The sequence below is a fragment of the Cetorhinus maximus genome, chromosome 14, assembly GCF_964194155.1.
Source record: "Cetorhinus maximus chromosome 14, sCetMax3.hap1.1, whole genome shotgun sequence".
Lineage (NCBI taxonomy): Eukaryota > Metazoa > Chordata > Chondrichthyes > Lamniformes > Cetorhinidae > Cetorhinus > Cetorhinus maximus.
In genome coordinates this window covers 68,551,215-68,673,110 of record NC_135892.1, presented here as the reverse complement: position 1 = coordinate 68,673,110, position 121,896 = coordinate 68,551,215, and the positions used below count along the sequence as shown (strand labels likewise).

At 42.7% G+C, this 121,896-nt stretch overlaps 1 protein-coding gene across 2 annotated transcripts; it reads right to left on the bottom strand.

The window, feature by feature from the left end:
* Positions 1–1,113: 1,113 nt before the first annotated feature.
* On the bottom strand, positions 1,114–49,188 carry flvcr1 (FLVCR choline and heme transporter 1). 2 transcript variants are annotated; one of them, XM_078557042.1, is made up of 11 exons: positions 48,170–49,188; positions 39,011–40,819; positions 29,609–29,753; positions 27,069–27,206; positions 25,875–25,942; positions 24,898–25,001; positions 21,426–21,536; positions 16,896–17,001; positions 11,969–12,080; positions 4,911–4,966; positions 1,114–2,622 (listed from the first exon to the last, which is right to left on the bottom strand). In XM_078557042.1, exons 2-11 carry the CDS (start codon positions 39,632–39,634, stop codon positions 2,545–2,547), a joined length of 1,542 nt encoding a protein of 513 aa, XP_078413168.1. In that variant the 5' UTR covers positions 39,635–40,819; positions 48,170–49,188; the 3' UTR covers positions 1,114–2,544. The 2 variants fall into 2 exon arrangements, with proteins under 2 accessions (XP_078413168.1, XP_078413169.1); XM_078557043.1 differs by lacking the exons at positions 39,011–40,819; positions 48,170–49,188 and adding an exon at positions 36,314–37,165.
* Between the last annotated feature and the right edge of the window lie 72,708 nt (positions 49,189–121,896).

The window sequence follows — 121,896 nt, the reverse complement described above, 5'->3', positions numbered from 1 at the left end:
CTTTTTGACACTTGATATCACAAAAAATATCAGTACTGCAATGTGGTCTTACCACTAACCACCCGTGTCAGGGACACACTCCCCATACTTCAGTTACTTCCTGACCTGCTGATTTAAAAATATTTAGTGCCAGTGAGTCATGGATTACAGAAATTCAGCTTAATCCAGTGACAAAAATGTATCTTTTGGAGCACTGGCTGAGGAAGACTTGTAATAGTCCCAAAATCCTACACCTGAATTCTGCATGAGTCTATTTTGGTGAAATTTTGTGGTGAGAAATGAGCCACATGCTTAGGAGCTCTTAAAATCAAACACTCCCAGGGCAGATTTGAAATAGCCAGAATTAGGCTGACTCAGATCCACCTATCGTGTAAGAACATCCATCAAATTTTTTTATGCCACTTCCTACGATGTTCAACCCGATTTCAAATTTATGCTTAGTAATTTTGTTTTGTTGGCCTGATGCAAGAACTGGATTAAGACAATTCAAGTTTATTCCACATTGGACTCTTACAACCGCAAGAGTCATGGGATTTTCACTCAAATTAGGCTGGGTTGGATTGGAATCCAGGTCCTAGAAATGAAAGGACAGTGCACTAATATACACCAGCTAGTCCCTGCAAGTGAGATTACAGAACTAATATTTATTTGTCAAGTTATAGTCATGAGTGGTGTAACCATAACTGGCTATTAAAATATGTTTTGTGTCAAAGGTTTTTTTTCAATTGAAATTTTAACCAGGACTAGACCTTTCTTTTCTAAAACACATTTATCATTTAACATATTAGTATGAAGCAGCTTCAAAATGCTAGCTTTTTAAAAAATAGTTGGCTTACACTGCAGTACTCAAACATGCAGTTCATGCTAAACAGCAATGTCACCAACACGGAAAAAAAAACTGGACCATCTTTTAAGGACAACTCCACCCCCACTGAGCTGCTCCAGAAAAAGCAAGCATTATGAAAACACTCTGGCACCCATAGGTGCAATCATAAGTTGTTCTGCAGAATAGTGGGCTGCAGACATGCCATTACAATTCTCTACACAATCAATTCCTGATTTCAGCCAAGCTATCTGGGGAAAGAGAGGGAGAAAAAAAACCACAACAAATCATTGTATGCAAAATAAAAATTTCATTGTGTATTAAAATCACTTGAAAGAAGAAAATTTTACAATTATATACAGGTATGTGAAACTTGAACCAAAATAACTACAATGTGCACTTCCACAGTGACTGGTTCATAAATTGATAACGTCACCTGGTAGCAATAAGAGAACTACAAATCTTTGCAAATGAATGAAAACACAGAACTGCTAAGGTTATCATTGATGCGAGGAGGAATGGGAAAAAATACCTTTGGTTCTACGTTGTCAATATATACAGTACCATCCAGCTTCTAGGGACTAATGATCTTGCACGAGTTTGATCATTTGGACCTTAATACAGTTCTTAGAATTCAATGCATCTACACAATTGAAATCTGTTACATCTTCTCATATCAATATTAAAGGCACATCTATTTTGATGAACAGATACTTGTTCCCCCCACCCCTTGGGGGCTTACAGTACATAAACTGCACTGGACAACAAACTGTACATTTTTTCACTCTCTAACTTCACATGAAGTTCAAGATAGAATATCATTTGTGAATCTTAAACCTACTCTATTCATTCCTGTGAATTTAATAGATTTAAGTGCAAGTTATGTTGTGAATATTTTCTGTTCACTAACATCTTTACATACATAGACATCTGTAGCATTTCATTACAGGTCAAAAGTTGTAACTCACTGCAGATATATAAAACCTATCAAATCTGTGCAAGCTACTTGCTAAGCACATTACAGTTTTAACTATTTAACAAGAATCAAGTGCATTTCCACTGAAATTGCTTTTACAGATGTTACAAATTGTGCAAGAGTTATTTATACACAATTTAACTAAAAATTAAACTTCTTTGAATGTTAAGAAGGCTAGAAAGTTTACTTTGTGGAGGACTCAATGCTCCTTCACTTTACAGAACACTGACCAGTTCTTGAAACTCATCCAACATGCCCAAGAGCAATAACCAACAAAAATCACAGTCGTTTTTTTAAAAAGAGGATGGGATTTTATCTCCCCAGAACGATGTTGAAATCTGTGTGCTTACATCTGGAAAATTACTGAACACATTAAAAATGACATTCAGACAACAGAAGATTGTATGTAAGAATGAAAATGGTGTTCAAAGTAAGCTTTTTAAATTTTTACACTTAAAAATGGAAATCTGATCCAGTTTAAATCTCCTGTACAAATGATATTTGCTCAAACTAATCAAACTGTCCATTTTGTTTTGTAGAAGTACCCAAATTACTGGGCTACAACGTAATGCTCTTGAAACCTGTTACAATGAGTCGATTATCAAGAACTTCTAATAAATATTGGTCACCGTTAATAAATTATCACAGTTTTCTAACCATTGCACCCTTAGCAGCTGTTCATATTTTTTTCAGTGCTATGTACTAGTTGTGCGTTGTACCACTGCTATCCATTCTCCCATAGTAATCAGATTGCGGTTTCTGCTGGTGCGTGTAGTTCATTTTGTGAAGTGGAAACTTTTTCTAGTGAATCCCGAACAGCAAGCTGGAGAGAGAAAAAAAATATCAATTCAACATAATTGGTGCACAGCTAACACTGAAGAATTTTTATAAAGAAGTTTTCATAGCTTTTAAACCCAAAGTATTGGTCATTTTTTAATATGACTTTAGCTTCTTTCACTTAAACTTTTAATTTGTGTACTTGAATTCAGGTGGCCTTGTTCATCGCCTTTCTTCAATTTTTTCCATCATGTGCTTCATTTCTAGTTTTGCCTACGGATTTACAGTTCTCTGGATTAAATTTTTTAAATCATGAGGGGTGTAGACAGACTAGATAGGGATAAACTGTTCCCACTTGTGAAAGTATCAAGAATGAGGGGGCACATATTAAAAGTAACTGGCAAAAGTGAAAGTGATATGAGAACAAACTTGTTTACACAGCAAGTGGTTAGGGTCTGGAATGCACTGCCTGAGAATGTGGCGGATGTAGCATTCAAAAGGGAATTAGACTGTTGTTGGGAAAGTAAGAATGTGCAGGGTTATGGGCAGAAGGCTGGAGAATGGCACTAAGTGAGCTGTTCATTTGGAGAGCTGATGCAGACAGGATAGGCCGACTGGCCTCCTTCTGCACTATAACAATTCCGTGATTCTGTGAACTTTCTTCTCTAGCTACTGTCCTTGCATGTACTTTAGTAAGTAGGCTGTAATATTTCAATTAATTATTCTAATAACTTTTAAAAAGGTTTCAGTAAAATGCTTTTCATTCCTAGTCAACCAGCTGTATACATGATCACCACCTTATTCTGGCTGCATGTAGTCACACCACTATTCCTGGCCAGAATGGAGCTGCATGAATAATTTCTCATCAATTGCTACAGTATGTGGTTAAGATTGATTTTACGCACATAATTTGTACCTAACAATGCTCCACTCACTGCATTTCGCTGGATAAATCACCCACTTCTCATCATAAGTATTTTTTTTGTTGTTCAGATTTTGTTTGCTGTAAAATAGACAGTTTGCTAGTGTTCTACTGTAATTCTCATGCTGCTTCCAACTTAATGGCTGACAGCGCAGCTCACTGGCTGACAGCAGTGTCAATAGGCACTCTGTCTTATTCTGCATGCAAACTTATCTGTTTTAATTCAAGGCGGCAGCAGCTTTTTTTTTTACTCGTTCATGGGATATGAGCGTCACTGGCAAGGTCAGTGCTTAAACCCATTTCTAATTGCACTTGAAATGGTGATTTTGAGCCAATTTCTGGAACTGTTGCAGTCCATGTGGCAAAGGTACACTTACAATGCTGTTAAGGGAGGAAGTTCCAGGATTTTGACCCAATGACAGTGAATGAGTGGCCATAGATTTCCAAGTCAAGATGGTGTGAGACTTGGAAGTTTACTGGGAACATCACCTCCAACTAAAAAACATGTCTAAATTTAAATACTGTATGCATATTAGGTCAAGTAAAGAGAGGGAACTTGGCAATAGAAAATAATATTGAATTAACATCTCCAGTTTTTGGGATAATAGAGTGACTATCACACAAATCCTTATTAAAGATTCTGTATTATCACTAGATATACAGGTAAAAGTAGATGACTCAGGATTCATATGCAATATCAAACCAACATCTGGTTTATTATTCGAAGGCAGGACATTCCAATTAAAGTGTGAGAATAAATTTTGCAAGCACTCATCCTGGAAAGTAGTGGAGAATTGGGTGCAGAAGTGAGTATGCACTGTTTTCAGTAAACCAATCCAATCACCTGCCAAGAGAAGATGCCCAATAAAAGCAAACTGACTATTCCAACTGAAGCTGGAACAAAGCACCCATGTATGGCAGGTCCAGTACTAAGATTGCTTGCTGCACGCTCATCATGTAGTCATTGTAGCACAATGACGTCTGAATTATCTAAATCAGAGGTAAAGGTACCTATGTTGACAGCAGTGTCAATGAACCATGCATTGAACTTTTGAGGGCTAGAGTTTTCTTCCCACCCCCACGCCAGCAGCGTTGAGCTTCTCAGTGTGCGTTTCACGCTGGCTGGCCGTTAATTGGCCAGCCAGCATGAAATCGTGGTCGGGGGCTGATTGCGGTCGGCAGTCCGTTCCCCGCCTGATCCAGGACCTGCCGATTACGTCCGCCTGCCGGCCTAAAAATTCTGCCCTTGGAACCTCAAAAACTAGGAAACTATAAAGTACGTCTTAATAGCACAATAATCATATGGGAAAAAAACCTGGAACCTAATTCTTGAAACCTCATTCATAAACCTGCTTCACATCAAACAAATACTCCCTTTTCACAAATGAAAAAAGGAAAAGTGATCAACCTACCTGTGCACCTGCAGTTAAGTTTGCTTGTTGTCTTCTTAAGTCTGATTTTATGAAAACTGTAAAGAAAAGAGAAATTATGAAACAATCTATTTCTTCTTATATGCACATTTTATAAGCAATGGAACCTATGAAAGTGAACAATTTCAACCTTCTAGAAGAAGATTGGTTAGTTTACTTACATAGTCAATTAAACCATAATAAAATTTTATAACATCTGGTACAGCAAACTTTATTCAGCATCTTTTTAAACCATGTAAAATATGAAGCTTTCAAAAATGCATAACTTAAAATGAAGATTTTCAGATAGTTTGTATCATACAAACTAAGATATTACAAATACATTTCTAGTCATTAAAAGTAACAATAGAGAAATATTACTGAAACACATCTCATTTATATTCTTTAAACAGGAGTTGTTCTATTATAATGACAATTCCATTGTAATCGATTACATTTGCCTTAATAACTTTCTGTGGATGTTATACAATTGTGTCAATTTATCACAGAAACCAGCAAGGAACAAATAATTTGCAATCAGCTTCTGTCAACCTTTCCTTTACAAAAAAATCACCGACAAGGAACTTACTTTAATTTAATTGAATAGCAGCACCACACGCAACAAAAAGTATTGACTTTACATTTTTGCAGAGTTCTTACCTCATACAGCTTCCAGACAGAACACTGGCTGAAAATAGTAAGACTAACCAATTTAGAAATAAAAATGTCCAGCATATATCAGAAGTCACCAATAGAAGGGAGTGATTTCAAGGCCATATAAAAAGAGGATATGAAGGCAGGACCAATGGTTTAACAAAATAAAATAATTGTGCAAAAGCCACCACAAAAACACATATTTCAGAGCCTGTGGATTATTGCATTATTTTCTACAAACCAGAGGCCCTCAAATGGTAAGTATTTGAAGTATACAAGAAGTTTAAAACTTTTACATACGTGCTTATTTTTATGGCTGTTAAGTGTTACCATCACGCAGGTCAGTACCATTTTCCACAATAACAGCCCAAGACTTGGGTTTGGAGCAAGAGTTGTGAAGAACGTTAGGGCCTAGGAGGGAGAATTGCCTATGAAGACTTCTCGTAGCACTACCATTTGGCGTGACTGCAATACAAGTATGCTTCCTGTTATTAAACTTGACCTCAACAGACATCTGCATCATTATTTATCATCAGTCACATGCGGCACCAGTCATTTTGACAGCTGCCCATGAGAGATACAAAACATTGCAGAGTGCTGATTGAGAAGTCAGGAGTGTTATACAAAATTCATTGTTAGTTAAAAAGCCATGAGATTTATATTGTAATTTATGTAAAGTTCCAAAATAAATTATTGCCTCATAATCACTCCCAGCTATTCCTTCTCCCTCCATTCAGTATGGATAAAAGCTACATCCAATCTCAAGTACAGAAGCTAATTCACCATATTATACCTGCATATTTGATGAGTAGTATGTGTATTTATGGCTGTTCTGCAGTGGCTCCATTCTTTTCAAGTTTATGCTTTAAACTAATAAGTTTAATCAAAGGATTATTTGTGCATGCTGTAAATGTTACCTACTGGAATTTGTAGTTCTATTAGAAGCATCTGTGACTTTTATATAATATATGCAGTTTTCCCAACTTGCTGTCAGCAGCTACTGAAGAACTCAAAAGGTTTGAGTGTGCACATTTAACATGGAAAGGGTTTTTTTTAAAAACAAGACATTTCACTAAGCCATACCCCTACAGATTCATTACCTGTAACAACAACAGTTGCATACCATGTCTAGTGGTGGAGGAAAAAAATTGTCACTTTTCCACATCAGAGGGTGGACAGACTAGAGTATGAACCTTCTGCTGGAGAAACAAAAAAATAAACTGACACTATCTTGCTTTGATGTGTACAGAATAGTGTTTATAGCAGGTCAGATGATCAGGGTTTCTTTGTGCTTGGATGTAAAGTTAGAGTTAGAAACTAATTTTTGGCATCCCCAGCCAGCATCAAGCACTCCTGCCAAGGTCGAGTATTGGTCAGATGCAGAGTAAAACTCCCTTTAAACTGCCCCAACAAAGTGTCTTAATTGCAACCTCAGAACACCAGAGTGATATTTCCTCATCAGCTATTTTTATGGCCTCAAGAGTCAGGTTGCTGACTGGTGCCATATTACCAGATTCACATCATTTAAAGTCTTTAACACCAACCAAAAGGAGGCTTTCATTCCATACATTCAGCCTTATTTCAAAACATGTCCCAGAAGTGAGAGGACAGTGTTCCAATCCTCAGCACCATCAAATCCCCATCAGAATTGTTTCTGGTTATACGGTGGTTTCTGTTACTAACAGCAGCATAACGCCGCCTTACCCTGTACACGATTTTCCATGGACAGTCACAATCTTGGTTCGTTCATGTAGACAGGTTATATTCCTTTCCTAAAACCTAAACAGACTAGCTTCACAATTGACTTGTTAATACAAACATGTCAGTAAACCAAACAAGAGCTGAGTGTGCCCCATAATGTTTCAGAACACACAAGAGTTCACAGGGTGTCAAACTGCAAGAATGAAGGCTTAATAGTTTATGAACATCATAATGACTCTGAAAAGGAGTTAAGTCCTTGAAAAGTGCTCCACCTGTCTTTATAATTACATTATTCTGTCTCCCCTTCATTGAGCTTTCCATTCACATTAATCCATTAAGTGAACTTCTGCCCTTACCACTGCTTTTTTTCTTACCGCTACTTGCATAGCCACCATGTTTTGCCATATGCCTTTATTTCAAGTGACAGAGAGTGATCAGCGTTTAATATTCACGCACTGTATAGAGAAGAGATACTGGAAATCTGTTAGAAAGCTGCAATACATTCAAGAAGTTCTGTTGGAGTCAGTGTATTTAGTTGAGAATTTGTGCACAACTTCAGTCTTGGGACTACTGGTAGCAGCCTCCCATAGGACAGCAACTCATCATTATGGAATCTCAACTAATTGCATAGGGCCTCTCACTCCCACATTTTGTCTAAATTTCAAGAATGGTGAGATGTAGTTTTAACCACCCAGAGCTGCATCTGGATGACCAGACGAGCATGTTGGGTTGCAGGCCGTTTATATCGCTACAAGGAAGTTGGTCTCTTTCCAGTTTTGTCAAAAATTCTTCAATGACCCATTCCACTGGGATTTCAAGGAATAATGGAGTGAAGTTTTCCAAACATATTTTCTCTGAATTTCATTCTTCAGCCATGTACTTCAAGAACAGGATCTAACATTATTCCTCAAAAATAAAACTGTCCTTTCACTGTCTTATGAGTTCTAGCTATTGTTTGATTCCCCATCTCAAAATTCTCTCTTTATGCACTACCAATAACTTTCATTCAACTATCTAATTAACTGATTCACCTAGCTGATATGGCTTTTGCATAAATGCTGTGAAAACCTACTGTAGTTTACTATATGTATTTACAGTACTCAACATACAATCAAAACTTAGTACCTGTAGTTTGTTGAACTGGCTATATACTTCCTGTGCTGGAGAGAGGAGCAGCTGGTAAAAGGAGCTCTGCGATTTATTAGGAAAAAAACTGGGTAAATTGGTTAAGAATATACAATATTTTGGGTGGAGAGTGTGCACAATGTTTACAGTTACAGTCAGTTGAAAATTTTTTATCAACAAACTCTGAAGGTATACAGATCTAAGTTTTGAGTTTGCAAAGTTCAAGATTTGCTGCAGCTTTTTCTCCAGTGTGAGTAAAAGCCCAATGGGTGCAGCAAGGATTTTCAAAATGTTGTTGCTGACAGACAATACTGGAACTTAAGAAATCCAAAAATAAAGGAAGCTGAATATGAAACCTCCAGGGATACCAGAGAATCAAAATGGATGAAACATAGTAGATTCTTAAGGCATACCTATTATTTAAAAAGGGTCAATGTGACAAAGGTAAATACAAGTAAGAGGCATACTAGGTGTAGGGATCATGTTATGAAAAAGACTTTTGTAAAAAAAAAATGTTAAATGACAGCAGTTGAATGAGATCTACGAGTAAAATGATGGAAGAACTGCAAGTTACTCGAGGCCACATAATTAAAGCCTCAAAAGGGTTTACTGCAGACATCTAGCAGGTAGAAATGACCAAATTTTCTCAATGAAAGTGTCAAAGGAAGTGCATGTTTCTTCACTGCATAATCAATGGTAGCATTTCGGAATAAAATGGTATAGGTGATTTAAATGGTGCATCATCTAATTCTTGCCATTTTAACAGGAAACTCAGTAAATAAAAGTGAGTTATGTATGAATATTAATGCAGCATATAATTTTCCAGCAGCAACAGTAAAGGCCACAGAAAGATGGGTTGTTGTTCCATTAAAGGGAGTGCAGTTGAACCAGAGGTCTTGAAGCAGACGAGGGGAAATAGTTAGAAAGTATTAGAAACAAGAGGGGATGATGAGGGTGTAAAGCGAGTCTATCCAGGGTACACAACAGGCAGGGTACCTTAGCTCAGCGATTATCTGTTCAAGTAACGTGGTATTGAAAGGAACTGACTTTAGAATAAAAAAGGACTGATGACCACACATAACCAGATAGAGAAAACAAATGCTTTTGCGTTAACAAAAGAAGTAATTGGAGGAGGTGGTTAGACATGAAGCTAATAAAAATATATAAAATCACAGCTGTAAACACAGGATTAACAAGAGATGAAACTACAATGATGGGATGTTTCTGAATGATTAACACTGGTCTTCTGCCTAGTTTTGTGATGATAAAACAACTATCAAAGAATGAATGCAACAATCTATTAGCAAAATCAATAAGGGTGGAAATTAATAAGAGCACAGTAATTGGGGAAATGTTTTAGTCAGGTGAAAGTGATCAAGGATGTTCAGATGCTTGGGTAAATAAAACTGTGAAGATGTGAGAACTGGCTATCCTGGAGCAATGTGGACAAACCAGGGTTAACTGAAAGGAAAGGGATGAACATTTTCATAGGTGCAGTAAGTTACTTTTCTTAACATGGGAAGCAGTACTACAGTAGATCGGTAATAGATGTAGCAGTCAGCAACCCATCAGGGATGACTAATAATCTAGAAAGGAGTGAAAAACTTGTTTTATAGCAGCCACTGAATAAGTAGACTTGATGTGCTAATTGTTGTGGCAGCAACAACTGCATAAATAGTGAACTTAAATACCTCCATAATGGAGTAAAGGGGAGAATTAAAAAGGAAATGACAGTTTATTCCTAGGAGAAAAACTGGAACCTGATATTGCAGTAAATGAATAAGGAGCACTAAAGAAAATGTTATTTTAAAAGGCAAGAAGAAACAAATGGAATAGGAACCATGCTTCCATGAAAATGGAAACAAAGACCACGAGAATGGAAATGAAGACTGGAGATAGCAGTAAGAAAAATTCAAAGTAACCTCTCAACTGTAAGAAATAAGCTGGTAGGTTCTTTTAAGTGGGAGGTTGGGTAGACAGGTCAATAAATGACGTTAGGTATTAAGTTAATACTTCACATCACTCTCCATTCAACAAAATACTGGACAAATTCCAGGTACAGTCAAACTGCTTAAAAAATCTCAAGCAAGCATGAACATCAGGAAGAGACTGAAAGTATTAAATGATGCACCCCAGAACGATCAAAGATTAAGCAATAAGACACTAACTAATATGTCTACCACTACAAGAGCTCCATGCAGTGGCTAGATGGGGACTGAAGCATGATATTTTAATGGGGCATTAAAGAGTAATCAATATGGTTTTACAAGCAATAGGTTATGCCCCATAAGTATGAAATTAGTTCTGGTAATTTAATTGCAACCTTAAAAGGAATATCCAGTGAAGTTTATTTGGATCTTCAGAAGACACCTGATAATGTTCCACATGAGAAGAGACTGACTAATTTCATGGAAATTAACACAAATTGGCTAAGAAAAAAGAGAGGGTGATGATCATCAATGAGAAAGAAGATTAATTTGAAAGACATTATGCAGTAGTCTGTTTTGACTTCCCTGCTTTGCTATTTAAGTGATCTGGAAGTAGGATACTTCAAATGATTTTAAATTTTGCTGAGGATTCCAGGCAAATAGTCAAATGGAAGATTGAAAGCATTTCAAGAAATCTAGGTGAGTTTAAAGTGAATGTGGAAAGAAAAGCAGTTGGACAAGCTAGAATCAGAAATACTTGGCTTGTGTGCAAAAGAAATTTGCATTATGAATTATGGAAAAGATTTTTGGTGAAGACCAACTTTTCACCGAAAAGATTCAATTAACGCAAAGCTGTTACCTCAGTTAGTCAAACTACCAGAAAGTAGCTCAAATAACTAATCTGAAATAGGTTATTTTAGCCCAGTGTAACTTACTGATGAGATCTGGGAACATTGTACATAAAGGACACTGATGCACTGCAGGATGTTTACAGAGCAACAAAGATAATTGGGAGACTTGGGGCCCTAAATTGCAAAGAGAAAAATATTCCTGAACATGGACTATCACAAAAGTAAAAGGAAATTAGCAACCGTCAAGGCTGACTAAGAGGCTGAAAGAAAGTATCTTTCGCTCCCTTCTCCATATGTAGATTCCCAGCAAAATCAGTTAACGCATTAGCAATTAACTCTTTTTAAAAAAAGCCGGATAAATATATTTAAAGAACCATTGTGAAGGTTCGAAGCACAACAGAGATGTAAGTGGAACTAGTCAGCATTGAGTAGTGCACGTTGTACGACTGGATTAATCCAGAAATTTTGCGTCATTATCCTTCATGTGGGGGGAGCCGGGAAGAGGGGATGTGGAAAGAGAAAAAGAGCAAGAACAGAAGTGGGTCTGGGTAAATTTTCAGAGCTTTTTTCTTCTTGGAGTTTATCAGTTGTTGGCTGCCTCCTTCTTAAGATTGATAGGGCTGAGTGTAGTCCTGAATAGGAAAGAACGTACAAGATCTGTGGAGGGAATGGCCTTGATGGGCTGAACAGCCTTTTTCTTGTTCCACAATACATTTTATACGATTGACAGATTAAGGTGCTGCTTCCCTCAGACAGAAATGTATTACAAAACAATTTTCAAATAGTAAAAGCCACTAATTACCTGTAAGAATGATTCCCACAAAGATCCAAGAACAAAGAAAGAGATTTCCTGCTAACGTGCCATGATTTGCTTTCAGCTTTCCTTGGGCCAGTGTGAACACAATTCCAAAGAGCTGCAATTACATAAAAACTCAATATTGAAGCAACTGTCCAAAATTCCTCTAGAAAGAATGGGCAAGTTTGTGTACAGTCCCACAATTACCCAACAATACCTCACTAAAGTGATCATTATATGTGTACTAATGTTGGCAAGTCACTTGATTGCATCTTGCCAAAAAAACAACTCTTTCCTTGGGGAATCAACAGATGTACAATTTCAGCAGCTATTGCCATGCAGCAACCAGGAACAAGAACCAGATGGACAGAGGCCAAATGTAGTGCCCCTGACACTAAACATATCATTCTAAATCCATAATTGCAACTTAATAATTACCCCTACTGCACTTCAAACCACAAAATATGTCATTTTGAAGTGTTTCATTTTTAGAACAAGGCACACACAAAGTGATTTATCAATTCCATGAGTTGTATAACAGTGATATTAACCAGTAAATTACCAGGTATGCAAGATGTTATAGCCTATAAAGTCAATGGCACCAAGCCAGTATTTAGGCACAAAATAGGTACCCGAGTATCCACTTTGACACATGATGGCATGCATGCTACTTAGTGCGGCATCCAACTAAAGACAGCAGGAATGCAGACTATTTATTGCCTGAAATGCGCACTTTGTATTTACATGTGGTCTAACATCAGTAATCCTTCGAAGGCTGCCACCAGGGATGAAAGAAAGGAAGAACTTGCATTTATATATACTTTTCATTAGCTAGGGCATCCCAAAGCACTAAAGTACTTTTTACAGTTATGACTGTAATGTAGGAAATCCAGCAGTCAATTTGCACACAGCAAGATCCTATAAACTGCACTGAAATAATGCAATTTTGATCAGTTTTAATGACACTGGTTGAGGAATAAATGTTGGCCAGGACACTGAGAATTCCCCTACTCTCTTTGAGCAATGCCATGAATCTCTTACAGTCACTTGATGCAAGCAGGCAGCACTTTGGTTTAATGTCTCATCTGAAAGATAGTACCTCCGACAATACAGTGTTCCCTCAGTATTGCATCTGGAACGTGAACCTTGATTCTGAGCTCCAGCATCTGGAGCTAGATTTGAACTTACAACCCCTTCCACTGTCTACCCCTACCAATCATTTGACCCCACTTCCCCTACCCTAGGTGATGCAGCAGCCCAAAATTCAAATCCGCTCCAACAGTAAGCTGCTTGACACCTAGGAGGCATCTGTCATTCATCAGCATAGTGTAAATGAGGGCAGGGGCCCAATACAGAGTGTGCTATAAGACTTATCCCTTCCAAATCAGGGGTGTCCCAAATTTTGGTTCACAAGTCTCAAGAGTCTATTCTGTTTTTGCCAATTTTGTGCCCTCATGCATGTAAACATTTTATGAAGTTATACCAGATGTTTCTACCAGCAACCACACAAGTATATTTAAATATAGTGGGAAAAAATTCATTGCATAGTGTGGCTGCCCAGACTTATGCCATTTTCCAAGCTGTTCTTACTCAACATTGTCAAATGCTGTGCACTGAATACTAACCATTACAAGTGTGGAGCCTCATTTTTTCAAATTTTAATTAGATATTAGATACCTTAAAAATGTAAAATATGAAGTTTTATTTTCTTTTCTCATAATCCAATCTTTCTTTCTGTACTGGATTAGGCACTGGATTCACCCATTCTAATTTGTACTTCCTTCTCAGTCCGTGTTGATAATTCACAATCCTTCAATCTGACTGGTTGAGGAAGTACACATTTGTTTACAGTTTACCCGCCTCCAATATTCTCCCTCCACCTGGACCCCTCCCTCTGGATTCTTACCTTCTCTTGATCTTTTCATTGAGAACTGTCGGCGTGACATCAGTCGTCTCAATTTCTCTGCTCCTCTCACCCACTCTAACCTGTCTCTCTCTGAACTTGCTGCACTACGTTCTCTCAGGTCCAGCCCTGACATTGTCATCAAACCCGCTGACAAGGGTGGTGCTGTTGTTGTCTGGCGCACTGACCTCTACCTCACAGAGGCTGAGCGTCAACTCGCAGACACTTCCTCCTACCTCCCCCTGGACCATGACCCCACCACTGAACATCAAGCCATTGTTTCCAGGACTGTTACTGACCTCATCTCCTCTGGAGATCTTCTTTCCACAGCTTCCAACCTCAGTCTCCCAACCTCGGACGGCCCGTTTCTACCTCCTACCCAAAATCCACAAACAGGACTGTCCCGGCAGACCGATCGTGTCAGCCTGTTCCTGCCCCACGGAACTAATTTCTTGCTATCTTGACTCCATTCTCTCTCCCCTTGACCAGTCCCTTCCCACCTACATCCGTGATTCCTCTGACACCCTACATCACATCAACAATTTCCAGTTCCCTGGCCCCAACCGCCTCTTCTTCACCATGGACGTCCAATCCCTCTACACCTCCTTCCCCCACCAGGATGGTCTGATGGCTCTCTGCTTCTTCCTCGAACAGAGGCCCGAACAATCTCCATCCAACACTACTCTCCTCCGTCTGCTGAACTTGTTCTCTCACTGACCAATTTCTCCTTAAACTCCTCTCACTTCCTTCAAATAAAAGGTATGGCTATGGGTACCCGCATGGGCCCCAGTTATGCCTGTCTCTTTATGGGGTATGTGGAACATTCCTTGTTCCAGTCCTACTCCGGCCCCCTCCCACAACTCTTTCTCCGGTACATCGATGATTGCTTCGGTGCTGCCTCATGCTCTCGTCTGGACCTGGAAAATTTTTTATTAAGTTTGCTTCCAATTTCCACCCCTCCATCATTTTCACATGGCCCAACTCTGACACTTCCCTTCCCTTCCTTGACCTCTCTGTCTCTATTTCTGGTGATAGACTGTCCACCAATATTCATTACAAGCCTACCGACACCCACAGCTACCTCGACTACAGCTCCTCACACCCCGCTTCCTGTAAGGACTCCATCCCATTCTCTCAGTTCCTTCGCCTCCGCTGCATCTGTTCTGATAATGCCACTTTCAAAAACAGTTCCTCTGACATGTCTTCCTTCTTTCTTAACCGAGGTTTTCCACTCACGGTGGTTGACAGGGCCCTCAACCGTGTCCGGCCCATCTCCCGCCCATCCGCCCTCACACCTTCCTCTCCCTCCCAGAACCATGATAGAGACCCCCTTGTCCTCACTCATCACCCCACTAGCCTCCGCATTCAAAGGATCATCCTCCGTCATTTCCGTCAACTCCAGCATGATGCCACCACCAGAAACCTTCCCTTCACCCCCCCGGCTGCATTCTGCAGGGATCATTCCCATTCTACCTTTTAGCCTATTTCGATCCCTTCCCCCCCCACCATGGCTTTCTTTACCTTGCTCGTCCTGCTTTCTACCCTTAATATCACCTATTAGCACATTCCTTAGATAATATCATCACCTTCAACACCTCTTTGTCCTTCTGTCTATCTCCACCTATCACTGGCCCTCTATCCAGCTCTACTTGTCCTACCACCCCCCCCCCCCCCACCCCCCACCTTAAACCAGCTCATATTTCACCTCTTTTCTATTTTTCCTTAGTTCTGTTGAAGAGTCATACTGACTCGAAATGTTAACTGTGTTCCTCTCCACAGATGCTGTCAGTCCTGCTGAGTTTATCCAGGTATTTTTATTTTTGTTTTGTGCTTGCAAGTCGTGTTAGTTTTACCTGTTGTGACATTTCCATCTCACACTTGCAGCAACTTTCAGCACAAAAGTGCAGTTAAACTGGCAAGGGCATGTCTAACTAATGGTGACCATCTTTTCTTGCCCCTTTAAAGCAGATTATGTACCTATATCAGATAGCATAGGCTTGTCCAGCTTGCAGCCTGTGGGCCAGATTGCGGCTCCCGGGTCCTCTGCGCTCAGCCCCTCAAACTTGCCTGGTACACAACTGAATTACATTTGAAAAATGCTGTAAAGTTGCTTGACCAATCACAGGCTGGTTTTTTCCTGCATTTTTTGCTGACAGGTTCACTAATGAGGGAAAGCGTGAGCGTACGCAAGAGAGGGGAGAGGGGGCACGCATGGGGGTGGGGGAGAAGGGAGAGAGAGAGAGAGAGAGAACGAGCATGCGCGAGAGGGTGAGGAGTGGGAGAGTGGAGTGTGTGCATGCATGCGCTTGAAGGGACAATATCTTTGTGCGAGAAGAGACAGAATATGTGTGTGTCTCTGTATATGTGTGTGAGAGAGAGAAAGAGAGAGGAGACTGTGTATGGCTCACTTCCAGTCTCAGGGCTCTCATTCACCCTCACCCCCACATACCAACATGCTCTCTCATAGCGGAAGACGGTGAGTGAGTGAGCACCCTGAGACTGGGAATGAATCACACTCACCCTCTAATGGTCATCTTTAATTATTACTAATTTTTAAAAGATTATCAATTTATTGTTTCCACGTTGTTTTCTTGCTCAGCGGGTCATTTCTTTTCATATGTCAGCTTTTAAAAAAAAATTCATGTTTAATGTTGTGCCAAACCTTATCTTTCCGGTGTTTGCTCATCAGCCCCTTGAGTGAGAAAAAAGTTGAAATGTGGCCCACCCCCAACGGGAAAATGTTGGACAAGCCTGATTTAGCAGAAGATATCAATCTATCTCAGGGCTAAGACAAAACAGAATATATTTAACATTGCATACTTGATGTTGTAGCAGATCTGACTTATTCTCTCTGCCACACAATCACACACTACAGCAGTTAGTATTGAAACAAACTGACTAGAATGCAAGAATGATTATGTTGTTCATTAGCTTAATAACCAATTATAAAAGGTATTCATTTTATCAAGATAAACAGCTAACTTTAATGACCCACCTGCTCCAAACACAATGGACCTGCTAATCTCTTACCTGTGCAGATGCATTGAGAAGTCCAGATGATGTCCCCTCTGGTTCTGGATAGGTTATTTCTACACCAAATTCGAAGCCCAATGGAAGATAACCAGTCATGAAAAAACTGAAAATATAAAAATGTATTTAGTCACTTTGCACAGGAATTGCAGCAAATAACCAAGTGTCAAACCAGTTTTGAATCCTTTGACGACTGTGAACTTTCAAATTGTCCAGTTTTAATATCAGCTGTGAAATGTTGAGTAAATGCAAAACATTTTATTCATATACAAAAGTATTCTCAACCATTTAAAAAATATTCATAAATACTTACAATAATCTAATGGTCATGAATATTTATAATTTGGATTTCAATATTTAGGAGATCTAAGTTTTTTTCAGTAAAATTGAAATTTTAAGATGGCTAAAAAGATAGATCTGGCATTGAAATATGGAGTTACTTTCCCAGATTTTACAAGTTCACCCCCAAGTGTTGCATACATAAAATGTATAGATTATCAGATCAATTTGGTTAGTAGAACTATCGGTGTATATGTTGATTTAAAAACATGAGTCCACAACAATTTGTAGACTAAAATCGTTACATACAAACCCTTAGAAACCCGCTCTTTAATGGGAGCATAATTATTTATGCATCTTAGAATATAGTTGCATCATTTAGTTAGATCTTGCTTCGAACTAGAGGAAAAAAAAGCATCCCAGACCAGCATGAACTGCTGCACATTCAAACAAACTGCCTTTCTTTGGGTTTGTGTGCGCGTAGAATTTACTGCACTTAAACCTTGTTGTTTGCATTAACTTGTGGGCAGTCCTCTAGATTGTGTTCGTATTGAACTCGTCCAGTCCATTGCCCAAGGACTATAAACAAAGTCATCTTACTTTTCTCTAATTATTCAAATCTCAAAATTTAAAATCTATCTTCCAATACTGCACTTAAAAAATACCCACAGAACTGCAGTGCAACAGACGTTGAAATTTGACTCTGGTATTTAATGGGGACAAACACTTAGTAGACACCGAAACCCACTAATCATTCCTCCCCCCGCCACTATATGCCTTCAGATCTTCCTATTTGTTCCCAAATTAATAGTCAATGGTATTGGCATGCAGGCATCAGTAACTGAAATGGTATGGTCAAAATAGCTTCAGTTAGGACAATACTGTATAAGCAAATAGCCTGCATTGGTTTTAAATCACAAACTTAGCTAGTTAAGGATAGCGACAGAGAAGGAGAAAGAATAAGAATGGTATTGGAGAAAGGGGGGTGGTAAAGAATAGTTGCATTGCATCATCACTAACTTATCAGTTATATAATATACATTTCCTGGTTTATATCCCCATCTTATGCCATCAGGTGCAGGGCTACTTTCCCCTCATGTTTGAAACCAGAGTTTGGGTCAGATCAATTTATCTGGCTATTCTACACCTGAGATAAGAATTAATCCCTGCTAAGGATTAATATTTGGATGAACTTGTCCATAACGTAGCCAGAGAAGTACAACCCATGCAATTACAAAATGTAGAAACACCAATGCTGCTCTGCAGAAAATCTTGCAAAAATCAGAAAACATTTGCAGTGACCGCTCTTCCACTAAGAGAATTTAGCTTCTTGGAAAGGTGGATGTTAAATCACTGAAAGGATAACATATAGATTTGACTCAATGCTGAAATGGAGCTTCTAAATGCTAAAGTCCACATTACTTGATCTATTATCTTGCTGATACAACTAAATGGGTGTACAATTCCAATTTCATGTAGGTACAACTATGGTATATGCAGCACAACTCAAGTTATCTCAATGTCAGTACTTTTATCAGTATCCTCCACAAAAGTCCTTAAATTGTACTAGGGAAAGTACTTTTTAAAAAACTATACGCACTAGCTGTTGCACACATGAAACATGCTGTGTACCTTCAGATTCTGACAGTACTGCACTACAGGGAGCAGAGAATAGTTTAGGATAGTTGAACTGATGAAAATAAAGTGGCTTTAAAAAGAATAGAGAAAAACATCAAGTGATGCCTGACCCCCTTCGATTTTTGGGCACGTACTGAAGTGTGAGCTTCCAGTGAATCATCTTTCTCACTTGTGCGGTTTATAGTCACCAAGACGGCCAAACTGTGTGCTTATTCAGCTCTTGTTCACCACTACAAATGGGGCACCACATGAAGGAAAAGGTTGGAAAACTGATAGTCAGTTCATAATTTAACAGTGCAGTTAACTAATTGTACATCATATGGTATTTTAGACATGTCACATTAGAAAAAATAGGTTACACTAAAGCTGAGTGCAAAACAACTCTATTCAATTTACATTTCATTGAATAGTCAGTAAAGCTAATAAATTTAGTGACTTAGCAATTGAAAGCGATAAATAAAATACAGTACTGCATCCCATAGCAGAGGGAACGTAGTGAAATATCTCATTCAGTTCATAAGTGAACTGAGACTAACAAAGACATGTACTATGTCTACAACTATAACTTGTATTTTACATTCCGGAAGTGGAAAAGAATAAATTTTCGACAGGTTAATAAAACATTAACCACTGTAAAAAGAACATTTTCACTTTTCACTTATTGTATGGTCCTGGAGCTTTAGCTAATAGATAAACTCTTACAGACAGCTGTAAGGGTAACTGCTCCAGTGTACCCAGCTCTCAGTAAATGTGCGCTATGGACACAATTCATTGTACTTGGTATGCTCACCTCTGAATGAGAAAGGTCAAACCTTCTCAACAGTTCAAAGCTAGGGTAGGAATCTAATTACTCCACTCAGCTCTGAGAATTATTTTCTCAGCCTGCATGGCATAGATTTTCCTTAACTAAAGGTGGGGTGACCACCTCTTCCCAAGCTTTTGTTAATAGTGCTCTTGAACCAGCTGTTCGGAGGTGTGCAGGTGACTTCCCTCCCTTGCTCTGGGGAAGTCTCTCCCCTAGACTAACTGGTTGAGATCAAGAACTCACCATACAAGGAATCGCGCGGTGAACCCATGTCCATTACTCTGTGGCGCAACATGTTAGTACACCACTGGGCCACCTACAAACATTTTAAAAAACATTATGTCCCTAACAGGTATTAAAGAACAGTAAAAAGCGGATACATTGTCACAAATAAACTTGATAAAGATTCCATTACATCTCAATGGAGGGTTCAAAGGGCAAGCTCATTCTCACATAAAAGATACTTAATTTATTGCATTTTATTGACTGGCTGATTAATATATGTGAAATATGTGTATAAATGAAACTCAATTACTGCTAAGCAATTAATATCCCTGGAATGTTTCTATTTTTCAACCTTAATGCAGCATTAAAAAAATATGGATGCCCCATGTTTTGTACAAAAACAAGATGTTATTTGAATACAAATGTTGGGACTCTGTGACTGCTACAGCAGCGGCAGCAATCATCAAAATGACAGCCCACAGCAAAACTATAGCCAGTTACACTGTTAAATTTAAATTCTTGAGCGGGTCACAATGGGAATTACGATTAATTTCTAGGTGCCGTACTATAACAAACTTTGTTTATTAACAGATGTAGAGATTAAAGATGGTTACAAGACGTTCTAATCATGGTTCCAAGTTCTATTTTATTCTTCTAGGATGCCAATTAAGTGTCTTATATATTGACCAAAAATCTTTTACAGTCACTCTGGAGTATGCAGGCTAAGAGTTGCTGTCAGTGTTGAGACTGCACTTGCTGGGACTCTAGCAGTCCTATAAATTCTATTCCCAAGATATATTTGCACTTTCCAAAAATTACCAACTTCAACTCACTAAAAAAAATTAAGTTGCAAAAGTTACCTAATTACCGGTATTTGCTCACTCAATCCAAATACATTTGGTGATAAATTAAATCAAGTCAGAGATATCAGGCTCCCCTTATTACTCTGCAAGTTTATTTAGTGAATAGCTCAAACAGACCAAAAGGTTCCTGTGTTTTAATCCAATTCTAACCAATAGAGAGGTACAGACAACAGAATGGAACTTACTCCTGTGGTGTAGCGGGGTGAATAGAAAGAAGGCCAAGTTCCCAATTTGCATTGCTATCCAGTGACCCTTGCAGAAAATTTAAGTGTGTAGGTATCATGTCAGAACAGGTAGGACTGAAATGTGATACCCACTGAAGGAGAATACTTTGATGACAATCAGTACCAAGGCTTACATATAATCAAGCTGAAACTATACCCTAGCAAGGAGTCAATACCCAGTAGAGCAGGCAGGAGAGTTGGCAAGGGAAAAAGGGTCACCAAAACTTTCTGGCAAATTTCCATATTATCAAATACTGCATCTTAAAAGATTTAAGTAAATCCAGCTGTAAAATTAACACGACCATTTAACAAGTTAATCTAAATTAGATACAGATTCAAAACATCACTTCAATGAATAACATTTCTGACAGCTAACATTTTCAATGCAACAGCATATACAATAACATTCTCAGTTATCTGAATTTTTTAAAGAGATAGACAAAACATTAAGAACATTCTTTAGTCTATTTTGTTGAAACATAGAATGGTTTCTTACCCCAAGGCTCCTGCTGTGACAAAGATGATTTGGAGGTAACCAAGATTTAATGTGAAGGTGAAAATGAGCATTCCAATAAATGCGATAATGTAGACCGCAAGGGTGGTTTGCCTGCAAATGAGAAAAAGAATTTAAGGTAGAATTCCCATACAACATTCATATCAGTACATTAGTTCTGGACTACTGGGAAAAAACATGCATATATTTAACAATGAAGAAGTATGTTTGCTAAGAACAAATTTCTAGATAAGTATTCAAAATTCTTCTAGTGGATATTGAAAGAGACACTGGCCCAGAATTTGCTGGAGCGTGCCCTGCGAAGTTAAGACTTTTTCCCTTACCTCCAGCTCAAAAAGATTTTGTGTTGCAAATTGCTGAAGTATAATGGGGTAGCTGGAACCTTCGTGAACGAAAGGACCAACAGTCTATCCTCTTAACCAATGAGATTTAAGGACAAAAACAGGAAATGACAGAGAAGGAAGTAGGGTGAATTAGAGTAAATTAAGTACAGAATGAAATAAAGAGACGGGAGGAAAGATTAGATTAAGAGAGGAAGTGAGATAAAGGAAAGTAAGAGTTCTTTTTTTAATTCAAAGAATAATTTACTACCTGCATGAATCAGTTTCCAGTTTCAATCGTTCCTTTTCTATGCCAGAGGTTGAGTGGCATTGCAGGAACATAAATTTAGTAATTAAAAGCATCCTAACACTTCTAAGTACCAGCCCCAACTTTTTATGGCAAGCTTAATTGGTATTTGATGTGTAAATGCAGCAATTTCCTGAAACTCTTGGAGAGGTTGTTGACAAACTGCCAGTCTCACCACAAATTACTGGACAATTTACACACTAATAATGGCATGCACCTTAAACTCATTTATTTTCCCAGCAAATTCTGGGCCACTGGTTCATGCCAAATTAGGTACAAATAAGCAGACAGATTTCTAATAGGGTTGATACAATAAGTGTTTTAAAAAAAATCATACCTTCCACTGAAATGCTAAACACAATTGGCTGAAGAGTTGTTTCATATCAGAACGTTTTCACTATTGCCCACTAATTGACGTCAGTGAGTAATAGTCTTCAATGACTGATGTTAGCAGACAATAGAACAGACACTGCTGCCCACTGTCACAAAGCACAGGCAAAAAGGGTTACAAAGTTCCCCATTTTGAAAAATAAATTTAAAGTCTAGAGATGTAATAAAAACACCAATTTTGGGTATTGAAATAAGTTCAAATTATTATTTTTTGGTTAGAGAAGTGATCAAATGTGCAATAATTCCTTCAAACTCTGGCTTAAGGTTAATATTATACCCCTGCAGCTCTCCACGAGTCAAATTTTACACAACTGCATACTGATTCATGAAACACCCAGTATCCTGGCCAACATTCTTCCTTCAACAACATTATGAAAAAGTGCAACTGATTACTCATCATCTTTTATAGCATGGAACATTTGCCCACCTAAAGGTTTAATATTTATTATAGATGTCACAATGCAACAAGAGCCATGCAAATAAAGTATAAAAAGTAATCAATAAGGCTAATGGAATATTGGCCTTTATCTCAAGAGGGTTGGAAGGCATAAGTGTGGATGTGATGCTTCAGTTATACAGCACCTTGGTCAGAGCCCATCCACAGTACCAGATTTAATTTTAGGCACAAAACATCAGGAAGTATATATTGGACTTTGAGGGTACAGTGCAGATTCACCAAGATGATACTATGGTTTAAATCACGGCTTCCCAAACTGTGGGGGACAACCCCCAGTGAGGTCATAAACTCAGAGGGCAATGGCTGCCACTAAGCTCAGACCAAGCGTTAACAGTTGCAAAGCCCCTTTAAATCCTTGGACTTTTTTTCCTAATGGTGGCCATGGCCTAACGGACAAATCTTGTTTCAAATTCCTAGTTTCCACAGTATTTCGCTTCTATATTAACAGATAGCTTTATTAAGTTATCAAATGATATGGGCCAACAGCAGCTAAGTGGAGACAAGATAAATCAGCCATGATCATAAATAGATCAGGCTTAACAGAATGAATGGCAAGTACCATATCAGTAACTCATCAAAAATTGTGGACATGGGAAGTGGTTTATAAACACCTGAAAGCAATTTCCTGCACCCAAAACCTAAGTGCAAGTCCATATGAACAGCAATTCAAGTAGCTTGCCAAATCAACAGGCATTAGTCTCAGTTTTAACTGAATCCTTCTGTTTTTGAAAAACCTAGCAAAAACATATTTAGCCCCAAAAGAAAAGGCTTTAAAAAGCAGCTAACAATTAGAATTGTAATAAATTGCCAATTATTCATTCAGTCGATTAAAGCAAATTTGACTTATGGATCTGGGCACAAATATTCAGATTGCTATAATAAACTATTAAGAATATGGACAGGTGGAGCAAGTGCTAACTGGTTTTGTATGTCTATATCAAGGTTTCAAGATGAAAAATTCTAGGAAAAATCCTGTCAATTTTCTTGCACACGCATGAACTCCTAAATTTGGATTCCGGTTGAGTTCTTGTTTTCCGTTGTAATTTTGCATTATTGTCTCACACTTATAATTAGCTGACTCTCTTAGAACATTAGATGTTGTGTAGAATAATAGGATAACTGATTAAGGAATTAGTTACTGAAATTCAGATACTTCAATTTATCAGCAAATTGTTCAGCAGTTTATTCAAGAGATGACCTAATGAACTTTCTGTTATAGGCACCTAGAACACCCAAAATGCCATTTTGAGAATAATTTAACTGGAGATTGAATGGCAATAGGGAGTTGGATGTGAGTTCAAACACAGCTTTTGCAAAGGAAAAAGTCTTGAGATTGGGCCTAAAAGTAGATGAAAAGAACCACAGATTTCTAACCAGGTGAGATGGGTGAGCTTTTTCATCCTTTATTACTGAAGTGATGAGGGGGTAGAGAGAGGAGAGAGGAAGAGGAGAAAGACACACATTGAAAGAAATATATTTACATTCTAAAATACATGCATATATAGCCACATTGCAAACTGAAAGAAGAATGTTACTTTTATAAAACATTTGTACGTTATAATCTCAATTACCAGAAACCTAATAATTCAAGGTCTCAGACAGAGTTAAAATACTTGGGTAGCAAGCCACAGCTGAGTCAGTATAGCAAGTGACTCTTGAAGAGTTGCCACTATCCTAAGCTATTCACAGGATAGGACTCTGTAGGCCTAATGGCACAATGTCATTTCCAAACTGGCACCAGCAAAAAACGTTAAGCCTGAGAAGCATAGTACTTAAAACCAAGAATTTTCGCAAAGAGGCTGTCATTATCACATTTAGTCTGATGCCTAAAATGTAGAATCATCATAACTGATCTTTTAGAGCTGCCCAAGAACAAGTAACTAAAACGGATTTCAGTAACACTCTGAATTTCATCCTAAGAAAGATTTGCTTTCTTCACCACTTACATTGACTGCAGTGAGTGCTGACAACTATACTCACTTGTATGTCTTTGTTCGGTCCACCCAGAGACCAGCGATGATGGAACCTACCATCCCTGCTACCACTAAAGTCAGTCCAATTCTCCCAGCATTCAACTCTTCTCCCTTGCAACAAAAACAGATCGAATTCAAATATGAAATTTTGCATTCTTGTATAACACGGTACTAGTAAATTCCCCATGGAGCTCTGCTAGCATAGATGTTTATTGTCATTGGCAATTAAACTGCAACTATAACTTTCTTGCAAACTCCCTAGGTCAGAGGTCAACTAAGGCTGTGAGTAACTATTCGACTCAAATCAGGTCATTAAAGAAAAAGTATTTGTGGATCTGTAACAATGTGTAGCAAACTGGTGCTATATACACAAGATAAATATAAATTAGCATATGCTAAAATAAACAAGGGATGAGAAATAACATGAATGTGGAACTGCGAATCACCATTAGAATTCAAGAAGCGGCTCAAGAGCTAAATTCAGTGTTGACTCTTTCGTAAACCAAATCAGTGGACAGAAATACTGTGTGAAGAGAAGGCAACTACGTTATGTAAGAGTTAAATAAATGCATGTAGCAGAGTTTACCAATCTCAGATTCCATTATCAGTGACAGCAAAAATCCCAAAACAAATCTGCACTACCTGCTTAAGCTAAGTTTATATCTAATTTAATTAGTGATTTTGTCTTGACACAACCTTATATAGCTGTTCTTCAAAATAAAAATAAAAAATAGATTTTACTACTAATACAATTAAACTCAAAATACTCTACATGGCTACAAATACAACTGTTTTCAAAGTAATCTGTGCTTTCAGGAATCAACTTTTGTTAAGTAAAGCAGAACACTGAATTTTGGTCAAGTAATCGTGCATTTTACTGATGAAGATAAATCACCTTTCACAGGTAAATCAGTTCTTTTAGGGTTAATTGAAGATAGTATTTCAAGAAAAATTAAGTTTTATATTAAAAGATTATCAACTTACCTCATAGTAAGTGATGATCATCTGATTTAACAGTGTTCCTACAGAATAATAGGACCCTGTCAGAATACCTGAACAAATTAAAAACATATGTAATACATTAGCTGACAATAGTAATACAGTTCTTAAAACTATCAATTTCAATTCAGGTAAGTTATATTCGACTGTACTCCCACCTTTCCTGCTTATTTCCTCAGGATGGAATTGAAAAATATCTAGAAGTCTTAATCAGCCCTATGCTCAACATGTCCAACTAATGCATACTGGGAATCAACAAACATTGAACTATATAGCCAAAACTTCAGAGTACAAATCAGAACTCATGAACAAACTATCATCCTTTGGAAAATTTAAACAAGTATGCCATTAACTAAATCATATCAACAGAAGCTATATGAAATTTCTTTGTACGCTGAGTTAGGCATCTCAGCGCAGTACCTGGCCCAAACAACCCTAAGCTTCCATTTTCTGCTCGCCATCGAGGTGATCCTGGAAAGTACCCATATACTGATACATACATTGAGCTATGAGAGGGTCAGCTACAATGCCATTCAGCTATATTGCAAAGGCTTTCACAAGAATGACAAAGTACCAGAGAACTGAAAGTACCATTGGACTTTACTCCACCAAGAGCAAACACCTACAGGAAACCAGAGCTTGGAAGTATGTTTAAAATAGTTTCAAGTCAGGGTTACTAGTAAAATTCAAAATTTTTTTTTAAAAAAAGTAAAATCCTTTCATGTTTCAACAAAATTGAAGTCTGTTCTATGTATAATATGTAATGCATTTGGCCAAACTAGTCAGCTGTTAACAGGCTAAGTTGACAAAGCAAAACTTGGACACAAGACTATGCACTCAGGTGAGTACTGCTGGTATGAAGGCATGAAGAAAAATCATAGTAGTTAATTAGGAGTGCTTTTCTTTAAGGCCATAGTAGCACCACAGTACTTCAGTGCTTTCCCTGCAATAGCAGATTTGTGATTTGTATATATTGACAGTAGTTTTCTATGACTAAAAGACTTGGATCAGGAAAACTAGAAAAACTTCAGAACAGTCACTCTGACAGCTATGAAGAACATTCAACAAAGTAAAGGTTAACTACAAAACAAAAAATGGAGTGAAAAATTTGAAACATATATCACTGAAATGTTGAGTAACCCAAATTACAATTAAAATAGGAATTATGAAATTACTCACCGTAACTTAGCAGCAGTAGCACAAATGGAACATTTCTGAACAAGTTTATAATTGATTGTTTGTAGGAATACTCATCAGGTGTGTCCAAAAGCACTGCTTGGGACTGGCTTGGAGGAAGGGGAGGCTTTTCCTTGAATACTATTTAGAAGGAAAAAAAAACAAGAAGCTAAGCATAGTATGTCAAATTGCAACTTAACAACATCACAAGATATAGGGGGTGAGAGAGCGATGGGGAGAATTTGTGTAGCAAAACTAACCAGTTGTGATGCAAGAAAGGTCGTATTAATTCTAGAATGTTGAGTTTCTATTCTCCTGCAACATTAGCATTCATTTGTATTTCTTTCTAAAAATTATATTTGGAGATCAAGGCAAGGCATTTTCAATTTCTACTTAGATCTTCAGATTCTAGCTCAGACATCGCCAGATTCTACCAAGGGAAAGAAACAGTAGACACATGACCTAGATAACTTAATCCAAGAGCTACTTATAGTAATGAGATCACCAAAAAGTCTCTTAAGGTTTATTTATAATTTAGCCTTATTTAAAAAACAAAAGATATGATGTCTATCGCAGTCCAGTGTATGGACAGTCACTTGGTTTTCTTGGTTACTTTCGACATGTTATGCACAAATAGTGTTTTTAAATATTTCATCCATTGTTTTACAAAATCAATTGTTTGCCTGTTACAAATTCAATTGCAGTTGTCCTTCTCCTATGCTGGGCACTGAATAAATTAACCCTCCATTGGATCCAAACCCCAACTTGACAGTCCAAATCTTGATAGGAATAGGTTGTCAACAATGAATACAGATGGTTCAAACTTGGACTCAGCTCAATTTCTATTAAATATTAGAAAAATAAGATACTGATTAAAAGGATTAAGACTGATTTTTTTCATAAGTAAACTCTGATTCTGGCCGAAGAAATTGGATAGACATTGAAAAGTAAAACTTGCAGGCCTATATGGGCAAAGTGCATGGGAGTGTGATTAATTGCAGTTTCTTCAGAGCTAACAATAGGGGTGATGGGCCAAATGGCATCTTCTTGACCTACATGACTCTAAATTCTAAATCTAATCCAAAAAATTCTTACAATTCTTATGGTTCACACTCCTGGCAGAAGACTAGGAAACATCATGAATTAGTCAGGAAAAGTGGATGCAGTTCATTTCAAAATAACACCAGCTACTGGATAGCTTGTCCAACTGGGATCCACATGGTTTCCAATCTCTTTCTTTAAAAGGAGATTTTTCTTTTCTTTTCTAGATACTCTGCTAGGTGTTAAGATGTTGTACATAAATACTGCTATTGTTTACACTGGGCATTTGTTCCACTTCAAGGGGGAGGTGCAAATCCCCAGAGCTGTAGAGCGCTCAGCCACCGCTGCTTTAATGCTGCTTTCTCGAGCCCGAATCCTTGGGCTCCATGGCTGTCCATCGCCCTGCAACCTGATGTCATTGGCTTGCTGGTTGGACAATCCAAATTTGGAGGAAGCTGTGAGAGAGTCAGTATCAGCCAGTTGGGCATTTGTGTCTACATCCCATTTGCATGCAATATATATGTCAACTACTATTTGGCAGCATTTGGGACTGAGGTAAGTTCTTTGATTTGTCACATAGAAAAAATATTTATTTTACACCATTCAGTTCTAGACGAACTATCCCTAAAATCAGCTATAACTGCCTATTACAGTGAAACAATGCACTAAGTTTCTTTTGAATGCAGGATTACCAAAGCTCTCCCTCCTTTGGGTACCGTGCCCTAAGGGCACTGGCAACCATGGCATTCTACTGGATTGGACCATGGTTATGCTTGGCAAAGTACTGCAGTGGTTTGCTGTTGCCTTCTGCAGTATGGCTGACTGGGAAATTCACACGCTCTCACTGCCTTCCATCAACCTGTTTGGCTTCCATGGCCATGAAGTCATGAAGTGGGACTTGAACCTGGAGCTTCTGGCCAGAGGCAGGGATGCTACCCACTGTGCCACAAGACCTCCTTACCCACAACTACATACAATATTGAGTTTAGCTTCAATGCAAATCCACACAGATGTTAAGAGTTAATTGCTTTGATTTAGCCAAAATGGCCTTGAAATATTTTGTATCACTCTATAAGCAAAGGACTATGTTCTGAAGTTCAGGCATCACACCCATGTCCTGAACATCCATGGTACATTTCTGCAGCAGCTATGATACTTTACCCAACAGTGTCCAAAGTGATTCTTTGACCGTAGTTGGTACCTTGGCAATTGCTAACTCAAGCTTACTGAGTCCTTGGGCACAAATTTAAACCAGAGTGGTTTGACAAGCAATTACATGGATTCAGAACGTTATTCCAAGCAAAGTCTATTAACCCGTGTATTTAGCTGCTGACTTTCCTATTGAGGAGTGAATGTTTGTTTTCCATGTTGTAAAGAAATTAGTGCTACTACTGTAGCACACTATATTTGTATACCAAGCCTATGGATACATACCTTCAGATACCAGCCATCAATATAAACTGCTATTTGACTTTCAAGTTCTGAGAAGAAAATAAACTTACCTGCTACAACCAAGATGAAGAGCACTGTGGCTATTGTTGCTGTCCCATAGAACAATATACTTATATTTCTTGCCATAAGAGTAAGATCATCTTTAGTATTAGGCACCAAAATTGGAGGTAAAAGAAAACCAAAAGCCACACCAAGCTGTGAAACAAAAACACAAATCAAACATAAAAATATAGCATTTGTTACATTTAAATAAAAATTACAATTTATAAGTCTGAAACTTCTAATGGAGTTCGGCAGCTCAAGATTAAATACATTGCCCTGGAGGTCCCTCTGCGCTTGCACTGTTAACACTTGGAACCTGAATGAAAATTAATTACGCAGTTTCAAAGACTGGGGAGTTTTGGCCTATAGTGAGCTATCCGCCCAAGTTTCTTTTACATCCATCAATTAAACCTGTGGCTGAATGAACCTCCACCCACAAAACTGGCCTTGCACCTGGTTCCCAACCCACCAAATGAGTGTCCTCCAAATACATTACATTGTGGGTGGAGGGGAGGTGTTGAAGCATCTCAACATTATAGCCAGATTATAGTAGAACACAAACTCATTTTTCAGTTTTTAAAAATTTTTGGAGCGTGTTTTCCTTAATTATCCTCCAAGGCCCGATTTATACTTATGAAGGCACATTACAAGTTGAAAATTTTAGGTTCTTCAACATGTTGTACATGAATGATTAAATAAGTTATAACTCAAGACACAAACAAGAAAATAGCTAATGTAGGTTTGGCATTTCCTTGACCCTCAGCTGGTTACACTGGTTTATGGCCATTTTAAGCTTGGGCATTCTAATGAGTTTGGGAGGATACTTGGGAGTAACTTGACATTAGCAAAACAAGAGCTGGACACATTTTCAGATCCAACTTCCATGTTGTGTCCAAGGAAAAAACTTTAGGTCATCTAATTTAGCTAGTTAGATTCACTGTTTTTCCTGAAAATCAATTGTACATCTCAGCTTTGGTCTAAATACTAATAATATTTGCAAATAATTTATCTTTGTTTAAACTTAAACTTAAGCCACCTTAATTGCTTGTACATTCTCAAAATAATCTACTTGAAATTTAAATGTGTCACCCAAAGCATAAAGGTGAATAAATCAAAATGTCATTGTCACGTTATTTAGTATTAAGAAAAATTCACAATGGAGAACGTGGTCAGGTACACAACACGCTACTTGTGTTTGATGAGTTTCTGCTTATGATCTGATCATCACACTGATGATATTAGACTTAACAGAAAAGAAAATATCTACTTCAAAATACAAAGATTTCACTTGCTATTGTAATATTTATAAAAGTTACAAAGTATCACTTCAAAGAAGCAACAATTGCTGATTAGGATTCCAATTAGAAAGGTGTTGCACAAAACGAGTAGCACAGCCTAAGGTCTATTTGAAGCATCTCTTCACTAAATCTGTGGGCCTTTGAGCCTTTGTTCCATCTGTCCTTGGGGCTCCCTTCACAGTCTGTCTAATTGATGAAGACAGAGCTGATACTCACTACTGTTTCCTCTTCAGCAGTCAAGGGTATTTCATTAGCAGGGATTATCCCAACTTTTGTAACAAACCAGAAGTGATAGTCTAAAGTTTTCTCTTCCTGCAAATAGTTTAGCCGCTATTTACAACTTGAGTAGAAACTCAATAACTGGGAACTATCAGTCCCATCACTGCATGGAGCAACATTTCTGCAGTTTCCACTCGAGCAAGACACTGATCAGAATTGTGGCCTGACAGAAATGTTGGAAACATAAACAGGCAGATGCTATTTGAATCTATATTTTGAATAATAATTTAGCCTTGTTTGAAGCTTTTAATCACCATTTTTGACATACATGTCCCATACAGAAAGATATTGTTTTGTTGGGTAGTTTTCATTATTCTCCAGATCTGAGTGGTTGCATTTTTGAACAATTCCTGTAAATCTATTATTAAAAATAAACACTATTACAAGGTTCAAAAGAAATAAAGCTTCTAAAGATGGCACCCTTACAAAATGCAAAAGCTGAAAGGGAAAACTAAGAAAAAAAATGAGGGATCAAGTAATAATCCAATAATAATCTTAACTAAAAAAGCTATATTTTTGTGCTATCTCCCGAAGGATTCACCAATGGAACAAAAGTATAATTTTTTTTTCTAATCTAGCTCTTGCACCTGAACAATATCATTAAGTAAAGGCTAAACCACTAGATAAATATTGCCTGCTCTTCCCATCAGTTAAGAATGGAACACATCACACTTGGCCTGAAGAAAATCAAAAACAAGATCGAGTATTACTATGTGCTCGCTGAAAATAGCAGCCTTAGAGTAGGCATTTGTTTTTGTACCACCTCGAAGTTTTGGGATGGGAAACTGGGAGTGGGAAAAAAATGTCAGCTCACAAACACCGCTAACCTCTGTTGGAATTGTGCACACGGTTCCCTAGGAGGACAGGATTGTTCTCACCAATTCCCTTCAAGCCCCACTGGAATCATGACTGCTTTGGTGGGTATCAGAGGGCAACAAGTACTTATGATATAATACATAGTTGACTCTTAACCAACTTCTTAAGTAGCTTAGCAGCCACTCAGCTGCATAACTTATTTATGGGAAGACCAGAATTTATTGCCCACCTCTAATTGTGCACGAGAAGGGTTTTCTTGAACTGCTGCAGTCCCTGTGGTGAAGGTACTCCTATAGGGAGGAAGTTGCAGGAATTTGACCCCGAAAAATATTTCCAAGTCAGGGTGATGTGCAACCCAGAGGGGAAATTGGAGGTGGTGGTGTTCACACGTGCATACTACCCACGTCACTCTTGGGTGGTTTGGGCCAGAGGATTGCGAGGTCAATGAATCCTTGCTGAGTTGCTGCAGTGCATCTGAAGGATTGCACATACTGCAGCCGTATGCACCAGTGGTGGAGGGATTGAACGTTTTAAGGTGTTGGATAGAGTGCCAATCAAGCAAGCTGCTTTTCCCTGGATGGTGTCAAGTTTCTTAGTGTTGTTGGAGCTGCACTCATCCAGGCAAGTTGAGAGTATTCCAGTGCAGACTTCTCTATTGCAGGTGGCGGAAAGGTTTTGGGGAGTCAAGGGGCAAGTCACTTAGTGGAGAACAACCTGCTGTTGTAGCCACAATATATATGCAGCTGGTGCAGTTAAATTTCTGATCAATGGTGAACCCCAGAATTCAGTGATGGTAATGTCATTGAATGGCAAGAGGTGGTGGTTAAACTTTCTTGGAGATGGTTATTGACCTTCCAAGGCACAAATGTTCCTTGCCACTCATCAGCCCGAGCCCGAATGACGTCCAGTGTCGTTGTATGCGCGCACAGATCCCTTCACTATCCGAGGAGCAGCAAATTAAACTCGACACTGAAATCCTTAGCTTTTTACCTTGTGATGGGCTAAAAAGGTAATTGATCAACTACAACATGGACAACAACCACATTTGCTTTCCTTTATGTTAGGTATGATTTTAGCCAATGGAGGGATCACCCTCCTCCTCCCCCCACCAAAGCCAGCTACAGCTGTATGGGAGCTTCATGGCTAAAGCGACTGCTTGTTCTGGAGTCTTCAGCATCTCAGCTGGGATGCTGTTGTGGCCCGTAGTCTTTTTTGTTTCAGTGCACTCCGCTGCTTCTTAAGTGGAGTGAATTGAATTGTCTGAAGGCTGGCATCTATGATGGTGGAGAACCTCAGGATGAGACTGAGATGGATTATCCATTCAGCACTTCTGGCCAAAGATGGTTGCAAATGCTTCAGCCTCATTCTCACATCTGGGCTCTGCTATCACTGAAGATGGGAATACTTATGAAACCTAACTCCCAACTAACCCCCATCCTCCCTTACCTCCATTCATGCTTTAATTGGTATCGACCACCATTCACAATTGGATGTGCCAGAACTGCAGAACTTTGATCTGATCCATTGGTCATTTGATCGCTTAGCGATGTCCATTGCATGTTCAGCATGCATGCAGTACTGTGGCAGCATCACCAAGTTGGCACCACAATTTTAAGTATGCCTGGTGCTGCTTCTGGCATGTTCTCCTCCACGCCTCATTGAACAAGGGTTGACCCCTGGCTTGATGGCAACGTAGAGTGAGGGATATGCAAGGCCATGAGGTTACAGCTTGTGGTGGAATACAATTTTGCTGCAGGTTGCCCACAGGGTTTCAGGGATGTCCAGTTGAGCTGCTAGATCTGTTCTGGATCTTTCCCACTTAGCACAGTGGTAGTGCCATGCAACACAATGAAGGATGTCCTCAGCCTGCAGACAGGACTTTGTATCCCCAAGGACCCTGCAATGGTCACTCCACCAATGCTGGGCAGATGCACCTGCAACAGATAGGTTGGTGAGGTTCTCTAACCGCCTGCCATAACCCCAGTTTGGCAGTTTTGTCCTTCAGCACTGGGTCAGCAGTGATGCTACCAAGCTACTTTTTATGATGGACATTGAAGCCTCTTACTCAGTACCTTCTGTGCCCTTGCTATTCCTCAGTGCTTCTTCCAAGTGGTAATCAACATGGAGGGGTACAGATTCATCAGTTGAGAGGATGGTAGGCAATAACCAATAAGGGGTTTGCTTGTCCATGTTTGAGATGATCCTATGAGACTCCATAGACTCTCAATTTAATGTAGTGGGCTCCCAGGACCACTCCTTCCTCACTGTATACCACTGTTTGGCCATCTCTGGCGGGACAGGATATAACCAGGGATGGTGATTGAGGAGTTTTGGACGCTGGTCGAAGCATTTCATTCTTTGAGCATGACTGTGTCAAGCTGTCGCATGTCAAGCCTATGGAACAGTTCTCCAATTTTGGCACAAGTCACCAAATGGTAGTGAGCGGTTTGCAGAGTTGACTGCTTTGTTATGTCCGAATCAGATGTCGAACGTTGATGCCAGGTGGTCCATGCAGTTTTATTCTAACTTTGTTGCAGCACCTTGCAGCAACAGTTACTCGCTAGGCCACTTCAGAGGACCATTAATATTTAACAATCTTTCGGTCAAGTTACATAAAGGCTTGACCAGGCAAGGACAGATTTCCTTCCTCAAGAGTATTAATGAATTGTATGGTAACTCGGTAGTTTCAAGGTCACTATGACTGAAACTAGCTTCTTATCCCAGATTTATTTGATTAACTTGAATTTAAATCCTCCAGCTGCCAAAAGGGGATTTGAACTCTTGTCTCCAGATCATTCATCCAGGCCTTTGAATTACTGGTCCAGTAACAAGCACTATGCTAATGCTCCTAAAACTCAAATTTCTACTCAAGACAGCCCATTACTAGGGATGCACAACAAATGGAAGCCTTGTCACGTGATAGGTGCAAATCGATGAATTTATAATCAGTTAAGATATTTCAGGAAAGGACAGCAATGTATGGGAGTTGATTGTAAACCACATTTCCCCTTCCCGACTAAAACTTGTCAAAACCAATTATTCTCATTCACCAAATGAGTTCCCAGTATAACACTTTTACGAGAGTGGGACTGGAGATATATTAATAGATTGTAGAATTGGATGGGGAAAGAGGAAGAGGTGTGAGCATCATGTATCAATATGCCACCCTAGTTAAACAAGATTTCATAGAAGGTTCTTAAATCACAAGTTAGCAACCCAATTAAAAACTTGCCTACCTCTTTCCTGGTTAGGATCATTCAAGGAACCTTTTCATCCAGTCCAAACTGGATTAAAATACAAAATCCAAAGATGGAAGGGCAGTGTTAATTAGTTTCTGCACCACAAAGAAGGCAGAGCTTAATGTAATCGGGCACAAGTGACCATGAAATATAGTGTCACAGGTTGAAGTAATAAGACTGGTTTGAAGTGAAAGCGACAAACACAAATCCATTTTAGTACTGTATCCCCACACTGTACTGAACATCTGTATGTGGGAACCTGATGATGAGGATTGGAGTTGGCTATTAAGTTCCTGAGTCTAATAGGCCACACTTATTATCCAAATTCACAAATGAAGAACAGCCAATTGGGGAGACATTGAAGGACTACCACAGCACATGGCGCTGCATCCCAGAATTTTCCCCCTTCCAGAATTTAAAAAGGAGAGAAAAATCCAGAAAATAGACAAAAAAAAAGACTCCTCCACCCTCAAGATTGTCTCAAGCAAGGGTCTGTTCTCAGATGAAGTAATAGCATTATTTTTGGTGTAGAGCCATAGATTGACGCCAGTGACGATGGAAGTGAAAATTGGCTGAAAGCGTGATGCCACATTTTAATCTACTCATTGGACTATAAAACCAGTCTAAAAGCTTTTACTTTTAGTTATCATATATGAAGTTTACTGATCAGTATCCATGTGGGCTGAGCTTCAGAAATGGTATAAACAAAAGTGTTCAAAGCTCCATGTGCTGGTTAGTGCTTCATATTCTATTTTTAAATAAATGCTATTCAACAGGTGTCAATGACTGATTGAATAATCTATTACACCAGCTGTACCCTGAAATGGGCATCTTTGGATAGAAAAGGACATCGCCTAGGCTGACTAGATTTGTCTTTAACATTCAGCCAGCTTGACTGGGTGTAAGTATGTCATTATTGTGTTACTCATTATTTGGTTCTTTCATATCTCAAACAGTTGCCATTTCAGCTCCCAGTTCCAACTAACAATTTTGTGTTAGCTCCTGTAATGGGTTGGGTGATTGTGACAAAATCAGGTATACATCTGGCACAATCATTCACTATTCCCAGTAGGCTTCTTACCTCACTTGGGCTGCGTGGAGCACCGTTATCCAGGTATGCCAATATAGTATGTTGGATAGCATTTGAATGTTGAAGAAATTCCATTATTACGTTGATCATAGCTTCTGCAAAAAAGATTTATATACCTGGATTTGGGAGCTAATTCTACTGTATTGTGATGAGGTCAAGTTTCAAAAGCCATGGCTCCATATTGTAGAATCATAAGATGCATTATTCAAGCAGAGCTGCCCACCATGCAACGAAAGATATTAATGCTCGTTTGTTATAGGCACTCTTGTTGAGTAAGCTCGCACTTACTCTGGTGTCTATCACTCCTTTCATAGGGATGTGCAACACGACCAATTCAATCACCAATGACTTGGATAGGTTACTTGACATATTCATCACCTATTCTGCATTTGGGCATGGACAGCCCAGGTTATCGCCCTCTGGCTGTGTTATTTTGTACACCATCTTCTGAAGCCTTGGGTTCCGTTGTTTTGTACAACCGTTCCCTGATTTAGAATGACAGGGTCACACGAAGCAGTTTTGTTTACCGCACAATCTGCAGAGTTTACCTCTGGCAGGGCAGGATACTTGTCCTCTGTGTAGAGGTTATTACCATCAGAATCATTTGAAGATGCTATTTTGTTCCTTGGAACTCTATTTGTACTCTGTTATGACATATGTTGTTTATGGGTGTTATTACAATGCTGTGTTTGTTCTATGCCTGAAGCTTGCAAGTCAGAAGTTTTCAATATTCAATCTATGCCCGTGGATGGTATCACATCTGTGATTTTTCATGCAGCTGCTAATTTATGGAAGTTGAGAGGTACATATCTAGTGCCTCACTCAAGTTTCTGTCTAGCTGGTCTAAACATTCTAAGTTTTTCTTCAGCACAAGGTTTGCTCACAGCTGTGTCATACAGTTTGCCTCACCTGTTTTTGCTACTGTAATATTAAAAACAGAATGGCATACTTGTTAGTCCTGTCTGTTATGTCTGAAGCAATTAAAACTCAAAATGTCTGATTCCATTTTCTCCCTTCAATCTGAGAGAACTAACCAACATCTGTATCAGCTGGAAAAATGATGGAAATCCTTGTCGCCATTCCTTGGGACTTTTTTTTTTTAATAAGGTATTAAGTTCAGCAGTACTGCACAGAAATGTTCTGGAATTTTCCTTTCATAAAAAACTTTATTGTCAGGTTTTAAGAGAAAATAGAAAACATGTTAAAGCATACACAAATAGTAACAAAAATGGTTGCTCAAACAAATATAGTGGAAACTAAATACTTAGGGACATGTCAAACCCCCATAAGCCAAAAAAGGTAATAAAAAAGGGGTGAAAAAAAGTTAAGAAATAAGGCCTGAACTGATTGGTGGATGCAGAATTAATCATTAAGAGCATGAAATAGAGCGTATCTCAGGGTGACAAAACTGCCACTGCCTGAACAGAATAGGGATGGAATAGGGATGACTTATCAACCCCTCAAAATAACATCCACCAACCATGCCATAATCTCAAAGTGCAAATAAGAGGAAGAAATCTGGAAATATCAAAAAGAACGATCAAAAAAGGAGAGCAAACCAAGGACTATCACATTTCAGGCTATTCGACTCAGATAGTCAATCATTCAAACAGATGAATGCTCACTGATCAATCTGGCTCCAATAAATGAAGACCAGGGTTTCAGGAACTTGTCATTACAAAAAGAACATGTGACTTGTTCCACATGACCTGCCAATTACAGGCTGCCCTGATGCCAGAGGACTAGGATGCAGCTCTCAGCTGATCTACCTCCAGTGAAAGACAAAAGAAAAAGAGATATAATCTTGCGCAACATTGCTGATGTCCTCCGATTTCATTGCCAAAGGTCATAAACAATGGACACAAGATACCAATTACAAACTCTTACAAACTGCATGCTAGTCAGGACACCATTTTCTTCTGCCATGTTCTCTTAGCTGCCATCTTCTTTGAAGACTTCCTGCTTTAATCACATAAGTGATGAATTCCACTTAAATTAAGAAATGCACGTGTTATGAATGCGCTACATGTCCCCAGCTCGGAGAAGGGAGAGTAAATGTGCTCTTTTAAAAGCTGGCATCGTGGCTGGGAGGGGAATGTAACTGCAGATAACGGCGTGGAATCCAAGATAAAGCCAAGTTCAAACATTTGCGGCTAAGAAAACCGTAGAGATTGCCAGTCCCGTCATTTTTAAAGGAGTGGGAGGTCCAATAATCATGTTTTGGCGGTTTAAGAGAGACATAAATTCAAGGTGGTCGTTCTTGAACCTCGCTCAGGTTAAGGGACGGGGAGGGTAGAGAGAGAGAGGGAGAGCGCGCGTTGTGAAGAGGAAACGGCAACGTAACAAGTTTCACTGCGGGTTGGGGCAACGCCGCTTCTGGAACATTCGCCGAGGGAAACGCACCCCACCCCCCCTATCCCCGGGGAGGGGAGGGGAACGGCAATGTGCCAAGTGGCGGCGCTCCAGCCGTGGCGAGTTTCCGCATCACCGGGAAAAGGGGGCGGGTCACCCCGTTCGTGCGCCCAAATATAGGCGGGAAGGCTGCCGATACCCCACAAGCTGATGCCCCTTTTACCCAAAGTGAAGAGGGGCAAGAGCGGAGGAAATTAGCGCGAAGCTGCCACCCCACCCCCCGGCCGAACCCCCCCCAACCCCCGGGTTAAACCCCTCACACTGGATGCTGCTTACCTGATTGCCCAGGACGGCGGTAGCACACGCTGTAGATACCTCTTTAGGCCCAAACCATACTGATGCCACTCTAGAGGGCAGCCCAAGGATAAAAATCTGAGCGATGGAGCAGACCGTCTGAGCGAACATGGTCACTCCAAACAGATCCTGCCTCACGCTGGCGATTTTAATCCAGGCTCCGATGCAGTTGAGGCCGGAACCCAGCAGTGCCACGGTCCGCAAGCCTTTCTTGTCCAGCAGCCAGGCGGCGGGGAAGATAAGGGGGACGTATACGAGCATGTAGACCACCGAGAGCCAGTCGACTTGCTCGTAGGAGACTTGATAAAAATGGCAGAAGATGTTGGCGATGATGCTGTACTGGATCCACTGGAAGGCGTTCACCATGGAGTAGAGGCTGAACACGGTCAGGATGAGGAACCGTTTACAGTAAACCCGGGTCTGGATCGGCTTCACATCGCCGGTCAGCATGGCTTCCCTCTCCTCCGGGGACCTAACACCTTTCGCCGTTTTTCCATCTTGCACAACTTCGATATGGCCATTAATGCCATTTATAACCACATCTTTACCGCAAGCAGTAGGTATTGTCTTTGTGACAGGGCATCCTGTTCCATCGGCATCTACCATTGTTAGCTGTCGTTTATTTTTTTCGCTGATATATAAATATATAGCTTCTTAAGAAACTAAAATCTATTTCTGTAGGTTATATTGTATTTTTTCTAAAAAAAATTAAGCCAGTATTGTGCAATAAATTGTTCACAAAACTGCTTCTTGAAGATGCTTCGTAACTGAATGAGAATGGCTCCGGGATGCAGCCGTTTATGTAGCCGCCGCGGACTCCTGCGGGGCGGGGTGATGATTGACATCCCTCTGGGCTAATTGAACGTATGGACGAGGGCGGGCGTATATGAGTGACGCGGCTCCTGACCAATTCAGTGCCGAGCAGTGAAGTGCATAGTAACCAATGGGACGCCCGAGCCGAAGATAGAGCTGACCAATCGGGCGCACAGGTAGGGCGGCGTCCAGAGGTGATTGATACCACACCTGACCAATCGGCTGCCAGCGATCGCACCGCTGTGAAAAATGCGCAATCTTCGCCAGAGAGAAATTATATTTTTTTTGAGAATGTCAAAATATTAACGAAGAGAACGAACAAATCCGCTTGCTAATTAAAATTCAGCTTAATTCGATCTGAAAACATAAGCGCATTGGAATTCGTGTCTTGGCATTAAGTAAGCCAATTGCAAAATCTGCTGATGTGACATCATTGTTCCGCTATGGTTAGTTTTGAAAAAAATTCTTGAGATTCTGTATTTTGTGTAGGATTTTAAACATTTAGTAAACATTTAGTGATAATAAGGCATCCACCACGCAACCACGTTTAAATGTTTTGTCACGAAGTCTTATTTGGTGAAACTGACGACATCTAAAGCCAATTTCAGCAAATTTATTCACAAAATGGCTGTTGGTATCATGTGACTATCTTTTCCTATTCCCCTGAGCCCAAGTGGCAAAATAATTAATATGTGCACCATTTGTTTGAGAAATATAATCCAAGAAAAAATGTAATTCAATTTACCAAATTTTTTTTTGCAATCAAACATGAATCAATATGTCCAGATCTGCATTCACGGATTAGATAAGTATATTAATTATTTGTGGAATTCTTATAGTCTTAATCAGGCAGTTGATGAATATTTGGTTAGAAATTTCCTTTGGCATCTCTCCAATGGTGTGGAACTGTGGGTTTTCTGGACAGATGAGCTAAAATAAGCCACTCTCATGTGCATTTATTTCACATCTCTTCTCACCCTAAGCAAATAATAAAATAACACATGTCAGTACCAAATGCAACACAATTTTGTAACAAGTAAGGGTGAATGAATAAAGGGCCATATAAACAAGTTTGGTGAAGACATTAAGTTAGGTGGCACAGTAGGTAACATCAATGGAAGCAGAAAGCTGCAAAGGGATATGGCCAGATAAACAAGTGTGCAAAACGGTGGCAGATGGAGTTCATGGGGAAGTGTGAGGTCATTCACTTTGGACCTAAGGAAGCTAAATGATGAGAAGCCAGGAACTGTGGAAGTGATTTAGGGATCCATATACAGAAATCACTAAAAGCTATAATGGGTAGATACAATAATAATGTATCCAAAGGGGCTGGAATACAAAGGGATGCAAGTTATGCTTGTATAGCGCACTGGTTGTACCACATCAATTCTAGGCACCGTACTTCAGGAAGAAGGATATATTGGGGGTGGGGTGGTGGCAGAAACAATGGGGATGGAAAGACAGGGTGGGAGATTCAGCACATATTCACCCAATCATACTTGGACTAAAAGAGTTAAATTTTGAGGACAGTGTAAACTTGGCATGAACTTCCTTGAGCACAGAAGATTAAGAGATGATCTGAATGAGGTTTAAGGTGATTAAAGGATTTGATAGCGTAAATAGAAAATATTTCCTCTGTTGAGAAAGTCCAAAACAATTAGAGCTAGGTGAAGTCGGGAAGCATTTCTTCACACAAATGGTTGTGGAAATCTGGAACACTCTTCCTCAAAGCTGCCGATGCTAGGTCAATTGAAAATATCAAAGCCAAGATAGCTTTTTGTTATTAAGGGTATCCAGGATTTAAAGCAATGGTGGAAAAATGGAGTCCAGGTATAAATCTATCATGATCTAATTGAATGACGGCAGAACAGGGTTGAGGAGCTAAATAGCTACCTCCTGTTCCTTTGTCTATTAATAGCCTAAAATATTGCAATGTATGAAGTCCAGTATTTAATTTAATAAGAAAAAAGAAATAAGAACAGCAATAGGCCACATGGCCCATCAAATTTGCTATTTAATAAGATCACGGCTCAATATTTATATCAACTCCACATTGCTTCACTGGCCCCATATCCCTTAGTGTACAAAAATCTATTGATTGGAATCTTAAATATACTGATCAACTGAGCATTCACACTCTGCTGGGGTTAGGGTATTCCAAAAATTCACAGGATTCAAGGGATTAAAAAGGGAATAAAGAAATTCCTCCTTGGCCTTGATTTTTGTCAAGTTGTGGAGACTCCGTGGCATATCCAAAATGGCATACAGACCCTGAATCCAGAGGTCCTGCCCCCACATCTGGCAGAAACCATTTTTACTGTTGCGGGTGGGGTGGGGTGGGGTGGGGGGGGGGGGGGCGGGGGGGGGGGAACAGGGGGAAGCATGACTAACATGAGAGAAACCCAAACTCAACAGGGCTATTTGAATTCAGTGCTGAGTTTAATCAGATCCTATTTTCACTGCAGCAAGGGCTTTATCCTGCAGTGTCTGAATTGCAAATTTTTTCAGTGCATCTAAATGCTGTTGAAGGGCAGATAAGGTATGTAGAACTGCCAAGCTGTCAAGCTATTTAAATCCCCAGCCCTTTAACAATTAAAAAATGCTTGCCTGTGCCTATGAAAATAAAAAAAATCTGCTGTAGTAGTTTCAATACTGTTTCTGTACATCATCCTACGTACTATCATTGTAGCATTATCAGTGCTTTAGTGCTTTCCACAATCTATCATCATCACAGGGTGGGGAGAGGTTGGGTGGGGGGGGGGGTGCGGTGGGGATCTCTAAGTTCACAGTTTGATTGACAGATGAAATACATTATTAAAGGTTAGCTGTTTTTGATGGGGGATTATGAATACAAATGTTTGTTTTTATAAGGGATTAAATACTTGAGGGAGATTTCATTGAATTGAATCGACTTTCATGGACTGCAGCGGTTCAAGAAGGCAGCTCACTACTGCCTTCTCAAGGGCATTTAGGGATGGGAAATACATGCTGGCCTAGCCAGCAATGCCCACATCCCACGAATGAATTTTTAAAAAAGTTTTTTATGTATAGTGAACTCTGTAATAGATATTTAGAACTATTTTGTTTCCTCTCAGCATGGCTTCTGAGGTCTGCACGTGGTGGATACTGGCTAGGTTGGAATGAGGCAATAAAGGAGGCATTGAAGTGGATGGGGGCATGGGTTGGCATTAGTTGACACTATGTTGGCATAGGGGCCATAGGAATGGGTGGGAGACATGGGTTGGCATGAGTTGGCATGTATGGGCATGGGGAGTGGGTGGGAGAGCTGAAGAGATTCTGAGGGGTGAGGGCTAAAGGGCCTTATGTTTAACAAAACAACTGCGACCAAGTCTCATAGAATTGTATTCAGGAGCCCCTGTGGCTGCCACTGATCAGCATCTGGGGTGGTGGGCCTAACTCCGTCTCACAACACCTCTGAGATTTCCTGCCTCTGTGCATCCGTGTCAGGAACGAAAATTCCTTGATTCCCCTCTCCTGTGATTGTTTCTAACATATGGGAACCAGAAGACATAACACACTTGAATTCAACTTGGTGCACATTAGGAGGGTTCTTTTTTATTAGTGCAAGGGATTGAACATCGCTGGCAAGGCCAGCATTTATTGTCCATCCCTAATTGAACTGCTGCAGTCCATGTGGGTTGAAGTGAAAAAATGGGAAAGTGATAACTGGAAGCATGAACCAATAGTATACCATGCTGAAAGCAGTTTCAACAGCTTGAAGGTTCTACAAAATCTTTTTGCTGTAGGCAGGAGTGTCAGGTCTGGTTTTAATTCAGATAATATTATGGAGAAAATATCAACTGTTGGGTGGATGACTTTTACACCCCACTCATTTTATAGGATTGTTTTATGACGTTAATATCTACTAGAGGTAGCTGCTTGCAATCTTATCCCTTATTTTCTGGCTTCTGGCAAACAACTATCATTAATAGAAATGCAAGCAAGAGATAGACAAATTTAAAAAAAGGAAACTACTAAATTTAACCCTTGGTTTATGCTGAGTTAGATAAACTCAAATGGCATGGTGCACTACAATATGCTCTAATAGATCCGCAATCAAGGTAATGGTGGTGTGAGGGGAATTGGCACCTGCTTTGGAATCCTATTTAATGACTCCTAAAACATATGTATGTGGATGTCTGCTGAGGATCAGTATCAGGATCAGCTGCAATGTCTGCCATAGTGAAACAGCTTGTCAATACTCAGGCCACAAATTGGGCTCCATAGTGAACATACGAATTGGGAGCAGGAGTAGGCCACTCAGCCCCTCGAGCCTGCTCCGCCATTCAATAAGATCATGGCTGATCTGAATGTAACCTCAACCCCACATTCTTGCACACACCCAATAATCTGTCACCCCCTTGTTAATCAAGAATCTATCTAGCTCTACCTTAAAAATATTCAAAGACTCTGCTTCCACCACCTTTTGAGGAACAGAGTTCTAAAGACTCTCAACCCTCTGAAAGAAAAAAATTCTTGTCATCTCTGTCTTAAATGAGCAACCCCTTATTTTTAAACAGTAACCCTTAGTTCTAGATTCTCCCACAAGAGGAAACATCCTCTCCACGTCCACCCTATCAAGACCCTTCAGGATCTTAAAGATTTCAATTAAGTTGCCTCTTACTCTTCTAAATTCCAGTGGATGCTAGCCGAACCTATCCAGCATTTCCTCGTAAGACAACCTGCCCATTCCTGGTATTAGTCTAGTAAACCTTCTCTGAACTGCTGCTAACACATTTACATCTTTCTTTAAATAAGGACTGTGCCCAATGCCCTGAACAACTGAAGCATAATCTCCCTACTTTCCTAATCAATTCCCATCACAATAAATGATAACATTCTATTAGCTTTCCTAATTACCTGCTGTAACTGCATACTAACCTTTTGTGATTCATGCACTAGGACACCCAGATCCCTCTGAATCTAAGAGCTCTGCAATCTTTCACCATTTAGATAATAAGCTTTTTTATTCTTCCTGCCAAAATGAACAATTTCACTTTTGTCCACATTATACTCCATTTGTCAGATCTTTGCCCACTCACATAACCTATGTCACTTTGTGGCCTCCTTACGTCCTCTTCACAATTGACTTTCCTACGTGTCTTTGTATCGTCTGGAAATTTAGCAACCATTCCTTCGGTCCCTTCATCCAAGTCATTTATGTAAATTGTATGAAGTTGAGCCCCGACACTGATCCCTGTGGCTCACCACTCATCACATCCTGCCAACCAGAAAAAGACCCATTTATGCCAACTCTCTGCTTCCTGTTATCTAACCAATCTTCTATCCATGTCAATATGTTACCCCCTACACCATGAGCTTTTATTTCCTGCAATAACCTTTGATGTGGCAATTTATCAAATGTCTCCTGGAAATCTAACTACAGTAGATCCACTGGTTCCCCTTTATCTACAGCACATGTAACTCCTTCAAAGAACTCTAATAAATTGGTTAAACATGATTTTCCTTTTACAAAACCATGTTGACTCTGTCTGATTACCTTGAATTTTTCTAAGTGCACTGGTATAACATATTTAATAATAGCTTCTAACATTTCCCTATGACAGATGTTAGGCTAACTGACCTGTAAGTTTCTGTCTCCCTCCCATTTTGAATAAAGGAGTTACATTTGCTATTTTCCAATCTATGGAACCTTCCTTGAATCCAGAACATTTTGGAAAATTAATACCAGTGCATTAACTATCCCACTAGCCATTTCTTTCAAGACCTTAGGGTGAAATCCATCTGGACCTGGGGACTTGTCAGCCCGCAGTCCCGACAATTTGCTTAATACCACTTCCCTGGTGTTTGTAATTTTACAGAGTTCCTCCCTCCCTTCCATTTCCTGATTTACAGCTATTTCTGGGATGTTGCTTGTGTCCTCTACAGTGAAGACCGAAGCCATCTCCTTATTTTCCATTATCAATCCCCTAGACACACTTTCTGTAGGATAAATGCTCACTTTGATAACTTTTTTCTTATTTAAATATCTATTGAAACTCTTACTATCCGCCTTTATATTACTAGTTAGCTTTCTCTCATACTCTAATTTTTCCCTCCTTATTAATCTTTTTGTCATTCTTTGTTGTTCTTTATATTCTGGCCAACCTTCTGATCTGCCACCTATTTTTGTGTAATTATATGCTTTTTTAAAGTTTGATACTGTCTAACTTTTAGTTAACCATGGATGGTGGGCCCAATCCTTGGAATTTTTCTTTCTCATTGGAATGTATCAATTCTGTGTATTCTGAAATATCCCTTTAAATGTCTGCCACTGAACCTCTATGGACCTATTCCTTAACCTCATTTGCCAGTTCACTTTAGCTAGCTCTGCATTCATGCCCTCATAATTGCCCTTATTTAAGTTTAAAATACTAGCTTTGAACGCACTCGTTTCTCCCTCAAAATGAATGGAAAATTCAGTCATATTATGATCGCTGCTACTTAGGAGTACCTTCACTATGAGGTTATCAATTAATCCTATCTCATTGCTCAATCCCAGATCTAGTATAGCCTGCTCTCTGGTTGGCTCCAGAATGTGCTGTTCTAAGAAACTGTCCCGAAAACATTCTGTGAACTCCTCATCTACACTACTTTTGCCCACCTGATTTTTCCAGTCTATATGTAGATTAAAATCCCCCATGATTATTGCTGTACTTTTCTGGCAAGCTCCCATTATCTTTTCTTTTATACTCTGTCCTGCCATGTAGTTACAATTAGGGGGCCTGTACACCACTCCCGCTAGTCTTTATCATTCCTCATCTCCACCCAAAGCGCTTCTACACCCTGGTGTCCTGAACTTGGGTCATCCCTCTCTAATGTGCTTACACCATCATTAATTAACAGAGCCACACCTCCACCTTTTCCTAACTTCCTGTCCTTCAGAAATGTCGTGTACCCTTCAATATTCAGTCTCAATCTATGTCATCCTGTAGCCATGTCTCTGTAATGGCTATCAGATCATACCTATTTATTTCTATTTGTGTTATCAGTTCATCTGCTTTGTTTTGAATGCTACATGCATTTAGATACAGAGCCTTTAGTTTTGTCCTTTTATTATTTTTCTAGCATCTAGCTTTACCTGCTGATTTACTCTTAGAATTGTACTCTCTGTCCATTCCTGTCACAATCTGTTTATCATTTCCCTTTTTAATAACTTTCTCTCGCCTTATCTCCACTCTTTGGTTTACCATATTGTCCCAAATTTGATCCCTTGCCCGCACTATTCAGTTTTAAACTTCCCTAGTTATGCAGCTTACGAGGAAACCAGCCCCAGCACGGTTCAGGTGTATACCATCCCAAAGGTACAGATCCCACTTTCCTCAATACAGGTGGCAGTGCCCCACAAACCTGAACCCACTTCTCCCACATCAGTTTTTCAGCCATGCGTTCATTTCTCTAATCTTATTTGTCCTATGCAATTTGCACGTGGCTTAGGTAATAATTCAGAAATGATTACCTTTGAGGTTCTGCTTCTTAATTTGCTGCCGATCTTGTCAAACTGACTATGCAGAGCCTCCCTCCTCATCCTGCCTATGTTGTTGGTATCTACATGGATCACAACACTGGATCCTCGCCCTCCCACTGCAAGTTCCTCTCCAGCCCTGAGCAGATGTCCCGAACCCTGGCACTGAGCAGGCAGCAAAGCTGTCTAGACTCTCGCGCTTTGCTACAGAGAACAGTATCAACCCCCTTCACTATACTGTTCCCTACTACCACTATGTTCCTTTCTGCTCCCCCCACTTGGATGGCTTCCTGTACCACGGTGCCATGGTCAGTTTGCTCATCCACCCTGCAGACCCCGCTCTCATCCAAACAAGCTGAGAGAACCTCAAACCTATTGGACAATTGCAGAGGCTCACACTCCTGCACTCTGCCCTCTGGGTCCTCTTACCTGCCTCACTTGCAGTCACACCCTCCTGTTCCTGGCCACTGATCAAACCAGAAGACCCTATTCTAAGTGGTGTGACTGCCTCCTGGTATTAAGCATCCAGGTAACTTTCCTCCTCCCTGATGTGTCGCAGAGTCTGCAGCTCAGCCTCCAGCTCAATGACTCTGAGCCAAAGTTCCTCAAGCCACAAACACTTACTGCAGATGGGTTTGCCCTGGATCACATTGTTATCCAGGAGCTCCCACATGCTGCAGCCTTGACACATCACCTGTCTTGCCATCCATAATGTGTTTTAAATAATTTCTTAATTATATTAATCACTTATTTATGTTGCTTTCTTATATATTTTATGAACTTTACCACCAACTTGTGTACTATTTTAAATTTTAGGGGTAGAATAGACCTTAACAACTTACCAGATACTCGCCAAACAGCTAGCTCCTTTCCCTGAAGTAGAGCAAGAACCAATTTCTATGGGATGAGAAAGATAGAAAAAGGAAATGAACATATCCTCCGTCCTCCCCTTCACCAAATTCCTCTCTCACCAAACTCCAAGTCTTCAGTCAGTTAGCTTAGCTGCAGTCCATTTGCCAAGGCTGCAATAAAGAACCCTGAATTTATAATAAACTGAGCTGGGGCTACAGTAACCAGATTCAACCAGTTAGCTAATTAACTACTCAGCTCCTACAGCTGAGAGTGAGTTTACCCTGTCTAAACTGCAAAGAAGAAGTCCTGTAAGGACTCCATCCCATTCTCTCAGTTCCTTTACCTCTGTCGCATCTGTTCTGATGATGCCACTTTTCAAAACGGCACTTCTGGCATGTCTTCCTTCTTCCTTAACCGAGGTTCCCCCCCCCACACCCCCCGCCCCTACCACTGTGGTTGACAGGGCCATCAGCCATGTCCGACCCATCTCCCGCACCTCTGCCCTCACACCTTCCTCTCCCTCCCAGGACTAAGGTAGATCAGCCTTGTCCTTACTTTTCACCCCACCAGCCTCTGCATTCAAAAGACCATCCTCCGCCATTTCTGCCAATTCCAGCATGATGCCACTACCAAACATATCTTCCCCTCACCACTCACCGCACCCCCCAGACACCCTGGTCCACTGCACCATCACCCCCAACACCTCATCCCCTTCCCACTGCACCTTCCCATGCAATCGCAGAAGGTGCAACACCTGCCTCTTTATCTCCTCCCTCCTCACCGTCCAAGGGCCCAAACACTCCTTTCAGGTGAAGCAGTGCTTCACTTGTATCTCCTTCAATTTGGTCTACTGCATTCGTTGCTCCCAATGTGGTCTCCTTTACATCAAGGAGACTAAACGCAGACTGGGTGACCGCTTTGCGGAACACCTCCAGTCTGTCCGCAAGCATGACCCAGACCTTCTGGTCGCTTGCCATTTTAACACACCGCATTGCTCTCATGCCCACATGCCTGTCCTTGGCCTGCTGCAATGTTCCAGTGACGCTCAACGCAAACTGGAGTAACAGCACCTCATCTTCTGATTAGGCACCTTACAGCCTTCTGGACTTAACATTGAGTTCAACAACTTCAGACCATGAACTCTCTCCTCATCCTCACCCCCTTTTTTCATCCCATTTCTTCTACATTCATTTTTACCCACATGTTTTATTTTTATTCATTTATCTGTAGTTTTATCCCTTTTTCCCATTTTCTATCCATTTTTCCCCCACCACCACCCCCTCCACCTACCTCATCCCCTACAGGGCCATCTGTCACTTGCTCCATGTTGTTCTTTCACACAATGCTATCCTTGTTCTGCTATAATCACATTTTGCTTTCTTGTCTTTACGCCACTATTAGCACCTTTTTAGCACTAACCACTACCATTAACAATCCCTTTGTCCTCTTGTTCATGAAATCTTTGTCAATCCCTCCTTTGTCCCCACCTATCGCTGGCCTTCTATCCAGCTCCACCTGCCCCATCCCCCCCTTAAACAGTATAAATGTCATCACATTTCCACTTCTCTTTAGCTCTTAAGAAGGGTCATAAGGACTCGAAAGGTTAACTTTGTGTTTTTCTCTCTCCACAGGTGCTGTCAGATCTGCTGAGTTTTTCTAGCATTTTCTGTTTTTGTTTCAGATATCCAGCATCCGCAGTATTTTGCTTTTATCTTAAGAAAGAACTTAGCCTGCTTACACAGTACTTTCCAGTTTCTGTTAATTACAAACTAGATTAGATTTTAAGAGCAAAATTTAAGAACAAAACTAACACTTAAAACTTCCCTCTCACCAAACTCCAAGTCTTCACTCAGTTAGCTCAGCTGCATTCCGTTTGCCTATTGTTTTGGCAGGATGCTTTTTTGTACAAAATGGCATCAGTGCGCTTGCACACACTTTCAGTGCAGCCACTTTGGACGCTAGTATGGTGAGGATGTTAGCAGGTGCTTTAGAAGAGTGCATTGGAGGTATGCAAAGTAGGAAAATCATGATGTCAGTCAGCGTGTATCGCAGATCGAAGGCCAGCACTGCCATTTTTGACCTTACCGTTCCAGCTAATGCCCTCACATTAACACACAATGAATGTGTGTTCAGCAGCTGAAAAGGTTCCCCATCAAACCAATGTAAAGGGATTATCAACCACGCTCAGGTTAGTTGCTGATTAATTTGTACTGTTGAGTTTGTTAAGGGTGTGGTGGTTCACACAGTTGTTTACAGTTGGTGAAGTTAATGGGAATGGTGTTAACATGTTGAAAAGGGATCTTGTGAAGTGACAAAAAGTGACAGTCAGGGGTGCTATAGTTATCATCCCCCTTAGACTGCGGCACGAGAAGGAGATGAAACAGAGACAGCAAAGAAGATGACAAGCTACTTACAGAGGGAGGAGGGAGAGAAGAGCTCTCAGCAGGTCTTATCCACCTAGAGTCTTCTGGGAGCAATTCTCTTACCTCAACCTAATCCTTTATGAAGGCTGACCTGCAGAACTCTGCCACCACTTGCAACCGCACCTGCAACCACAGAACAAGGCAATGGTGGTGCTGCCAGTGGCTGCAAAGGTGTCCATGGCCCTGAATTTCTTTGTGTCTTCTGCAACCCAACCACATGAGAACAGTAATGAGAACCATGCTGCCACATAGAACAGCAGAGCATAGACTTTTGGGGTATACAAGCAATGTTTCAGCTGCCTACATTGCTCTGGAGGAGCCCTGTCATTACAGGACTGTATGTTCTGATTCATGGTGGTTCCTGTATCCTCCACAACATGACCAACATGAGGGCCCAGCCCTTGCCACCAAGAATATGGTCTTAGGAGGAGGCGTTGGAAGAGGTGGAGGACGGGGAAGAAGAGGAGCAGGACGAAGGGAGGAGGCAACCACCATATTTCCTTTCTAGCTGACTGTCAATGATTGTCTTTCGCGACTGCACTTTTACTGAAAACAACCTCAAATCCTGATTCTGCAACTTTACCATCTCTCTGTGATGTGCCATTCCAGCATCTGTTTGGCAACAATGCTAAAACCATTCCAAATCAACTTTATCCAACAATATTCTAAACAAAATTCATCTCGTCACCCTTGTGATTTTCTTTGCATCTGTATTGCAGTTGCTTTTTCCTTACTTCGTGTTCTGACACAGTGCTACATCAGTGGCTGTAACATGGCTGATGGAAGGTTGCTTATGTGCAGAAGGCCCAGCTTTGGACTGCATCACCTTGACATAGGCAGCAGCTGCCTAGAATGTCTGACAGGCAACAACGGGCACTGGGGGAGCTCAAATGCTGTCAACCTGAGAGGGAACAGGAGATTCGTGCTTCAAGGAGCCACTACTACTCTCCCGGAGTTGTGATAGCAGCAGTCTGAACCTCCATGATCCTCTAGAATTCAGCTCTTCTGTCCATGTAATGAGGCTGTAACAGCCTTTAGCAAATGCAGACTGGCTTTATGTAGTACAGGCTAGCTTTAACTGGTGCAAAAGTCTCACAAATTTGGGGCACTTGCTGAGGCATGCAGCCACTCAGCACATGGGGCAGAATTGTCCCAGATTTTCAATAAGTGCGGTAGCGGGCGGGTAAACCAACGTTTTACCGGCTGGCCACAATGGCGGCTTCTCACGCCTTATCATCTCAAACCCGCTGCATAAATTATGCACTCCCAGGAAACACGCCGTTTCCATGGCGGGCAGGTTCTCATTCGCCCACCATGCCACCACGTTGCCACTTCGTCATGCCGGGCGCCATATTTAAAGTGCAGCTGTGCGCGCACATCTCTCAGTGCTTCCAGCTGATGACTGCTGCATGGAAGACATGGCCTTAAAAGGCAAGAAGGCTGCAGCCCCTAGGTTCAATGATGCATCTCTTGGGCACCTTTTGGACACAGTGGAGGTTCACCATGATGTCCTCTACCCCCGCTCTGGCCACCGGATGGGTAGCAACATCAGTAATCCGTCTTGGGAGACAGTGGCAGCAATGATCAGCACTGAGGACAGCCACCCTGTACCACAAGAGCATCTACTCTGTTCCGCCACGGTAAGTCACTCTTCTCATCATTCTCAACTCACACACTCACAAACCCATCACAAATCCACAGGGCCATTACTCACTGCTAGTTCAAGGGACATCACCATTCACACTCTCACACACAACCTTCATTGTCCTCATCCCGTCCATGGGACCACCCACACATGCCACGCATACTTATCATCTGGCCTGCAGTCATCCTGCTTACACTCTCTCCATCTTCATTCATGCAGGACATGCTGGCAGACAACATGGGGCAGAGGTCACAGGCTAGTGGAGAAATGCCTGAAATCAAGGTCCTCATAAACTTTGAAAACAGGGCCATCCAGCTGGTCGACAAGGATCTTGACCATTCCTGAGCTGGTGGTGAGGTCGATGCTCAACCAAATGAGGATCGAGAAGTGCAACATCCGTCAGACAACCATGCTGTGAGTGATGTGCCCTGTTTCACAGCCACTGCCATGCACTAATTATCTCCCCTTGCTTTCACAGGCACATCTGGGAAACTGCCAAGAGAGTCCATGACCCAGGGCCTCCAATCAAGCCTCGAGGGATGCCCAGAAGAGGAATCCGCTGAAACCCTCCCTGAAGACCCATCATAGCGCTTGCTCACACCCCCCACCATTGCAGAGACAATGGTGGGACTTTGCTTTAGAGTCGTCTCAGAATCACAATCTGGTGAGCACATTACACTTTCTGATCCATGCAGAGGCATGCACTTCCCTGGTGTCCGGCACTTGGAGGACTGCTGGGGGCCAGAAATTTGCTGAGTCTGAGTCAGGTGACAAGCCTCTGGACTCAGTCATGTCACAGTTGCTGAAGCTGCAACAGCAAGCTCAAGAACATCAGGAAGGGATGTCTGCTGCACTCCTCAGTTTGCAGGGCACGACGGAGAAATACATCCCCTTTCAGGCTGAGGTGATAGCACCGACATGCCAATGCACTGAGGTTAACACTGGTAGTATGGGGGCCGCCATGGAGACCTTGGTCCAAGATGTCGCTCCTGTACTGCTGCGTGGGTTGAACTCCATTGCCGATGCCATAATTGGCCTCCAACAGTGTTTATGCGAGAGGGGTGCGAGGCAGCCCAATCTCACTCCAGCTATCCCGTCTCCTCAAGGAGTCAACCAGGGGCCCTTGGCACCCATAGGGAGAAGATCAGCAGGTGTACCCCCAGCAGCAATCCATCCAGGTGACTCCGGGAGTCACATCCGAATCCCCTCTCCCTGTGATCTCAGCAGTTCCAGCTCCACAAGCTGAGAATTGTGTCACTGCCACGCAGCAGGACCCTAAAAGTAGGCTGGGGCCCTCCAGGTCTCAGTCCTCCAGCGCCTTCAGGAGCACAGCATCAGTGGTCACAGATGCTGAAGAGATGGGGGCCAGTCCTTCCTTAGAGGTGTTGAGAGCTCACCGAGAGAATGAGAGAACTCTATGGCGCCTGCCCACTGCATTCTGGCAGCAATGACAAGCACTGCTGAGCTGCTGGCATCAGTAATGTTTCCAGGGAATGTGAGGCCAAGCGAACACTTTGGCCTGAAGGCTGCACAGAGCACAGGGAAGAGGCCCTGGACTGAGACACCTGCCTTTATCTTGTGCTGAAAGGTTTTGCATCTGAGTGACAAGGACACTGCCCTTCAGAACAAGGAGCCATAGGCAGGGAAACATTCTTGGGAGTTTATTGACAATAGTGAACAGTATGTACAAGTGATTAACACCCATGCCTAGGTTGTGCGACTAATTCTCCTTAACTTTCCTAACTCTGCCGCTACATCTTGGTGCTCCCCAGTCATCCACAGCAGAGGTGGAGGCAGCCTGCTGACTGCAACGCCGTTTGTGATGACCTTGGCTGGCATCCTCTGGAGGGCTGAGACACCAGCCTGCTTTCGAGGTGCTGCTGTGTGGCAATGGCACTCTCTTCAGCCTGTGGAGCTGGAGCTGCTGAGGTCACAAGCAGAGGGGAGTCGGATAGGCCAGACACTCTCAGAGTCACCTGGATAGACTGGCCCAGAGTGTGCACCCGCCGATCCTCCTCCCTAAGGGTTCCTGGGGGCCCCAGGCTGGCTCCTTGAGGAGCAGGAGCAGCTGGAGTGAAATCAAGCTGCCCGGCACCCTACTCACGTAAACACTGTTGGAGGCCAACTATGGCATCAGCAATGGAGTTGAGCCCGTGCAGCAGTGCGGAAGTCAAGTCCTGAACCAAGGTCTCCATGGTGGCCACCATTCTACCAGTGTTGACCTCTGGACATTGGCATGCCGACACTATCACCACAAAGTGAAGGCGGACAGACTCCTCCATCATGCTTTGTAATCTGAGGAGTGCAGCAGACATCCCTTCCTGATGTTCCCAAGCTTGCCTTTGCACCTCCAGCAACTGAGGTATGACCGAGTCCAGAGGCTCATCAGCTGACTTGGGCTCAGCAAAGTTCTGATGTCCAGTCCTCCGAGTGCCAGAAACCTGGGAAGTCCCTGCCTCCACCTGCTGTGGATCAGATGGTGCAATGTGCTCACCAAATTGTGATCCTGAGGCTATTCTAAAGCTAGGTCCCACCAAGGTGTGTGTCTTTGCGCTGGTGAGGGTGTGGGTGAGTGATGTGACAGGATTTCAGAGAGGGTGCCTCCAGATTCCTCTTCAGAGGTTTCTTCAGGGCTTGATTGGAGGCCCTGTGTCGTGGACTCTGTCGGCTATTTGGCAGATGTGCCTGCGAAAGCAAGAAGAGATAATTAGTGCATGGCAGTGGCCTGTGAAAGAGGACACATCACTCACAGCATGGTTGTTTGATGGATGTTGCACTGCTGGACCCTCACTTGGTAGAGCACCGCCAACCTCACCATCAGCACAGGACCAGTCCAGATCCTCGCCAGCCAGTTGAATGGCTCAAAGTCCGTGAGGACCTTGATTTCAGACATTCCTCCATCGGCAAACAACCTCTCCCTCTTGTGTGCCAGCTTGTCCTGTATGGATAGAGATGGAGAGAGTGTAAGCAGGATGCCAGCCCAGGCCAGATGATAAATATACCTGGCATGTGTGGTTGGTGAGTAGTACATGGACGGGATGAGGACATGGATAGCCAGTCGCAAGCAAAAGAAGAAAGTCCTCAATAATCTAGCGGAGTGGAACAGGAGAAAGTCCCAAGCAGACCTTCTGGTCAAAGAAAGGACAGGAACCTGGAAAAGGTCCTGGTAAGTTAAGTCAAGAGTGAGGGGCAGAGAAAGGCTCCAAGCTTCAAGCTTAAAGCTCCAAGCTGCAGGAAGCAGAGTCAAAGTGATATAAAGGCTTGTGAGAAGTCAGAAAGTTCAAAGAGACAACTGAAAGCCTGTAACTCTTTGCTCTGGGCATTTGAAGCAATGGTGTACTGTTGACAGCTGAGTCAGTGAGAGAGAGTGCGTGGAAGAAAGTGTGAATGCACGCGGTGACCCAAGGGAGAGGAACATCGGAAGGAGAGTTTGAGCCCCTGAAGGTGAACCCTTGTGGAAGGTGTCTGAGAGAAAGCTTCGGTTTGGGAGAAGATTCCAAGGCAAGTTCTTGGAAAATGGAGATTGGAAACCCTCATGTGAAAAACAGAGTTCAGTGAGACTGGTTGGCTCACGGTGTAACAAGCATCTGGGGGGGTGGGGGAGTTGAGGAGAGATCCATAGCATCTGTCTGGAGTGACATCTGTCACTTGGTTTCAGAGTGTAGTGTGTCTGACCACAGGTTGTCAATTGGTTTACATGGACTGTACTTACTGTGAACATTAGAGTGTAAGATAGCTTTTGTCACTTGTGTTATCCTTACAAACCTGTGTACATCTGTAAAGGTATAGTTGTGGGTGAAGGAGTATTGTAATATAGTTAATCTTTTCTTGTTTAATACATGTTTTATGCTTTTGTTAAAAGTTCATTAGCTGACTCCTGTGACTCTGTTCAGTAGCCCCTCTCCACATATATAAACAATCAAATAAAAGTTAGGATCCATCAAGCTGGGTTCCACCCTGGGATCTGGCTTGTCCAGTGTTAGCCTCAGCTGGGGATCATAACACTAATCAGTAGAATTAGTGTGAAAATTACAGCAACATGTGATCATTTTCATTCTTCCTCTGGAATTTTCCTTATGGAAAGTTGACAATGATACATTGAAATAACGCACAATAAATGATCTACTTTTTTAGCAATTATCATTCTTTGAATGACAGTTAGAAACTGCAGCATGCAATCTTTCCTTATGAATAATATTTGCTATAACCACTTTTCTGATTTTTTTTTTGGTATTTATGTGTTGTTAATTTCAAGATTCCTGAAACTCATTTATGGACAAAATACTGGATTCAATTTTGACTGTTCCTGCCAGGTGGAAACCAAATAGCTGTGACTCTGTTGTCCTGATTTACACCCTGTATGGTTTTCTTTTCTACTAAAATTTGTAAAATGGATGGCAATATGCTGCCTGGCAGTAACAGTTAAGACTGACTCTGGTTTCCTATGAAAGTTAATGTTTTACTGTACAAGAGATTTTTATTTTGATCAACCTGGGTAGGTAACGTGCTGAAACCCACCACCAAACTGCTGAGAGTTCTACATGTAGAATTTCTGTTTAACTAATATAGTGTACATACGCTATCTCATTTGGCACAGCCCCCATTTACATAAATCAAAAGAGCCTACATAAGACATAGCAGCAGGAGTAGGCCGTATAACCCTTAGAGCCTGCTCTGATATTCAGTAAGGCCATGGCTGACCTTTGACCTCATCTCCACTTTGCTGCCCAATCCCAGTATCCCTTGATTCCCCAGTATTGAAAAATCTATCTACCTCTGCCTTGAATAAACACAATGACTGAGCATCTGCAGTTATCTGAAATAGGGAATTCCAAAGATTCGCAACCTTCTGAGTGAAGAAGTTCCTTCTCATCTCGGCCTTAAATAGTCAATCCCTTACCCTGAGACTATATCCCCTAGTTCTAGACTTTCCAGCCAGGGAAAACATCTCTCAACATCTATTGCATCAAGCCCCCAGAATCTTACATATTTCAATGAGATCACTTCTCATTCTTCTAAACTGCAGATGGTATAGGCCCATTTTACTCGACCTGTCATCATAGGGAACTCCTTTCGTTCCAGAGATCAGTCTGATGAACCTTCAGTACACCGTCTCCAAGGCAAGCAAGGACAGGCTTCAGGGAGTCTCACCACAAAGTTCCCAGCCTCTGACCTGCTCTTGTAGTCACAGTGTTTGTATGGCTGGTCCAGTTTCTGATCAATGGTAACCCCCCAGGATGTTGATAGTGGGGGAATTCAGTGATGGTAATGTCATTAAATGTCAAGGGGAGATGATTAGATTCTCTCTTGTTGGAGATGGTAATTGCCTGGCACTTGTGTGGCACAAATGTTACTTGCCACCTATCCGCCTAAGCCTGAAGGTTGTTCAGGTCTTGCTACATTTGGACACTGACCTCTTCAATATCTGAGGAGTCATGCATAGTGCTGAACATTGAGCAATCATCAATGAAAATCCCCACTTCTGACCTTATGATGGAGGGAAAGTCACTGGTGAAGCAGCTGAAGATGGTTCGATCTAGGACACTTCCCCGAGGAACTCCTTCAGCTAGTTGAACAGAATTTTCTTTTGACAAATAAAAACAGAAAATGCTGGAAAAACTCCACATCAGAGGTCTGAAGAAGAGTCGTACTAGGGATAACGCTATTTTCCATCTTGTATTGTGCAATGAGGCAGGGTTAATTAATTAGTAATCTGATAGTAAACAATCCCCTGGGAAAAAGTGATCGCGACACAACTGAAATTCCGTAATAAATTTGAAAGTGACATACCCCAGTCCCAGACAAAAATCTTAAAATTAAACAAAACCAATGATATTGTTATGTGGCAAGACCTGGCTAAAGTGGATTGGGTGAATATACTAAAAGGCCTGGTGGTAAATAAACAGTGGGAAACATAAATAAACACAATTAAAAATTAAAAACAATAATAAATTCCATTAAAAGAAAAACTTATTAGGGAAGTTAAGGGTAGTATTAGAAAGAAAAGGCTTACACTGTTGCAAAGAATAGTAGTAAGCTTGAGGTTTGGAGGTGTTTTAGAAACATGCAAAGAGTGACCAAAAAGTTGAGAAAAAGGGAAGAAATCAGAGATTACTAACCAGAAATATGAATAACACATTCTAAGAGGTTTTACATTTATATAAATAGGTTCAGAATAGCCGAAATAGACGATGATCCCTTAGTGGCAGAGACAGGAGAAATTATCATGGGGAATGAGGAAAAGGCAGATACATTGAACAAGCGTTTTGCGCCTGTCTTCACAGGAGAAACCACAAATTACATCCTAGAAATGGAGGGTAACCAAGGGTGGCACAAGGTGGATGTATAGAAATGGAAATTATGCAACAGATTAGCTCTGGTTGGAGCAATTGGAAAAAGTGCAACAGAATGTTACATGATGGAAAAGTATCACTGAAACTGAAAGGAAGAATCTACAAGACAGTTGTGCGACTGGCCTTGTTATATAATGCAGAAACTTGGGCAACATCAAGAAGAGAGGAGCAATGACGGGGTAATAATGAGATGCAGATGCTGAGATGGATGTGTGGCGTAATGAGAAAAGACAAAATCTAAGTTTTCTGACTACACGGAGCTGGGAGGGAATGTAAACTGTGAGATGGATACAAGGAGGCTGCAAAGAGATATGGATAGGTTAAGTGAATGGACAATAAGGCAGCAGATTAAGTATAACGTGGGGAGGTGTGAGGCTATTCACTTTGGTAGTAAGAACAGGAAAATAGAATGTTTTTTAAAAGGCATAAAATCAAAGAGACTTGTGTGTAACCATGCAAGGATAACAGGAAGTTAGCATGCAGGTACAGCAAACAAGTAGGAAGCCAAATTGAAGAGGAAGAATGTGCAAGGTTATGGGGAGAAGGCAGGGAAATGGCAGTAAGTGAATTGCTCATTCAAAAAACCGTGCAGACATGATGGGCCAAATAGCCTCCATCTATACTGTAACAATTCTGTGATTCTGTGAAATGGCACACTGACCTTTATTGCAAGGGGATTAGAGTCCAAGAATAAGGAAGTCTTGCTATAATTCTACCGGGGTTTGATGAGACCTCACCTGGAGTACTGTGTGCAATTTGTCTCCGTATTTAAGGAAGGATATACTTGCATTAGAGACAGTTGTTAAGAAACTATCATATTTTTCCTAACATTATCGTGGAATATTTTAAAGCAGGCGTGTGTGTGTGTGTGTTTGTTTTGGTTCTACGTGTGAGGCTAATTTAATTAAGCTAGAGACGATTAGACTGCAAGGTTTAAATTATCAAAGAAGTGAGGTTTAAAACAGGCGTTTGAAATGAAGACGAGTAAAGCTAGGGTGAGGTCAACAGATATGGTGTGAATGAAATTTGTATTTTTACATAAGTGGGAAAGGTATTTGATTTCCAAAGGGACATGATAAGATTTTTTTACAATTGGCAAGCTAAATAAGACCAAGGTTATTACATTGATTTTTCCCAAAAGCGCTGGCTATAATGAGAACATGAAAGATTGTTATATTCTGGGAAAAATAGCTTCTAAAGGCAAGTTGAAACAATGGGATTTACAGATCAAAAAGGGAGAAATATGTTTAAGGAAGAATGGAAGGCTGTGTGAGGTGTGACCGTGTGAGATCTTGAAAGGTGACAGTGTGAAACAGACTTGGGGGAAAGCCTCTAGTCACCATGCAGAAGGTAACCAATGTTGTGATAAAAGCCTTTGAAAGTCCATTGTCCATTGGGTTCTTGTGGTAAAATTGCTGGATGACTTTATAATTTTGGAATCTATTTGGACTATTGCCTTAAAGGGGAGTTTAGTTAAGTAGGAATTTTGGGAACTGTTATAACTGTGCAACTGAAAAGTTTTTTGTTCTTTTGTTAATAAATGTTTTAATTTAACCTTTAAAATCTCTAAAGGTGGTAATGGACTCATTACTTCTGACTTCAGTGTACAAGCCTTCATGTAATAAATAGAAATTGCAAAATCGTTGTAATAGCGTGGCCAAGTTTCCATTTTGGATTTGGTCGACCTGGCAAATACCACCTGCCATATCATAACACAGTGCAGCAAATGCTCACTAGATGGACACCAGGCAGCAGGGCCCCGGAGAGGGGTGTGCAGATGGTGCCAAACAACAGGGCGCGGTGGCTAGAGGAGCCCAGGCTTGGTATTATAAACAGAGTTTCTCATTGTCCAGGCTGAGCAGCCAGAGATGCAGACCTGAAAGACTAACTTTTTTTAAAAATCGGAACCGTCAGCCTGACGGTTCCGATTATTTTAAAGCCGGTCTGGCAGGTTAGTTTGACTGAGCTTTTGTGCTGCTGCTTAAGACCTTCGGGCAACTTAATGGTTCTGATCATTTTTTTGGAAAGCCTGCCAGAAAACCACAAAGTTGCCCAAAGGTCAGAAGCAGTTCCTATTCACAACTATTGTGAAGACTGTTCTCTGTTGAAAATCTGCTTGAAAGATGGTAAATGAAATACCAATCTGGAGCCAATTGGAAGCTGGGAGGGTTGAGGGGCTAGTGGGGGTGTGAGAGGGGTAAGGAGGGTGAAGGGGGATGATGGGGGTGAGGGGGTGAGTGAGGGAGTGGTGATGGATGGTGGAGAGTGAGGGCATGGGGGTTGAGAGGATGGTGGGGGTTGTGGTGGTGGGATTAGGGTGATGGGGGGTTGGGGGGACCACTTTCAAGGTTTAATACCACAAAATTAAACACTGTACTCTTCGCAAAATTCTCTTTTGAATTTAAAGCAACATGTTAGTAGCAGTCTAAATTTTCATTATACGCTAAAGTAGGAAGCATAATTCTGATGACATGCTGTGTTGATGTATCAGAGGTTTGAGAATCTTGGGCCTCATCAGAATAAACTGGGCGTGATGCAGAGCAGGGTGCTGACTCACTGTCATCCATTTTAGCAGTCTTGCAAAGTCTGAGAATGAAATCCTTATTTGTCACTAGGAAATCGCTTAAAGAAAGGTTTCACCATCCTAGGTACACCCCAGATACGCTATAAATTCACAGTGTACAATACAGTTTGAATGATAGCTTCTGGGGAAGGGGAAACATTCCATTTCTTGAGTTAAGGCTGTGCTGAATTTTTGTACCATGTATCATTCTTCTCTGAAAAATTCAGAATCAGCAATTCAATCTACATTTTTCCTGAGATGCTGGTACATGTCTTATTGACAAATCCTGGGGATAGTGTTATTAGTGTAAAAGGGGCAGGTGACATTTATGGTATATTATGGGTTGGTGCCAGAGAAGTCAGAATGGTAAGGTTGTATTAGCTGCAGAGTTGAATTGTTTTGTCAATGTAGTGATTTCTTTGGAGACACTTTCCTAACATCAGCTGATTGTTCTGTGATGAATTATCCTGAGAGAATCAGCACTGGGCCTCCAATTTTGCAATTGCTATAGTCATTCTGCCTACTGCATGCAGGTGTAATGAGAGAAAAACAAACCTACATTGATACAGCGCCTTTCACAATGTCCAAGTTGTTTTATAGCCAATTCAGTACTTTTGAGTTGTGGTCACTGGTGTAATGTTTACAATGTTATCAAATGGTGGAGCAGGCTCGAGGGGCCGAATGACCTACTCCTGCTCCTGCTCCCAATACGTATGTTCGTATGTCATTCTAGATGGATGAGATGAGATGGGCTAGATGGCCTTTGGCATCCATAATTATCTTGAGAAGAATGTGAAATCATTGCTGGAGTTCAGTTTATTTTGTTGTTAATGGAAGTTTGTTGTGAGCAGGCTTTTCGGAGTGAAATTGCGTAATGGGTTCATGATGAATCAGTAACCTGTTTTACGTTGAACATAATTCTTAAGAGTCTTTTCCATTTACTTAAACCTTGTCCTTTTGTCTACTTCCCTATTATCTCACTCTATCTTGGTGCTTTTATGAGTCTTTTGAGGTACTGAAATATTATGATGAAGTGTTGCATAGTAGATATTGAAATTATATTGTAATGAGAAGCAGCAATCAGCAGAATCTTCAGACTTGCTAACCAAGAAAACACTGATACAATTGTGAATCACTCAGTCTTTGTTGTCTGGCCTCTTAAAAGTTGTGATGCACAGGGATACCTGAGGGCTCCATGCTTCTCACTGACAGCGAAGAGCCATGTTGTTCAATCATTCCACTTTGTTGCTCAAGAGTTATTTGATCTTTTTACCCTGTGAGATTACTGATAAAATAGAATCCAATTACACCCCCTGTATGAAATAATTATATTGAATAATATCATGCACCCAGGCAGGAGAAAGTCTTCTACTTCTTCAAGCATCATTTAGCTAGGACCTTTCTGTAATTGATTGGTGAATCTTGAAAGGGGAAAATATATCATGCATGATTCAGGGGGAGGGTTAAAGTGGGGCGGATGGGGGAGAGTGGGGTATTAGGAAATAAGGGGCCTGGAAACAGAAGAATTGAGTGCCCATGATTTCTCTCCCTGGCCCTGGTTAGCAGCAGGTTCTTGTTCGATAAGCTGCAAATTTCTGCCACCACCTCACTTGACAACCTGAGCCCCCTGAGATACTGGTGCTCTGACATGTCAATGAAGCTTATCCGCTACCTGCAGACTCTGTGTGCCACGTATGGCCTCCTGCGAGCTACACCTTTCTCGTGGCCCCCCACCCCCTAGCCTGTCTCCTGTGGAGCTGCAGGCTGTTGATGAAAGGGAAAGTTGATGTCCACTTAGCCAATGTTAATCTGTGATTTCAAAACCTATGTATCTTAAATGTTACCATTGTGCTTTGCTGCAAAATATGATTCTCTCTATAAACCAATGATTTAAACTCCAAAGGTAGTAACCAATCAGTGATCAGTACTATTGATTACACAGTCTGGGATTAGATATGGATTTGGTTTGAATAAATGATTACTGTATAATTAACACATTGAGGAGAAATTGGGCACTGCAGCATCTGTTTTCTTAAGGGCTTTATGGCCTCCTAATGGTGGAAAATAGCTTTTGAGATTCCAATGGGAAGCGAGCCAGTTATTAACTTGGTAAAGGAATTTGTGCACGTACAACTAATGACTGCAGAGCAGGCATATTTGAACCCGGTGCTGCCATTTTCAAACACCACGACCTCGCCGCTGCCCTGTTTAGATCTCACACAGTTAAACAGCATGCAGAACCACACCCATCAGTGCTTTGTAAAGGGATCACGAACTACTTACAGGCTAGTTGTTGCATGATTTCTCTGGCTGCTGGTGCAATTGCCTGCATTTTTGGAACTATCCAATATTTGCCTAAAGTTCCAGTAGTTTACAGGAAGTGGCCTGGCTGGTGCTGAATTATTTTTTGTTAATTTTAAACCTTGTGCTAGAACAAGTTGTTTCCAGATATGGGCGGCCGCAGTGGAGTAGAAAGGTCAAGGAGTACTGAAGAGATTTGGGAGGGCAGAGTATCCAAGAGGGAAGGAAAAAAGGAGGCAGGGAGCAAGAGAGAGGGGTCTAGAAGAATAAAGACAAATGTAAAAATAGGTAGAAAAAAAGTGAAAATAAGTGATCAGCTTGGGTCCAGAGTTTTCAAATAATTTCCACCATTTCTTGTACCCACAATGTATGTCCCCTTTAAGAGATACAGGCTGCCTTTAAGTGGTACTATCCAATTGCAGTATCAGCCTCCTGCTGATGCATGCAACCAGGGAAATCATGTAAAGTAGCAGGCAGCACAATTTTAATGTGCTGTCTGCAACACAAAGACTGGGCATGGCTTAATCTCTTACTGTGATCAATGCGCCCATTTTAGGGGTTAGCCAATTTTTTCTCCCTTGGCTGCTGCAATGGAGAATGCCAAACTGTTCAGGTAAAGGTCTAAAAACTACAAAGTTTAGAAACAAAAGTGTGAAAACATAAATTGCATAAAAGATAGCATAATTGACCAAGAATACATTGTTCAAGTTACAAGAGCACACAAATTAGGAGCAGGAGTAGGCCATTCAGCCCCTCGAGCCTGCTCTGCCATTCAAGAAGATCATGGTTGATCTGATTGTGGCCTCAACTCCACTTACCTGTCAGCCCCCAATAACCCTTGACTCCATTGTCCATCAAAAATCTATCTCATTCAGCCTTGAATATATTCAATGACCCAGCCTCTACTGCTCTCTAGGGAAGAGAATTCCAATGACTAACAACCCTCTGAGAAAAAAATTCTCCTCATATCAGTCTTAAATGGGAGACCCCTAATTTTTAAACTGTGTTCCTTAGTTCTAGACACCCCCACAAGGGGAAAAGTCCTCTCAGCATCCACCCTGTCAAGTCCCCTCATTATATATTTCAATAAGATCACCTCTCATTCTTCTAAACTCCAATGGGTATGAACCCATTTTGCTCAACCTTTCCTCATAAGCTAATCCCTTCATCTCAGGAATCCGTCAAGTGAATCTTCTCTGAACTGCTTCTAATGCCCTTTCTTAAGTAAGTAGACCAAAACTGTACACAATACATCAGATGCGGTCTCACCAAGACACTGTACACAGTACACCAGATGCGGTCTTACCAAGGCCCTGTACAGCAGTAGCAACACTTCCCCACTGTTATAGTTGAATCTTTCTTTCTATTACATTTTGTAACTATGCATTAATTTTTAGGTGTCCATGTACACTAATCACCAAAGCTTTTGCTCTTCCACATTTCCTAGTCTCTCAACATTAAGTGAATAGTCCACGTTTTCTTTCTCAGATCCAAAGTGGATGACCTCACACTTCCCTACATCTAATTACATCTGCCAGAGTTCCAGCCAGAGATTTATAAAGGTTCTGCATAACTTTGCTGATTTTTGACTCAATACCTTTATTTATGAAGCCCAAGATCTCATATGCTTTGATAATTACCCTCTTGGGAAACACCACTGTCTACCATCCTCCAGTTTGAAAAACAATCATTTATCATGGGTAAAATGTTTAGCTTGGTGGGCAGGCATGTGCCCAACCTGACCGATGACGTCAAGCGTGCATCCCGACGTCATCGCACACTCGCACAATTAGAAGGCCTATTAAGGCCATTAAAAAGTTAATTAAAGCAAATTTTTCACTGCCTGTTCAATCTTATGGTTGGCGGGCAGACAAAAAGGCCAAGTGACCTTTGCACGTTTTTGGAAACCTCATCCACAGGCGGGATGAGGTTTCCAAGAGCAAATAAAAATCAAATAAGAACATTATTTTTTCATTAATAACATGTCCCTGCTCATGTGACAGAGTCACATGAGGGAACATGTTTCGTAACATTTATAAAATCTTTTTTTAAAAATCAGTTCATCTCCCTGAGGCAGAGAGCTGCCACAGGGAGATTATGTAGTGCACACTCGCACGAAGGTTACGCTTGCCCTCCATCCTCCCCCTCACCCTCCCCCCCCACCCGCCCCCCACAGGCAGCGCTGAGCGCTGCTGTTTGTATTTCACGCTGGGCAGGCCTTAATTGGCCCGCCAGGGTGAAATTGCCTTGCGGGCCCGATCTTGGGTGGCGGGCAGCGGTCGGCTTCCTGCCCATCCCGCCAAGCCTGCATGCCAAGGGCAAAATTCTGCCCTATGACTTATTTCTGTCCTTCAGTCAGCTTTTTATCCAAACTGACACTGACCCTCCTATTCTATGATCTTCAATTTTGTTAACCAACTTTTTATGTGGTCCTTTGTCAAATGCTTTCTTAAAATCCAAATCTATTGCATTCCTTCATCAACCTTTTCTGTTACTTCATCAAAGATTTCCGTTAAATTATTCAAGTGCGATCTGCCTTTTACAAATCCATGCTGGCTCTTCTTAATTAACTCAAACCTCTCCAAGTGCCTGTTGATTTTTTTCCCTGATTATTGTTTCTCAAACCTTACCCACAACTGATCTTAAACTTGCAAGCCTGTAGTTACTAGGAATGTCCTTGCACCCTTTTTTGAATAAGAGTGGCACACTTGCCACCCTCTGATTCTCTGGCACCTTGATGCCCCCAAACCGCCCCCACTCTCCTCCAGCCATACCCCACTCACCACCCCCGCCCCTACCCCGCCATATTGAGGGAAGATTGGAAGATTATGGCAGGCCCTTCCGCTATCTCCACTGCCACTTCCTTTAGCAACCTGGGATGCAAGCCAACCGGACCAGGCGACTTAACCACTCCAAGCATAGCCAGCCGTTTGCAGTTCACCCTGTCCATCAATTTTTACCCCATCCATTACCTCTACCAGCTTCACTTCTACCTATGTTTTTTCAGCATCCTCCTCCTTTGTAAATGTGCTCTCCCCATCAAGGACATCCCCTCTTTCCAACACTACAATGTCTTCTCCAATCATTACTGATACCCCACCTCCCTTTTTCTCTAGCTTTTTTGAACACTTTGTATCCTTGAATATTAAGTGCCTGGTCTTTACCATTTTTAAGCCATACTTTGGTTACTCCCATTACATTATATTCCCACACAGCTTTGTACCTGTAGCTCACAAACCTTTTCACCACACTTTGTTTATATACATGCATTCTAAATCTGCCTATGTATTCCTCATAGTTCTTCTTCATCGGTTCCTATCTACTATGGCTTTCTTCTCCAACATTCTCACTTTATGCACCTCATTCCTCTTTTATTCTTCTATAAGCTGGTGCTCATCCCCCTGACAATTTAGTGAATACAAGTGAACCTGCTCCTGGGAGACCATTGGTCCCAGTCCTGTTTAAATGCAACTGATCCCTTTTTAATAGGTGCCTCCTGCCCCAGAACTGGCCCCAGTGTCTCCTGAATCTGAAGCCCTCCCTCCAACACCATTCCTCAAACCACATAGTGATCCTCCCTTTTTTCCTATTTTTACTCTTGTTAGTATGTGGTACAGGGAGTAATCCAAAGATTACTACCTCCGAGGCCCTACTTTTGAACTTCCTGCCTATCTTGAAAATCTGACCATAACACCTCAATGCCTCCCTTCTCTATGTCTTTGGTAGCTCTGGCTCACTCGCTTTCCCCTGCAGAATATTTGCACCCTCTCCATGAAGTTCTTTATCCTGGCACCAGGGAGGCAACACCCCAAGTAGGACTCATAATGACATTTACAAAAATGCCTGCCTGTGCTCCTAAACATGGAATCTCCGATAATGACTGCATTTCTACTCTTTGCTGTTCCTTCCTGTGCAGTCCTTTGCCCATTGGTGCCATGATCTGGACCGCACTGCTTCAAGATGTCATCACATCCAGGAGTCTCCAGTTCTGAGTACCTGTTTGAGAGTGGCCCTCACTTCAAAAGCAGGAAGTACAGGAGCCTGTTAGTACACTTCCAGATGGCCACCCATCTACCATCTTGAATTCTTACTACCTGTGGGGTGACCACTTTCTGGAACGTGAGATCAAGGAAGCTCTCATCCTTCCTAATGCTTCGCAGTGACTCCAGCTACCCCTCAAGCTCAGAAACCTCAGAGAAATGCTCAAGCAGTTGGAGACATCTCATACATATGTGGTCCCCCAGAAATACATGAAGTGTTCTGAAGTTCCCATTAGGCACAGTAACTGCGAGCAGCAGATCTCAACTGCCCATCCATGATCTAAACAAATTCAACACCCTTTTTTAAAATCTAATTAGTACTTTGTTTAAACAATTAATAAATTAATTCCTCTAGAGCTTCTCTGTACTAATATTCTTATCATTAATTAATTTACTGTTATACTTACCCTGATTAAGTTTTCCTAGGGCTCCTTGATGCCCACATTTAGTCAAATGCTGCCTTGATGTAATAGGCAGTCACTCTCACCCCACCTCTTGGGTTCAGCTCTTTTGTCCAACTTTGGACCCAGGCTGTAATGAGGACTGCAGCGAAACAGGCCTGGTGGAACCCAAACTGAGCATCAGTGAGCAGGTTATTGCTGAGTAAATGCCGTTTGATAGCACTGTCAATTCCTTCCATCACTTAGCTGATGATTGAGAGGACACTGCTGGGGTGGTAACTGGCCGGATTTGATTTTGCTTCCATGCAGCATAGTTTAAAATCTAATATTAACACTAATCCATTTTAACTTAATCCCTGAACTATTTCAAATCCACTGAAATATATATATCTATATATTCAGGTCAGGTTTTACCATCTTCACCTTGCATTTAAAAGTTTGTTGACACTGGAAGTTGGAGTGCTAAGACATATCGTGATAAATTATTACAACAGTCTCATTACTTTTGCAGTTTAAAATAGGTCAGAGACCTTATTATGAGGGATTGTAGTTTTGATTCCAATGGCTGCAGCTACTTGTTTACGAATATAGCTTCTGAAGTTACTGTCACAGTAACAGTAGTCCTTTCATGAGAGGAATAGGCAAGAATTTAACTAATTGGATGTCTCAATAACTGATAACAGAACCAGAGCTGTTATAACTGTACGGGAGAGTGCAATTCAAATTTTTATATTAAAGCCAAAATCTTAGGGGCAAGAAAATGCCTTTTGCCACACCACTGTATCGCTTTACCAGTGTCATGTGTGCCACTGACCACTTCCTGTCCCAGAATAAGGGCGCACACAGGTGTTTCCCCTGCCTGCACTCGAAGGCTCTGACTTGGCACTATCATACTGTCACACATCCCAACTGCTGAAGTGATGCCAGGATCCCATTTATGGCTGTATTATTTTCTCAAGAAAAACAAGCAAGATGGGCCCTGCCGCAGTGTTATAAGGGAGGGGCACTGTAACTGCAAGTAAGTTATATTTGTGGAACTTTTTCTATTGCAAAGTCAGGAAGTACCCTAGAGTATTTTTGGAGGTGTTTTGGGAGATCCTGGATTTTCCAGAGTGTTGCTGCATCGTCATGAATGTGTGCGGTTGTGGGTAGGACAGAGGATTAGGTTATCTGAGCACACAAAGGCTGCAACAGGTATAGGGCAGCAGTGACAGTATTTCTGGGTCTGCGGTACAACAGGGAGATGGAGCAGAGGCTAAAGAGAAGGTAAGTTCTGCCAATCTGGAGCTGGACTCCTCCGTACTCCTTGACAGTGACAGGAGGCTGTCTGCTAGTGCAGCCAATGCACCCAGCAACTCAGTACTTGTACATCAGTGCTCTCCTGTATGTGACCCCATCATGGTCCTCACCTGAGCCTTTTGCAGCAGTACTCATTTGTGACCTCACCCTCTGGTGAGCTGGAAAATGAACCATCCTTTACCCCAGCCTGGCTGCAGTCCACTCGTGCACAGTAACTCAACACATGCTGATCCCAATTCGATACAAATGTTCAAGATACATGTCTGAGCTGGTGGCCGCAAACATTACATTAGACAGCGTCAGTTATACCTAAAAATGAGATGGTAACCTGGTGAAGCTAGAATACAGGACTACAGGAATGCTAAGCTGTGGAAGCAGCATGCTACAGACAGAACTAAGCAATCCCATAACCAGCGGACCAGATCAATACTCTGCAGTTGAACCACATCCTAAATGGTGTGGACAGTTAATGATAAACAACAAATCCAGGCTTGTCCAACCTTTTTGCAATTCACATTTCAAAATTTTTCTCACCCAACAGACAGATGAGCAGATTTTGAAAAGATAAAGGCCGTAATTTTCCAGCCCTGTTAGCATCGGGTGTCATGGGGTGGGTGGGTACAATATGGTGAGAAGGCCAAAAATCGGTTTCACCAGCATGAAAGCACACCGGGATCATCCGATGGTGTCCGCCATGGCGGAACGCCAATCCTGCTGGAGGCCAGCATGAACCCACTTTGCATCCCGCTAATGGGATGCAAATTAACACCGGACCAAAATCGTTCCCCTCCCAGGCCAGATTTTCCATTACGCCAGTAGGTAAACAAGCCGGCCAGAACACGTTTGGACAAGTGTGACGTGCAGAAGTCAGGACTTACCGTTAGGGCCTTGCTCAGATCGCAGTTATCCGAGGAGCAGAAGACGCTGGAGCCCTACAGCTACCGGACCCTGGAAGAACACAGTGCATCGCATCCTCATGGACATGGCTCCACCGCGAAGCAGCTCACGGAAGGTGGGAGGTCTCCGCTGATGTCTTGGGCCTTGGCCATTGGCTGCTATGGATGATCAGTGAGAGGGGGGAGAGGCTGTGAGTGGGAGAAGAAGGTCTGCGGGGGGGGTGCTGGGTGGGAGCAGAAGGTCTAGGTTTGACTGGGAGAGGAAGGTGTACCGGGGTGGGGGTGGTGGGGAGGTTGGGAGGGGAGGGAAGGAAAGTGTTGGGGGAAGGTGAGGTTGGGAGGAGGGCGGAGGGAATACGAGGGTACAACGGGTGAGAATGCGGCAAGTGGGGAGGTAGGTGTATGGGGGAGGAAGGTGTAATGGAAGGTGTTTGGAGGTGGGAAGTTCGGAGGGGTGAAGGAATCTGTGGGGAGGAAAGAGTCCAGGGAGAGGAAGAAGTCTGAGGGGAGAGGGAGTAAGGATGGAGGAGAGAGTAAGAGTGGAGGAGAGAGTAAGGGGGTGATGCCCATGAGAACATGCATGGGAGGGGTCTGTGGATTCAATGACTGCCTCCTGGGGAGTGAACTGAGGGTGGGCGTGGTAGGAGGGAATGAGAGGGGGCGGAGTGAGCCAGAAGGGTGGGAGGGTGAGGGTGAGAGTTAGCAGTAGATGGGATGGTGAGGGTGGTTGGTGGGGACACGGATGCTGACACAGACCCTGGGGGTGGGAAGGAGGAGGTCAGGGAGGCCAATGTGGATGGGGGTGGGATTCTCAGGAAGGTAGGGAATGTGCATGTTCACCTGGACATCCTGGAAAGCCAAGGGTTTGGGCTGGTAGGTGATATTGGGGGGGTGGAAAATGATGTCACCCCCCTCACACACTCTATCCCCACAATCTCACCGCCTCACACTCTCTCCCCCTCACACTCTCTCCATCCCTCATAATCTCTCCCTCTCACATTCTCTCCATCCCTCACACTCTCTCCCCTTCACACTCTCTCCACCCCTCCCACTCTTTCCCCCACACACTCTCTCCCCTTCACACTCTCTCCACCCTCACACTCTTTACCCCTTCATACTCTCACTCCACCCAAACTCTCACCCCCCCACACTCTCACCCCCTCACACTTTCACCCCCTCTTACACTCTCACCCCCCTCACACATTCTCTCCACCCCTCACACTCACTCCACCCTCACACTCTCTCTCTCTCTCACACTTTCTCCGCTTCTCACACTTTCTCAACCCCTCACATTCCCTCATCCCCTCACACTCCCTCACCCCCTTATGCTCCCTCACCCCCTCACATTCCATCACCCCTCATACTCCCTCATCCCGTCACACTCCGTCACACCCCCCCAGTCCCTCTCACACTCCTTCATCCCATACTCCCTCACCCCCTCATACTCTCTACCTCTCTCACACTCTCTACCCCTCATCTCACACTCTCTACCCCCCTCACACTCTCTACCACCAGGGATGTTCCCCTCCAAGCCACTCACCATCCTGATTTGGCTGTTCCTTCACTGGGTCAAAATACTAGAACGTGCTCCCTAATAGCACTGCAGGTGTACCTACACCACATTGCCTGCAGCATTTCACGAAGGCAACTCACCACCAGCTTCTCAAAGGCAATTAGGGATGGGCAATAAATGCTGGCCTAGCCAGCGATGTCCACATGCCATGAATGAATAAAAAAACCCCTCACATTCTCTCTCCACCCTTACACTCTCACTCTACCTCCCTCACATTCTCTCTCTCTTTCCCCCATACACTCTCTCTCCCCCCCCACACTCTGTCTCTCTTCACCGCCGCACACTCTCTCTTTCACAGTCCCCAGTGTCTCACTCACTCACACACATCTGTGGGCCCTGCTCCTGCTCCCTCATGCTCTACTCCGGCACGTCCGAGTCCCACTTCGGCTGCCTTACACTTTGCTCCAGCCTGCCTGGGACCTGCTCTGGAACGGGTGGGGCTCACTCTGGATGTCTGGGCCCTGCCCCCCGGCATCTCTGCTCACTGGTCCCCACTCCCTGGCATCTCTGTTCCCTGGGCCCTGCTCCCCAGCACCTCTGCACACTAGGCCCTACTCCCCAGCACCTCCACTGCTTGGCTCCCTGGCTCTTGGCTCCCCAGGGCCTTAGTTCCCCGGGCCCCGGCCCTCGGCTCCCTGGGTCCCAAACTCACCACCGCTGGAGTTTGCAGCTCCTCCAATCACAGATTGTTTCTCCCTCACATTTGCTGCTGATAGGGCCCACGGGAGAGAAATAGCCTGTGATCAGAGGAGCATGAAGCAGGAACATATCATCATCCTCAATGTTCTCAGTGACATGGGATCCGAGAATTATCTCCTCCATAGGGCTCAAGAGATGCAGGCAGCCTTATTCCCATCACTTCTTCATTGCTCCCTTCATTTGCATGCCACCTTGTTCTGCAAGGGAAAAGTAGAATATCAATGGTTTTGTGGCGCTATGTTTGAGTGATGTGCCTGTCACAAGAACTTCAGGCATAGGTCATTAGGCTCTTTGAGGCCGATCTTCTACCATCAACTCCTTCTTCCTGTACTATCCTCATATCCCATTATTTCCTTAGTCCCCAAAAATCTATTGACCTCTTGTCTTGAATATACTCAACAACTGAGTATAGAGAGTTCTAAAGATTCACTGTTCAAAAGGCACTCAAGGGATGTGTCACTAAACCTGGGGGCTGCAGTCTTCTTGCCTTTTCGGGCCATGTCTTATTTGCAGCAGTCCTGGGCTGGAAGCACTGAGAGGTGTGCACGCTGCCGTACTTTAAATATAGCGCCCGGCGTGATGAAGCAGCAAGGTGACAGCGTGGCGGGTGAATCAGAGCCCGCCCGCCATTGAAACGGCACATTTCCCAGGAATGCATAATTAATGCGGCGGGTTTGGGACGATATGGCGTGAGAAGCCACCACTGCGGCCATTGGGTAAAATGCCATTTTACCTGCCCGCTACCACACTTAGTGCAAACCTGGGGCGATTCTGCCCAATGTTTTTGAAAAGTCCCCAGTCCACAGGTTGTCACTGTAGCTCACATCTTTGGAACATTCACTACATTACAGAGTGGTATGATATGCAATTATGCTTACCCATATGGAGTGTCCCAGATGTCGGCTACCAGGGTTTGTAGAAGGTATGTGTGAGGGAGGCAGGGCCACTCACCTCAGGTCAGTCCTGTACATCTGGTGACTAGCTGAAAAATGGCATTGGTAATGACCAGCTTAAGCTCTTGGTGAGACCTAAAGAGTGGAAGCGCATTCTGCCAAGCAGAATATTTTAAAATGCTGTAATAAAAAAATGTTAATATGTAACATTAACATTCTGTTATAAAGGATGTGTTTGGGATACTCTTAAGCATCTGGCTGTGCTGTTCTATGTTTGGTTGCTTGAGTGGCTCATTGGAACGTTTGATTTTCCCTTCTTGTGAAGAGGTGCCTAGAGTCCCCAGGATTATCCTCATATCTCATAATGTGGGGAGTCACAGAATTGAATCTATTACTCACTATATATTGGCTCCAATCACCTTCAATAAGTAATTTTAAAATCCACAGTATCCACTGTAAAACAGGTTGTTAAGATGTAACTCAGTCCTATGGTACATCGTAAACAGATCAAAATTAATTCATCCAAAATGAATGCAAAAACTGTTTTATTATCCAAAAAACTTTGCATTGGATTGTGGTTTTAGATTTGTGTCAGTGATATACTGGAGAAATGTGGTAAAGAAATATGTGCAATAAAATAACCAAATTTAAACGCATTGAAAATAAGATTGAATAAATAACCAATCCAATGGAGGCGTTTTCCCCCATCCATATGTACTCCCCAGCCTTGATTCTTTTTATATGATTACTGCTGTGCAGACCAGAGAGGACACCTTAATATTGAGTCTCCCTCCTGATCGCCGACCTGTCTCAGCAGCGTCCACCTCTGCTGGTGGGACTGCCAAGGCTCCAAAGCTGCCAGCCCTTTGAAGGCAAGCTTGAAGGCAGCCAATTAGGAGGCCACCTCCCAGAAAATTACAACGCGGCCTCACTATCGACATGTGCAGGCTTGGGACCCCCAAATCATAAATTATATTCTCTGCAAGAGATTGGAAGATTGTATGTACTCCATGTCAGGCAGATCTAATAATGCTTAAGTATCAAAGTCATCTGTGAATAGACAATATATTCACATGTGGTCTTTCCAAGAAAGAAGATTGAATAAATTCCCAAAAGATGAAGTCATGAGCTTCTTCACATTACGCATAAACATTTTCTAAAAATGCTTTAAAGTTTTGTGGAAAATAATAAAAGTACATAAAATACATCAATACTTGCCTTAGGCTGAATAGCTTTCATCTCTGTTCATAAATATTTAGCCACAATATTGAAAATTCCAATGAACCTTAGTTGTACTTTGGTCTTGCAGCTTTTAATTCAGTGGCCGAATGAAATTAAAGTCTTTGAAATGCTAATTCAGCTAAATAGCACAGTAGCCTAGAATATAGGACACAGGTTTTTAATTTGGGCCTTTTAAACACAATTTTTCTTAAACGATGATACAAACTATCCATGAGTAGATTCTATGATACAGAATCATAGGGCAGAATATTTCGCTTGTCGGGTGGGCGTGCACCCGATCCAAACGAGTGTAAAATGATGCGCGATGATGTCGGGCGAGCATCCCGACGTCACCGCGCACATGTGGAATATCTCAGTCCATGGGCGCGCAGGAGTCGGCAGCGTGTCCGCCGCCAACTAAGCGTCTATTAAGGCCATTAAAGTAATAATCAAAAGAAATTTTTCGCTGCCTGGCCAACCTTACAGTTGGCGGGCAGGCGAATTGGCCAGGCAGCCTTTCGATGTTTTGCGGAACCTCGTCCACGGGCGGGATGAGGTTTTAATCAGTGATTTAAAAAAAAAATTCAAACTAATTTCTAACATGTCCCTGCTCATGTGACAGAGTCACATGAGGGGATATGTTTTTAACATTTTTAAATTCTTTATTTTTATTTTAAAAATCTTCAGCTCCCTGAGGCAGCTCTGTGCCTCAGTGAGCTTTTACTGCGCGCATCCCCATGCGAACTTCCGCACTCGCCCTCCTCCCCCCCACCCCGGTAGCACTGAGCATTGTAGCACGCAATTCACGCTGGCTGGCCGTTAATTGGCCAGCCAGTGTGAAATCACGGTCGGGGCCCAATCGCAGACAGTGGTCTGTTTCGCGGCCACTCCCACTCGATCTGCCCCTGCCCGACAACTGGAAAATACTGGCCATAGAATCATAGAACGGTTACACCACAAGAAGATGCTGTTCAGCCTGTCCTGTCTGTGCTGGCTACCTGAAGGAGCAATTCACCTAGTGCCACTCCCCCGCCTTCTCCCCATAGCCCTGTGCATTCTTCCTTTTCAGATAATAATCCAATTCCCTCTCGAACGCCTCTGCGTACTCTCAAGCAATGCATTCCAGATCCTAACTACTCACTGTGTGAAAAAGTTTTTCCTTATGTCGCCATTGCTTCTTTTGCCAATCACCTTAAATCTTTGCCCTCTGGTTGCTGATCCTTCCAACAATGGGAACAGTTTCTCCCTATTTACTCTGCCCAGACCCCTCAAGATTTTGAATACCTCTATCACATCTCTTCTCAACTTTCTTTTCTCCAAGGAACACAGTGCCAATTTCTTCAATCTATCTACGTAACTGAAGTTGCTCATCCCTGGAACCATTTTTGTGAATCTTTACTGCACCCTGTGTGCCTGCACATCCTGCCTAAAGTGTGGTGCCCACAACAGTGTGCAATACTCCAGTTGAAGCCAAACCAATGTTTTATACATGTTTAACATAGCTTCCTTGCTTTTGTACTCAGTGCTCCTATTGATAAAACCCAGGATGCTGTATGCTTTATTAACTGCTCTCTCAACCTGTCCTGATTTATGCACATACATGATTCGGATGCAGACCTGAGGTGGGAACAAAGCAGGCAGATCCTGAGACTGGCAGGTTAGAAGGCCCACCTCTGTTCACAGAGACATTGGTCCAGTTCTGTGGATGATTGTTAGGCCCACTAGCCCTCAGCCCCTCACCCTCCACCCACTCACCCATGCCCTCTCCATAAACCCTCATATTTCCTATGCTCCCTCCATACCCTCCATGCCTTTTCCATATCCCCATGCCTCTTCTAAACCCCTCTTATCTCCCATGCCCCTCTATGTTTCCCATGCCCTGCCATACCCCATGCCCCCTCCATACTGCAATGCCCCTCTATACCTACACATATCTCCCCTGCTGCTACTCCATGACCCCTCTATTCCCACCAATATCTCCCATGCCCCCTCCATATGCACTAACCCAGTATTCATGATGGACATAACTCATGAGCCCTATAATAACACGGGGATGTGTTTGAAATACTAGTATACAAAATGTTCAGTGTTTATGTACATATAATTTACCAATACAAGAAGGTTTTCAAGCAGTGTTCTTAGTGCCCTGATTAGGCAATAACCTCAAAAGTTATTTCAAATGCATATTCTATATGCCATTTTAATCAAAAAATGTTAGTAAATTCAATTTTTGTTTCACCTGAAAACTTTAGATTTTATAGTTTACCATTGGATGAGATGTTCTTTAAAATGTTCTCATGCAGCAACTTAATTGGACAAGTCCAACCCAGCCAATTACCCATCAGTCTACTCTCAATCATCAGTAAAGTAATGGAAGGGTTCATCAACAGTGCTATCAAGTTACACTTGCTTAGCAATAACCTGCTCACTGACGCCCAGCTTGGGTTCCGCCAGGGTCACTCAGCTCCTGACCTCATTACAGCCTTGGTTCAAACATGGACAAAAGAGCTGAACTCCTGAGGTGAGGTGAGAGTGACTGCCCTTGACGTCAAGGTCGCATTTGACTGAGTGTGGCATCAAGGAGCCCTAGCAAAATTGTAGTCAATGGGAATCAGGGGGAAAACTCTCCGCTGGTTGGAGTCATACCTAGCACAAAAGAAGATGGTTGTGGGTGTTGGAGGTCAGTGATCTCAGCTCCAGGACATCACTGCAGGAGGTCCTCAGAGTAGTGTCCTCGGCCTAACCATCTTCAGCTGCTTCATCAATGACCTCCTTCCTTCATAAGGTCAGAAGTGGGGATGTTCGCTGATGATTGCACAATGTTCAGCACCATTCGCGACTCCTCAGATACTTAAGCAACCTGTGTCCAAATGCAGCAAGACCTAGACAATATCCAGTCTTGGGCTGACAAGTGGCAAGTAACATTAATGCCACACAAGTGCCAGGCAATGACCATCTCCAATAAGAGAGAACCCAATCATCATCCCCTAATGTTCAATGGCATTACCATCACTGAATCCCCCACTACTAACATCCTGGGGGTTACCATTGACCAGAACCTGAACTGGACTAGCCATATAAATACTGTGGCTACAAGAGCAGGTCAGAGACTAGGAATCCTGCAACGAGTAACTCACCTCCTGACTCCCCAAAGGCTGTCCACCATCTACAAGGCACAAGTCAGGAGTGTGATGGAATACTTTCCACTTGCCTGAATGAGTACAGCTCCCACAACACTCAAGAAGCTTGACACCATCCAGGACAAAGCAGCTCGCTTGATTGGCACTACATCCACAAACATTCACTCCCTCCACCACCGACGCACACTAGCAGCAGTGTGTACCATCTACAAGATGCACTGCAGTAATTCACCAAGGCTCCTTTGACAGCACCTTCCAAACCCACGACCACTAACATCTAGAAAGACTAAGGCAGCAAATAGATGGGAACACCACCACCTGGAAGTTCCCCTCCAAGTCACTCACCATCCTGACTTGGAAATATATCACTGTCGCTGGGTCAAAATCCTGGAACTCCCTTCCTAACTGCACTGTGTGTGTACCTACACCACATGGACTGCAGCGGTTCAAGAAGGCAGCTCACCACCACCTTCTCAAGGGCAACTAGGGATGGGCAATAAATACTGGCCCAGCCAGCGAAGCCCACATCCCGTGAATGAATTAAAAAAAAACACATAAACTGAACCAATTTTTATCTTTTGTGCATGACAGGAAGATGATTCATCAATAGAATCAAAGTTGTTTATCTATAAGTTATCCTCTTACTTTCTCATTTGAGTCTTAGAGAAATTAAACTCATAGTGAAACCATGCAGTGTCAAAGAAGCCATACAATAGAAAATATGAGGGCAAAAGATAATAAATTGGTGAAGCTGGAGGCCCTCCAAATGGAGTATGCAGGGCTCCTGGCCACTTTCTGTACAGCCCACGCAATGCCCCATGCTGGAAAGATCCCTCTCATGGGCACGCCTTGGGTGAACTGGGGGCTTCCAAACTGGCCAGATTGTGACATCAAACAGTCATTCTGGCTGATCAACATAGCTATTTCCAGTCTGGAACTTGCAGGTCCACTCAACACATTCATGTCACTCAGTAAGGAACATGTATTCAGCTGTAAGAGGGACTTCCCACTAAGGTTATTTTAAAGGCCAAGCCTCTGAATGAAGGGAGATGGAGCTGAAGCTACAGAGTGGGGAAGCTCTTTGTGGTGGGAGGAGGAAATGGAAGACACAGGGAAGAATCATCTGGGCCACCTTCACTCCAGATGCGTTGCCCATAAGCACTTACTCAGACTCTTAAGACAGCATCCATTCCCCACCATTGTTCCACTATATCCCACCTTCCCATTGATCTGCAACATCCCATTTAGCATCTCCTTCATACAATAAAAGCCACCAACAAAAAATTTTGTCATGATAACTTTATCAAACAACATATCCAATCATATAAGCAAAAATGAACTAGTCATCCCAGTGTCTCTCTTAGTGCCTATCTTGCAGATGCCCTAGCCTGCCGTAGTGATCCAAAGCAGTGCTACCTCAGTGGCTGCAGCATGGCTGATGGAAGGCTGCTGAATTTCACTAGCCTTAGAGGGCACTTTTGAGCAGCTTTGGGTCTGGCTTTGGATTGCACCCTTTCAGTGGCAGCATTCTGGGCTGGCTGGCTGGCTGATGGGCAATAGCAAGGGCACTGGCAGGGTGGTAGGAGAATGAATGCTGTCATCCTGAGAGAGGACATATGTTCATGCTCCAAGGCGCCATGTGCTACTCAGCTTTGTCCCACAAGAAACAGGGAAGAATGGCAGTGATTGTGTTGCAAAGTGTTTGGGTAATGCGCCTGCCACAGCTGGGTAGCTGGAGGTATGTGCAAACAGCTGGAGCTGGGTGTGAAGCAGGTGTTGTTGGAATGTGTGTTAAAGTGAGGTTGAGTATCTGGATATTAAGTGTGAGTTCTGAGTGTCAGGGAGTGCTGATGGGTGAGTGATTTGTCAAAGGTGCATTAAGCAGTGTGAGGAGTTGGTGGTGCGCTAGACAGGAGATATCCTTTGAAGTTGCATTCATTGACTTTGACCACACACATGAAGTCAGGGAACATCTTGCGTCACTACTGCCAGATCCTCCAGGCCAGGATCCAGGCATTGAACTTCCTGGCTACCTGTCCCTAGTTGCTTCTGAAGGTTTCCCTTAAAGAATTCCTGCTCCCCTGGGGAAACATCAGCTCTCTCCTCCTGTCAACCTTCACCACTAAGGCCTCCTGACAAATTCATGGAGCACTCTCTCTTGCCTGGTGCTCCATTTGTGCAGCTCCTACTTTCAGCATGTCTCAACACAGGCAGTCTGCAGGAGCTCCCTTCCACCAAGTGTAACTTCCCTTTAAGAGGAGAAGACTTCCTTCGAGAAGAACAAGATGTCTGCACCAAATGCTTTCAGCACAAACTGCTCAGCCCCATGCAGCCAACAGCATGAGTCCCGCTCAAACCAACAATGCAATCAGGTAAAGGAAGAGGCAGCACCAAGTTTGTATGCTGCTTGTTGAAGGTTATGAATTGCAACCCCTGTGCCCAAACCAATTTTTAGTTCAAATTTGTAATGCATAAATCATCTAACAATGAGGAAGGAAAGAAGGAAGGAAGTGAAAGGAGAAACACAGCAGCCAATTTGCATACAGTAGACTCCCACAAACAGCAATATGAAATGACCAAATAATCTGTCTTTTTGTGATGTTGATTGGCGAATAACTATTAACCAGGAGACCAGGGATAACTCACCTGCACTGCATCGAAATAATACCATGGGATCTTTTACATTGGCCTTGTCATGAAGAGATTAATGTCTATAATGTTATTAGAAATTATTTTTTTAAAATAAATTAGTGGTGTCTGTGTCTATGTATGTGTATGTGTGTGTGTGTCTTAATTGGATTAAAGCCAGCTGGTCTAGAGGCTTTGATGTATAGAAAGAAGTAGGTTTCCAATGGTAATAAGATAAACCTAGGGAAGTTGAGAAACATAGGTGTCAAGGGGGTAATTTGCATTTTAAAATAAAGCATTCAAAAGAATGGGTGAAATCTTGCACCTAGCTAGAAGACACCAAGCAATGTGTAAATTTTTTATCAGCTTACTAATAAAATTGGTGGAATGAAAGGATGTTATTGTTAGAAGAAGTAAAATTAAAAGCCTAGTAATACAATGGAAAATTTACTTTCAAAGAGAAAGATATGTATAAAGGAGAAAGGAGATTGTGTGTAAGGGAGAGGCATTTTAAGATCCATCAAGTGTGAAAAGCCTCCAGCCTGTAAACCTCAAGTCTATCTGCAAAGACCCGAGGCTGAAAGAAACTCATTTTTAATGCAACTGTCCAGGGTGTACTCTGCCAGCTGTCTCTGTAAATCTATGGGTGGAATTTTCCTCCTGTGCAGGGTGGGGGGGGGGGGGGGGGGGGGCGGGGGTGGAGTTCAGGAGCGGGTGCGCCTCCAATCAGCGCCCTCGATTGGGGACGTGCCACCATTTTACGTGGGTGGGCCAATTAAAGCCCACCCAGCATGACGTTCACCAAGAAGCACTATGCACTCCCTGTGCAGGCAAGGGTTGGCGGGGGGGGAGGTGGGGGCATTCCCTAAACCGAGAGTGCACTCTTTCGTGCATGTGCGCGAAAGAGTGCACTCATTCCCCTGAGGCTAAGTGCTGCCTCAGATATATTGGCGCCGAATTTAAAAATGTTAAATGTAGAAAAATAAAATTTCCCTGACATGTCCCTTCATGTGACACTGTCACCTTAAGGTTGGACGGGCAGGTCCTTTAACTAGTTCAATTAGTTTTTAAATGGCCTCAATTGGCCATTGACAGGTCGGTGGGCGCACAACTGATTCGGCTGCGCCCCCGCCTACCGGAAAATTGAAATGACGCGGGGTGACGTCGGGAGTTCCGCCCGAATTCATCCCACATCATTTTACGTGTTGGCGAGCGGGCCCCGCCCCCCACTCACCGAACTCAATATCCTGCCCCATGAGTTTTACTGTTGCTTTAGCGGGGGTGTAACTGAGAGCCAGATTAATTAAGGGATTTTTGTAGTTATTATAGTAGTAATTTTGTAGACATGTATATGTGCTTACAATTTTTCTTGTATTAATAAATGTTTAATTTAGTTTTATTAAAAAAAACCTCTTGAGACTCGGTCATTTTACTACCACTGAATTCAAAGCCTGCATTTCAAAACATGCAAGTTGCAAAAATGGGTTATGACAGTTGTTTCAAGTCTCCCTCTGGGATTTGAACAACTCAGTCTTCACCATCGGTTGTGTCATAATAGACCTGAGCAGGCGGAAAGGCCTCTGGTCTAACATTTCGTCCAAAACACAGCACCTCCTTCAATGCTGCTCCGGTGTGTCAAGGCTAATTTTGTCATATTATTAGATTTTCTTTGAATCAAATGCACATCACAATTTCAAAGCTTTAGGACACACATTGAAATTGTCCTTTATCTACCCAGTGACATGAGACCAATCTCAGTTAACTTAGACCAGTAGATAGAGATAAATGCATGTTTACGTTATACTCATGCAGTCTGAATGCTTGAAGTACTCGTGTGCACGCTGATGAATTTGCACGTGCATGCTGCATGTGCAGCAGCACTGAATTTTAAAGATAACCAGAACATCTTGCGCCCACTATGGTTGGAATCTATGTAGAGGTGGTTTTGGAGGCAGAAAGGTGGGGAAATTATGACAGGTGACCATTCGGTCAAATATCTAATGCCTTCCTGCCTCTAACCGATCTTGCAGAAGGTGGGATCAAAGCGAATGTGCCTACTGACCTGGCAGAGTCGGGTAGCCAATTGGACCCCTTAAGAAACCAATTACGGACAAGGAGATGGAACTGCAGAGATCTTCCTGACTGTGAATGCCCCCTCCCCACGCCCCACCCCGATGACTACAGAGCCCAGCAAGCATGTGGTGGTGGTGTCCCAGTGACAGGCTGAGGAGGGCCATTGATGCCTCTTTAAATCTCCCCTTTCTGGAGCTGCTTTGAACATCGGGCCACAACCACAGCCACAGGCTATCCTGTAGATGTGTTGTGATCGCCTTAGAGGCTGGCAACTTTTAAAAGAGAAATTCAAACTTCCAGCTAACAGCTAGGTGGATGACAAGATTTCACATTTTAAAATGTTTACTGGAACAACTAGACTAAAAGCACTTTTGATGAAGCATTATTTGCATAGGTAACTTATACATTAAGCTACAGAACAGAAATTTCCACTTTTACTTTTAACATAACCAAAAAACCCACTTCACAGGTATACTTTACACTGTCCCTTAAATAGTCATTCGATTTTCCTGGATCCAGTCCAAAGTGATTCTTCACTTCTGGGGATTTAGTTCCTTTCCTTTCCTTTTCCAGCCTGGTAACTTATAACTGCAGAACTGTCTTTCATGATGAGGGGCTTTTCCTAGCAATTCTCCCTCTAGCACAAGCTAGGTGAATCTTCCAGCCTCATTTCAAATCCTCACAAGTTTTGTCTTTGCATTCCAAGCCCATAAAGACTTTTGACCATGAGCTGCTCCCTTGTTCTTGGCTCGTGGCAAACTACCTGTGTCTGTGAGCTTTCAGGGATATCTTAAAAACCCATCACCTCTCAATGCCCATCTCCATGGCAATATGAATCACATGGGCCTTGTATCCAAGAAGAAATGCTGAATAGTTACTCTTGAGACCCCGACTCTCTTTTATTTTGGAAGTAAATGGACGGTTTAAAGCATAACTGTTTACAACCCAACACTCTCAACACCTTCCTGGGACTTTGGAGACTAGCAGTCTAACCACTGCAAACACAAAGGCTACTGCCATTATCTCCGTGTGTGAACACTTGACACCTTCTTTCCAGCAAAACAACCCTTTAATATTTAACAGCCATGTCCCCAAGCCTGTTGTTAGGCAGACTTCAGAACAGATTACATAACCCCCTTCATTTTATCCCAAATTAAAGACACAGCCCCAAAACAAAACAATCTTATTAACCTCATATTTGTAACAGAAGGAACCCCCTCTACAATGATGGCCTGGCAGCAGTGGCCACATTTTTTTTTATAATTTCATAACTTTTCAGAGGGCACCTCCATCTTGAGGTGGCGTCGTGGTCTTGTGCCAGCCTCAACAGTGCCCTCCTCTCTAGGTGGGCTCCCAAAAGGACATAACTGCTGGCCTTCCTGTTAATCCTGCTGGTTTCCTGGCCAGTCTGCCATCCTCAATTGGATGGCGCTCCTGGAGGTGGATTCTTAATTGGCCATCTCTGGGAAGAATGCACCCATTCAGGCAGTTGGCACCATTGGGGTCAGGATCCACATTTGTTTCCAATAGCAGAAAAATTTCAATTTCTATTGAGAGCAAACTGATTAATGTGAAGCTAATGTGCCCCAAAATGCCAACATCCCATGTACAAAAGCAATATCTATGCTCGTATGTACAAAATAGCTTGATCATCAGACTGCCAGAACTGCAGAGCTGAAGCATACAGTCGCTTGGTAGTACAGAACTTGAATATTACTGAAGAGAGTGATATGTTGCCAAAGATTTTCATCTTCCATTCATCAGGACAAATGCAAGAATGCCATACGTCCCGACAATTGGTTGATCAAATCAAACAGCATGTTCCTTCAGTTGCTCATAATTGACAGAGTACAGACCGTACACAAACAGCTCACGCTTGCAAAACCCAAAACAAAACATCGACTGTTTGATGTGTTTCTGTGATTGGGCAACACTTTCTGAACAATCCTGAGTGTGCTAATAGCTACACCAACAATCAATTTAAGATAATCAGACGAGTTTGTAACATGGCTCATTTATGCTTGCTAGAAGCGACATACATCCATATGCAGGGACCCGTTATCTGCAAACAAAAGGACTTTGTTCAAGCATTACACCTTTTTTGAATTATTTGGGAGCTTGGGAAGTCTATAGTTCCCCATTGCTGTCTCCTGGGCCAATCAGTTCAACTTGCCAACCAATCAGCACCCTTTTCTCCTGTAGTATAAACTATTGTGATTGTTTAAAATTTAGCATTCTTGCATTTGTCCTGATGAGTGCAAGAGAAAAAGCTTCTGCAACATGTCTCTCTTTTCAGCAATAGATGAAGCATATAAAACTGTAAATTAAGGACACCTAAGGGACTAACACCAGCTGACCTATTTTTGCAGCTGTCCTCATTTTCAAAATGGTCATTGTGTTTATGTAGTTTAGCCAGTGTTATGTTTTGGTTGTTATGTTTTGGGACTGTTTCTTTAATTTAGAGTAAAATGGAGGAATGAAGAGTGTCACGTGAACTGCTCTGAAACCTGCCCACATCAATCTTGGGCGGCTTTGTTGTTAAAGGGAGCTCAGGTTGTTTTACTTGGAAGAAGTTGCAAGATGTAGATAATAACAGGAGAATCTGTGCTGACTATGGGTAGACTGTTAGTCTCCAAGTCTCATAGGGAGGTGTTATGAATGTCAGGTTTTATAAATAGTTACACTTTAAACTGTCCATTTAATAGAGTCTAGAGGATATCGAATTAGCATTTCTCCATGCGTACACAGTCCATGTGATTCATGTTGCCATGGAGATTGGCTTTGAGAGGGGAACAGCCCATAGCAAGCTATTGTAGTATCAGCTGATAGGGTTTTCTAAAAGATCACTGAACCTGACAGAAGCAGGTTGGTATGCAAGAATCTGAGAGAGAGAGAGAGCAGAGACAGAGGCAGCCAGTCCCTATTGTTCACCATACAAAATGTGGGTGGGAGCTCACAATCAGATTGAAGAGACCAAGCTTGTGAGGATTTAGAGAAGGCCGAATGATTTGCCTAGCTTTGGATGAATGTATAGGGTAACCCTCACCTTGAAAGTCAGTTCAGAGATTAGAAGTTACTCTGCTGATAAAGGAAAAAGGAATCAAGCCATTGGGAGCTGAAAATAGTTTTGTACTAGTTCCTGAAGAATGAAACATCCACTTAAGGGACAGAGTAAAGTATAAGCATGGAGGGGAAATTTTGGTCAATGGTCAACAAGTTAAATGGGAGATCTTTTCTGTAGTTTAGAGTGTAAGTTGCTTGCTGAACAGTGTTTAGACAATGTTGCTTTTAGTTTGTTACAGGAAAAATCTTAAAAGTTGAAATCTTCCAGTCAGTCACTGGAAATTCAAATATCTTTTTACAAGTTATCAGTCTCTACAATGATTATAACACGAGCATGCACAAGGGTAGTCGCTACCTCCTTTCAATTGACTCATTGAATAGGCAAACCTGGCACTCTCCTCCATGGAACGGGCCGTGACTGCAGTCTTGAGGGGAGTCAAGATGGACAGGGACAATTCCACCCGCTATGCATGCTGGTATCTTCTTTATTAACATATGCTTGTTCCTGCATTCCAGGACGAAGTGTGCAGAGAGTTTATTTTGTTTATTAACTGTTTTGTCTCCCTCCCTATCGGCAGTGAATTCTGCTGAGACATTTGTTCCATAGGAATTGCTAGCTATTGAGTACTGAACCCAAGTTTATTCAAACCCAGGGACCAACCACACGTCTTTTTAAATTGAGATAACTGAAGTGTGTGTTTTAAAAACTGTGTCCAATATGCCTTTCTCTGAGAAAGTGCTGCCAACAGAACAAATTGTGCTTTGAAAGTTTACCAAACAAGTTAAGTCTGTTAAGTCCAAAACAGACTCTGCTGTGAAGGACATTTCATTAATCTCTGTGCTTACAAGTGACAGAAGAATGATAGCCAACTACCTTTAAGAACAAGATAAAGGCAAACTACTGCGGATGCTGGAAATCTGAAACAAAAACAAAAAATGCTGGAAAAACTCAGCAGGTCTGACAGCATCTGTGGAGAGAAAGACAGAGTTAACGTTTCAAGTCGGTATGACTCTTCTTCGGAGCTTTAGGAACAGTTTGGATTAGAGGCTTACTGGCAGGAACAGGGGCAGTGGAGGCAAGATTCAAACCCCAGGATCAGCAGGAAAAGTGGTCACAGGGGGATTCAAATCCTGTGGACTGACAAGAGTCTGGGGTCACAGGAGGATGCAAGTGCCAATGGACTGGTAGAGACTGTAGTCACAGGGGATTCAAACCCCAGTGGACTGGGAGAGACTGGGGTCACAGGGGGGTAAACCCCAGTGGACTGACAGGGGCAGCAGTTGCAGGGGACATTCAAGCCCCAGTGGGCTGGGAGAGACTGGGATCACAGGGGGAAGTCAAACCTTGGGGACCAAGGTTCAGGTCAGTGGTCGAGAGGGATATTCAAACCTTACAGATTGGGGGCAACAGTGGTTATGAGGGGAATCAAATCCCAGCCACAGGATAATTCAAAATCTGGCGACTCACCCCACATGTTTTATAAATTGCAATCACTTACATGTGTTAATTTAAGGCCTGTGTCATTGGCTGTGAAAGTGCTGCAGATGGTACACATTGTCCTTGTAGTGCTTATCAGGAAGATTCAAGCTCCGTCACTCCAGCTATCGAACTATGACCAGTGTATCATGAGCTGTAAAGTACACCAAGATTTAGTAAGACTTGGTACACTGAAGGTTGACCGTAGTTTGTAATTTGTGAGCATCCAACATTTCAGAGTGCCTCTGATATCTTAACAATGCATGTTATTTGGGACTGTCAAGAAGTGTCCATTTTTTGCAGGTGTCCACCATTTGGGTGTGTCTGTTTAAATGGGTCTCATTATAATCAAAATACTTATTTCTCTGGACCTAACACAAGAGAGTCTGTCTCAAGGAAGATATACTCAAAAGGTGACTGATTCACTAATATTGCACACTTGCAAAAAAAAAATTTCAAAAAGTTAGACTTACATTTCATAACATTTTTGAAAAACAAAGAAGATACGGTCAGATAACACCCTTAATAGACATAAAGTACAGAAAAGGACAAAGGCAGGCTTGTTCTTAAAATAAATAAATCAGAAGGACAAGCAAACTAGCTCAGCAGTTCCTGTAACATATCAAGAAATGGAAACTGATTAGTAGGATTAGCTGCAATAAACTAATTTTAGTAATACCATTTGCAAGGGATACAAATATTCCTTTTGAAGCATATGATGCATGTATGGTTCTAATATATAATAGTGGTTAGTTTACTTTTCAGTACAGTATAATTTTCATTATTCCTTGGTTGAAGTTCACCAAATATATTAGGATAGGTCTGTCATAAAATAGTGAACATTACAAGTTCATCACAGCTTTTCCTAATCATTTTCTTCAATAGTTTAACGAGTAAATGATATGATACTGAAACATAAGGCTGGATTGTAATGGGAGCTGGGGGTTCCAATAGCATGTGGGAAATCTTGTAATGTGTTAAGTGCATCTGTCAGTGGCTTTTAAACTCAGCCTTCTTATTATCATTTTCCTTCTGGGTTTCCCAGAGAATCAATGGCAGTGGGAATGTTATGGACTCGCATGATGCGATCTCAACTCCATTATTTAAAGGGACAATCCAAAGATGCAAGTTGTAGGATATGGAGTTGGCTATCAAAGTGCTGAAAGTGTTGCAAAGGACTCAAGACAGACAAAGGTTGAATGGACAACTCCCTGGATGTGTTGTTGGGGACTGTAAGAAATGGAGGGAGCTTCTCTTCTCCACTGACAGAAGGAAGATGCTGTTGCGGCAAAGAAGATGTGGTTGGAGGTTACCAAAGAATTCAGCACCGAATTCACTTATTCAATATCCTTTAACCCCGAAGACAAGAAGCTGAATAAGAAAAAAGACCTTTTTGTCTACAGTCACTCTCATTCTTGGAAATCCATGCTGACTATTCATTGATATATTTTTCTTTTCTAGATGTTCTTCTATTCTCTTGTTTAGTGAAGATTCCATTATTTTTCTTATTACCGATGTTAAGCTGACTGGTCTGTAATTCCCTGGACTTTCTGTCCCTCCTTCTTAAATATAGGAATTACATGAGCTATTTGCCAGTCCTCTGGCACTAGACCTTTTTCTAACGAATTATTAAATATATGTATCTAGCTTCTTTTAAAATATGTGGATGCAATCCATCTGGTCCAGGGGTTTTGAGTTTGTTTAGTTCATTCACAATATCCGCTTTTTATTTTTAATGCACTTACCTCATTGCTCAAGTCGTCATTCAATGTCATGTCAACTTATTTCATCTCCCTGGTAAATAAAGAAGCAAAATAATTATTTAATATTGTTGTCATCTCTCGATTGTTAACTGTGGTATTATTCTGTCTATCCCCTAATGGTCCTATTCACATCACAGCTTTGATTTTTTTTATTGGTGACCCTGTAAAATATTTTATTATTTTGTTTTATGTTCCTTGATAGCTTAATTTCATAGTTCCTCTTTGCCTTCTGAATTGTTATTTTGACTTCACCCCTAATCTCTTCGTATTTTATCTTAACATGTACTCCTCTGCTATTTATATACTTAATATATGACTTAATGTATGCCTCTCTCCTAACTCTTAATTGTTCCCTTATGTTTTTATACATCCATGGAGGTCCCACGAGCGATTAATTTGACCTTTTTAATGGAATGAACATGGTTATAAATGTTTTCTGTGGTTGCTCTACATCGTTGCTTGTCAATATTGTTGCCCATTTTATTTTCCTAAGTTCTATTTGATTTAATTTTTTGAGGAGGTGACCAGGTGTGTAGATGAGGGTAGTGTAGTTGATGTAGTTTATATGGATTTCAGCAAAGCCTTTGACAAGGTCCCACATGGGAGACTTATAAAGAAGGCAAATGCACATGGGATACAGGGTAATTTGATAAGGTGGATTCAAAATTGGCTTAGTTGTAGGAGACAGAGGGTGATGACAGAAGGCTGCTTTAGTGACTGGAAGCCAGTGTCTAGCGGCATACCACAAGGATCTGTGCTGGGTCCCCTATTATTCGTCATTTATATAAATGACATAGATGACTATGTGGGGGTAGGATTAGTAAGTTTGCGGCTGACACAAAGATTGGCCAGGTGGTTAACAGTGAGGTTGAGTGTCTTGGGCTACAGGAAGATATAAACGGGATGGTCAAATGGGCAGATAAGTGGCAGATGGAATTTAACCCTGAAAAGTGTGAGGTGATACACTTTGGAAAGAGTAATTTGACAAGGAAGTATTCAATGAACAGCATGACACTAGGAAGTTCTGAGGAACAAAGGTACCTTGGCATGTGTGTCCATAGATCTCTGAAGGTGGAGGGGCATATTAGTGGGGTGGTGAAAAAGGCATATGGGACACTTGCCTTTATCAATCGGGGCATAGATTACAAAAGTAGGGAGGTCATGTTGGAGTTGTATAGAACCATGGTGAGGCCACAGCTGGAGTACTGTGTGCAGTTCTGGTTGCCACATTATAGGAAGGATGTGATTGCACTGGAGGGGGTGCAGAGGAGATTCACCAGGATGTTGCCTAGGATGAAACATTTAAGTTATGAAGAGAGGTTGGATAGACTTGGGTTGTTTTCGTTGGAGCAGAGAAGACTGAGGGGCAACCTGATCGAGGTGTACAAGATTATGAGGGGCATGGACAGGGTGGATAGGGAGCAGCTGTTCCCCTTAGTTGAAGGGTCAGTCACAAGGGGCACAAGTTCAAGGTGAAGGGCAGGAGGTATGGGGGGATGTGAGGAAAATCATTTTTACCCAGAGGGTGGTAACGGTCTGGAATGCGCTGTCTTGGAGGGTGGTGGTGGTGGGTTGCCTCACATCCTTTAAAAAGTACCTGGATGAGCACTTGGCACGTCATAACATTCAAGGCTATGGGCCAAGTGCTGGTAAATGGGATTAGGTAGGTAGGTCAGGTGTTTCTCACGTGTCGGTGCAGACTCGATGGGCTGAAGGGCCTCTTCTGCACTGTGTGATTCTGTGATTCTGTGAAAAGTTGTGTAATGCTCCTGGATTGAATGCAGCAAGTGGATTAATGAGGTGGACTCACCAAACCTCTCTGAAAAAGTGATGATTCCAGTTTCAAGGTCTGCCAGGAAGTGAATTACTCACTGTAGGATTCCTTGCCCCTGACTTGCTCTTGTAGCCATAGTCTTTACATGGCTAGTCTAGTTCAGTTCCTGTCCAATGGTAACCTCCAGGATGTTGATATTGGGGCATTCAGCAATGGTAGTGCCATTAAATGTCAAGGGATGATGGTTAGATTCTCTGTTGGAAATAGTCATTGCCTGGCACTTGTGTGGCGCACATGTTACTTGCCACTTGTCAGCCCAAGCCTGGATATTGTCCAGGTCTTGCTGCATTTGGACATGGACTGCGTCAGTATCTGAGGAGATGCAAATGGTACTGAACATTGTGCAGTCACCAGCGAACATCCCCACTTCTGACCTTAAGATGGAAGGAAGTCATTGATGAAGCAGCTGAAGATGGTTGTGCCTAGGACACTACCCTGAGGAACCCCTGCAATGATGTCCTGGAAATGAAATGATTGACCTCCAACAACCACAGCCATCTTCCTTGATGCTATGTATGACTTCAACCAGCAGAGCAATTTCCCCCGATTCCCATTGACTCCAGCTTTGCTAGGGCTCCTTAATGCCACAGTCGGTCAAATGCTGCCTTGATGTCAAGGGCAGTCACTCTCACTTCACCTCTGGAGTTCAACTCTTTTGTCCATGTTTGAGCCAAGGCTGTAATGAGGTCAGGAGCTGAGTGGCCCTGGCCGAACTCAAACTGAATGTCAGTGAGTAAGTTATTGCTAAGCAAGTGCTGCTTGATAGCACTGTTGATGACCCCTTTCATCACTTTACTGGTGATCAAGAGCAGACTGAGTGTGCGGTAATTGGTTAGGTTGGATTTGTCCTGCTTTTTGTGTACAGGACATGTCTGGGCAATTTTCCATATTTTTGGGTAGATGCCAGTGTTGTAGCTGTACTGGAACAGCTTGGCTAGGAGTGCAGCAAGTTCTGGAGCACAAATCTTCAGTACCATTGCCAGAATATTTTCAGGGCCCATAGCCTTTGCAGTATCCAGTGCCTTCAGCCTTTTCTTGATATCATGTGGAGTGAATTAAATTGATTGAGGACTGGCCCTCCAAGGGAGGCCGAGATGGATCATCGACTCGGCACTTCTGGCTGAAGATTGTTGAAAATGCTTCAGCTTTATCTTTTGCACTGATATGCTGGTCTCCCCCATCATTGATGATGGGGATATTTGTGGAGCCTCCTCTCCCAGTGAGTTGTTTAATTGTCCACCACCATTCATAACTGGATGTGGCAGGACTGCAGAGCTTAGATCTGATCCATTGGTTGTGGAACTGTTTAGCTCTGTCTATCGCTTGCTGCTTATGCTGTTTGGCACACAAGTAGTCCTGTGTTGTAACTTCACCAGGTTATTGCCTCATTTTTAGGAATGCCTGGTGCTGCTCCTGTCATGCCCTCCTGCACTCTTCATTGAACCAGGGTTGATCTGCTAGTTTAGTGTTAATGGTAGAGTGGGGGATATGCCAGCCCATGAGGTTACAGATTGTGTTCGAGTACAATTCTGCTGCTGCTGATGGCCCACAGTGCCTCATAGTTGCCCAGTCTTGAGTTGTTGCTTATGCCCTGCACCCATGGCAAGTCAGCCAAAGCTGCAAACCTGAGTGTTTACTCATTCTGATTGGTATCATGGCTGGCAAAGTTGACATAATTACTGGCCCTAGCAAACAAGCCATCAGTCACCTGTCATATGCATATATGGGTGGCTGACTGGGAGATCCTGGATATGTTTGAGACAGAGCCCCGGAAGGTTCCGATAGCAAAAAGCTTGAGGGCAATGGTGACTTTGACAGCCACTGGTAATACATAGCGACTAGGTCCAGCAGGCAGCATGTCTTCTAGAAGGCTGCAGATCTCTGCCACCACCTGATGTGAAATAGCTGGTGTTACTTTAATACTAGGGGCAAAAAATGAATTACCACCAGTGTTAAAACAACACAATTTAGAAAATGTAATTGTGTTTGTAAATTCCATGGACTGAGGACAAGATTCAGTTTAGCTGCAATCCCCCAATGTTAACCATCCTGCTGAAATTCATAATCTAAGCTTACACGTGAAAATGGCCATTGAGGTGGGTTACCAAAGGCTCTAGATAGGCCCCCATCAGAACAGGAATAGAAAAGTGAGAATGAAAGAAAAAAGCTATTACTTCTGATAACCTTACAATAGCCACAGAATTATGGTCGGCTCAATTCTTTTCAGTAAGCTGCAAGGTAAGCTATTCGTACACAGTAATGAATCATTTTTTAAAAAAAATTTGCTTTATGATCCAACTACTCCCACAGCAAAAATCAGTGGTGTAAAAAGTTATGTATGTGTAGAATAACCAAAGGAAAAGAAAAATGATGCAGAAACTAAGTACATTAAATAAGTGTCACAATAATGCTAAAAATGGAATGGGCTTATGATTTTAAAACCTGCATTCCACAACCAAGGGTACAAATAATTCAATTTGAAATTTAAATTTAATGAATACATGTATTCAGCTTACTCCACACATGACTTTGTTATGGTAAAGGCTAAGTTGTTTAAATCCCAGGAGGAAACTTGAACAACTGTCATAACCCATATTTTCAATTGGTATGTTTGAGATGCAGCTCTGAATTCAGGAATAAAACCACCAAGCCTCCAAAAGTTTTTTTTATATAAAACTAAATTAAACATTTATTAATTTAACAAATTAAACACATACACATGCCTACAATTTACTACCATAATAACTTTTAAACAAAACCCCAAATTAATCACCTCCAGATAAATCTTCCCCAAGGCAACAATAACCCATAGACTTTAAACAGACACCAGGCAAAGCACATTTGACCTTACAAATTCAAAATTAGGTTCCTTGCAATTTGGTTCCTTTGCAGACACAGTTGTAGGCTTATAGACTGGTTGGATCTTAAATGCCTCTGACTCACACACAAACTCCTTTCTGTTTATACCTAGCTTCCCCTTTGAATGTAAATTTTCCATTGTATTACTAGTTTTTTAAATTTTACCTCTCCTAACAATAATCCTTTCAATTCCACCAATTTTATTAGTAATATAAACTCATTGCTTGGCTTCTCCCAGCTAGATGCAAGATTTTACCCATTCTTATGAATGGTTTATTCAACAAATGCAAATTTACACATTACCTTCTACTCCTTATGTTTATCTAATTAACATCTCAAACTACTATACATCAAAGCACCCAGACTAGCTGGCTTTAATCCAATTAAGCCACACGCAGACACACACAGACACACACACATAGGCACAAACCCTATCACAAGTTCAATTTAAAAATAATTTCCAATAACATTATAAACATTAATATCTCTTCATTACAGTCTTTCTCACATTGATTTCTAAGATGATGTTAACCCATAACGCTTCATGTGAAGTGGACTTTTGCCTTGTCTGACAGTTCTTTATTTGCTGATGTATCATTGATGAGGATGGAAAATATTTTTAAAAAACGTTGAAATACTGACTTAAAGCAAAAATACTCCTGTAGTGATGGGAACAGTGAATTTTTAGAGCAATTCGCATCAATCATTGTAGATTGGGTAACACTGATAACAATTCACAATTTTAGTTTTAACTACTTGTTGTCTCAGCTTTCCAGCTCAAGATCTGTTTGCAAGACTTGAGATACAGGGACAATTTCCACTGCAGCAGAGAAGACAGAAGGAAAATTTAATACAGGTTTCAAAAATTATGAAGGGATTTTAAAAGAGTCTAGAAACACCAGAGGTGACTGGACAAGTGAGACAGCCTCGGCTGGAATCCTGCGGATCAAGTAAGTTAAAATTCACTCCAACAGCTGCAGGTCAATTGAAGAGTCTAACCTTCAGAAAATCCTTCAAAATTCACAGTTTTGTGAACTGTTTAGGAATAAACTGTTGACCTAATAAAATCTGTTTTGCAATGGATGCCTCCTCTCACCCACCACTATCCAAACCACTGCCCCACCGCACACCCCCTCACTATCCGCCCCTCGCCAATAATTTCCTCCCCTACCTTCCTCTTCTCTATTGAAGGTATGGTCTCTTTGTAAGAGATACAGTTTAATATTTGTCAGGACCCTGTAGTAACTGAGTGAGCTGGGAACAGAGTGAAGACTTCTAAAATTGGAAATTGGAGAGAGTGGAAATACGGTGCAGAGGAAGGAAGAGGTGCTAAAAAATGAGGAACAAAAGCTAATTGCTCAATTATTTATTCACACATTGATAAATAACTATTTATTGGATTAAGGGACTACTGAGCTTGAAAAGAATAACTAAAAATAAGAGGCTAGGGATAAAACCTAAGATGCAACTTTAATAGCAATAAAAATTGACATCAACAAGAATCAGCTAAATCACAGAATCACACAGTGCAGAAGAGGCCCTTCGGCCCATCGAGTCTGCACTGACATGTGAGAAACACCTGACCTACCTACCTAATCCTATTTACCAGCACGGCCCATAGCCTTGAATGTTATGGTGTGCCAAGTGCTCATCCAGGTACTTTTTATAGGATGTGAGGCAACCCGCCTCCACCACCCTCCCAGGCAGCGCATTCCAGACTGTCACCACCTTCTGGGTAAAAAAGTTTTTCCTCACATCTCCCCTAAACCTCCTGCCCCTCACCTTGAACTCGAGACTGACCCTTCAACTAAGGGGAACAGCTGCTCCCTATCCACCCTGTCCATGCCCCTCAATGTTGTACACCTCGATCAGGTTGCCTCTCAGTCTTCTCTGCTCCAACGAAAACAACCCATGTCTATCCAACCTCTCTTCATAACTTAAATGTTTCATCCCAGGTAACATCCTGGTAATGAACTAAACTGATCCAGGACATTAACTAAAATAGATCAAACCAAATCTATCTGATCAACATAATTTAGTATTGAAGATGAAACAGTTATCCCTAGAAATAGATAAATAAATAACTGATGTACAACGAATAAATAAATGTTGGAATTGCAGAATGTGGGAATTTGTGGATAATAAGATTGTCGTAGATGACCACACCTGTGGGAAGTATCTATCTGCAGTCTCCCTGGCTCAGAGTCGTTGAGTTAGAGACACTCTGACACATATGGGAGGAAATCAGAAACAGTAGGCCTTGGATGATTAGATGATTGAAACAGCATTTTGCCTGGAGGAACATATACTAAGAATTCTTCTCATAAGCTGCACCATTTTCACATAACTACCCCCTAACATTTTTATTCATTCACAAAATGTGGATGTTGCTAGCAAGTCCAAACTTGTTACCATTCCATAACTGCACAACTGAATGGTTTGCTAGGCAATGCCAGAGGGCAGTTAAGATTCAATCACATTGCCAAAGTCACACATAAACCAGACTGTGTAAGGATGTCAGATTTCCTTCCTGAAAGGACATCGGTCAACCATTTGGGTTTTTATGACAATCCAGTAATTTCATGGTCACTATTACAGATAGTAACTTTTTATTTCAGATCTAATTATTTAATTAATTGAAATCTCATTCCCCAGCTGTTGTGGTGAGATTTGAACTCTTGTCTCTGGATCATTAGTACAGTCCTCCAGATTACTAGTCCAGTAACATAGCTATTGTGCAACTGTACCCTTTTACTTGACATTTATTGGGAATATTATGCAATGCAGAAGAGGCCAGCAGAACATGGATCAATTTATTTATTTTTAAGGCTGCAGCATGGAAAGCAATTTAATTTTGCTATTTGGTAAGTTAAACTGAACACCCTTTTAAAGTCTTAAACTAAGGAAGTTACAGATAGTATCAAATTGAAAGAAAAATCATATAATATCCACAAAGATGAGTGGCAGGTCAGAAGGCTGGACAGAATATAAAGAATAGCAAAAAATGACTAAAAGATTAAAAATGAGGGAGAAATTAGAGTATGAGAGAAAGCTAGCTAGAAATATAAAACAGAGAGTAAGAGTTTCCATAGGTATTTAAAAAGGAAAAGAGTAAGTAAACTGAGCATTATTGGTCCTCTGGAGAGTGAGTCTGGACTTAATAATGGAAAATAAAGAAATGGCAGATGAATTGAAGACATTTTGTGTTTGTCTTCACTGTAGAAGATACAAATAACATCCCAGAAATAATTGTAAATCAGGAGGTGAAAGGGAGGGCGAGGCTTAAAACAATTACAATTACCAAGGAAAGGGTACTGAGAAAATTATTGGAACTAAATGCTAACAAGTCACCTGGTCCTGATGGACTTTATCCTAGAGTCTTAAAAGAAGTAGGCTGCCGAGATAGTAGATGCATTGGTTTTACTTTTCCAAAATTCCATAGATTCTGGAAAAGTCCCATCAGATTGGAAAATAGCATATTTGACTCTTCTATTCAAGAAAGGAGGGAGACAGAAAGCAGGAAACTACAGATGAGTTAGCTTAACATCTATCATAGGAAATATGCTGGAATCTATTATTAAGGATGTTATAACAGGGCACTTAAAAAATCTCAATGTAATCAGGCAGAATCAAAATGGCTTTGTGAATGGGTAACCATGTTTGACTAATTTATTGGAGTTCTCTGAGGAAGTAACAGGCAACATGGATAAAGGGGAACCTGTGGATGTGCTGTACTTAGATTTTCAGAAGGTATTGACAAGGTGCCACATCAAGGGTTGCTACACAAAATAAGAGTTCATGGTATAGGGGGTAACATATTAGCATGGATAGAGGATTAGATGGCTAACAGGTAATTGAGAGTAGGCATAAATATGTCTTGTAAGTGCCACAGGGATCAGTGCTGGGGCCTCAACTATTTACAATTTATATCAATGACTTAGATGAAGGGACTAACTGTATGGTTGCTAAATTTGCTGATGATACAAAGTTAGGTAGGAAAGTAAGTTGTGAAGAAGACCTAAGGAGTCTGCAAAGGGATATAGATAGGTTAAGTGAGTGGGCAAAAATTTTGCAGATGGAGTATAATGTGGGAAAATGTGAACGTGTCCACTTTTGCAGGAAGAATAGAAAAACAGCACATTATTTAAATGGAGAGAGATTACAGAACCCTGAGGCACAGAGGAATCTTGGTGTCCTGGTACAGGAATCACAAAACATTAGTATGCAGGTACAGCAAGTGATTAAGAAGGCAAATGGAAGGTTGTCATTTATAAAAGTAGGGATGTTTAGCTACAGTTGTACAGGGCATTGGTGAGATCACATCTGGAGTAAAACAAAAACAGAAAATGCTGGAAAAACTCAGCAGGTCTAATAGCATCTGTTCCTCCAGTTTGCGTTGAGCTTCACTGGAACATTGCAGCAGGCCAAGGACAGACATGTGGGCATGAGAGCAGGGTGGTGTGTTGTAAGCGACAGGGAGGTCTGGGTCATGCTTGCGGACAGACTGATGGTGTGCCGCAAAGCGGTCAACCAGTCTGCATTTGGTCTCTCCAATGTAGAGGAGACCACATTGGGAGCAGTGAATGTAGTAGACCAAATTGAAGGAGGTGCAAGTGAAATGCTGCTTCACTTGAAAGGAATGTTTGGGCCCTTGGACGGTGAGGAGGGAGGAGGTGAAGGGACAGGTGTTGCACCTTCTGCGGTTGCATGGGAAGGTGCCGTGGGAGGGAGATGAGGTGTTGGGGGTGATGGAGGAGTGGACCAGGGTGTCCCAGAGGGAATGGTCCCAATGGAATGCTGACAGGGAGGGTGTGAAGGGAAGATGTGTTTGGTGGTGACATCATGCCGGAGTTCGGGGAAATGGTGGAGGATGATCTTTTGAATGCGGAGGCTGGTGGGGTGAAAAGTGAGGACAAGGGAGACCCTATCATGGCTCTGGGAGGGAGAGGAAGGTGTAAGGGCAGAGGTGCGGGAGATGGGTCGGACACGGTCAAGGGCCCTGTCAACCACAGTGGGTGGGAAACCTCGGTTAAGGAAGAAGGAAGACATGTCAGAAGCATTGTTTTGGAAAGTGGCATCATCGGAACAGATGTGACGGAGGCGAAGGAACTGAGAGAATAGAATGGAGTCCTTACAGGAAGCAGGGTGTGAGGAGCTGTAATTGAGGTAGCTGGAGTGCTGTTTACAGTTTTGGTCTCCCTGTTTAAGAAAATAAATAAATGCATTAGAAGCAGTTCAGAGAAGGTTCACATGATTGATTACTGTGATGGGGGGGGGGGTGCGTGGTGGTTATCTTATGAGGAAAGGTTGGACATTGGAGTTTAGGAGAATGAGAGGTGATCTTATTGAAACATATAAGATCCTGAGGGGACCTGACAGGGTGGATACCGAAAGGATGTTTCTCCTTGTAGGAGAGACCAGAACTAGGGACATAGTTTAAAAATGAGAGCTCTTCCATTTAAGATGGAGATGAGGAGAATTTTTTTTCTCTCAGAGAGCCTTGAGTCTGTGGAATTCTCTTCCCCAGAGAGCAGCAGAGGCAGGGTCACTGAATATTTTTAAGGCAGAAGTAAATAGATTCTTGACTAACAAGGGAGTCTAAAATTATCAGCAGTAAGCATGAATGTGGAGTTGAGGCCACAGTCAGATCAACCATAATCTTATTGAACGGCGGAGCAGGCCCGAGGGGCCGAATGGCCTACTCCTGCTCCTAATTTATTTGTGTGTATGTATGTTCATGTCTTTTTCTTCTATTTTTTTCCCTCCTCCTGAAAATAGTGATGCATCCATGGTTCCATGGATAACACAGGCTCTCCAGTACCTTATTAAAGTGGATATTACACATCGATGACTCAAGATAATGAACGGTGACAGGGCATTCGATCACTTATTGTAGCCAAGCCTTATTGTAGCCGTACATACAATTTCAATTATGAGTCACTGGATTGTAATCAGTGGTAGTTGTTTCACCCTCATTGGACATTGGAGCCAAACACTTCACTGCCAACACAGATGAGGTCAGTTATGCCAACACAGATCAGAATTTAACCCTGGGACCTTTCTTATCAGTGTTGTTTAGTGCCACGTTATACAGTACAGTTCCCACTAAATCAGTAGGGGAGTCTAACTGTGGCCTCTAGTGCAATGCATGTTTTTGTTGTTATCTTTGTAGTAGAGAAGCTACATAAAGCATCCTCTTTATATGGTTTCCAGACACAGCATTATAAAGAGCTTCTATGGTACCACGACATTTGAGGAAATTGGTCATCTATCTTCCAGCAGAATAGAAATGAACATTTCTTGTCTCTGGTTCTTTTGTCAGTTAGCTTAAAACAGTGTCCCTTAGCTATCAACACCTCTGCTACTGGAAAGAGTTTCTTCTTATTTACTCAATCAAAGCACTTAATGATTTTGAACAGCTGTATTAAATCTCATCTTAATCTTCTCTGATGTAAGGAAAACAATCCAAGCTTCTCTAGTAACTCCATAGGCAGAATTTAATAAGAAGAGCAGTTTCTGACGGCGAGACAAGAAGTGGGTGCCACTCCCACTTGTGTGTCGGGAGCTGCCACACACACAATAACAATGCAACTTTTAAGTGTGTGCAGTGGGCACATGCAATCACCCGGTGGGGGATCGCTCTCAGCAGCCTGCCTCCTCATCAGCTGTTAATGTCGGGGTCACAATGATGTGTAGTGATCTGAAAAGAAAAATTAAGAAGTATTGAGAGCACAATGATGGCACGGGTGCTAAGATACTGTTATGGTATGCTTATGTGTACAGGTAGCATTATATCTTTTGTTCACTTGACTATTGTGTGCATTATGTGCATTTGTTGAGATGTCCTCCTTTGGAGGGCATATTGCACTGTTATTCTTCATGTTTGGCAGTTGAATGAAGGGGACTGTGGGACAGCTCACGTATGTAGGTAACAATGTGGCAGTGCACTGGTGGTCAGTCTTTATTGGATGGTAATATGTCTGGTGTGATTTGTAATCTCAAGGCAATGTGGCATGGCTGCACATGCAGCATCTGCTGACCTGCCCATAAATGATTTGCCAAGAAGATTGACCAAGGACTCTGACAAGCGGGAAAAATGATATGCCGCTCGTGCAATCATGGCCTTGATAAGGTGGACAAGGATCAGAGAGAATACTCTTGATAACTTCATTGACTTTCGTGTTTGTGCAAAGCTGGTAACCTCAGAAGGAGCCATCGGTTCATTCCTTGTGGTCTTCTAGGGGTTAAAGGATGTGTATGGTCAGGTATTTCAGGTTGGAGGCTGGCAGAGGTGGGCACACAATTGGAACAGGCTAAGGTTTGCAGGCCCGAGCAAGTGATACCCATATCTCGTGAAAAGAATAAAAAAAAGTCCAGAATATTATAATCTTATAAGCCTCATAATTGTAACATCATACCATTGGTTAGGTTAACACTGAATAACCATATTCCATTGATAATTGAGTGCCTGTGACTCCTTATCCCACACATCTGTAAAAATTTGTATTTTTCAAAGGGAGAAATGTTGTGATGATTCAGTGTTCCTAGCAGTTAAGAGAATTCTGTGGTTAACTTAGCCTTATAGATAATTGGACAATGTGAAACAAAGGATCTGTTTTAAAACATTTGGATATTGCTTTGATGGCTTAGTGGATAAATACACCAGGCAGTATGTTACAAAGGCGTTCAGTTCTCAATGTTCCTAGGTTTTAAAGATAGCAGTTATGAACTGGCTCCAATTTTGACCAACCTCTTTCAAGAGTCAATCAACATCAGCTGCTTACCAGACCGGTGGAGACAAGCTAACTTCTGTGGCATTTTCAAAACAGGGTTAAAAGTCAGCCAGAAAAATATGGGCCGGTATTTCTCACCAGTGTCATTTGCAAATTGCTTGAACATATTGTTCATTCCTATGTTGTGAAGCACTTTGAAACTCAATATCCTGAAGGATAGTCAGCATGGTTTTCGAGTGAAAAATTACATTTTGGACTTTTAAAATTATTTTCACGAGACATGGGTGCTGGCTAGGCCTGCAAACCTTAGCCTGCTCTGATTGTGCACCCACCTCTGCCACCTCCAACCTGAGCTACCGGACTACATACATCTGCTTTTACAGACTGTCGATGACCTAGCTTCAAGTCTCGAAAGAAATGGAACTACTCAGGGCTATAGTAGATTTCTCAAAAGCCTTTGACAAAGTTCCTCATGAAAAGCTCTTATCCAAGCTCCACTACTATGAAACCAGGGGACATTATTAAATTGGCATTTCCTTACTAACAGAAGACAAAGAGTGGTATGTGGTGGAGAATCATCCTCTCCTAGCTATATCCTCTCTGGAGTTCCCCAGGGAACTATGTTGGGACTTTTATGTTGTATGTTGGTTGTAATTGGCTAAGGAACGATTGCTGAGAGATAAATAGGCCTGAACAATAATTGGTTTATTGGATAAACATAACTATATTCAGATATACAAGTCTATGTGTAACTCAGTCTAAGCCATGACCACTCTCCATCTTGACTCTTAGTTATGTTGTCCTACATCATCATGTGGACAGTACTGTTTCCCCAGTCCACACATGGATCCTTTCAACCCAACCCTGAACACCCCATTATTACAGCTGTGCTTAAGTCTCTGTTGAAATATATTTTACATTTATATTTACATACCCCATCTCCCCCTATTCTCTGACTTCATAGATTCACGCGATCTGGAGTTTTCACGACTATCCCTGATCATGTTCTTTTCAGACTTGGAAGGTTGGTCCTTTTGGACTTCTTTGCTTTGACTCGGTTGGTCTTTGGTAAGAGTTGCAGTATGTGGTACATTGTCAGTTTGTGACTCAACAGCTGGCTCTTCCATATGTATAATGGATGGGTCTCTTCCCTAGATCTAGGTAATCTACCTTCATCCTCTTTTTCCATTCCTTGTTGTCATACCTCTCTCGATCCAATGTTTACCTCTCATGATTGGATTTTGTGGGTTTATCCCTCTATTTGCATATGATATGTTCCCTATCCTTGTCTGTTGAGTCGACCCTGGTTCCTTTTGACAGTTTTGTTTGTTTTTCATTACTTCTGGAGTGATGACTGCTTGTTTGTGAACTCTGGGTAATCCTGGACTGCTGTCTCTGGAAATAGTAGTTCAGGCAGGATAGTAAGATGGTTTTTTTTATTCATTCATGGGATGTGGGCTTCGTTGGCGGGACCAGTATTTACTGCCTATCCCTAGTTGCCCTTGAGAAGGTGGTGGTGAGCTGCCTCCTTGAACTGCTGCAGTCCATAGAACCATAGAAAAGTTACAGCACAGAAGGAGGCCATTCGGCCCATCTTGTCTATGCCAGCCCAAGGACACCCAGGTGCCCTTTCTAATCCCACCTTCCTGCGCCCGGCCCATAGCCCTGCAGCTTATAGCACTTAAGGTGCAGATCCAGGTACTTTTTAAAAGAGTTTAGAGTTTCTGCCTCTACCACCAACTTGGGCAGTGAATTCCAGACAAAAGTTCTTCCTCATGTACCCCCTACACCCTCTGCCGCTTATCTTGAATCTATGTCCCCTGGTTCTAGAATTCTCCACCAAGGGAAACAATTTTATCCTGTTCACTCTATCTTTCCCCCTCATAATTTTGTACACCTCAATCAAGTCACCCCTCAGCCTTCTTTGTTCTAAGGAAAATAACCCCAACCTATCCAATCTCTCCTCGTAGCTACACTTTTCTAACCCTGGCAACATTCTTGTAAACCTCCTCTGCACTCTCTCCAGAGCTATTACGTCCTTCCTGTAATGTGGTGACCATAACTGCACACAATACTCCAGTTGTGGCCTCACCAGTGTTTTATACAATTCCAACATTATATCTTTACTTTTATATTCTATACCTCTGCCAGTGAAGGAGAGCATTCCATATGCCTTCTTTACAACCTTGTCTACTTGAACAGCTGCTTTCAGGGATCTGTGTACTTGTACGCCAAGATCTCTCACTTCATATACCCCTCTTAGTATATTCCCATTTATTGTGTAATCCCTGTAACTGTTTGACCTCCCTAAATGTATGACCTCACACTTCTCTATGTTAAAATCCATCTGCCACTTTACCGCCCACTCCACCAACCCACCTATAGTTTTGGAGATTATGGCTATCCTCTACACTATCCACTACTCGGCCAATCTTTGTGTCATCTGCAAATTTCCCAATCGTGCCCCCCACGTTCACGTCCAAATCGTTAATATATAACACAAACAGCAAGGGTCCCAACACTGAGCCCCGTGGAACACCACTTGAGACAACTTTCCATTCGCAAGGGCATCCATTGACCATTACCCTTTGTTTCCTGTTACAAAGCCAACCTTTTATCCAGTTTGCCACATTACCCTGAATCCCATGGGCTTTTACTTTCCTGACAAATGTGGTGTAGGTACACCCACAGTGCTGTTAAGAAGGGAGTTCCAGGATTTTGACCCAGTGACAGTGAAGAAACGGTGATATATTTCCAAGTAAGGATGATGAGTGACTTAGAGGGGAACTTCCAGGTGGTTGTGTTCCCATCTTTCTGCTGCCCTTGTCCTTTGAGATGGGTTTGGAAGGTGCTGTCGAAGGAGCCTTGGTGAATTTCTACAGTGCAACTTGTAGATGGTACACACTACTTCTACTGTGTGCTGGTGGTGGAGGGAGTGAATGTTTGTGGATGAGGTGCCAATCAAGTGGGCTGCTTTGTCCTGGACAGTGTCAAGCTTCTTGAGTGTTGTGGCAGTTGCACTCATCCAGGCAAGTGGGGAGTATTCCATCACACCCCTGACTCGTGCCTTGTAGATGGTGGACAGACTTTGGGGAGTCAGGAGGTGGGTTACTCATTGCATGATTCCTAGCCTCTGACCTGCTCTTGTAGCCACAGTATTTATATGGCTAGTCCAGTTCAGTGCCTGGTCAATGGTAACCCCCAGGATGTTGATAGTGGTGGATTCAGTGATGGTAATACCATTAAATATCAAGGGGCAATGGTTGGATTCTCTCTTGCTGGAGATGGTCATTGCCTGACACTTGTGTGGCGTGAATGTTACTTGCCACTTGTCAGCCCAAGCCTGGATATTGTCCAGGTCTTGCTGCATTTGGACATGGACTGCTTCAAAACCTGAGGAGTTGCGAATGGTGCTGAACATTGTGCAATCATCAGTGAACATCCCCACTTCTGACTTTATGATGGAAGGAAGGTCATTGATGAAGCAGCTGAGGATGGTTGGGCCGAGGACACTACCCTGAGGAACTCCTGCAGTCATGTCCTGGCGCTGAGATGACTGACTTCCAACAGCCACAACCACGTTCCTTTGTGCTAGGTATGTCTCCAACCAGCAGAGAGTTTCCCCCCTGATTCCCATTGACTCCAGTTTTGCTCCTTGATGCCACACTCTGTCAAATGCAGCCTTGATGTCAAGGGCAGTCACTCTCACCTCACCTCAGGAGTTCAGCTCTTTTGTCCATGTTTGAACCAAGGCTGGATTTGGCTTGGTGGATTTGTCCTGCTTTTTGTATGCAGGACATACCTGGTCAATTTTCCACATAGCCGGGTAGATGCCAGTGTTGTAGCTGTACTGGTACAGCATGGCTAGGGGCGCAGCAAGTCTTGGAGCACAAGCCTTCAGCACTACTGCTAGAATATTGTCAGGGCCCATAGCCTTTGCAGTATCCAGTGCCTTCGGCCATTTCTTGATAGCATGTGGAGTGAATCGAATTGGCTGAAGACTGGCATCTGTGATGCTGGGGGCCTCCAGAGGAGGCCGAGATGGATCATCCACTCTGCACTTCTGGCTGAAGATTGTAGCAAATGCTTCAGCCTTATCTTTTGCATTGATGTGCTGGGCTCCCCCATCATTGAGGATGGGGATATTTGTGGAGCCGCCTCCTCCAGTGAGTTGTTTAATTGTCCTCCACAATTCATGACTGGATGTGGCAGGACTGCAGAGCTTAGATCTGATCCGTTGGTTGTGGGATCACTTATCTCTGTCTATCACTTGCTGCTTATGCTGTTTAGCATGCAAGTAGTCCTGTGTTATAGATTCACCAGGTTGATACCTCATTTTTAGGTATGCCTGGTGCTGCTCCTGGCATGCCTTCCTGCACTCTTCGTTGAACCAGGGTTCATCCCCTGGTTTGATGGTAATGGCAGAGTGGGGGATATGCCGGGCCATGAAGTTACAGATTGCGTTTGAGTACAATTCTGCTGCTGCTGATGGCCCACATCGCCTCATGGATGCCCAGTCTTGAGTTGTTAGATCTGTTCAAAATCTATCCCATTTAGCATGGTCATAGTGCCACACAACGCAATGGAGGGTATCCTCAATGTGAAGGCAGGACTTAGTCCCCACAATGACTGTGCGGTGGTCACTCCTACCGATACTGTCATGGACAGATGCATCTGCGGCAGACAGGTTGGTGAGGATGAGGTCAAGTATGTTTTTCCCTCTTGTTGGTTCCCTCACTACCTGCTGCAGACCCAATCTAGCAGCTATGTCATTTAAGACTCGGCCAGCTCGGCCAGTAGTGATGCTACTGAGCCACTCTTGGTAGTGGACCTTGAAGTCCCCTGCCTGGAGTACATTCTGCGCCATTGCCACCTTCAGTGCTTCCTCCAAGTGGTGGTCAACATGGAGGAGCATTGATTCATCGGCTGAGGGACGGCAGTACGTGGTAATCAGCAGGTGGTTTCCTTGCCCATGTTTGACCTGATGCCATGAGACTTCATGGGGTCCAGAGTCAATGTTGAGTTGTCCCAGGGCAACCCCCTTCTGAGTGTATACCACTGTGCTGCCACCTCTGCTGGGCCTGTCTTGCCGGTGTGACAGGACATACCCAGGCATGGTGATGGTGGTGTCTGGGACATTATCTGTAAGGTATGATTCCATGAGGATGACTATGTCAGGCTGTTGCTTGACTAGTCTGTGAGATAGCTCTCCTAATTTTGGCACTAGCCCTCAGATGTTAGTAAGATGGACTTTGCAGGGTCTACAGAGCTGAGATTGCTGTTGTTTCCAATGCTTAAGTCGATGCCGGGGTGTCCATCTGGTTTCATTCTTTTTTTGTGACTTTGTAACGGTTTGTTACAACTGAGTAGCTTGCTAGGCCATTTCAGAGGGCTTTTAAGAGTCAACCATATTGCTGTGGGTCTGGAATCACATGTAGGCCAGACCAGGTAAGGACAACAGATTTCCTTCCCTAAAGGATATTAGTGAATCAGATGGGTTTTTACAGCAATCAACAATGGTTTCGTGGTCATCATTAGATTTTAATTCCAGATTTTTATTGAATTCAAATTTCACCATCTGCCATGGTGGGATTCAAACCCCGGTCCCCAGAGCATCACCCTGGGTCTCTGGATTACTAGCCCAGTGGCAATACCACTACGCCACCATCTTCTGATCAACATCCTGCTTTCCCTCAAATTCCAGCAACCCTGGTGTAGCAGAAAGGTCAGTGTCTTCCAACGTGGAAGAGGTGGACATTGCATGATTTGGATCTTTCTCTAGTTCAGGACGTGTTTGACTGCATCTTTGACTACCATTTTTGGTGGATGGATAGGTTTGGATGCACTTACAAAGGGGTCACCACTATCAGATGCACGTGGTATTGTACCAGTGTGTTCTATTGCTTGAGTTTCATCTTCCACCTTCTCAGCTGACACACCAAGTGATGAAGGATCATGGTCGCACTCAGTTACTCGTTGATCCAATTAGTTCATGACCTCCTTGGTGAGAACAATTTTACTCTGTCTCCTGGACCCCTTCTTGGAAAAGGGATCAATTATTGACCTCTATGAAGAGTGTCAAAAATTTAGTGTTGAAGTCCCAATCCTGATCTTTACTGCAGTTGGACAGTTTGAGGGGCTCAGGTTTGGTATTGTTGATCACTGTCTTGGTGAGATTGAGGTCTACACAGGTGGGAATCCTTAATTGTTAAGGACATATAATGTTTCCCATATCTGTTTGTTCTAGTATAGGAGCATTGCAACGTACCTTTGACCTGTAGTTTGATTCCTCCTAGGCCGTATAACTAGTGGTATATACTAGCTTAAGGTGTTGTGTCACTAACCACGGTTCTTTGCAAGTGTTACACTTGCTCCTGTATCCAATTTGAAATTAGCGATATGTCCATTGATACAAATATCTGCATTCCAGAATGTATACCTGAGGTCTTTGATCTCACTAAAGAAACATTTTTGTTCATCTTCATGTTGACATTCCTCAATTTCATTGGTGGCCTTGTGAAAGAAGATTCTCTCCTTAGCCTCTGTGTATCTAGAGGTTTCAATTCTGCACATCTTTCCAAAATGTCCAAATCCTTTACAATGAAAGCATTCTGCAGTGCTTGCAGGACACTGTTTATGCTTGTATGGTTTTTTGGCACCACAACACTGATATGGTTCGATGGTGTCTTGAATATTTGCTCATAAGGTGCCTTCTTCCCTGGAGTGTCTTTGACATTCTTTTGTTGAATAAGTTGTACTATCATTCAAGGTTTTCTGAGCTACATTTTTCTTCTCCTTTGAGTATGGCTCTATTTTGTTTATGGGCCTCTGTCTCACCAACAGTATTGCCGTCTCCAAAGTTAAGTCTTCTTTGGATTGCAGTAGGTCAGATAGAGTGTCCTCAGTAACACCAACTACAATGCGGTCTCGTATTGGCTCAGTTTTAAGATCACCATATTTGCAGCCTTCAGCTAGTCGATACAGGCCATTGATAAAGGCACCTACTGGGTCACCTGGTTTCTGGACCCGTTTGTTAAACTTGGCTCTTTCTAATATCTTGTTATTCCGTAAATTAAAATAATTATCAAAGGCTTTAAGACTTCCTTGAATTTGTCTGATGTTTCATTAATGCCTTGTCTTGCTATAACATCATCTACAATTGCTCCAATAGAGTACAATAATGTATTGACTTGTTCAACCTCAGACTTATTGTCCAAACTGGAAGCAATTCAGAATCTTAATAATCACTTCTTCCATAGGGCCCAATTCTGTGTTTGATTTGGTCCTTCCATATGCCCAAATTGCTCAGACCAAGTGAATTTGGAATCTATAGTTGCTTTTAAGCTTTTCGGAGGTTTGCCTTGATTTTTTTAAACTTCTGTTGCAGCAATGGATTTTTCCCATGCTGACCAGCCCTTCACTGATTGTTAATCATTCCTAAATTTTGCAGAGCTTATAAGGAAGTTAGTATTAAACTCTGTTCACTGATTCCCACCCGCTCTGGAATTGTTTTTAAGCACTTGAATTTATTTTCTAATTGCTGCCTCATGGTCAGCACGTGTATTAGCACTTACCTTGGACCTGGACTGTGGGATGTATCGAAACCCGCACTCACTAGAAATGGAATTTGCCCAGAGTTGCCTGCTTATTGTGCTGTTAAATTGATTATTTTGAGCTTTTTTCAAGGTCAGCTCCTCCTTCCTTGGTTGCTAGGTTCTTTGACTCTGCTGCTGGATCAGGATTTTTCATGGGCCACCACATACTATGATGCAGCCTTTAGTAAGCTGATTTTTCTCTGCCTCTGTGCCTCCACATATCTATGCAGCTCTTTTGGAGATTTTCAACTTTCTTACCAAAATCTTCTGTTTTGGTGCCTTTTTCAGGTCAAACTTGCAAACATTTTTTAAAAGTTGTTTTTCCGGAGATTTCGGGATCCTTCACAGCTGCCGCCATGTTGTATGTTGGGTGTGATTGGCTAAGGAATGATTGCTGAGACATAGGTATGTCTGAACAATAGCTGGTTTATTGGATGAACATTACTATTTACAGATACACAAGACTAGGTATAACTCAGTCTAAGCCATGAGCATTCTTCCTCTTGACTCTTGGTCATATGTGTCCTACATCATCATATGGGCAGTACTGTTTCTCCAGTCCCACACATTAACCCTTTCAACCCTGAACAGCCTAATACAACACTTTACTCTTCTTGACGTACATAAACAACCTTCACAACATGTTAAAAAGCAGGGTTGCAACTATTTGCAGATGACTGCATAGTTTAAGCATCAGGAATAACTCAAGATCATATCGATTCACTACAAAACGAACTTCTGGAATGCAAAAATGGCAGGACCAAGGGGAAATGGCATTCAATGCCAAAAGATGCTATGTCATTTGCATCACCAACAAAAAGGATCCACCAACAGCTAGCTTTAAGTTCTATAATCAAATTCTCCAACAGTTAAATATACAACCATACCTGGGGGTTCATTTTAAAAATAATGTTCAATGAGGGTTACACATTCAGCAGATAACTTTCAAACCAAAAAGGGTTCTTGGATTTCTGAGGAGAAATCTTTGATATTGCAGCAAAAAATATCAGACTTATAGTTTACCAAATATTTGTTTGTCCAATCCAGGAGTCTGCAAGTTGTATGTGGAATCCTTATATGGTAAGAAATATAAATAAGATTAAAGGGACCCAAAGATATGCTGTGCGATTCAGTATGAATCAGTATGGGAAGTACACCAGTGTCACATTCTTGATCAAAGATTTGGAATGGGAATCACTACAGCAAAGGAGGAAATAAAAATAGACTGACCATGTTCTATAAAATATGGAATGGACTGGTGGGAATTGACAGAAACAAGTTCTTGGTGCCCTCTGGCAATGATAAAACATTGGCCAGAATTTTTCGCTTGGCGTGCGGGCTTGCAACCAACACACTTGAGCGTAAAATAACGTGTAATGATGTCGGGTGAGCGTCCTGACATCATCTTGCACTCGCGCGATATTTCGGTCGGCGGGCACGCATGGGTGCTGGTGCCGCACCTGCCATTAATTAAGAGGCCAGTTAAGGCCATTAAAGGTCAATTGGCACTGATTTTTCGTTGCCCGTGCATTTTCGTGCCCGTCGCACAGGCAAAACGGACAGGCTGCCAGCCAATAATTTCAAAAACTTCATCCATGGGCGGGATAAAAGGTTCAGCAGCATTGCCAAAGTGAGTAGTGAGGAGTTTGGTAGATAGTTTGCTACTGGTGACTTATTGGTATATGGCAGCTTCATCTCTGTTCGGGGCTTCATTGTTAGCATTTCCAGGCTTCATTTCAGGACTCCTTGGTGTCTACAAGGACCCTGCGGAAAATCTGACAGTGTGGACCCTTCCAGGTATCAGACAGCCATCTGTTACCTTGGTAAAGGGGATTGTGGTCTCCGCTGATGGCACCTCCCCTGAGGAGGAAGAGAGGGGCAGAAGGGAGAGGAGGCCAGGTGTCCCAATACAGCTTCCAGGGAAAGGACCTGTGGGGGGAGAGACGCAGGCACAGGGCCAGCTGGCAGTCCAAGGCGTGAGGGGCCGCAGAAGATGCCTTGGTTTACAGGTGGTGATGCAGCTACCTCAATATGTCTGAGGTGCAGCGCCGAAGCAGGCTCTGCCTCTCAAGGCAGACAGTGACCTCCATCTGTCTGATGGTCTGAGATCAGTTCCGACTGTGTTGGTGGACACCCCATGCCAGTGGCTCTGAAGGTCACAGTGGCCCTCAACTTCTATGCCTCTGGCTCTTTTCAAGGGTCGGTGGGTGATTTCTGTGGAGTCTCCCAATCAGCTGTCCATAGTTGTGTCAAGCTAGTGACAGAAGCTCTGCTGAGGTGGGTATTGTCTTTCATTCATTTCCATATGGAAGAGGCCAGCCAGGCTGAATGAATCAGAAGCTTTGCAGCGATTGCTGGGTTCTCCTGCGTCCAGGATGCAATCGGCTGCACACATGTGGCCATCAAGGCGCCAGCGGGTCAGCCGGGTGCCTTCATTAACAGGAAGGGATTCCACTCTATAAATATGCAGATAGTGTGTGACCACAGGATGCAGATTCTGCAAGTCTGTGCAAGGTACCCTGGCAGCTTCCATGATGTATACATCCTGAGACACTCCCAGGTGCCGAGGCTCTTCAGTGCTCCAGCCCGACTGGATGGATGGCTGCTGGGTGACAAGGGCTATCTGTATGACATCTCTCTGCCACCCAAGAACAGAGGCAGAGCAGCGGTATAACAGGAGTCATGCCTCCATAAGGACGGTGATAGAGAGAACCATAGGTTTTCTGAAGATTCGCTTCTGATGCCTGGACCGTTCAGGGGGTGCACTACAGTAACCCCCCAGAGTGGGTGTCACTGATCGTGTTCACAAGCTGTGCTCTCCACAGTCTGGCACTGGCAAGGGGGGACCCACTGGAGCAAGAGGATGTTGATGCAGCTGCACAGGCCACAGGTGATGAATCCAGTTGTGAGTCAGAAGAGGAGCATGGTGAGGAGAACGCTGAGGGTGTGGAGGTGGACCTCTGTAACCTCCAGGGCGGCAGGGACACCAGGGATGCCTTGATGCAAAGTTCCTTCAGCTAGGCTGCCAAATAAGTGCTACCGCCTCACGCCAGGGCTGCTGCCTCCATCCCGGATGTCTGAAGTGACCCTTTCCTTTGACCCCAAAGTCCACTCCGTGTCTGTGCAATAAAGTTTAGAGTCACTCACGTCCAGCATTACATACTGGTGTACCCTGCACCACATTAAATAGAAAAGGTGAAGTATACCCAATTCATTATGACAAAAGAAAATTTATCTCATGTTGACAGGCAAAACAATTAACAGAACCTCCTCTGGTCTTCAAACCCAGACCAATTAAAATAAACAAAACTTTGCACAACAGAGGGTCACCCGTGACCAGTCCCTCTTGTGCGCATGGTGCCTTAAAACTTATGATTGCGAGTGCTACATCTAGGTGCTCCCCTCTCGCTGGCACTGCATTGGAGACAGCCTGCTGACTCTGCTGTCTTGTTGGCCTTGATGACCTTGGCAGTTGTCCTCTGGCCAGTGGAGCCTGTGCTGGCCCCACCTGGGAGGGAGCGGCCAGTTTCACTGCTGGCATCTCCCCAGTCGCCACAGCTTCATCAGATGCCACGGTCACTAGGAGAGAGGTGGAGGAGCTGCTGCCATCATCCGGAGCGCCCTGAGAGGAGCCCGCAGAGATGACAGGCAGCTTGTGCGCCAATGTGAGGTTGTTCTGGACCTCCCTGCTCACTATTGATATATGGGCACCTAGCTGGGATACTGGGTGCCCCATCCATCTCCCACACTGACACTGATCACCTGAGGTCAATGCCTGTGTGAGGGCTTGCAGGCCTGAGTGCAACCCCTGGAACCCCTGATTCTGTTCTTGGAGCTGCCTCTCCATGAGAGTCGCCACTCTCTCATTGGAGGAGGCAGTGTGCTCGGCCATGAGGGTCAACACAGTGCTGATGCTCCGCATGGACTCCTCCATAGCGGGAACCATGTCATGCATACCCTCATGGATCTCCACCAGATCCTCCTAGACATCTCGCTGGACATCCAGCATCGGCCACCCAATGGACGACTCCAGAGGCTCATCATCAGCCTTCGACTGAGCCTCGTCCTGGTCTCCAGGAATCCTCCAACTGCCAAGGCCATGGGCATTCTTTGCCTCCACCTGCACCTCAAGCGAGTGTGAAGTGCCCTCACTGTTGTGTACCAACATTCTAGCTGAAGAACTAACGCCCGCCAAGGTGCTGGTATCTGCGCTGGTGCCTGCTTCAGAGAGTGGGTGTGACGGAGGTGCATGTGGAGCTTGGCGGTCCTCTGGCATCAGGGGTGGGTCTTTGGGGTCCTGCGATTGAGTGCGTGGTGGCAAATCTAAGGGAGAACAACAGCATGTCATTAGTTTAAGTCATCACACTGTCACTGTGCATGCCAGGCACCCTGGTGAGACCATGGAGATCCGCATCATGGTGGCATTGTCCTTCAGTGATCAATGGGGAATCAATTTTGAGGCTCCCATCAATGAAAGACAACACAAGAATGTTTGCAGCATCTGCAACTCTCACCTCTGTGCACTGCACGCTTACCTTCGTCTGACACCCCAGCCTCTCCGCGGCTGGTTGACCGAGGTGCGTGGTGCCTCTCCAGCTCCAAGGTGTCCTGCTCATATCTGGTTAGGGTTAGGAGGTTAACTAGGCCTCCACTGGTCCGCGACCTTTCAATGTTGTTATGGGCCATCTTCTCCTGAATGGATAGAGGAGCATTGATTAGTCCACTCTCTACCTGCAGCGCCATTGCAGCCTGGCCAACCCCACCTGAGGAACACCTTGCAGGGCACATCTGGGTCGTGGCCCTCGAGCCGCAAAGCACTCAGTCCAAGCAGCCAGAGCTCACCCCCTTGGCCAGCTCTGGCATCATTGACAATTGGCACTCAGACTCTAGCACCCCTGAGCTCCATGGGCATACGGCCATCCCTTAACACTTGACCACACTGACCCATGCCAACACGGTACTCACCCTTCCTGAGCACAGCAGATCGTTAAACCTCTTGCAGTGCTGGACCCAGGCGCGCCGCACAACATCATGGCTACTGACCAGCTCTGCCACCTCTCCCCAGGCTCTTTCTGTATGAGCTTCCTTCCATCTCTGGGGACAAGGGTCCTGGCAGCTACCTCCTCCAGGAGGACCGCAAGGCATTCATCAAAAAGCTGGAGGGCCAAGTGTCCACCCGATCTGCCCTCCCGCCTGGTGTCTGCAGCCGCATTTGAATCCATAATTTTTGATCTCCTGCTGACAACACCGAAGATGCCTTCGTCACCGGCAGCCTTCCAGGGCCTGACTGCGCCGGTTTTAAACCGGCTGCCAGGTCACCACTGGGCCGCTGCCCACCCCTTCTCGACCATTGGAGAGCCACCGTTCATGCTAAGCAGGCCTTCATTGGCCCACTAGCGTGAACTCGCAGTCGGGGGCCGATCGCAGGCAGCAGCCCATTTCCTGGCCACTCCTGGACTGCCAACCATGCCCGCATGCCGAACTCAAAATCCTGCCCATAAGGTAGTCATCCAATCAAACTACAAAGACCATTTGTTTCCAGGACAATCTTTCTTCCCAAGGACAATTCCACAATGGAACAAGCTGCCGAAGGAAATAGTCACTACCCCATCACTTGAAATCTTCAAGAGCTATTTTTAGATTATTTCCATTTAAAAGTTTTCATTATCATGACTACCATTTCACCAGGTCATGCCTGGTTTAGCGAGCGCTCCCCATATAATGTTGACGGAATATGGATATTAGTCTGATGCCGACACAACCAAAGCAAAAGCAGAAGAAGTTTACCTTATGGTCTTTGATGAATGAGATGATCTCGATTGTAGTAGGTCAAAGGCTTTACAGTTTGGCCATAATCCAAGTTGAAATGATGAAATTTATCTTAAATGTAAAGTAAATACTGCTGTGTCAGACTTCACAGTTCTCAAAAATAAGTGAATTCCTAATTGTAGCTTATTAGATTATAGTTGACACTAATAGTAACTGATCATAATAATGCACTTTTGACAATGGTCTCTACGTTCACATAATTTAATTTTAACATCAGAATCAGTTTACATTTTTAGTTTTACCTTTTAAATAAAATATTACTGCTGTAGTGAAAACATTTTGTTGTCTTGATAGTCTATAGTTTCTCCAGTGTCTACACATTCCCCCTCTCCATAGCAAAGCTATATAAAATACATTGCCTAATGCGTCCACTTGCGACAATATGTACAATGATGGGCTCAAGGTCTGCCAAAGGTGAACATTCCTATCTGTTTGCCAAGTGCATGATGTGTTCTTGTTGGGTTATGTGGTCAGATAATCTGTAGTCAGGCAACTAATCCCTTTAAAGCTCATTTCAAATGGGAACTATAACAAACGTTTTCTTGTTCTTGAATAGAATTCATTTAAAAACTGCTATAATCTTCATCAGATTTGCTCCTTAAACAGACAAATCCAGTTATTTTGCAAGTTTGAATTACAGAAGCAGAACATTTTTAGTCTTCTCACAGCTTTGAAGTTGTGGACACTAATAAAGTTCAAACTAATTAGTTAAAAAGGATCAATAATTTTAGTTTGTAGGTGCTACAAAATGCACCCTTAAGATTTTTTAAGGTTTCAAACATTCGTTCCCATACTTTTACGACAGAGACAAATCTACTTAATGTATTTCCATAGTATGACTAGTGGTTTTTAAAATTGAACTTTATACCTAATAAAAGAGATAAAGGTTACTGTTTGAGGAGAAATAATCACTGACTGCCAAGATTGTCACGTTTATTTTTAGGATGGTCAAAGAGCTTGTACAGGATTCAGTACTTGGAAGATCAATACAATTGCAAAATGTAACTTGAATCATATCATGTACTCTTAAGTTCATTTCAAAGGTCTAAAGAAAACTGCACATTTTTCTTTTGTTCCTTTAATGATTTACATAATTTTGCTTATATTTTAAAATTAATCATTTACAACAGCATTTGTCAGTGCATTAATTTGCTGTCAACCATTTCTTTTATACTAAATAAAAAGTAAATTTTTATCTTTTCCACTTTCTTTTTGAAGCTGTGTTTCAGGCATGCACACTGAGAAATTGAATATGCATCCCTTAATGATTTTTATGAAAATCACCTTCTCATCTTGATAGTCTACGAAGTTTGAACCAGGAGAACTGAAAATGAGAATTTACCTTAAAACTAAGTCTCACAAACTGACTAGCACTATGTTTTCAATTTCTATCACCTTTCAAAAATGTCCCTCTTCTGGTAAAGGCAGTGATTTGTTTTGCTCTATTGTACCATGGAAACTGGCAACCCTTGATACCTTGGCTAAGGAACCATCATTTATGTAGAAATCAGTGGGTTTCTGTAGCCTCTTTGACCATGGGAGGAGAATCATAGCCAAACCTGTTCTTCAGCAAGGATCATGGCAGCAAAATGGTTATTGAGCAGCTATCAGTAGAAAGATCCCTCCCTGCATGATTGTTTCACTCCTGGCCCATGGAATCTCAACTGAAATGTATTTATTAGTGACCTCACTGAGTTTAGCCAAATCAGAACAGATGAGGGATTGAACCTGGGACCATTCTAGTTTGTATGGGTGGAATTATCAACTGTTAATTCCTGTGAAAAGGTGGGAGTGGTACAGGGTCGGGCACCTGAATGAAGGAGCAGGTTTTGCCTTGGCCCTTTAACACAGTCACAATATTATCATCGCCTTTCTTGGTTCCCTGACCAATCAGAGGGGGCGGGTGGGATCACATGCTGAAGGATTTATAATTAAAGGGACTCCGGCAGGGGTCAGAATAGCTGACCTGCCATGGATTTTTGAGGCTGCAACAACTATCGGAATGGAGAGGAGAGGTGGGAGGGCTGCTCCCTAGGTATTTCACTCTTAACTGGAGTTCTTGCTGCAAGTTCTGAGAGGCTGCAATGAGGTGATCTTTTCCGAGAATGGAAGAAAGAAGCCAGCCTCTCCAACCAAGCAGGCATGCATGGATTTGGCTGAGGGAGTTAAGAGTAGAAGTGTGGACCCTTCATTCCACACACAGTGCACCAAGAAGATCCAGGACCTCAGGAGGATAGAAAAGGTGAGTGGTAATACACATTCAGGTGCCAACTCCGAATTTCCCAGCAATCTCTTACACAGCACACCTCAGGACAATACATCATGCAACTCCACTCATTCTTCTTTTTCCAGGCACCTCGACATCCAAACAGCCAACACTCAACTCTCACCCTCAGCCTATTGCCCTCTCATACTTATGCCTCACAGTCACCCTACACAAGTGTATCCTTCCCTTCTATCTACATAAGCTGTGACTAACACTCATTACTCTCTGTGCTCTGAGAAGAGAGCACATAACCTTGGAGAGAAGCAAAGACCCAGGATGAGGGGCTGGCCCTCCAGTGGCAGGCACTTTGATGGTCACTTGCAATGTGTGCCCACCCGGCGCACTGAGAAGGAGATCTTGTGCCATGGAGCTGCAGATGTCAACAATCTGCTGTGGAAGCCCAATGCTCCTGGAGCACCGGTGTTCAGATATGTTGAGAGCATTGATATTCTGCTGGTAGATCCTGTGGGGCCCTCTCCTCCTTGGAGCTGGATCCCTGTGTCCACCCCTTTGCTCTGTGGAGCAGCAGCTGGCTGCTGCTGGAACTGTTGGTGTTGCTGCTCCTCTTGCTCTTTGTCGGAGGCTCAAGGTACAACTGCATAAGCTGCTGCCAGACAATGGTGAAGGCTGATAGCAGCTCAAGGCGAATGAAGTGCAAGAAAGATAAAGTGACTTCCAAGAAGTTGGAAATCACATGTCAAGCACTGAAAGCAGTCTCTGAGGAGTGCAAAGAGCAGCAACACTTCACTTGGCCGTGGCTGAAACACTTCAGTTTCACTGACCAAAGGATTCCCAGCCTGTCAGTTTCACTACCACAGCACTCCCCACTGTGTACCCCCGGTTGACCCTGGCGAGTTGCTGACAGCTTGGGAAATAGCTCCCCTGCCTGATAAAGCTAGAATGCCGAAACACTAAATTACCTGTTTGCATAATCTAATTACTTTCCCAACAGCTCCACCGGGATTCGCTGCTCACCTTCAGCCCGTCTCAGTGAAACTCAGAAAACAACGGGATAATGTTGGAATTCTGCCCAGACATCACTTTTATCTCCCCCCAACCCCGGCCGACCTCCATGCACCCAAACCCACCTCAGCTTGTCTGTGAAAATTCCCCTATGGCACTATACAAAACAGTAAGATGTTTTTGTCTGCTTAGCCATCCTATGTCGTGAGTTAACCTTACAGTTGAACATGATGTTAAAGGGCATGAAGAATGCCCTCCTACCACCCTCCATATTCTTTAAAGGAATCGTAAACTACTTCCAGGTTAGTTGCTGAATTATTTCTTCTGGCTGCTGATACAATTGTACATGGCTTATGCTTGCATCATGAATTTAATACACTGCCTGCAATGCAATGAACGGCCACAGATTAGTTCCATACTGCAGTCTCCATGTTTGTTTTCAGAGGTTAGCCAATTTTCCCCCCAGTACATTTAGAGTTTAAACCTTTATGCTTCTCTGCAATGTCAAAACAACCAAACACTTCTTTGCTTTTCCTAAATGTAAAATTGAATATTGAACTATGGTCAAACATTTATTAAGAGACTAAACACTATCTCAATCATTGATCTTTCTCATTCCCTAATAGCTTTAGACTGACTGCTGTCAGCCACTTAACAGCCCCGAGAAAGGTTCTACCCACAGGGCTACAAATCATTAGCCTTACTTGTTTCACAGATTCAACCACGCACTACAGTGCTCAATATCTCCCCCCACAGTTTTTACTGAGTGACCTTAGTTTACCTACTGTCTCAGTTGAAAGAGTGTACATTCAATGCATTTACTAAAGGTGAGGAAGCCTTGTAGTGGCACTTGATGTATTGCAGTAAGTCAAAATACAGGAGCTACAGTGTTTTATTTACCCTTAAGCTTTACTAGATCTGCCCAACTATTGACAGAACTCTTACAAATGAGACACAAGGCTAGCTCATGAGAATGGGCATAAATATTGATCACAAAATCTAGTGTTAAAACTCAAAAACTTACCAGAGCCCATGATATAGTGGTATTAGGCAGTGCATTGTGCTGCAGATTGCCTCTTTTGTATAAACCACCGATGAAGACAGATCTCCTAAAGTGCCATTTGGGTCTGCACATAACTAAAGTCAGATAAGTGACTTCCATGTGTGAGTGGAGGTCTGCATTGACAAATCTTTGGAGTTCAAATACAAGAATCAAATAAAGCTAAGAGATTTCTATGCAACTTTTTTCCATAGATGGAAAATCAGATTATATTAAGGGTGGAATCGTCCCAGATTTACACAAAGTACAATAGCAGGAGGGAAAAAGGACTTTTTACCCATTGGCTGCAATGTGACTTTTCGCACTGTATCGTCACAATCCCAGTGCATTCCGCTTCATTAATTATGCATTCACAAGGAACACGCTGGCTCGCTGGTGGTTGGATGGGCTCGGATTTGCCTGCCAAGCCATGACCTCAGCACTTCCTTGCCCTGGGCGCCATATTTAAAGTGCACCAGAGCGCATGCCTACTTCATCTCTTCAGACCAGAACTGCTCCAGGTGACAGTTGGCCCCAAAAGCAAAGAAGATGGAAGCCCCAAATTTAGTTATGCCTCTCTGGGGTGCCTGCTGGACGCAGTGGAAGGTTACAGCAATGTCCTGTACCCTGGCTCTGGCTGCAGGAGGTCCACCAAAGTCACCAATCTGGCCTGGGAGGCGGTGGGATTGGCGGACAGTGGCACTGGAGCACAGAAGAGGTCAACTATTCAATGCAGGAAGAGAATGAATGCTCTCATCCGTTATGCCAGGGTAAGTCAACCATTTCATCACTCTCAACTCACACACTCACAAACCCAACACACATCCACAGGGAGCTCACATCTCAAAGGACAACACCACTAACTCTCACACTCATCCTCACATCTCCATCAGGCTCATAGCCTCTGGAGCTCACATCCTCATCCTGTCCATGGCTCCGCTCACTGCACAAACATTCCACGTAGTGCCATGTGTCCTGCTCACACTCTCGCCATCTGTTTTCACGCAGGAGAAGCTGGCTCACAACAGCACGGAGAGGTCCCAGACCAGGGGTAGAGTGGCCCACATTAGGCTCCTCACTCACTTTGAGGAGCGTGCCATTGCGCTGACTGGTGAGGACATGGACTTGCCTGTGGTGATGGTGATGTTGGCGCCGAACACTAACGTGAGGATCCTGCACCACATCATCCTTCTCTCAACACAACTATAGGTGTTCTCTCTCCTGCTTTTGAATCTGCTGCTATGAACTACTTATCTCCACTTTGTTTCACAGGGAGGTCTGCCAAGCGACCAATGCCCTCAGCCAGCCAGTCTCTCAGCTCCATCTAGGTCCTCACCTCCAGCCAATTGAAGAGCTGGAAATGAGCAGCCTGGAAGACCTGTCACAGTGCGTACCCACACTCTCTACCAGCGCAGAGACACACACCCCAGTGGGACCTAGATTTAAAGCAGGCTTGTGTTCACAAACTGGTGGTCACCACACAGACATGTGTCCACAGCAGGAGGAGACAGGTTCAGCCAAGCTCCCCACCACTTGGAGGACTGCTGGGGAAGAGGCACCTGTGAGGTCCGAGTCAGATGACGAGCCTCTGGATTCGGCCTTCCAACTCATCATGGAAAGTCGACAGCAGGTGCGGGAACATCAAGCAGAGCTGTTGGAAGACCTCAACAGAGTGGCATGTGAGTCAGAGGAGTGGTTCGTCTGCTCACTGATGAAGTGATGCCCACATGTGTGCATATGGAGGTCTCCATGGGCAGGATGGCAGATGCCATGGAGACCCTGGACCAGCAGAATGCGGAGCTGCATACTGACCTGGACTCCATTGTGTCAGTCTTGGGTGAGTTCCTGCAGTGGTAACGAGAGAGGTAAACGGGGCACCTCCCCCCAAGTGCTCCTTCCCCTGAAGGAGCCAGGCTGAGGCCCTCGGGCACCTGAAGGGAGGAGGAGCAGCAGTTGGACACCCATGGGTCATCCATTCAGGAATCTGAGGCTCTCCCTCTGAATGCCCTTTACCTGTGGCATCCCTCAACCTCATCCTCTGACACTGCAGAGGGAGCAGCCGGCCCACAGAAGGACAGCCAAAGCAAGTCGGGGTCCTCAAGGTCTCGGCTCTCCAGAGGACACACGCCAAAGTTATCAGAGGCAACAGGACCAGCCATTGCACAGGCTGTCTCCACCCCTGCTGCGCATGTCAGGGCAGCACCTAGAAGAAGTGCTAGGGCTAGAAAAGTTAAGAAATTCTGATCACAAGTGGTTGCATGGGTAAACAAATTGTGTCACTTTATAATCTGAAAATATATTCACTTTCACTGGATAATGTGTAATGGTGCCTTTCAGCTTCATTTACAGGCTTTGTGAGTCCTCCCCCTGCACTTAGCCTTCAGGTACATATCCAAGTATTTAGTTATGATGAGGGTTTCTGCATTTATCGCCCTTTCAGGCCACGAATTCCAGACGCCCACCAGTCTCTAGGTGAAAAACTTTCTCCTCAGCTTCCCTTTAATCCTTCTGACAATTACTTTAATCTGTGCTCCCTGGTTATTGATCTCTCTGCTAAGGAAAATAGGTCCTTCCAGTTCACTCTATCTAGGCCCCTCATAATTTTATACATCTCAACTAAATCTCCCCTTAGCCTCCTCTGTTCCAAAGAAAATAACTACAGCCTACCCAAACTTTCCTCACAGCCAAAATATTTCATTCCTGGCAACATCCTTATAAACCTCCTCCATACCCTCTATTGTGTGATCACATCTTTCCTACAATGTAGTGACCACAACTTTACAAAGTACCCTAACTGCACTCTAACTAATGTTTTATACAATTCTGGAATAACATCACTCCCCTTTACTCTATGCCTGTGCTAATAAAGGAAAGTATCCCATATTCATTCTTAACCACCTTATCAAACTGTCCTGCTACATTCAGGGATCTGACCAAGCTCCCAAGGCTGAATTTTACGTTGATTGGGCGGGCGGGCGCCCCACCCGATTGGGCGTAAAATCGCACGAGATGACGCCGGGTGAGCGTCCCGACGTCATTACGCACTTGGCGGGCACGCGCAAAAGACAGAAGCGCGCCTGCCGACAATTAAGAGGGCAATTAAGCCCATTAACGGCACATTGCCAGCTATTTTTCGACGCCCACCCAA

What these genes read in the sequence shown, in the direction of transcription:
- flvcr1 (XM_078557042.1), bottom strand. Translation starts at nt 39,634, where the DNA reads ATGGTAGATGCCGATGGAACAGGATGCCCTGTCACAAAGACAATACCT. An exon ending in GACCGAACAAAGACATACAA is followed by an intron (nt 21,537 to 24,897) that starts GTGAGTATAGTT and finishes TCTCATTTGCAG; the next exon opens with GCAAACCACCCTTGCGGTCT. An exon ending in ACTTAACTGCAGGTGCACAG is followed by an intron (nt 2,623 to 4,910) that starts GTAGGTTGATCA and finishes TTCTCTCTCCAG; the next exon opens with CTTGCTGTTCGGGATTCACT.